The following is a 133,810-nucleotide window of genomic DNA, read 5'->3' on the forward strand; positions in this document are numbered from 1 at the left end:
ACTTCCTCTTACCAGCTAACGACCCTTTGCAGGATGATGCGATACGCGCCGCGCGTTCGTTGGGATCCATGCCGTCGCTATCGCCACCATCTCCAAGGGCTTATCGGCCGATGTCTGGGTGTGCGCCCGTACCGATACCACCCCACGTAAGTCTCTATCATCTTTCGAGTTCCCTTTCCTTCTAGGGGCTTCGATGCTGTGTGCGTGTGTGTTTGTGTGTGTCATTTCCGTTCTCGATATCGATATCGGGGTGCAACGGCGACGGCTTCCTCACTATCCGCTTCGATCAATCTTCCAACCGCGCAACAAGGGTGAAAGTGTGTACAATGCAAAGGTGTCCCAAGGGTGTCGGAGCGAAAGAACTCGGAATCGATTTTTATTGCCCCGTTTTGCTTTTCTCTCTTCTGTTTTTCCTCCACTTTGGATTGGATTTTCTTCGTTCGCTTGCCATTGTACGGTTCGGTTTCGGTTGTGTGTTTTTACCCACTGTCGGTCCTCTGGTGGAGTTGGGGAGCTCGAGTTGCATAGCGCTTGTCGGTAGTCACGAGTCGTAGAGGCCACGTTGTTAAGGAGAGCATGGAGAAGAGAGAGAGTAATGGTGGCGAGGGGGAACTAAAGGAAACCGAGAGCAACATCCCGACCCCGGAGCACGCCCGGAGAGTATCCCGCTGATTTGTTTTATTTCCCTTCCCAACCATTGCCGTTGGATCTTCATCGTCACGTCACACGCTTCTTCGATGGCCACTTCAGAGCCGTGGGAGATCTCGCTGCTGAGTGGACTGGACTTGGCGATGGTGGGGCGCGTACGCCGTCGTGAGACCAACCGAGTGGGCTCATAATTTGGCCAGATTATGGACCCATCTATTGGTGCGCGCGAGAGGCAAAGGCGAGAAACAAATGGCAGACACAAAACGAAACGAAACGAAACAACACCACCACCCCAAACGAGAGATACACCGCACTGCGGAAGTGGTTCCAAAATCGCATCCCGCCACCCGGCCCCGTGCCAAAACAAAGGGAATAAGAAACATATCGGGACCACGATTATCCCACTCCTCGCCCCGTCTGTGCTGTTCGGGTCCAGACTCTATTTTACGAAATTGCTTCACAGGTTGTTACCGGCCATTGAGCCATTCGAGCGCTTTGATCGTTGTAAGCCAACAACTACAACATGATCACCAAAGATCTGACTTTTTTTTTTGGTAAATGTCAGGAATGTTTCGTTCGTTCCGTGCGATGTTACGTTCCAGTATGCGGCAATGCCCGTCAGGTTCAGTTCGGGGGTCTTCAGTATCGCTGCATGCGGCACTGTGATCAGTGTATGTAAATGAAGTTCGTGAGAAGAGTGCCAAAGTAGCGGGCGAAACCGTTTGAAGCGACCGCCATTTGGGGTGGTTCGAGCTTCATTGGGCGAAAACTGTGATTTCAATTTTACACCGCTGCACAAGCTGCAGAAAACCGAACCGAGGTAGACCGAGCCAACATGGCACTAGAGCAACTTAACGTTCGATTTAACATTAGCATTATTAGGGGAAGCAAGATTTTATTTAGCGTAGATAGCACAATGAAACTTACCCAACGGAGGGAAAAAACTTCCTCTGCTATTTGAATACCCTTTTGAAGTACATTTTTCGCTGATAGGGCTCTTCCGTTCGAGCGTAAAACTTTTCCAAACAACTCGTTTCGCCTCCACTCTCCCATCCAGCCTCGCTCTCGCCCCATCTACTAAACATTCTATCGATTACCATAAAAACACGTCGAAGCAGCAACACAAATCTACGAACTTGCCTTCCGTTCTCGAAAGCACGATAAGGGAAAAGATGAAGAGGCCCCCAACCAGGTCAGCGTCAAATCAGATCAGACAACAAAACGGCAGCAAATGAGCCAAGCCCATGCCCGATGGAAGCGATGCGAACGGGGTGAGGCCCGCCCGCCAGCCAAAATAACAACAAAATCTCCGATCAGAACTCATAAATCATCCGTTCCAAATAAGCTTCATCAGTCACTCTTCTTGATAGTCATGCGCTTCTTCCGAGGGGTATGAAAAAAGAAACACCCGACAGGCCCAACGCAGTCCGTACAAGAAGCATGCCTTCCTGGGCAGATAATCCACTGGCAGAACTTCCGCGACGGCAGCATCCAGCAGCAGCAGTCGCAGCTCCCCCGGTGGCTTTCTTGGAGCCGTTCTCAAGATAGTGACTAATTGCGCGTATCCACTGCGGACTGGGATGGGGTAGCTTAGCCCGCGTCCATCGCTCTGCTCTCTTAATCCTATTCATCTCTACCTCCGCCAGCCGCACTAGGGGGCTTGTCAATCAAGACTCGAAGAAAAAGTCGCGACCCAGCCGCGGCCGGACAATTAAAATGAAGGTGTTTTCATTCATACGCGATTGCGATCGCTCGCTGACGTTAGATGACGCAGCGTCCGCATCCGCGTGCGGTTTGCCCCACATGCCGCGGTCTCCACATTGTAGCCGTGACGTTGGACCAAATGGTCCGATAACTCGGAGGGCGGAAGCTGAGCCGCGGAAAACTGCGCAATCATGTGGCAGTGCCCGGGCCGGAGCCCAGCGATTGAACTTGGGACCGACCATTCAACCGACCATGACATCGCGAACAATTGGGCCTTTGGATGCGTGTAGGAGTGGCTCCAGTTGATTGATTCCGCGGATTAGGCCGCATACTCACTCATCTTACCTCCTCCTCCCCAAAAAAACACACACACACAAACACACACGGCGTGGACACGCTCGAAATGCGTCGCAGCAGCGTTGGATCCGGCGAAAGTTCACAAAGTTCACAACCAGAACCAACAAACGAATGAAAAAAGTTGAAATTTTTCCAACAGCTTCTCGGTCCCGGCATCACGGGATGATGAAGTTTTTTGTTGCTGTATTCCTCTTGATTGCACACCATTCGCTGGGCGTTCACTGGCCACGATAGTGCGTACCATTGTTTGGGTGCGTTTGGCTTCGAACGCTGATGGAACTGCTGTCTGCTGCCGAGAAATAGCTGTACGCGATGTAAAGTCCACACTTTCTACTGGTGGAGATACAAAAACAGAAATCAGAGCTTATCGGTTTATCAGTGTTTAATTTCCGCACAAACGAAAGTCGTCCAACAGTGTGTAAAACCACATTTTCTTGTCATCAATCGTAGATTTAGGTTTGAATACTTACCAGATCTTTTACCACTTACCATTTCTGTGAAACACACTTACCATTTCAAGAATGATCGAACCCATCAACATGTCCTTTTCTTTCACCACAAACTACAAGATAAACCAACTCCAGATACGATTCGATTTCAATTTTCATAAATAAATTATAGTTTTGTTTTTATTTCTTACGTTTTTTTGTGGTTGTGAATCTATGCGTTGTTTAAGTTTTCTTTTGAATATTTCCTGCGCTCCCCCCTGCGCCAGTGCTTTGTTACCAGATGCAATGCTACTTCAGTGCAATTCGTTCTTCTCAGCTAACCTTTTCACTGTAATGGTTCCGACTTTTCCGAATTCAATTTATGCTTCCAGATTTGTATGCTGGCACTACGTATGCTGTTTCCTTTGTCTTTTGTATGATTTGCAGGAAAAAAAAACCCAAAATATAGACTAAAACCATCGCAACGGTTTAAGGGAATATTATGTTTTTGATCAATTTACTTTAAACCGAGACAAGGTGTCGGCGGCGATCCCGCGGGTTCCACCATCGCTAACTAGTAGTATCGAATTTATAGTGTACAATGCGTTTCTGGTTGTTTTTTGCTAGTGAAAAACGATCTGACGATCCGGGGTGTTGATGCGTGTGCTCGTGTTTTTACTTTCCCTTGCTATGTACATCGATCGATCGATCGATCGTTCGCGTATGTAAGCTGTTTGTGATGGAGATATTTTTGTTTTGCAGCGAGTATCGGTGATAATTTTGTCTATCGATTTCTTGCATATTCTTATTACCATTCGGCCAGCTGACTTAGTTTAGGTTTAGTTGTGGTTTTAGTATTTTCAAGTTGGTTTTAATCGTTTAGCTTCCTGTTCACTGTCAGAAGAGTCTTACTTGCCTAAAGAAGAGTGGGGGACGCGCTGTTGCTCTCCCCATAAAATATGTACACCGCTCGTTAAATAACCAATCTTCGTGCCCCCTTCAAAGCCCCTTTCGCGTAATCGTTGGTTTTGTCTTCTTAACTCTCTTAATAATATCCTATGCCTCTTTGTCGTCTGACTTCTTCGCTATGTACACCCAGTCTCTGTAATACTCTACGCTCTCAATCCGCTGTGGCAACGCACTCATTCATTCATTCCGCCCCAGTGAGGTATCAAAATGGAAAACAGAAACACAACAAACGTGTGCATCGATGGCGCTGGGGCCATCGGATGCAATGGCGCGGAGGCTTACCCACTCTCGTTCACTCACTCACTCACACACACTCGCTCATCCGAAAGTCCACCAAAATCTGGAAACCTGGAAAATCTCGCTTTGTCTTAGCTTTCTTAGCTTAGCTTCTCTGTTTTCACTCTGTTCGGTTCGATGTCCACCAGCCCTTTCCTTCCTCAAAACGTTCGAGCGTAATCAATTTCTCGCAGAAGGAAAAAGCAAATTAAATACAAGGATTAAAATTCCATTCAACTCGATCAATTGCAGTCGATCTGGAACGGATAGGATGATCGTGAGCGTTTTCCGCTTCAAGCGGCTCACCAACGGACTTGCGCAGGCCCGCATCCCGCGGGTAATTAATCTGAGTGCGCATCACCCGGTTCCTGCGTGTCACGCAATCCAGCCACGACGGAGAATAATTTTACATTCAATTTTCCCAGTTTCATGGGGGGTATTTTTGAAATCCTTTTACTCGCGCACTGCAGCTAAATGCTTTACGCGAAGGCTCGTTCCATTTCGAGGCTGGTGAAGCGTGAAAAATCAGATTAGAGAGCTCGCCCATCCCGACTGGTGTGCCCCTCGGTGTGCCCTCTGCTCGCTGGCCTACTGTGCCCGTTTCTATGCGCGACCCCGCTCAACCCCTGCGCAGAGCGTTGCTTGCGTAAGAAACGATAGATTCTCTAGAAGATTAGAACCCCGGGCACCTTCCCGCTTCTGACTAGAATACTTCTGCCCTTCTCTCTTCCTTTTACGACCACGATTACCTCGCTGCTTCGTTCCTTGGGCATCCCGTCGCTTTAGGGAAAATCGTCATATTTCACTGGTTTTATATGTTCGTCCGACGAGCAGCGTTTCGTTTTCGTTGCATTTTTATGTCCCTTTTGTCGCCCTTCCTGCCCGGCTTTCCTTCTATCTCCCAAAAGGCACTGCGTGGACTCAGCACCAGCGCACAAGAACCGTTCGAAATTGCAGGAGTTGCGTGTGAGCGTCTCGCAGGCATCCTTTGTTTTGGTTTCTTCACACTCGTTCGCTCTCTTTCTCCCCCAGACGGCCACATAGTTGCTACGGAAACGCGTTTCCCTTGATGGGAGTTTTGGTTTTATCCCTGGTTTTCTTTTTTTGTTCATTACTGTACTGTGGAGTATCTTCTACATTGGAATATTATCTGCGGGAGGCCCTATAATCGCTAATTAGTAACTATCTTTCGTGCGTGCATTGTCCAGCCCTGGTTCGGGCTTGGCTAGGGAACAAGAGGAAGGATTCCCAAAAAAAGGAATTACTAAAACCTAACAACTCAAAGACAAGTCGGCCAGAATTGTCCTTCTCAACAACGTCGCCACGATACTGGCAGTCTTATTCCCCACCCATCTTCCCCGGGCCGTTCATCCCTCACAGACTTTCTCACTCACTCACACTCGATGTCGCGCGATCCCTTTCGATCGATCTCGCGATTCATCACCCGTCCTTACATCTAGCGATAAAAATAATTAACTAACCTGCTGCTCTTAAGTAATCGTTATGCCCACATGGCCTGTGGCAGTCTTCTATCGTTAAAACTGTTGCCCCCCCGACTGTCCGTCCCGAGCGTGCCCGGGTTGTGCTTATCGCTAGGGCTCTTACCGCCACCGCCTCCCACGCCCTCCGGACCGGGCGGCTTGCTCCGGCCGCTGCCGTTGTGATGGTGGTGCGGATGCGGATGCTGGTACGAGAAGTTGGTGGTGCTGGTAGTGCTGGGCAGCAGGTTTGGCGCGCAGCCATTGGGCGACCGGTGGCTGCCCTGGAAGTCGTGCTGCGCGGCGGAGGAGATCGAGTGGCTGCCCGAATCGCTGCCGGAACCGCGCGACGACGTGGAAAACTTGGAGCTGGTCGAGGTGCACTCGAACGTTTCGCCGGCGATGCGCTCGCAGCTCGTCGCCGTCGTGTTGTACGTTTCGTGCGTCGTGTCCAGCAGACAGTTGGACGGCACGGCGTACTCGTGCTGCCGGCCGTCCGTCGCCTTCCGCCCGAAGTCCGCCGTCGTGCGCCGCTCGTGGTGGGTCTGGTGGTGCTGGGTGGTGTTGTATTTACAATTGCTAACCGTATCGTAGTTATCACAGTTTCTGGGACAGTTAGGACCGATCGTGGCGTAACTGTGGTGCTGGGGCCCATCGAGCCGCGTGCTGGCCACCGACGGACCCAGCGTGGATGGCCGGCCGGGCGTGTTGTAGTCGTTGCCGGCCGTCGCGTAGATGTTGATCGCGGACCGCTTGTTCAGACAGTTGCTCTTCTTCACGTGCGGCAGCGCGATGCGCAGCTTCTGCCAGAACTTCTTGTCGTCCCACTCGATGCAGGTGTTGGTGCGCAGGTACAGCCGCATGTCGGCGTCCAGGTCGCGCTGCGGCAGATCGCCGTACAGGATGATGATCAGCTTCCGGCGCCGCTTCAGCACCTCGTGGATCGCTCCCTTGAACTCGAACCGCGTCCACTCGTTGTACAGGAAGCTCTTCGATAGGACGAGGATGGCCCGCTTCGAGCTCTCGACCGCTTCGACGATCGTGTCCGCCAGATACGCGTTTGCGTTCAGATCGCGATAGTGCAGACACAGCCGGAAGCCGATATCGTTTTCGAGCGTCGAGGTCAAAATTTGACTCACAAAGTGCTCGTCTTGCAGTGAGTAGGTGATGTACGCATCGTACAGCCGATCCTTATCGTACTCGTTCACGAACGTGCCCGATTTGTAGCACAGGCCCGAGTGGACCCACACCTTCAGCTCCTTGCGATAGCAGAAAATGCCAAAGATTAGCCCGAAGAAGCCCACGAATGCGCACGTCGCGACCAGGAGCAGCGGCAACATGTCCTCGATTTCCTGCCGATGCACGATCGAGGACATTCCCTCGCGGAAGGTGCACTTGGTTCCGTTGTCACGCAGAATGCTGGTGGCGTTGTTGTAGCTGCACGAGATCTCGTTAGCGTCCACAATCTTATCCGCGTTCGATTGCAGGTAGCTGCGCAGCTTGTTCACGAACCCACAGTCACACGTCCACAGGTTGTTTGCGAGGGCAATTTCCACCAGATACGGATTTGCGGACAGCTGCCACACCTCGAAGCTGGTGATGCGATTGCCATCCAACCGCAGCACTTCCAGCTTGCGCAGCTCGGCAAACGTGTGATCCTCGATGTACGCAATGCGGTTTCCTTGCAGATACAGTTCGCGCAGGCTTTCCAGAGCGGAAAACTCGTGCCCGTACAGCTTGCGGATGGCGTTGTTTTCCAGGTGCAGAATCGTCAGCCGCCGCAACCCGATGAAGGTCGTGTTGTAGATGGCCTCGATGTTGGAATGATTGGCGTACAGCACACGCAAATTCTTCCGCCCGATAAAGCTGTGCCCGGACAGCTCGACCAGATTGTTGCCGTCGATGTACACCTCGGTCGTGTCCATTGGGATGTTGTTAGGAATGTCGGTGTAGCCCGCTGCCGAACACTCGACAATGTTCGTCGACCAGCTGTTATCGTGGTAGCAGGCGCAGTTGTTCGGGCACGTCATCTCGCAATCGCACGCATCAAACTCGCAACAGTGGCACAGGGCGAAGCAGTGCGTGTTGTAGCTGCAGAGGAAATGCTTCGGTTCGGCCTCGATCAGCGGAATGTAGGAGCGCTCCCGGTTGTACATCAGCTTGCAGTACACCGTCTCGATGTCGTTGATCGTCGGGTACTGGCGGGACGTCACGTGGTTGATCTTCTGCAGCCAGTCGATGTTACAATCGCACACGAACGGATTGCCACCGATGTAAAACTCCGGAATTTGCTTGTCCTCCGGTACGGGCTGCAGTCGCAGTGCCTTAATGTCTAGGCTGGTCAGCTGATTCGCGTACAGATCGACCCGCGTCAGGTTTGTCTTGTGCGTGAAGCAGTGCGGCTCCACGTGCACGATCAGGTTGTCGTTCAGGAACAGGAATTCGATACTGTTCGGAATGGTGGCCGGAGTTACGCGCGTCAACCGATTGAAGCTTGCATCGAGCGTTTGCAGGTGCAGCTGGTTGTCCAAGCCGTACCGGTTGGTCAGCTCGGTAAGCTCGTTGCGGTGCAGATCCAACCACTGTAGGTGGGGTGGGATATGGGAGTAGTCGAAGTGTTCCAGCTTGTTGTCGGAGATGTTAAGCCACACCAGGTTGGGCATGCTAGTGAACAGTCCATCAATGTCGGATAGCAGATTGCCGTCCAATCGAATGGCTTGCACACTGACCGCCGGTTCGAACGCTCCCTTCTCGATGTACGAAATTTTGTTGCGTGCCACGTTCAGAATCTGCAGGCTCGGCAGATCTTTGAATGCTTTACGTGTAATATTTTCAATGTTGTTGCTTATCAGCCGCAGACCGTACAGATTGTTCATACCACGGAAGCCCGGCTCCTCAATGACGCTGATGGAGTTTTCGCCCAAATCGACGGTCCGCAGCAATCGCATGTCTTTCAGCGCGAGTGGGACCTGCGTCAGCTCGTTACCATTGAGGTTGAGATCCTGCAGTGAGCTGCAGTTACGGAACGCCTCTGGATGTACGCCGGTGAGGGCGTTGTTGTCCAGCGAGAGCAGCGACAGGGCATACAAACCGTTCAGAGAGTAGGCGTCCAGGTACTTTAGCTTGTTGTGGGATAGCAGTAGCGTATGAAGATTGTTCATCGGGGAGAACGTGTCAGCCGCTATGATTTCCAGCTGATTGTGGCGCAGGTTCAAGATCTGCAGCGTGTACAGATCGGAAAAGATTTCCGACTCGAGCTTGGTAATCTTGTTGCTAGCCAGATTGAGCAGCACCAGCCGGATGAGACCTGCAAATGTATCGCGGTTCACCCAGGCCGATGTCAGCTGGTTCTGTGACAGATCCAGCGCTTGCAGCTGCTCTAGTTTTGAGAAAAGTCCTGGCGAAAGCACACTGATCGAGTTGTTTTGCAGGTAAATCTCCTGTATCGACTGAGCTGGATCGCGGAACAGATCCGTGGGAAGCGCCACGAGCTTGTTAGAGCTCAAATCAAGGATCTGCAGCTCCTTCAAGCCACTCAGCGCCTTGTCGCCCACCATCGAGATCTCGTTGTCGTGGATTTTTAGCATCTTTAGCCGCTTCAGCATCCCGAAACCGGCGGCCGGAAGCAGCACAAAATGGTTCCGTGACACATCCAGATCCTCCAAGTCGAGGGCACAACTCACCGGAGGAGCGACCGAGCCGGAGCTGTTCGTTTTGTGGCCCTCCGACTCCACTTCGTCCTTCACTCCCTTTTCACGGAAGCCCAGATCGTTCACGTCCTGCAACCGGTTCGAGCTGATGTTCAGCGATCGCAAACCACTGAGCGAGCAGAACAAATGATCCGGAAGCGACCAAATGTTGTTGGTGCTCAGATCGAGCACCTCCAGGTTGCGCGTTTGCCCGAAAGCGTCCGCCTCAATCTCCAGGTTCAGCTCGGGCCAGGCGATGTTGTGCGTGCGCAGCGTAAAATTGCGCAGATCGCCCAACCCGGCCAGCACCGTCGCGGAGAACTTGGCGATCTTGCAGAACTCGAGCGAGAGCGCCTTCAGCCGCGCCAGATGTACGAACGAGTTGGGCAGCAGCTTGCTCCGCGCCATGATCGCCTCATTGCAGAGGATCGAGAGGGCGGCCGTATGCTCGGCCGGAATCACACTGAAGTTCGTGTTGTCAAATTCACTGTTCACCGTGCGCAGATTGCACGCCAGATCGACCTCGTTGCCGGGCAGGATGCGATACTTGCAGTCGTCCGGCGCATCGTAGCGCAGGTTGCTGCCGGGTTCGCTGCCCGCACCCGCCGGATGGTAGTACCGGGACGACTCGGCCGAATCGTACTGCAAACTGTAGTTCACCTGCACCGACACCAGCAGTAGCAGGGCCGGCAGCAGTAGCTCGCAACGACTCATGCTGCCGCTTTCGTTGCTGCTGGTCGTCACGCAATACAACGCTCACACAAGCTGCCACGTACTTTTGTACACATAAAAACGCAATTTTTCTCTTCCAATCGTGCACACACACACACACACGGACACTCACGCACACACCGTTCGCTTCTTTGCAACTGTAATCCGCACAAGGATTTTTTTTCTTCCTTTTTTCTATTCAGCACACACTGTTGAACACATTCGCTGGCGCACAGCTTAGCTACCGTCGTCGGCCAACTTGCCCGCGGGAAAACTTCACTGCAGCCTTAGGTGCGGATTTGCCGTTGAATGCGGAGGGTAAAGCTAAGCACGAATCAACAACAATTCCTCCTCGCTACTAAACCGTGGTAACATAAACGCACACCGAAACGCTAACCATCGCCAAACGAGCACTGCTGGGGAAACTTAAAATTCATAACAACGCTCTTCGTTTACATCGAGCATACACTCACAAACTCTCGAACACACACGCGCACACGGCAATCACTTCTTGTTCGAAACTCTATCTACATCCTTTCCAGCCTCATCTGCACTCACTTCGGGCGGAACTTTCGATAATGCGCCTAACTTTTCACACCGTGCACGTCAATCTGTGGAACTGGCCGATTCGTTTCAATTCACGCCACAAACACTCTCGCTCGCTCGACAGTCCTCTGACTCCGTGTTCTCGATATTGATTCAATTCTTGCGTGCTCGAGCGCGCGTACTCGCGGTTCCAGTCGTACGTCCGCACGCGTTGCTTGCTCTGTTTGTACTGACGAACTATGTTCACAGCGGTTGCGGCTATGCTCACCGTGTTCTCACCGACTATGCTGGCCACGCCGTACGCGCGTACCGTTCGGCTGTGTGAACGCCTGCAGAGCCGACCGGCACCCGAACGGTCCCGAACGCTCCAGCTCACCTCAGATGGTTATGCTTTTGCTGTTATGCTGCTCTTGGGTCGTAGCATATTCACCACACTCGCACACCAGCACACAGCCATCCACTGGTGTTTTCTCGCTTCAACTTGTGCGCGCTTTTCGGGTCGTGTGAAAGGGAAGTGCAATATTTTCCGCCACCGTTTACACCGCTTCTAATGATGTCCTATGGGAGTGTTTCGGTCATAGGAATCCCACCACGGCTCTGCAGTAGCAGCATCAGTTGCCGGACGGTTGAAATGGCTTTTTTTTTCAAGGTCCTATTGCTTTCCGCTCCTCGCAATAATCCTCATCTGGGGCACACGCTCCTTGCGCTCTAATTTTAATTACTGCAACGGAAGAAGTCCTGCAAGGAATGAAAAGTAAGGGAAAAGGTAAATCCAACGCATCAGAACGCAACACTGGGAATATTTTGTTTTTTTTTGTGTTTTCATCGGTACGGGGGAATCACTCGGGAACGATTGCCGGGGATGGGCTTAACTATAGTTTCCATTCTAGCGAGACGAAAACTGCCTGAAAGTATTGCGGATGGGGGATTTTTTTTTTTCCTGTAGCACAAAAGTGTACGTGCGCAGCAGAAAAAAAACAACAACCATCACCATTCATACTCATTTCACACAAACGAAAGAGAAACGGTTTTTAAATTATCCGGTGCCGATTGATACTGCTTTCCGTCCCCGAGGGCACTTGAACGAGCGTACCGAAAGGTATTGTGGTAGAAACTGCATCTTAAATCGAGCATACTTTTCCAGTCAAATGATTTCCGTTTGAGTTTGCTCTCTGTCTCTTCCCTCCGTTTGCTTTTGCTGCTTTCCTATTTTGCAAAAGGGTTCCTTCCGTTGCGATCGGTGATGAGGCGATGGAGAGAAAAAAAGCAGCAGAAATATCCCACCATCAAATGCAAATTTGCATTCATTCCAGTGAACGGTGACACACCATCCGCATAAAGAGACCACATTCAGTGCTGTTCCACGCCGCAATCATTTGTAAAATGAACGTTACACGTGAGCATCTCGAATTAATCCACCTGCAACGCATACGACCGCGGAACAGGGAAGCACGGCTTATCCTGTCGCTTGGTCACACCAGACCGATGACCGTTCGGTTCGATGCATTCGCCGTACCACCGGGGCACCGGCGATAGGGCGACAGTCGCACAGCGAGTGTAATTTAAAATTCTTAATCAGCTCACCACCCGATTGTCCCGGCGTATCGGCGGACAATTCATCACCCAGGTTGCATACCTGGTGCCCATAATCCGCCCCCCCCCCCTCCGCTGCACTCTGTTTGCGTCGCCCGAATCCGGATCAGATCGAAACCGAAATAAGCGACGGGTGAGTGTCCGCTTTTCCACCGATAAAGTGCACTTAAATCAAAATCTCATTAAAATTACATTAATTGTCCAATCGCATTCGCAAACTGACCAGCTGCACAGCGCACTCAGCACCCGGATTTCCCGATGCTCCTTGCCATCCTCATCATCGTGCGGAAAACATAACCTCAAATCGATGTAATTCGCCGACTCGGCCTGAAATGACGAGCGATCCGTCGCTTTCGTCGCATCTGGTACGGCCGGTACCCGGTGGACCATTGCAATCAATTGATTTTCATTCTGCAACTTTGACATTGTCCTCTACGGCCTCTCTAGGGGGGTCTAGGGGTGGTCGTAATGTTTGATGAGTAAAATAAACACGACCAACTCGCTGCAGTCAAGCTGCGTCGCGTACACTGGACCGCGAACGTTTGTTTGCGATCAGGCGGGGAGGGAAAAACAAAAACGTGTCTAGAAACGCGTTGACCCACACGCCGATGACGCTCAAATTTTACGCATCACAAACAATTTGCCCCCCGGCCATAATAAACATCATCATAATCATAAAGGGAGACCCAGCCCGACCCAACCTCAGCTAGCCATTCCCATTCCCCCCACCGGTGTCGGTCTGTGTCACATCGGCGGTACGTAGTTGCGTGACACGATTGGTAGGGAGTACGGGCATTTGCTCCCCAAAGAGCCCTTGCTGGCTCGATTCAATTGGTCGCCGAAAACGATTCAATACAATCCGGCCGTCCCGAGCCGGAGCGTGTGTGGCAGTAGATAGACGAGCTTGAATGTCCTTTTTTGAAAGCTTTAGCACAGCAGCCAGTCAGTATGACCTGTTGTGAGGCGTAGCTAGACCGTTCGTGTCGCATTATTGAAGAGGCTTTTGAATTTGATCGATCTATTATACATTGCTAACAGCACGAGAGGGTCGAGAGAATCAATCACTTTTTGCATAATTCATTTCCACTTCCTAATTTTAGCTAGTACGAAAAAAATCTACTCATCCTATGAATATTTTAAATTTTTGCTTTGAATTTCTATCGAAACACATGGTGTGGAAATACGTGAAAGAGGCTCTAGGCTAGGAGCTCTACCCAACACATATGCGATTTAATTTGAACGATTATCACAAAACATGTGGGAAACGCACGAAAACTCGCACCTACATACCACGGTTCAGTCATGGTGCGCAACCTTCGGCTAGATTGTAAAAACTTTCTCCACATTACTCCGAACAAATTCTCGTGGAAAAAGGGTCCTCCCGCGTGATTGACACTCAAATACCCCAAATCAATCAGCCATTCTGTACAAACCTTCGTCTGCCCACCTTGCGTCATGTCGTCGAAAGATTCTCCCAGTGTGGCATCAAGCAGGAAAAAACTTCATCTAACAGATTGGAAAGCTTAATAGAACATCACGGGGAGTTTTTTTCTGTCTATCTGTTGTTGCTGCTGCTGCTCCTTTCTCCTTCATCCTCCTGTTAAGTTTTGTTTTTGCGTCAAACCAGAACATAATGCCCGAGAACGGTTCGAGTTTGCCGTATCGCTTTGTGGACGTTAAATCATCCATTTATGAGCAGTGTAGAATCCACCAGCACCACCAGCAACAGTGAGAGGGAAAGCAAACTGCCCCGAAAGTGGTCCCCGACCCAAGCGATCACGTAAAGTGTCAATCACTTGGGATTTAGTTTTGTTTTCGTTCGGCAACTCCGAGCAGGACGGGATGGGACGGGACGGGTCGGAACGTAGGACCCTTTACCCCTCGGAGTCATACATTATGGGGACGATTTTCAAACCGCACTACCACTGCCACTGCGGCCCATCGTTTGTGGCCATGATTGGAGGAAATTTGCACTCTTAAAGATGAGATTTTGACACCCTAGCTCAACCAACACACATTTGGGTTGCCGTTCAAGGGTCCCGGGGATCACCGTTGCTGTAACTAATTTAATAACCGACAGCTACCCGCATAGCTTCATTCTAACCTTGTTAAGCTCAATCAACTGGAAGCAGATCGTGGTGTTAGACAAAGTGAACGTATGTGTGTGTGTGTGTGTTTGTGAGTGCTAAAGAGAACAAACGAAAAAAGCAAACAAACTCTATTATGGTTACTGACCCGCAACTGAATGAGCATGTAAATTTGCTGGCCACCCCGATTGCCCAACCCTTTCGTGCTGCGCAAGGTTATGGCAATTAATCAGAGCGCGGAGTGCGGATTATCAGTTTATCGGAAACGGAAACCGAACCGGGACAAGTAGGCGAAGATTACGTCACAAAAAGGTAACAGTCAGTGTGTATGTTTTATTTCCCTCACACGAGAGCAGCACTGCAGTGCCATCATTAAAAGCATAATCAAGCGGTCAAAGATTGCACGATCATGCACAGCGCCACGGACGTTTGTCGTTGCCATTAAGCGTAATGAGCACACGCATGATTTCGCCTCCTTGCGATACTGTCGCTGTCCTGCCCGGGTGTCTGGCACGATACGGTAACGCCACGCTTGTTGGTGTTTTATCGTTATTTGCTGCCATTTATCACCAGGAATGCTTTACCATTTTCCGACCTCGTGCAAGCGGTGGTGCCCATTACTTGCCCGAGAACCTCCTCCAGCTCATGCATCATTTGCAGCGGATGGAATCGTGTCACACTAGCGAGCGTGAGCGGGCGTGTGCTTGCGGTGTGTCACAGAGATTTCTTTCATAATCATAATTTGGACCATTTTTTTTGTTGCTACCTCGTATGTTTTACTTCTTTCTCGACCAGGCGCTGGCGCTTCGCCGGACGCGTGCGTACGAATGGTCTGCCGCGTTTTTGAGAAAACCCCGTCCCATGTGCAGCAACAAAAATTTGTACATTTCCTCGAAATGTGTTCGAAAATATCATATTTATCTGCAATTTGCATAAATTACCTTCTGCCAGCGTTTACCTTCGGCATGCGGCAGCGTTCACCTAGCGCGTGGAATTTATTTTTGGACGATTCCATTTTCATCCGACGATTCCGACGCGCGTCTCGTTTCTCTCGAGTCCTCTCTTGAGCCCTCTCGTCTTGAGTGTAGCAGTCCCTAATGCCATTGCCAGATAACCAGAGTGCCATAACCGATGAGTAGGTGATTTAATGAAGACATTACTATCAATCGCTTATTGCTTCACGAGAAGGAGCGGTTTTCTCTTTCCTCGCTGCTGCCAGCTCATGAGGATATCATAATCGAGAGCACTTCTCGATTGCCAGCGTGACGACGACGATGCAGCTACGGCACCAGCGGAACGGCTTCAGCAATTCGCTGGAATCTCTTTGATATGGTGATACGGTTAGAGGAATCCTCGGGCACGCGCTTTCGTTCATTAAATTCATAGATCAATTCTCACTCCATAAACGCTGAAAGGTGAACCCATCCCGAAACAGATTTAATGCACACCGCCGCAACCTGATTGATGCCGCACGCCGGGACGGTCTTTGAAAGGCATTCCCGCCTCGCACATTCATTTATCGGTGGATTGCACATTTTTGGACCATAGCGCACAAAGAAAGCATGATAAGGTTACTTATGAGATTGCATTGCGCGTCGATGTTTGCTTTCGCATCAGCATGTTTCACTATTTTAGCCCGTGCGCACCCCGCAGTTTGCCATCGGCTCTCCCGCGTCATATTCCATTATTCACCACTATCTTTGCATGTGCCTGTTCGGGCATTTTATTTAATTTATGTTTAACTCCATTGTGTTCCCTGCTACACGAGATGCACTTTTTTTTCGTGTTCGCTCCATTCGCGCCAGCCCAACAATCCCGGGCACGGGTATGTTGCCAACACCGCCAAACGCCAAATTCATTTGCATTACGTTCAATTTTAAATGTGCAAAAGAGGACCGGCACCGGACCGCCGAGTTGGCTCCTGTGTCCCCTGCCTTGGGATGCTGTACGGAATGCGAATAAAATTGAAACTCAGTGTTAAATGAAACGCTGCAAAACACACCACCGAACAGCGAAAGCAACAAACTGGCTCATGTTGGCCAGCATTCATCTCTTCCCAGGCGTGCACAAGGGACGCCGCTATCCCCGTTCGCGTGACCTCAACCTCTAGCTACCCGGTCGCGCGCGCACACACACACACACACACACACACACACACACACACACAGCACACATTGCATTGGATAATGACCGCGGAAAATGAAATAAAAATTCACTGATAAAACAGGGCAAACGGAACGGGAGCGTGCAACAACACAAAAAATGTGCTGGTGCCAAAGAAATAAAAGCAACGCGGCGGACCCGCGGGCCAATCTACATGACCGCCCACCCTGTCCCTCTCCGTGCCGGCGGTCTCTAGATAGTGAACAACACACAAATGGAGCGACGCTTGCAAAAACAATACATAGACGCTTAAATGCACTTCTGCACTGCCCAGCACAAAGCTCGGTAACAATCACGAACCTAGCGTGCTCCAGCGTCCCCTCCTCCGCTATGGCTTCACCACCCACCACCGGTAGATGCGCTATCCTATCTTTTGTGCCCTGTATGGCGCGCAGCATGTTGCAACTGTGGCCGAATTCTCCCATTCTCTCGACCCCGCGTAAACTGTCAAAATGGTTCGTATTAATTTTGCATGTAAAATATTTTGTAAAATTTCACGAAATCACACTGTCATGTACCGTTTATATCTCCTGCCCGAGCGCCCTCACCGTCACATTCGCCATCCCCGCCGTGCGGGGGGGATGTTGGAAAATGTTCCGTTTTAAAAATTAATGACCACAGCCTCGTTTGTCGTCCGGAAAGCGCAATAAAACACTCGCAAGGTACCGCGAAGCGAGTGGGACAGTGTTGGCGGTGGGAAAATCAATTTATTTTCCACCATCTCCACGACACGCGCAGCTCTCTCCCTGTGCCGGCGCGTACATTCAATCAATGTTAAAGCAATTAAACGATAAATTTTTGATTCCAAACGACAACAACGACAATTTTTGTGTGCCGTGCGCGGCGCCGCACCGTTACGTTCAATCTTCGACGAAAATCCGTGTCCGCTGCGGGTCTTTTCCATTGGGAGGCTTCGGCAAAAAAAAAAAAATGGGGATGACAAAACAAAAGAAACTGAAATCCGAAACCATCCCTTCGTCTGACGAAATTGGAGCTTTTGACGTGAAGCTTCTGCCACCGGCATAGAAGGAGCCCCCCTGGGGTGGGCGAATCATTTTGCTCATTCTTAAAAACATTGTTCCGGCTCTTCCGCCCATCGTCCTTGTCGTTGCCGTTCCTGTTTGATGTCTTCTGTTTTCGCATCTTTTGCTTCGCTACGGTAATGACAATAACTCATAATCAAAGAACGATAAGTCAAATTTATTTGTCTCCTGTTACATCGCCGGCGTGACGATGCTGGGTTGTTTAGTGAACCAGTTCCGAGGTAAGGACAGTTCGGCATCCGAAAAGGCTCCTTAAGTGCCCGTACCGTGTTGGAATGCAAAATTTGGCCAACATTAATCATAAATCAACTCCATCTCGGGGACACTGGGAGACACTTTCATTCTCTCGCAGGGTTTTTTATACATGCCTTCATGGTACGGATGTATAAATTACACCGGTCAAGAAGGGAAAATATTAAACCTTGGAAAAGAATATAAAATAAAAGAGCTTTTTTCTCTGAATTTCACAAATAATTGTGTTTCTGTTTTGAAAACCATATCATGCTGGATTTAACCAGAAGGCTTAGAAACAAATACTAACGAAATAAATCCCGTGACAAGTGATATTTCGCTTCTCCTCACCTACATTCATCGCGTATCGACGTGCCCATCTCAAGCCAGCAAGAGAGAATGTCTTTGCATCGTTATCAATTTAACATTGATGTGAAAACTACACTTTCCATTTAATGAATTTCCCTACCTGTAATTGAGTTAATTATCCAATACCAGATCTGCGTCGGAGCAGAGCCGCACCAGCACGAATTGCAGTGGGGGGAAACCAACCGACAACTATACAATCGTTTTCCACGTTCTGTGGTTTGTGCTGCGAGCAAACCGACAGCAAGCCTCCCTTCATTGCCTAACGATTCGTCGTGCGGAAAAGTTTCCGCTCTCTTCAGCTCCCACTCCCGAAGGCGTATGGGAAACTTGATATCGGGCGGTGTAAGAGAGCGAACGACATCGATTAAAGTTTGTCGATTGTTGACATCGGCAATATTTTGCGGCAACGGAAGGCTTCATGGAATTCTCATCAACTCGCTTGCCGCTGAATGCCGCCCGCAAGGCACGGGTTGGTTTGTAATCGGTGGTACGGGGCCACGAATTGCGATACTATGCGGACCGCAACCCGACAGGTCTCGGTAGGACTTGTCAAACAAACCCGGGAACACGGGACGACGCCCTCGAGGGTTCGCCGGGAAATCAACCTTTAATAGCCGGTTTTATAGCGGCGTTGAATACGGCGATGCTGACTGCGATTCACAGTACACAGGCCCACTGGTACAGGTGTTAAAGCAATCATAGGCACTTTAAAATATTAATACCCCGCTGTAATTAAGTAAGGCCAATGGTGACAACCCACACACGACCCACTTCCCCGGTGTGTGAATGTGCTAGAACCGAAGGACGCACGGTTAAAAACTACTGATTACACCAACCAAATGTGGTGCGTGTTAATTGGGTCCTTAATTAAAGTTCCTACGAAAAATGGGGTAAAATAATTCGAGACTTCGTTAAAGATTTCCCAAAAGCATTATCAGTGCGCCAAGTGCCGAAACCGAAATATGATAGCGCTGCTGGTAGGGTGGGATGGAACGGGAACGGATTCTTCTGCCGAGGATTCTTGGGGTGTAGGGTTTACCGAATGGTCCAAGCGGCAGGCGGCAGAACTTCCAGCACTTGCATTTGAGCTTGTGCTTCAGTAAATTTAACTTACAAATTTCCCCAAATGTTCATGATGCTCCCAACCTAGACCCAACAGTCGAAAGACAAACCACAGCCGGAGTAGTGCCTGCAGGGTGTGCTGTAGAATTTCGTAAGCCGCTTTACCAACCCACCGCCCCGGTACGATACGATGTAAGCAGCTGCAACCAGTAATGCACCCTAAATTGCATATGCTTATTTGTGAACCACTTTACCGGATCTGGCATAGTTAGCAGGGGCCGGCAGACGACGCGCAAGCATCTGCACCCGGGAGTGCAAACGGAAGAAAGGGAGATTGCAATGAGAAGAATCGATGGAATGGAATTTGTAGCCGCAGCCGTTCTGGAGCGCTTTGTGGAGCATAAAAGTTTATCCAGCCACCTCACATCACGCCCACGCTCGTTGCATTCTCCCCCAAGCTGGCTAGCTGGCTAAAAGTTGCAATGTGGCATGATTTACTACTAACCACTCCAAAAACTTGGCGAATTCACATCGAAGTCGTCTGCCTCGCTCTCTCGGCTCGGGCTTTTCCGCAGAGAAAAACAGGAGAAACAGAACCGCTCAGACTCGCCCACACCCACACACACGTACGCGTTGGTGTGCCGGAAGTGTAGGAATTTATGGACAGTGAAAAATAATTTCACCGAAATACGCCACCAAGCGAGTTATGCGCTTGAGCTCCATCCAGTACCGGGCCAGCGCGCTTAGTTGTGGGTGACATCGTTGTACTAGCTGCGACGAGGATGAGCCATGGGGATGGGGAGGGGAGAGGGAGTTCTATTGCCCCGACCGATCTCGCGTTGCGTGCCCTTACTGTCCTTGGTGCCCTTGCTCGAACCCACGCAGTCCGGGATGCAGAACAGAGGGAAAACGATTTTCCCAAAACCGAAACGTGCCCGCATACGCCTTTCCCTCGTTGCTGACCGGCGAAGCCTTCCCATCGAAAAAGGAAAGTTGACCGAATATTTCATTATGTTTATTGTTTTCCAACCGACCTATTCTCGCTGGCTCCTCGCTCGCTGATGGGCTTATATGGGTATTGGCGAAGGCCGTTCGCAGGACACAGCCCGTCGTCCCGGAGGAGGAATGCTTGTTTGCTTGTGGGGGCTTTTGGGGGAAAGGGCACGAAAGACAACGAAAGCGAGTAATCACACTGAGGGAAAGGGAGGGTAGGGTGTACTGAGAACGACGTAAGCATTTGCCAGAGAAGTCACGCAGGCGTCGGTGCTAGCACGCTTTCCACGCTTGCCGTGGAGCCCAACGGGTCGGTTGGGGGTTGGACGCAAAGGATGAACGAACGAAGACAGCGCTGCGAAGCAACCGGTATGGCGTGCGGCTCTGTCTGATGGCACGAAAACCAATTCCAGCAGCAGTCGAGGCGGTGTTGTACTTGTTTGTCCTACATTTAGTCTAACCGAACCCTCTTCACTCTCTGTATGTATGCGCCCATAAAACGAACGACCGTACGGCCGAAGGAGCGAACGAGCAAGCAAACAACGGAGAAAAACCAACGCCACCCGACTTTTGCGCTTACTTCTTGGCTTCCGTGACGTTCTTATCGGGGGAGCTTCTCCTCGGTGCTTTCAAATTAAAGCAGCTATTTGATGAGGTTGATTATTTTTGGGTTCTATGTTCTTTTTTTCCAACTTTGCAAAAGGGTTGAGTGCTCACAGCATTACATACATCTTTAAACGCTACTGCGTATCGATGGTTTCCTTTGCTTAAAAGAGGATTATGGTGCATTTTTATATTCAACACCACAGTAGACTAGGCAACGTAATTTGCTACAAACCGTTATTGGGCTAAATTAAAGTCCTGCCTGATGAGCCCGCTGGCAAGTTGACGATCCCTGCCGCACTGTGAAAGACATTGCTGCTCACCCTCATGCTCACCAGTGGTGAATTTTATGTTCATTGCTCACTGCTCACATGCTCACCACAGCGCCTGTCAGTGTGGTGGTGAAAACATGACATTTGATTGCTGACAACACACACACACACACTGCCAGCAACAGTGTGTGGCAGAGGCAGCATAAACGACGGGGCCTGCCGAGGCCGTATGCTGGCCGTTGTTTACGAACGCTCGCAACGTTCTTACCCGAGAGCAACGCGCCACTTGCCGGTCGGTCGGTCGGCGTACAAGCGATTGCATAACCAGCTTAGCGTGTTTAGCATAATGCTGGCATTGATGCGCTTCCACCGCGCGCGCTTGGGCATGGCACGGCGTGTCAGAAATTGTGTCATGCTCGGCTTCTTCGCAGCCAGAATCAACAGAGAGAAAGTAAAAAAAAAAACAACGGTGCGAGAGAGTGAACGAGCCGCACGGAGGGACCGACAGGCGAAATTCTTTGCAAATATACTGACTCCATGCCGACATTCCGCCGAAAACCAAAAAAAACCCTCGTCAAACGAAGGCGCGTCTCCTGGCGTTGGCACAAGCAAAATACACACACGTACACACATGCACACACACATATACTGCCAATGTCCCAGGCATTTCTCGCTAGGCTCTCGAGAGCAGTGGCTGAATATTTTAATGTCGAAAGTTTTCCGTCTCCCAGCAGATATTAGAATTTCAGACACGTCATTGATGTTGAGTCAAAAGTGTTCCAATTAAGACACACACACACACAGCTCTTCACGCGCCCACACGTGCCCACTGCATGTTTCCCGCCATCCTTGGCAATGTGTAGCTTTTCCCGCTTCCTTCTGCTCGGCGTACTGAGAGGGACGGGCGTGGACTAATAGCCTAACCGAATTAGGAGCCACCGTTGCCAGAGAGCTGCCGGAGAGCCTCGCCGGAGGTTTTGGTAGCCAAACCAACAAACTTAGTACACTCAACGACACCTTAGGATGTCATAAAATTTGCTCTTCTGCACAACAAACAAACCGTGGTGGAGGGCGACCGCGTCGAAGGGAGCAGCAGGCATGCAAGAACTCACCTCAACGGTGGGCCCACAGTTGCTGCGCCGCCAAACGTGCAGCATGTTATGCAAAAACCACAACATCCGAAAAACTGTCTACTTTCAGGGCAGGAAAAGTTTTCGGGAACGGGTCGTGCACTGTCGCACAATTAGAGGGTCTAATATGCTTAGAAATTATTGCCTCAAGTTTTACACATCATATTCATGAGTGCAAATATCGCTGCTGCAAATGTGCCGCTCTCGTTCCTCGGTACCGGGGACGTACGCGGGCAATGATTTCAGAAGAAATTTTAAAGATATCCTGAGTTTGTGTAACTTACTTTACACTTGGCACATACAATTTCACCACCAAGGCAAACCGTTTGAGATGCACTTTGTACACAGATACTAGTTTGTTCCGACAGTTTGCATTATTTCCACTCGCAAATGGTAGTGCAAACGCGATCCCTACGACGCAGCGCCAGCTCAACTACTGCGTCCCTATTGGCCCACGGAAATGAAGTGCTGTGGAATGTTCATTTCTTTCTGGGTACGGTACGGTCCACGGCCCTCGGCACGGGGAACTCCTGACCAACGACGGCTTGTTTTACCGAAAATATGTGCACTGGCAGTTTGTTAGTAAACTTCCGAACAAATTGCCAGAGTTTCGTGTACGATCTTGCACTGGCAGTATCCTCGCTTGCTCCGGCCTTCTCTCTTTTCTCCGAACTGCCCCCACACGCGCTGTCACATGAAACGAACCATTTTTGTGTGTTTGTACGCTGTGCCTTTGTGTGTGAAGGTATGTGGCAGTGGTTGGCAAAATACTAGCGAGCAGCCCAAACATTTCATCTCATCTCGAGTGTTATTATTGTTAGTCAGCATGTTTTCAAACAACGACCAGCCGGGGCGACGCCACACTCCCGGCTACCCAGCATGCGCCGCCTACACATGGACGCCGATGCTTGGGAAAGTTATCTCACTTTTCCGACACTCGCAGCATCACCGCACTTGCCACTCTCCCTCTCCGCGTTCCACTCCATCGCTTGCAAGCGCACACACCCTCTAGAAACGCGAACCACCCAGTGGCGGTGTCTGGAAAATTCGTATCTTTGACAACGTGCCGCTGATAAGAATCCCATCCAACTCGTCCCGTTTGCTTTCCCTGTTCTACTCTCTCTCTCTCTCTCACACACACACATACACAGTACTTTTGACGGTTTGTGCCTGTCGCTGGCTTCGACTCGGTGCCGTCAAAAAGTCAAAAGTCTTTCTCGCTTTCTGCCCTGTTCTTTTATCTCTCTCTCTCTCTCAGTCCTGTTTGGCTTGGTCCAACTTTTCACCCTGCACTTTTGCGCATCACACGCCCTTGCGTATGTGAACTGAATGTCGCGCACTCGTACGCGAAGACGTATGGGGGAAAAGGGCCAAACTTTACCTTTATCGTTTCGCTACGAGACACTACGGCCGAGCGCAACCAGCAGCGAGCAAAAGTTTGATAAAATTATAAAGATGCCAAAAATTATTATTGTTATTATTATTATCATGGGATCTTTATTGAAGCCATCCTTATTTGTATCATTTGCTTCGGGCACGCGAGAGACGATCAAGGCGATCAGGTCGCGTACGACCCACACTTCTCATTGCGAACCATCACCACCACCACCATCATCACCATCGTCATCATGAGACCGTTTCATCTCTTTTCAACTCGAAATGATACGATTCGAAACTTTACTCCCGCCGCAAAGCACCGAGCGATAAAAAAGCAAAATCGAGCAAACGGCTGCTCCTGTTGAGAAAATTGTGAACTTTTCTGCCAGCCCTTCCCCCTTTGCGGGAGCAAATGGTGGAGGATAATTTTCCAAGCGAATTAAGAAGAAGCTTTTGAGTTTGCTTCGGGTTTTTTTTTCTTCTCTTTTGGTTCGGCTCATTCTTTCCTTTTCAACATTATTTTCATCCTTCCGTCATGGCACGTTCCGCCGCCCGTTCAGCGTGTCGCCCGAAATTCAAGGCAAAATCAATATTCAAACCAAATGAAAATTCATTGTGGCGATAAAACTTTCACCGAGCTCAGGCCAGCGAAATCATCGGATCGGTATCGTGTCGGAGTGAGCGGGAAGCAATTGGTGACGCAAGGAGGGGCTGGCTGCTGGTGGTTGTGGATGACTCTCGGATTTCCCAAACTTGCGATAAATTTTTGCCACCGCGACCTGCCGTCTGCATGCCATGGCACACAGTGTGTGTGTGTGTGTGACCCTGCACACCACCATTGCAATGGCGCACTTGGAAAACTGCGTCCACTTGCACTGGCACGGTCCAGGCTGCCGCCGCTGCTGGTAGGGAATTTATGCTTTGCAGCGGGATGACAACTTAATGGCACTCCAGTTGCCGTATGAGATAAAAATTTCCTCTCAACTGCCGCTCTTTTCGGCGTCAGCGGTAAGATAAATATGTACCACCAGCCCGGACCGTGTGTGTGTGTGTGTGTGTGTGTGTCGGGACAGCGAATAATAGCAGCGAGATAGCACAGAGGGTCAACGCACCAGATGGTCAGCAAATCAGGCAGAGGAAGAAACAAAAAAGGAAATGTCAGGAAATTTCACATCGTAGAGCTGGTGGAGTGGGCAAGGGACCCGAATGGCACCGTGTGGCTTTCGGCCTTAATTTTCCACCAATAGTCATTAGCGTGGGGTTTGAGAAGGTCACGCAATGCTGTAAAATGGCTAATTAGCCGGACCATCTTAAAGGGAATGAAAGGCCCGTACCGATAGGCGTGTGATGTGGTGCAAAAAAGTAACATTAAATTTCGCTTCCGTTCCATGATTTCGTGTACTCCGCAGCACTCAGCTCACTGCACCGTGCACAAGTGCAGTCAACATATTGATTAACGATGGTCAGAATAATGTCACACCCTTTGTCAGGCAGCATGATGCATACACATTACACGCCCGCTTCGCCGATGATGATGAGTTTTCAATAGCAAGTCAAGCAAGGCAAGCGGAGAGCAAAAAAGACTCCTGCCTCAATCATGGAAAACGCATCGCCCGTTCCCCTGTCCCTCGTCACATGACGCCTAGAACAGTTTTTGTGCACCGTTGCACAAACAATTTACAAGCTCTCAATCACTTTCGCCCGCTTCCTCACGCACCGGCCCGCCATCGGTCTGACCCGTCTGACAACCGCTCTTGTTTGAACAACTGTCATTACCAGCTCGGCACACGTGGACTGCACCACCCAGATGCAAAAACTCGGTCCCTGCCCATACCGGACACATAATTAGTGCCAATCAATGCGATCGCCATTCCGCACACACCGCACCAAGCGCGCCATCGAGGGGTGTCATAATAGGCAGGACAGCATCCGACACGTTCCCTCCGGACGGACCCTCCGTTAATGTGTTCGCACTCTCTGCTTGTGTGCGCACTCCAGTGTCCCTCACCCTACTGCTAGCTAAACTCGGCGCAAATCCAATGTGCCGCAAACACCAACCGAACACCGACTGTTATTATTTGATTGCGATTTATCGATAAAAATTAATATTTGATTTATGCTGATTTGTGCCAGCGCTGAAGGTTAGCCCGATTCCGTTTATCGCCCACAGTCGGAGTGGTAGAGTTGTGTTTTGCCTCTATTTTCTAACCAAACAACACTGAGCGACGACGTACTGAGTGGGACTTTCCAGCGGCGAGTGGTACATGTGCTTTCCTCCTTTTTTTATCCACCGTGCATGCTGCAACGCGCTGCAAATACAATTATAGCACGGTCTAATCCAATCGAATTCTTCACACCACCCAGATTCGCTTACAACGTTCGTCTGAATTTTGTTGCGCTCAAGAGAGATACCTCTGCCACTGCAACACTCTTTGCGCAAAAATACGCACGAGCGACGATCGATTGAAGCGATCGATCGATATCGGTTTGCACCGCTCTCGTCTAACGAAGGAAAGCCGGGTTTGAATTTAATAAACATCAACATAAATTTCAATCTCTAAATAGCGTCCCATAAATTGAATCCGCGAAATCCGTGCACAAATCCACACGGACACCCCTCGGCCGTCACTGCTGGAAATTACGCAGCAATTCAAACTTCAACTATGCTACAACACATTCTTGCGAAATCTAGGAAATGAGATACAGGGAAAGCTGAATAAGGTTGCTCTTTTTTACGTGTCGGCAAAAAATGCAGAAAAACGCGACACACGCACGTTTGGTGGTGGAATTATTCTGCCAGCATCATGCCGCTCGAACGCTCAAATGTAACAAGAGGTAGAAATAGCTAATCTACACCATCACCACAAATTCAGCCACAAACGAAGGAGAAGAAGAAAAAAAAAACACGACATAAAAACTCTGTCAATTCAGATTCAATTTTCACCCATCGTGACCGCCCAATGCCGGCGCCGAATAGCGCACTGTCGCACGCGTTCCGATTCATTGCTTACGCTCCCCCCGGCAGCCTTGACGCGAGACCTGCAAGGTGTCGTCATCTTATGCATCGCCCACAAGATTCGCGCGATTCGAGAGGTCTCGATAAAAGATTGAATACTGCCGCAGAAAGAAAATCCGAAAAATGAGGCATCGCTAACGATGGGAGTGAAAGATTTCCATCCGCCCTTTCCCACTCGAACACACACAAACACACACAATAGCACACAGCCAGGCATAGCCAGGGCAACTTTTGGCTCCACAGGCCCCGTCGATGGTGCGGTTGTTTTTGTTGACTTTGACGATAAATCGATTTCGATCCGCGCGGCTCAGCAAACTCTCGCCAAACCTGATCCACGGAATGTGTCGCTTTTCGCGGTCGTCAAAGTAAGCTTATTGAGCGTGCACCAATGGGGCGTCTGAGGTGTAAGTAAGTAGCTCGTTGAACAGCGGCATACCACCGTTCGCCATGCTGTCGCCTATTGGCGTGATTCGCGATGGGAATGGAAAAACATTTTTCGCACAATCAGTGCGCTCAACCACCACCGACTCCCAGGCCAAGTCCCAGCGGAAATGAAGCGAGATATTTTGCAAATTTTGTTTTGCGTTCAATTGACTTAGTTTTGGCCCTTGGCAATTTGCTTGATCGTCCTTCAAAAAGGTCCTTCAAACAACGAAAACCAAGAGAGAGAGAAAGAAAGAGAGAGAGAGAGAGAGAGAGAAAGAAAGAGAGAGCGAGAAATCAGAGAGAAAGGAGGAGCGATGATAAAATTGATCCAAAGTTTCCCCTTAATCATAAAATTAATAAACGCAAATGTATGTTTACATAAGTTCTGAATCGAAAAGAGCAGCTATGCATGGTAAGCATCGATAATAAGCACGCTCGTCCTCGTTCCGGATTGATTCCACACTTCATTCACATAATTTAACCCAATTCATAACAAGATTTGCTCCTACACTCTAATGCATAGCGAATCCTGCCGTGCATGATACGACCCCTAGCGGTAACATGCTGACACGCTCCAACGACTACACAACTCTCTAAGCCCGGGATAGTTCTTCCCGCCATCGGCCGTAACGTAGCAGCATCAACGAGCAGGACATTCCTCGAGATCAGTCGAAAGCTGCTGCAGCATGATGGCAGCATCGCCTATGTGCATCGGGCGACTTGAAAGAAGGAAAAATAGCAAAGATAAATAACGTCACCGGGCCGTATCGTCCTCGCGCGAGGATGCAGCCCCATCGCCGTAGTTCCTAGCGACTGTCAAAGGTTTCGCTTTAAGCCGACGGTAGTGGAGTGCGAGAAAAAAGTGATAGTGCAAATATTTGATATACTTTATGCACAAGCTCGCTCCCGTCTCCATCACACATCCTACATTTTCCTTTCAGAAGGAAAGTGCGAGAGAGAGAGAGATGGAGAGAGAAAGCTAGATAGAGATAGCCGTTGGCCGCGTGCTCTGTTGACATGATTTTCCGTTAATCTGCCTGTCCTATAAATTGCGCCGGTCGACCTAATAAATAAAGCGATCCAACTTTCTGCGCTTCCGCATGACGACCCGAGTGGATGGCGATGGATGCAATAGTTGGCCGCAAATGACCCCACCTCATTGGGGCGCACAGGCACGGATCAAGCCCACAGATACGTTCGTACGGTCAATCTCTGTGGCACAGGATGTGGCGGGCCAGTGGACGGAAAAAAGTCGCACACACACACACACACACACACATACACAGAGAGACAGGTCGGCAACGTTAATGTAGAATGAGATCAAGCCGCTCGCAGCATCATCGGCCATAGCAAGGAGAAAATAAGTCACCCTGGAATCTGGAACCGCAAGATAGGGGGGAGAGGGTGGGGTGTTCTGGGTGAAAGGAAGCAAAAGCAGCGATGCAGGAGCTACGAGGACAAGGATTTAATTCCACTGATTGCCGGCAGAGTTTAGCGCCGTGTGATGCAGCGGGAAAGAATTTTGCAGAAAAAAAAGAACGGGGGATACTCCCACCGCCGCCGAGTGGCCTGACAGGGAATATTAAATCCGTTAATGATGAGAGGCCTCCTTTCAGTTCAGTTCCTCAGCATTCAACTGCAATAAATGAAGTGGATTATACGGAAACCTTTTTGAACACGGACACGGGTAGGGATGGCAAAAGAGAATAAGTTATTATCACTATTTAGCGCAAGAAGCGTTCTACATTGCAGTATCCACTTTAAGGAAGGGTCATTCTTTTCATCAGTGCTTAAACCAATGACATGTTCCGGGTTTGCTGAAGAGATTTAAGTAGCTGAAGGGATTTGATCAAAAGGAGAAACGAACAAAAAGCACTAGGTTCTCATACATTTTTAAGCACACTTTTCTGGCAAACGCTGCATTTAGCTAAATTACAAAACTATTATCCATCTGGCTCATATTACCATTTCACCTTTGCATGCTTTCCTAATCACATTCTTGTCCAAAACACAATTTGTGTTACAACTTTTCCCTTCATAAATCCAACCGCATCATACTATCCCCCTTCGAGTGGTGTATGCGTGGCACCCGGGCGGGTTGCCGAGTTCATTTAGTTAGTAATAATTAATCAACCACTTTGATTCAATTAAACTACCCTGCGTCCGCCGCAGCAACCTGAAAAACTCCCAAACAAAAACGACCAATAAAGTTCGTTCGAGTGTTTTGCAACAAACGTTGCAAACGGTCCGGTAGCCGCTGGCATGCTGCAACATGATAGCCAGGGGGAAAGCTAGTTCCTTTCCTAGCTGGCCTAGTCCTTGCAGCAATCATTGCAGGAACCCACTGCGCACACAGTCGAACGGTTCGTCAAATGATTGTGAATTGTGCAAATTTAATTCGCAACTATTCCGCACGGTCAAGCGGAGTTCGCTGGGAGGACAGTGTAGGTATTGGCAGCAAGGTGGGGGTTTCCTTTCCTCCAGTGTTCTCGATACTCGTTTGGCTTGGAAACAGTCGATACGTGTACGCAAAAGCGACACACTTTAACAGCAGCAGCAGCAGCAGCAGTGGCAGTGTTTCATGTTTTCCAGGTCGATATCTTCATTCGGGCGGAAACAAAAACTAATAATATCGCAAAACAAACCCTTGCTTGTGATATAGGTGCAGTGAGAGAGAGAGAAGGTTGAGAGGGAGAGAGAGCGAGAAGGGCGATGTCGGTTCGAAGACAACCAGAGGCAAAGTCCCGGTCCGGTGCAAAAACGCCATCCGCTGAGTTTCAATTGTTTGTTGACGTGTATTTATCCTCGTGTCCACTGTGTCGCAGGGAGGTGAACAGAAGCTGGCAAAGAATGCTCTGTTCGCGGGCTTGCACCTTTTGCCACCCTTTAATGCAACCTGGCCCATTGATCGGCCCTGTGTGTTCGATGCCAAACGACAAACAACGCCCGACTGTTTGGGCGCTTTGGCGAAAACGAATATATTGCTGGTCAACCTCGGTCAGATGCCATTTCCGCTTGGACAACATTCGATGGTGGGCCATTTTTGAGCCCACGGATGTGCACCGAAATTTTGCTGCCGGTTTCGAGTCACGCACTTTTTCACTATCCGATGGCTAATATATTTTCTTCCGGCGATTTATTAGCTTTCCGCGGGATCACCGTGTGTCAGTTGTGCGGCATTGCCCACGGGTGGCAAAGGACCGCTTTCATCTCCCCCACAGTACAGAGTTTCAATCGTGCATTGCTGTCAAAAGTAAATAATTTATGGAATCAATTTACACAACACGATTAGATGCACCGGTGCTCTATCAGCCCTTTTCAACTGGGAATGGGATTTAAAGAAGGCTTTAAATGACCAGCTCCATTAAAATCTATTTACAAATTAAACCCCTTCGTTGAACAAGCTTCAATTAAAAGCTTTCAGTCGAAGGAACGCTTTCATTTTGTTGAGCAACGCTATTTTTATGTACAGAAAGTAAAACAAAACAAGAACGAAACGAAGCTCAAATATCGGCAGCCCTATAAAAATATCGCGAATGGTGAAACTGCCGCGGAAGCTGCACGTGAAATAGGAAATGTTCAAATGCACACACTCCGACCATACAGGCAACACGGAACAGCATCGGAACAGCATTCCGTGCCAGCGGCGTTGCTATGTGCATTTTGTCCTATCCTGCCGTAGCCGTTGCTCCCACCACCCAAACTCCCGCTGGTTTCACGTGACCACTGCAGACAACCACCCGTTCGATTTCGTTGCACTAACTAAACTAAAGGAATGAACGAATAAACCTATTGATTTTAACGAGTGATTTGAGCAACTGCCAAAATAAACACGAGCTCACTTTGCTACTCCGTTGGCGTAACCAGGCCCGCCGGTCACTAAAACCGGATGATGGATCGAAATGCCATTCGCGGGCAAAAGGATGCATGAGGACCGGTTCGACAGGAGTTTGCAGGGCCAAGTCAAACATCGTCGACAGCTAAATCAGTAAAGCGTGAACGAAGCTTTTCATCGGCGTTCGCTTTCGCTAGCAGAACGTCCGTTTCCAAACGCCCCGCTCAATCATCAGGCAGCGCGGGGAGCAAAAGTTAACCGGGTCGGGACAGGCTTGGGACGAAAAAATGCAATAAAAATATTTTAGTTCTCATTTTGTTGGCATTTCACTCTGACCACGGGGCAGAAAATTCGGTAATTGAAAAGTCAGCTGTCGGTAGCTACATGTCTAGAGACAATCGTCCAGGCCCGGGAGCTGGAGCTCCCATTTTATTTACTACCAGTCTGACCCCTTTTTACTCGATTGATTAATGATGTACAGGCTCGCCCGATGAAAGGGGCCGATTATTTGGCAAAGAACAATACGTTCGCCTTGTGCTGTTAAACACATGTCATGATAAAGCTAGCAAATTAGTCTTAAAAACCGATTAGTTCCCTTTGCTGGTCTGTCAGAAGAAACCCTTTCCCTAATGCAGATGAGCATTTGTTCCACTTTACCTAACCGAGTTACGCGAGTGATCCATCTGACGGGGCACAACACAAGCGCAGGACCTACTGACCGCCACAGTAGAAGCGAAAAATCCATAAATTTTCTCGCTCGCCGCCGTTTCCCTGTCCGCTGCTACTATTAAGCGCAAACTGTCACCGAGTGCTCCGAAAGCCGTGTTTTGTCGTGTTGATGAAACGATGCTGTGCTGCAGGATGTGCTGGCCATTTTACGACATGACGTTTTATTAGTCAACCCCCTTCGGCGCATGCAGTCGCGGGAGCATTAACGCGTCGCTAGTCCTCGAGAGCCCACTAACCGGCAAATCGTGCCCAGGCAAGCAACATCCACTTCGCGCGCTGGGAGTCCCTGGGGGGGAAAGCGTGCCCTGACATGCCACTCCCACCCTGTGGCGCTGTGCAAGCCTTACAATTTAATCTTCACTCTTCTTTCGCATTGCTGACCATTAAGGGATATGAATGCAAGAAAGAGAGCAAGAAAAACAACGGACAGGCTGCCACTGCTCCTGTCAGAGGAATGTGCGACAGAATCCGTTGGCAAATCGGGCCCCGTAGAGCCAAAACGAATGCTGTAGAAAGAAAAGACGCACAGACCGCTGTCGCTAGGACGACCGGCTGAAGCAGCATCAACAAAAAATAAACCCACCGGAGTGTTACCGCACCACACTTTCATAAAATATGCTGTCCCGCGGGGCGCCGAAAAAAGGCGCCGGCGTGAAAAAAATGAAACGAACTGAAACTCATTGGTCAACCCTTTTCGCGGTGGCTTCCTGCGAGCTGCGATGAAGTATTCTAACAAATTAAATTACATTTCACTGCACCCAGTCCGTCCGTCGGTGTCCGGAGGCACCGGTCTGTTGCCACGTCACGTACCTGTTATCTGATCTGACGGCCGAAACGAAGGAGTCCGCTGTCCTTGCATCCGGCGACGCTGGAACACCCATTTGCCGCAAGAAAAAGCGAAGCAAAAGGTGTTATCCTGCCTTATCAGCTTTCAAAAAATGGCACAAATTCATTCACTGCGTCCCATTCCACTCCTCACGTATCGTCGCAGCTGATGCGCATGATAAAATGGTAAGAGAGGGAGGAAGAGACGCACCATTATCCCGAAACAACAAGAACAACAACTCAACAGTCACTCACCGATGGGCTGCTAGTGGCGCTGAATTATTTATAAAATTGATTGATTTATTAACTATAAAAATTCATTTGAATGTCAGTTTTATTATTTTTATGACCCATCTACGCCCCCACTCCGTGCAGGCTGGTAGAACTGGGCAAATCACAACCCGAGTCGAGTGCGAATGCTGTGTGCAACCATGACGGATGTTGTTTTTTTGTTACGGCAGCAGGCATTGCAAATTCGCGCTTTCAACAACATTCAAATCCACGCCCGTCTCTCGAAGCAACGCTCCCTCCCAAACACACTCGTTCCAGTCTCGTAGTTGGGTCGATTCGTAGCGCAAAGAGGTTTCGGTATGATTTTTATTTTCGCGCTTTATGTTTTGCCCGTTCGTCGCCTGCCCCTTGCCAATAGATGGAATAGCTCGAGATTGGAGTGGTTTAGTGCGCCCTGGGTGATACCGGTTCCGATCCAGAAGGGGGGATAGAAAGGGTTATGCTGGGTCGTTCCGTTTAATAGGTCCATTTTGTGGCACAGTAAACGGTAGCTTACCCATAAGCATACGCGTACGAGTGCGCACCAACAGACACAGACACGCAGTAACTAGACCAGACAGCATTACTGTGATTTAGTAGGATTCGCTCCGAGTGTCTAAATTGCGCGTCAAACCCTTACACATCCGCGGTGGCAAGCAGGCAGGAGAGCAAGCAGCAAGGGAGAATCTTCACCGTAACAGGCTCGATTTACATATAATCCAATTGTGGCGAATAGCTCGCGCACGCCGGAGATGGGCCGAGGGGGTTGAAAATATGATTTATTAACATGCTGCATAATGTTTACGATTTAAATGATGCTGAACATCATTTTTACGATAGACCGGCCGTACCGGGCGGTCGAACGCGGGCTCGCCGACTACGGATCACGAACGAGAAGCGAATCAAAACAAAATCCACCATTCAAATAGGCTTGCGAAGGCAGGAAAGCCTCAGAATTGGTTCTTATGGGCTTGGGTCTTGGTCTGGTCGTGAGGAGTGTGGTGATACCTTCTTCGGTGGATTGATTTCTCGTTCCGAAACAGACCTACACACATCCCAATCATGGACGTTTCGTTTCTGCTTCATTACACGGGCCGGCTCCCCACCGTCAGCCGTCCGCATGCTGATCGGTTTGGCATGACTTCAGCATTTTTCGAACGGGGCCGGTAATGTGGTATGGAGGTTGTCTGTCCATAGAATATCTTTGAATCGTTCAATGGATTTACTTACCGCAAATACGCCGCACATCGGATCGCCCTTGGACCGGGCGCGGTTCCCTGAATCCTAGTCAAAGTGCGATTCAGCAACGGTATCGGGGTAAAATGATTCCGAAGTGATCCAATTCGGCATAATTCCCACAACCGGCAGCAAAATCAATCCACTGCACGAGGACTGATTAGCGGCTATATTGACCATGATTGATATCTCGCAGGTCTAAGAGTGAATAGAAGAGAGTGAATAAAACACTATTGAAATCGGCAGTTTCATCAGCCGTCATGGTGGATCAAACAATCCATCAAATGTTATCGATAATAGAGTCTGGAATGTGGCACATCGGATTATTCGCTTTGTTTATTATGTAAATGTACGGACATAGTTTGCAAGTGAATCGTATCAATTGGATTACGTCGTTCTCAATGCTTACCATGAGTGTTGTAAAGTTAATTCCTTCATGACTGGGAAAACTAGTACCATCTGACTGACGTTATGGTAATGAAAACCCGTCACCATTCATGCCAACCATATGTGTAAAGTGTAATCCCGCAGCTTTGCCTCGACCGAAAAACTAGGGCCCAAAATGTGTGTTTTTGAGTTAAAGTTACTCCCCTGGGATAGGCTCGGGGTTTTTTTTCGCATCCAACGGCGTGAAAGAATCATGAAGCAATTGTCGATCGATTTCGGTTGAGTGTCACTTCCCTTTACCCAGCGGGTGGTACAACACGAGCTCACTCTACATGCCTGCAGAGGCCGACGATGCCGAGACTTGGAGTTTTTGCCCGGAAGCAAACCGGCAGCAACGACGACCTGGCAGCTTGCAGCGTAACACGAGTCGAGGCGCACAACCCATCATTGGACAGCGGCAGCAGCAGGGAAGGGAATAGAAGGAACTGTGGCAAATGGTGGTAAATTACATGAGAAGTCAATCTCCCGAATGCCCGGCAGGAGTGCGACAACTACAGCTACCAGCGCACAAGCGTAACGCAACCGTACCGTCTTCGATTCACACTTCATTAATTTTGCGCCTTTCGGGGACAGCCAACACAGCGAGCGATGCCGACGAGCGGACGTTCCGTTGACGGTTTGGCGCTGAATTTCGTCGCAAAAATTCAAACCATTATGCGTTTGTTAACCTCCGCCAGTGCAGACTGGGTGAAGTGTGGCGCTGGTAGGGTGGTTATATTATCCTGTGCTGGCCAAAGTCGTCCCCCGGGGGTGTAATACAAAACGCACCAGCATCGATGCATCTACCGAACGATCTAGGAGATCCTTTTTTTATGAGTCCAATCGTCTGCAACAACTTTAACGAGTTCTCACTGTGACTCCAGTCCTTCGCGCAATCCTTAGATTTTCAGCGAGTCAGACTTAAACACAGACGCATCTGTGCAGACCAAAAAACGCATCGTAGCAACTAAATTTTCCTTCCAAAAACCCAACCATTTTTTACAACCTCATTCGGTCGTGTTTCTTCTAAGTTGTTCGATTATAGCGTCCTCAAGAAGGAGAGGGATAGAATATAAACTATAAAGAGACTCGACGGGACGCCTTAAAGGGAGTTCATCGGACGTCCACAGTCCACAGCCGCACGCTTCCTCCACACTCCCGCGCGGATATGTCGCTTGACACGTCGTTTCCAAATGAGCCACTCTGCGGCGTTCCCTTCCGTTCCCTTTCTTAGAAAGTGTCCCACATTTTTCACAGCTCGCCTGCCCATCGACACAACGGCAGCATGCTTTTACACAGCAGGACGACCCATGCATGCGTAGTCCTTTTTCTCGACCCAAACGAAACCTCTGCAGCAGTACTGCAAAGGGATGAATATCGTTTTTCGACACACTGCCACACTGATCGACGACTGACTGATACCGCTGTTCTTCATCCCACGAGAAAAGAGAAACAGCGTTGAAAACGTAAACGAACAAAAAATCATCCAGCTCGTTTTCGACCTCCTCGGGCCACATGGCCCAGCAGCGAGCGGCCGGAAACTGACAGTGAAACGGATTCCTCCGATCAGGTAGAAGAAGCTGAATAGCTTTGGCAGTGTTTTTTGAGCAACTGCTCCGCCCGTCGCCCGATCTTCCAAGGTGGCCAAGTGTCTAGCAGCGGCTGAAGACGAAGAGCAAGACCGACACGGCGATAATTCGGAACGAATTGATTTCTCGAACGGCGAACGAATCCGCCATGGATCCGCGATGAATAGACCCATCAGCATGGACTTGGGTGGCAGATGAGTCCAGGATCCTTTTAAGGATACTCTGTTCCGCTCGGAGTGAATTAAGTGTGAAAGAAAGACACAAGCCGTACAGAAAAGAAATGACTTCTATTGAGCTGTATCCGCGATTATTCACGCGATCCTGACTTTAATGAATTTGACATTTTTTTTTTTTGCTTGCTTGCTTGCTTGCTTGTCTTTTTTCCAGTCTCTCTGTGAGGTCGTGTAAAAGTTCCAAAATGTATGTTGAACATCTGCTCGTTTAGCTTTTTACAGAGTGCTATACTTTGTAGAATCTCGTCTAAAAACTGCATCAAATGCATTCAGTGAAGTGAGTTTTAATCAGTGTGGCTTTTTTTTTGTTTCCAGAACATTATTGTCGCAAACTTATAACTCGTCAAACTGACACTCGCTCATAAAAAAAGAAGATTTTGATGCTCTCTTTTATCTGTCTTGCTCAAAACAAAAACATCTCCCCATCACACTCTTCATCTGCATTGTTTATTTCCACGCGTTTTACTGCTCCAGTAGCTCTGTACTAAACACTCTCACCATCAGTTTGCATGAGCGCACTTGCACCACTTGGACTCGTTAGTGTACGAAACTGAAAGACATTTAAAAAGTTACATTCCTTGCGATACCACTGGAGTGCCTTTTCATTATGGCACAGTTTCCTCCGCCGGCTTATAGAAGTGCAACTTCACAGTGCATAATAGTTCGCTAACTCTCTACGCCGCCTTTCTGTGTTGGGGCAATAATGAAAAAGAATTGCTTATGTTAGATCGCAGCTTGCGATATGAAAAATAGGGAGTACCGAGCTGCAAGCACCATTTGTTCACAAGCATTCCCTTCCAGTCGAAGTGAACAAAGAAACCCGACCGGACCGTACTCCGCTGAAAAGCGAGTGCAAAGGGAATCATTTTGATTTTCACCACGCCTCGCACAGCATGCCTTTTTTATTTATTTTATTTCCAGCAGCAAGAAACAGTAAATCTGGCTGAATTAAATCTCAACTAGCTTCATCACTCGCCCGCTCTAGCCCCCGCGAAACGAAATCGGCACAGCATCGCGATGGGATAATGCACGTGATGGTAAATATTCTACGAGAGTGATGATTCTATCATCACATCAATTTATTCAAGCAGCAGCATGAGTAGAAAATGGAATAGAACATATTCTGGCCATCCGGGCTGTTGTTTTTATGCATTTATAAACGATGCTTTTCGCATGAAAAACTTGCTTCTAACTGGGAATCGCTTAAATTTATTCTCTCCCTAGCTCCAAATTGTTGATTTAATTAAAAGGATGTATTTCGGCAGATATTTTGAAAAAAAAAAACCTACAATCAACATCACTCTGCAGTGAAACGAAGTCGACATCAGCATTTTCCCATGCAATAAATTATGTTGATACACATTTTGACATCGTCCAGATATTGCATTTTTGAGCATCGCTTTTCAATCTATCCAAACGATCCATTATAGAATGAACCATCAAGCAGAAAACTATGGCAACGTTATTCTTAAATCAGTTTCCCATCATGACCCACCACTCTCCCCCGCCCCCCTGCGCTCTCTAACAATCCTGGGCTATGGTATTTCGATTTTATCCCTGCTAAAAATAGTCCTCAAGGCAAGTCTCGAGTGCCCTGGGCCGATTCGAACAGTCGGTATTTTGTCCCTGTGGACTACATTTTTTATGATGAAATGTAGAATTACAAATACACCCCCAACGCAATCCCTGACTGGGCAGGGATCGATGACCTAAACTCCCGGAGAACACCAGACTGTTCTTCCCTTTCATAACGTGTTTGGGGCACACAAAAAATCAAGAGGCGTAAAGGCTTCGATACTCAAGCACACCGGTCACATCGGACCTTTCGGCGAGTGTAAATTTCCTTTCCGCATCGCATGATGGAAAACGGACGTGGAAAACGGTTTCTTCTCCCTTTTTTCATCTCCCTATTTCGATTTTCTCCTGCACTCACCCACCGGACACGAAAGATGTGTGACCTTATGTCTCTGGGTGTTAATCAAAGTGAAAAGTGCGAACGAGTATCTGCTTTGGACAGGTTTTGGGTAGCATAGCGAGCCCAAGGCACCCCGGGTAACATATCCGAAAGGACACTTTATGCGGCTTGGACGACGATGGAGCTTGTAAGTCGACCGGTGGTGATAGCATGAACGGTGGAGCAGGCTGAGCACGATAAACTTTTCGATTCTTCTATTGTTTTTGTCGTTTTGCCATGTTCGTTTGTGGTCCTCCAACACCAGAATGTGACATTCATGCCGGAATGCTGTCACGGTTGTTAAGCACGGGCAGTTTAGAGGGGCAAGGGTGGGCAGGAAAATCGATCATGCAGTGTAGGAATTCCATCGACCATAACTTATACCGAGTGATACGGCATTGAAACGAACGCTCGTACAATCGTTTGCAATTATTTCTTTTTCCTTTTTTTAAACCGTCACACATCCACTAGACACAGGATTCAATCAGAAATAAAAGCGGTTGTGGTTGCAAACGAAAATGTTTGGAAGCAGCTATCATATCACATTCGACATTCACGTACTGGTTGGTGAGCTAGAATGAATTTTCTCTTCAGGCATAATTAACGTGGAATCTGGTGGGAGCGTATCCGCCCTGTCTACAATGGTCATTTGAGGCCTTTTGTGTAAAGTTGATCATTCGAAAGTGGTTACATTCAGCCGGCAGTTATGCTAGGGGAAAAGGCCACCTCAAGCAGGCCTCGCTCTTCCCTGTGGACTTAAAAGCGAAACGATACCGTTCATGAGTGTCGGGGCGATGTGTCGTACAGCAACCGTAACACATTTTCTCACGGGTACTGTCACCGGGTACGGCTGCCACTTGCAAGTACGATACGAACATTGTGCTCACTGGACGGAAAATTTGCTCAAGTGTCGAGCTGGAGGAGCAAAGCGGGCGACAAAGGATCCGCACGCCGGTGCTACCGATAACGATATGAGAGCCACTGTCGACGACGGCGAAGACAACCGAGCGCCGAGCGAAATACCCAATGGCATTACACAAAAAAATGACCCCCAATCCTTGTTTCAATGGTGAGGAAAACGATGAAAATGAACACCATTTATCATCGGCAGTGCATAAATTTTCATCCCCTTCCCCCACCGCCCGACCGAGGGGGCCGAAAGGGAAAAAGGGTCACGAGACATCAAATGGATTGACGGCGCTCTTGCTGGGCGAGTGTTGGAGGTGGCATTCCCACCCATCCCGAGCACCGGCTGAGCAATGAACTTTATTGTCACTTCAAGAGCATAAAAATTGGAATACTTTCTGGGCCGGAGACCGAGTTTGCGCCAGTGTACAGTGAAATGCATCAACTTGGCGCGCTGATGATGCCACGAGAGAAAGGGCAAAAAAAACGGAAATAAATGGGTCAAATGATTTCGCACCATCGCAGAGCGGAGCATTGACAATGGTAGAACATAAAACCGTCCGCTTCATATTAAGTCCCGTTTGGGGCACACATTAAATTTGTTCATTCCAAAACTAGACTCACGGCAGAGCATTTGTTCAGGGCTCCTGTTTGCTGTTGTCATAACTATAACATTAATCATTACTTTTACTGAAGCAGTTTGCGAGAAACAGAGAATGGGTTACAGAAGCACATAAAATAATGCCCATTCAATAGCGGGGATCGGAGAATTGCGCCCACAATCAAACTACAACGCAACGGTTGCCCCGAAAGCTACCGAAAAAGAAGCTTCGTTCGTTCGCTCATAGCAACGAAATTATCTCATCATGATCCTAGGCTCGAAGCACAACTTCTTCCGTCATACCCTTTCCATAAATAAACAACAAAATTACCGATAATGATAGGCACCCAGACGGTTTGAAAACTCCATCAAACGTACTTTACTGCAGAAGCATTAAAAAAAGAAACGACGCTTCCACGTTCTGCTAACAAGAGCCCACCGGCCGAAGGAGGATGTTGATGAAATATTGAATAAAAAGAAGATTAATTTGAAGCTCCCAAAAACACTCCACGTTAATTGATGGCATGATGGCTGCTGGCCCCACATCCCGGTGTTGTACCGCTCGCTAGAATGGCCTTGACTGCAAGAAACCATCCATATTATTGCAATTATGTTTCTATGCTAAACGCACACACACAGCATGACTGTGCAGCCGTACCGCCGTGCGCCGTTGCCGAGCGATTGTTTCCTTTCTTTTAATTTACAACGAATCTGATTGAGTGTTTTCTTAGAATGGGGTATTTGTGATCTATAAAAAAACCTCAATTACCACACTGATCAGTATGCTGGTTATATTGCTCTTTTTGTAAAGCTTTCTCGAAACTCCTCCAAGGATGTTCGAAGGAGCGCAAACAGAACGAAGGGAACGAAGGATCGATATCGAAAGTGAAAGGACCCTGCGAATCAAACCCTTGTTTCCATAGTCGAACATAAAAACGGCTACAAACTCGCGCCAACCGTGCTAAAACTTAGTTCTCTCGCAGATAAGATAGCTTTCTTTACTCACAAATTCTTCCACTTCCGCCATCTTGAACGCTACCGCGTCTCGTATCCATCGAACAGATTTATTCACATCGACCCCACGTTTATTAGCGTCATTTTTCAGCCCAAGGCGGAAAGATTAAAGTAACTCACGATGATCCCTCTGTTAATGTTTAACTCAAGCTGCCAAAAAGGGCCACTTCGCCTGCCCATCCCGGTGAGTTTGCTTACTTACTCACTCTCTCACTCTTTCTCTCTTTGTGTTTTTGTGAGTCTGTGTAGTCCTCTGGAGTATTGTGAGGAAACAATCAGCTATGCCGCAGCACACTCCGCCTGCTTCGATGGTAGAAAAGATTGGAAAAGCTTGCACCGAAACTCATAACTCAAGAGTCTCGCTCGGAGCTCATCCAAAGCGGATTCGCGGAGCAGCCCAGCCCGGCGCAGCTACCGGGGCGGGCTTTCGGGGTTTTACTGCCCGCCCAACCTCACAAGACCCCTGTGCAAATGCTTGGTATGCACGGGTACACACTGGCACAGCTCGAAAGCTTTAAAAATCCTCACCCGATAGTAAGGTCTGCGAAATTTGGCGGCCTTCAGTAAACTTTGCCAGCCCTTCCTGTCGCTTCCCGCACGGCCCAGGCCTGCGTGTGTCCCTCCCTCCATCACCTCATAGAGAGAAACAGCGAGTGGGATCGTAGGTGAAAGCACTGAAGGAGCTGAAGTATTCTAACTTTCGCCCCGCCGAAAGCCAGTCGAAAAATGAACCGAATAAATAATTTATATCCCAAGATGCTCCCGGTGAAATTCAATTATTTCTTCATCTTTTGGCTCGGCTTCCTTTTTCCTCGACTTTTGGTGAAAAGATTTCTGCTTTCTTTCACCATCCAACCAAAAACCACCGGGACCGTTCTTTGTTGTTACATTGCTTCCTCGCTGCTCTCGGACGCCGCATTCAGCACGCCGCTTTACATTTCGCTTTGCAACTTTTTACGCATTCGTTATCCTGACGCTTTGTTGTTGTATTCTTCTTTTTTATTTTCGGTGGAAGCGCTTTTGAATATACAAATTAGACGAACCTTCGGTTGTTCCGGCACTCGGAACCGCATTCCTGCCGCGGCTTCTATTCGAGTCCTCTCGTGGCCATTCAATTTGCTGTCGATTGTTTGATTTCACTCCAATCGACCGACTTCTAAACCCAGGGAGGAGTGAAACATAACCGCCTAAATGCCATCTCCTTGCGGATGACGTTTACTGCGCGTGCCGGGTTTCTTACACGTGCACTTCAGCTTCGACCGTGTTGCGAGTTACGACTGCTACAGCGCCACCCGCTTTGACCATCCTGGCCACAAACCACAAACGATCTCTCCATCATCGTTATCGGTACGGTACTTCCAAGTACGGGAGACCACGAACGTGACAAGTTCTGCGGAAAATCGGTTATCTTGTTCGATATTTTCCCGCTCGCCCACCCGTCCAGCATCCGCGGCGAAACGCAACCCATCGGAACCATGGTGGTCAATCGGCCACAGCACGATCGAACGAAAATTAAACAATCATCATGACGGCCGCATCGCGTTCGGCTGATTATGGTTGAGTTTTGCCAGTGAAATTGGAGCTTTTCAGTCACGTTCACTCGCTCACTTGGGCGGTGTGGAAGGGAATACCCGACAGGAAGGCTTGTCAGCCGTGTCTAGGATGCTCCTCGCACCATCAAACTGCGCCCGACAGATGACGGAACGTGAGTGTGATTACGTGGCCATCCACCACAACGCTGCAGTCAACGACTGCACGGGACTCCGAACACCTTTGGCATGCCCCCTCCTACACCAATCACTTATCCTCTCGATGCGCATGGAAAGCAAGGACGATGATGGTGGCGCGAGAGTGCCGTGTCCGGAAATGTGCGCATCGATTTCGTGGTGTCTTCGACCAATTTGGACGGAGAGCAAAAATTAATATTGAATTATCGACTGACCGACCAGGCTGGACAAACAGGGCGGCGGTCGAACGAACGCTCGTTCTTTTACCTTCCCATTCGCACGCTACAATGATATCCTGCTGCTGGACGGTCCGGCTGGGAAATGTGACCCAATTCATCTCCGGAACGGGAAACGACAACCATTGCACAACCAAATCCGACAAACCCACAATGCGTGGCCGATCATTGGCCGGAAGAGTTGATTATAGTGCCCGAGTGATCCACGTGAATGTTGAGCACGTGTTGTGGACATGGGCTTTCACCCCTCGCTACACACATCGTATCGTATGCCGGTCGAACTGGACCACTATTCGGAATGTCATTTAGTTCTCTATTTGCCAACTCGATTGCTATTTCCAATTTCTCTCCACTATGAAATGCTTTTGTATCGTTGAAGCATTGGATTTTTCTTTTTGTAGAAATATTTCATCAAAATGGACGGTCTTGTAAATTTGACGCACTGGAAAACCTTCCACTGTGTGGTATCCCTACGCTTGGCCGAAATTGGATTAAGCCACAGCTAAAACTCGGTCACACCAGTCAACCGTTAAGCCCGATGGCTACATAACATCCAATGGTACATTGCATGGTTTCTTTGCGGACACATCTTTCAAACTTGCCGACCAAAAAATGAATCGCCGGTCCTTACAAATTACGAGTTATGTAATGAAACCCGACTCCGGCGGCTACCAAGAATCAGACAGGGCCCACATTCAAAAAGGGGCCACAATGTATTCCCTAATGTGCCTTAACTTCCAGTCCATTAAAAGCCCAAGCTCCACATTTGCCTGGATGACCCGTTTGCCGGCTCATAAACCCCACAAAACTAAAGCCATAAACTTTTGACCACTAGCTCATCGGCCAATTTCCTTTCCCTCCCTGTTGGCTGTGTCGGCCAGAGCACATCCGGAAGGTGACATTAGGATACATCGATAAATTTCCGGTTTCCAACTGACCAACGGCAATAAATAAACAAATCTGCCGAATCTAAACTTTCTCTCGCGTTAACCTCTCCCCCTCGCATGTACCATCACAAATTTGACACCCCCTCAAAGTGATTAGGCTCTGGTTATGATAGTTTCGTAACTATGACTCTGTCTCGCTCGCTCGTGTACGTTTTTCAGATCCATGCATTGATAGGTTTAATGTAATCACTTTTCCCAGCACCCAGCTAGGACGATATTTGGCTTGACCAAATAGCCTTCGGCCTTCGAGATGGGACAACTTTAATTGGAATAATTTACGACCGGACATCCGCCGGTTCACTGGTGCATAAGACCGTTTTTGACGTTTTGCCGTTTAAAGATGACATATTTAGTGGACGTATATTTCGCTCAGGTAATTCCGATACCTGATCCATTCTTTTGAACTTTTGGTTGAAACGCAAAAGACGTGTACCGTGTCCATCGAACACTTTGATGAATAATTCTTGCACCTGTACTGTTACAGCGTGGAGAACAGGAGATAATCTGAACCGCGACTTTCGAAGGTCCTCTCAATGTGATTGAAATCAAAAATCTTCTGATGACTTCCGAAGCTCGTTTCGTCACATTTTCTTTAAAGCTTCCATTCAATTAAAGACCCAAACACTCTCAACGCACCAGGACCACTGGGTGACAAACATTCTTCCATAAAAATGTTTATCAACTCGCACAACTTTGCCTCCGAGTTTGTTATGTAAACGATTGAATTATGAAAGTGTCTGAGCAGTTTCCCGGAGGTGGAAAGTCTGCCCACTAAGGGCTCGCATTTTCACACTCACTGTGCGAATCGATAAACGCGCCATCAACGAAGCGACACGTTAACTTTAAGCTACGTTCATTCTCCCCGCAGGCAACTTAAACAGCTCACACCCGCGACGGTCCCGCGACGGTCCCGCGTGTCGGTTTCGGATTATTGCTACGCATTTCGACGCGGTTTCGCCGCCGCGTAACGATGTTTTATGGCTGACCATCAGGAAGCATCGCGCGTTCGCCCGCCACGGTATGCGGAGAGCGATATCCTGGCTCGTTAATGCTTCAAATGAAAAGCGAATACACGGTTCCATCCCGTACCGGAGAGCACCATTTTCTTGAGATACACCATTTGATGTGGCATTACGAGGTAGCAGAAAATTAACCGAATCCAAATCGTAACATCCGTCACGACTAGGTGGCAACAAACCGCCCCGGCAAATAGCGTGTTATGACGTTTTATGGTGCTCATTTAGCTCCCGTGCTACGGCGGTTACGGTGCCGAGAACATGGGCACGAGCACGGGCGAAACGAACGGGCGGCCCGAATAAACGACAGTTTGCAGAACCTGGCGCCAATTTCAGCCCCCAAAGGTGATGGCACCGGTGCTAAAAATTCAAGCGGTAATTAAGTTTAATTAGCGTTCATGTTCAAATTAAACTCACCCATGTTTGCAATTGTTATTGCGCCGGATCGGTATGGAGCCATGGCCACCACCGTCCTGCGAGCGAGTGAATGATAATGAATCTCGATCTTCAATGGAATCGTCAACGAGGGACAACTCCGGCCATAAGTGTCCCCGGCGTGTCCTCATTGTCAGACTATTTCCACCGGACATGGTCAACTGATTCCCCAAATTAGGAATCTGAAGGACACGGCACATACCAGGGCCACCTCGCTCAGCTTACCAAACACACACACACACACACACACACACACACACACACACACACACACATACACTCGTGTAGCACTCGTGTCGAAATGCGGTAGCTGCAAAGAGGAGACCCACCCGTCTCGGCATAACAACAGCCACACGGCACCGGGTGACGCGAACATTACCTTGAACTCTTCGCACAATGCGTCCGGGCGGCCCCGTGGCCCTAATCTCCTTTGCTAAATCCACTTTAACATAAAACTGTCAACGCTATTAGCGGCGGCGGCAACATGAGTTTGAAGTAGCGAAGCGTGTTGTGGTCGCTCACTTCGATTCTACGGCTATGGCCAAACTTCTGCCTACTCTCGTCCATTGTACCGCACCGCGTGCTTTAAGAGAAGCCCGACACGGGTGCGGTGGGGCGGGCATGGAAAGAAGATGTGCAGAACACACAAACGCTTACCGTATGTGGAGCACACTTGAGCTTTGTGAAATCGCTTTCGCTCAAAACTAGGCCACCGACAAACGACAGACTATCCGTCCATGGTCAACGCCACAGCGTTGGGGCTTTTGTTCGAGGTGGCTTCATATTGTCCTTTCGTTTTAGGTTGCGTGTTAGTTTTTTTCTTTCTTTTTTGTCGTTGCTGTTGCTGTGGCAGTCCACTGGAGAGTCTCTTCGATTGCCATCCATGCTGAGCCAAAGTGTGCCATTCGGGAAAAACCTCTCGGCAAGTGCGGCTCGAACGATCACCAGTCACGGAATGCACATACGCCGGACGCAAACAGAACACGTCCCATATCATCTGTTGTCGATGCATTCGTTTACGTGCTCACTTGCATTCGAGAATCGGCGCACGGTTGTCTGCGTCACAGGCGGCACTGTCAAATGAAGCCCGTAAAGCCTATTGGCCAAAATTGCGATTGGAACGTGACTGCTTTATAGTCTCGTTAGGCGTTAGCGTGCGCTTTCACGACATTTTCGATCGTAGCTTTCCACGCTCCATGCGGGTAACAAAACTCTCTAATGTCTGCTTTTGTATCATTTTGGGCGGCTTTTTTAGAGTGCAAACCATTCCTTATTCCGGCAGCACATTGTTGATTATTGTGCAGAGCAGCACGAAAAAAGGAACAACCTCCCACTGTACAGGCTTGCAGGCATCAGTCCCAAGAAAAACTCCACCTAAGCTTAGGAGCTTTTCCTTTGAAGAGTCACTGCTTCAAACTCTCCGGCGGGGGTCGATGCTATCGCCCTTGACAAAGGTTAGTCCGTTAATCCAATAAAGACACACACGCACACCAATACAGCGCACATACATTCTTCACCCATGTATCCATTCCCACGAGCACACTTCTTGCCTAAGAAAGGATAATTTTCTGGCGCTATTTTGTCGCTACCTTCGTTATCCTTTTCGATCCGACAAAACAATCCGTTTAGTGAAGCGAACACAAAAAAGCCGCACCGCAAGCACCATTTCCTTCGTGCGTCCTCCTGCGGGAGTAGTGGGGCAACTGGGAGGAAGCTGGACAAGTGTAGTCAGCGTGCCGCAAAAGCTTTGTAATCGAAAAACATCAAAGAAACCTCACGCTCCTTGGGGAAAGTGCCAAGACAGCACGAGATGTGCGCTCCGCTCCTCCCACGGGACTCAGCCGCAGCAGCCGGTGCCACTTGTGGCACCGAACCCAACTGTGGAAAACCACAGCCACAGAATCGACGGAAACACAACATCGGTGGCATTTGTTTTGTGGTTGTGTAGGTCGATTCCAGCCCCTTGACGCACATACACACAGCCGCACCCACAAAAGCACACGGACACACGGCACCCAGTTTGCCACGAACCCGAGCTGTACGATCCTGCTCAACCGTATTTCTTTTTCGATCATTACGCATCAAGTCAGGCGAAAAAAGCGAATCCCATGGTCCCAGGCCGACACTACCGCCGCAGAACAAACACTTCCCATTTTCTCAACGGTCACATTTCGCAATCGGGTTAATTAACCCAACCAGCAAACCGTCCGCTTGCCCGGATGGTTGGAAATTGTGGTCCCCATCATTTAGCTGGGCACTTCGCACGAAGTGTGGGAGTGAAGAAGCAGGAAAAAAATTACCACCTTGGACCGTACTCCAGCGAGTTGAGTGGTTAAAGTTTTCCTCCCTCTCCCCGTTCGGTCGAACGAAACAAAGAACCAACTTTAATCCCTTCAGACACGTGGTGCCTAAGCTTGCTGCTTGTGGAAACTGGAATTGCCAAACAGGCATTTGCGTTCTTTGCTGACCGGATTTCGCAAGAAAGGACCTACAATAAACCAACGCACCACCCAAACGGCACAGCCTTTGCCCGCACTCCTTCCTACCTCTTTCACCGTCGTTTGTCAGCTACGTTTCAGATTCCAGATTCCAGTTACCATCTTCCGGGCAAACCCATGTCTCGACAACTCCTGATACTTTCATATTTCTTATCCACTTCCGTCTCCAGTATCTACTCTCGCCATCTACAGCCCACCCACCGGCTCGCTTTGGGTCCCGTGTCTGAGTAGTAGAATAATCATTAAAATCGCAACCAGAGCCAGAGCCCGAGAAATGGAAAGATAACCAAGCTCGTCCCATTTCGAGCCAATCTTCCTTCGAGAAGGCTATTTTTCTCCGTCTGCCACCAGATCTGTATGTCCGGAAATGTGTCTGTTCTTCGTCGGATCCCAATTTCCGGCCTTATCCCAAAAATTCTTACCACGCACACCTCTGGCAGTCACATCCAAATGCGATGCGAAGGCTGAAGCCAGCTCGTCGTCGTCGTCGTCGCCGTTCTTGTTTGAGTCGTTTTTACACTCCCTTACGCACGTGCACATACACACACAGACACACACACGGGTGCACATATTTACACAGCACAACTGTCAAAAGCAGTGCGCGGATCTGTTACGAGCCCGCTCGGAAGCCCACGCTTAGAAGTGGGGCTGCAAAATCGTGACCGCTCGATAAGCTACGACCGTCCGCAAAACAGATTCCAAAAAAAGGGATTAAGAGCTTTTCGCTGCAGCATAACAGCATGTGTATGTGTGTGTGTGTGTATGTGCTCACTGCTCTGTAGCTTCGCTCTCGCGTTTGTCGTGGACGTGGTATAAAGTTCGGAAAAACGAATAAAAAAACCGTCTCCATCCTCAGAGCCCTCTAAACGAATAGATGAAAGCTGTCACCGTGACGCACGGATTTTGTGAAAAGATGATTCGCGGCCGCTTGCGTTGAATTTTGAAACACGAAAGTGGGAAAGAAGAAGCGAATGAAAAACAACAACCGCGCAAAATATGGCCTCGGCTTAAGTTTCAGAGAAAACTACCAAAAACCATGCCAGCATGTCGCACCGAATTTCACATTTTTCTCTTCTCAACAACACTGACGGCCGACGGCATTTTGCTTTTCTTCACCACCACCATCACCACCACCACCACCCACCAAACCAACCGGACCGATACCCAACAATGTGGCTACTTTAAAGCTCTTTAGCCCCGTTAGTCGTATTGGCGCTGTTTTATAGCATTTGTTTCTCATTTCCAGTGATGTGGACACATAAAACGGGCTTTCAAGGGGCAACTTTTACGCCGTGGAATGCAACATCAAACCAGCCATTCGTACATAAACATTTTTCACTGCTGCCAGCCCTGTCCGATAATCGTTCGATTTTCCATCGAAACTCGAGAGACCATCAACCGGGAACGACCTCATCGTTCTGGCTGCTGTGCCGTTCCCTACATCCAATTTCAGCGAAACTAAGGCAGGCAAAAACGAGGCGCTATAAAAGAGATATCATCAAAGTGTTCAGCTGGGGGAAACGAACCAAGTACCTTTTCAGCAGCGAACCGCCTAGCCGAGTAGTGCGGACAGCTTTTGCGGCTAAATGTTTTCGTGTAGCGCCGCAGGCATTCACAACCCTTCTCTTCTTTTATTTTTCGTCTTAACACTGCAGATACCACGTCCACCGTATAGGACTAGTGCGTCATATTTTTCACTTTATTCCAGATGCTTTAGTTTGCTTTTATTCACTACACACTCACCTTGTTCAACAATCTCAACACAGATACACCGGGACACAAACTAAAGAACAAATTGGATGCTTTTATAACCACACTTTAAACGCACTGATAATCTACACAAGGCTACGCCAAATCAAGGAGTGAAGTTATTTTTTGTTTTTCACTCAACTCCAATAACAATCAAACACTCTTCGTGCCTTCATGGAGACGCATGGTCGCTTTCAAGCATGGTGCTTCACTTCTTCACGGCGATTGGTAAACAATCTGTTCAATTGATGGAACTCGTTATATCCCACTGCTGGGTCGGTTGCGATAAGATGATAACAAGCCAACTCTTCTGGAAGTTTTAACGGAACGAGTCCTTCAGTCCTGCAGTCGGTACTGACACACGGTTTTCTTACACGAAACGAAGTACCGTACCGTGGTTTACCTTAACCTTCGGTGGAAATTTTCTTTGCTTCAGCGTTGCAGATAAATGTTTTCGTATCCGTTGCGTTGCTTGTCTGCACTTGACAGCATTTCTTCGATTAATCACACCATTGTAGCTTTGGCTGCCAAGCGTGAAAACGAAACAGCGTTCACTATACGCACCAACAGATAGCACAACCGACAGCGGAATCGAAAACACGCGCACAGAACATACAAACACGTACTTGCGTAGCGCAGTTGAATTACAAATTATATGACCAAAGCAGGCCTAGAGCATGAAACGTACGCCCCAACCGTTCGTTGTTACCGAATCGAGTCTTCCTTGGACGCTACATTCGTGAGTTTTCCGGAACGTGTCTTAAGGAAGCTGATTTTACGCCCAGCACTTTTTGGGGCAAACTTTTAACAAGCTCGCTCTCCTGAGTGGCAACGCAGCTGACCAGGCAAAACATTCATCTTGGCGTGACGACTTTTATCTCTACACCCAGCACAACTCGTCAAACACCTCACTTGACAGAGTATCACACACAAACACACACGCACACCCGCACACTTCGGTTGAAAGATGCAGCGACATGTGACGGACACTTTGCAGCCCGTTTCAATTCAACGCGATTCAACTTTGCTATCCTCTGCTACGCTCATCTGCATACGTTTCGACGCCCATCCTCGAGCGGTAATAGCGAGCTTTCCGTGTACCGTGATCTAGTTGCCTAACGGACATCAGTGAACGACTGACGGCTGGAAACGAGAACTCTCTGGCTTAAGAACCGCGATACATTCCAACGAATACAGTCCTTCAGCAGACCCTGCTACAGCTGTAGCCTTGCTTCGTGTTTCCTATGGCTACGGTCGGATCAATGGGAAAGTGTTCATCAGTGAGTGACGCGAGCAGGGCGCAAGCGCCACCAAAAACACAATCCGACGTGACACTGTTCATTTTGCCTCGCGAAAACAGCATGGCTCTCCGACATGGTCCGTCTTCGGGCGGATGAATACACCGCCCCAATCGTGTGCAAACTACCGGTACCGATTTACGGCCGACTAGAAGAAAGCGAAATCTGCAAACACGGGCGAAAATCGGCCAGCTCGTGTCACTAACACAAAGCACGCGATTTTTTTTTACCACAATCGAACACGGCCCTTGGTCGACATTGCAGTCGACATCGACCTCGGTGAAACCATCTGACGAGCGCTTTTCCGCCATAGCGCGCCCAGCAGCATCCTCCAGCCTTTTCGCCTCGAACAGAGTTCGCCTCATCGCACTGTTTTCTACGCTCACAACACACGTACACACATGCGTTAGCACACGTATACAAAAAGCGTCTTTGATGTTGAGTTTCAATTTTCCAACAGTGATTCAATTATGACAACGTTCGTTCGGTCGCTCGTTCGTGCGCTGGCTCGTAACGGACACGCCAAAAAACGCACACACAACCAGTTGTACACTCTTTCACATGTGACACATTTCTTTCTCCATATACAGTGCACACATACAGTCACAAATGCCCATGCAAAATCGGCAAGGCCACCGGTCGGAGGGGCGACATGGTGTCTTATTTATGGCATAAAAACGAACTGCCAACGAAGGGTGTTGCGACGACGATCGTCTAATGTGAATGTATCGAAAGAATTTGCATTTATTGTCCATCCGTCTTCGGTCTCCGGTCGGGAGTGTAAAGAATTTCATCTTCACTGCCGTTTTCCCCGGCAAGAAACACAAGAATGACGTGCGAAATTGTGCTGATACAGTGAAAGGGGTAAAGGGGATGAACCACCTACCCAGAAAACGATGTGAGAAGCATTTTCCGACATCGGAAAAGACGCATCAAGATACAAGGCAAGACGGGCCAAGCTACGGGCCAAAGTCGAAAGTCTGCAAGGGGCTAGATATAACAGGGTGGACTCAACAGATGTATTACGTTGCTACGATACGTCAGCACAGTGCATTCTTTCCCATGGCCCGACTGTATGATAAACGACCGATTTAAATTGTCTAACCACTTTCCGGTCATTTCGGAACGGACGCTATTCAAAGAAATGAGAGCCGTTTTTTTAAGTACAAATTATTTGCATAACAGCATTCTACGCATTCATCATTAATCTTTATTTTCCCTTTAGAACTCTTTCAACTCTTCACGCTTTGAATAATACAAATCTCATGCATCGCTAATCACACTCCCACCATTGATATGCCTGCCAATTCAGAATGCCTTCAGTTCATTCCGACTCATTGACCCTTCAATTTCAATCCGATTGATGCTTTCTCCAGATCTCGCTCGCTCGCCCTTTCTAATCGGACAGACCTCTCATTACGCCCCCCCCCCCCACTCTGTCCACCCAGTTCTACTATTCATTTCTCTGCAAAATATGAATTCAATCGAACCATTCGACGGCCCGATCGGTTCAGTCCGTTCCGTGATGGTTCAGCGAGCATCATTGCGCTCCGCCAGCGATGCTGAATTGAAATCTGTCACATTCTGCACGTGACGTTGTGCTCCTCCGCCCGTTCAATTAATTCCCTTTAACATATCTCCCATCATGCTGACCGTTATGAATTTTATTCTAGCGGAAAACTTTCCGGTTAAGGTCGTTCATCAACACACAAACACTTCTTGTGGACAAAAAGAAACGTGCGCCCGAAACGCCAAAACAAAACCCCAAACGCCAAACTAAGGGCAAACAGCGGCTCGCCCAACCGGCGGCCTACATTCCTGAAGGCGTCTTGTTGCGTTGCTGGAAAGCACGGACATTTGGAGCTCGTTTGGCAAATGGGTGAACACAAAAAAAACGAGTCCCCAACTGCCCCGCGCCGGACCCTAAAAATAATAATGCAAAAGAAGAAAAACCCACCCGACTGGAAAGCTCTCATTTTCTTGCATCCGTTTGTCTAATTTATTGCAACCATTGATCCGTGAATTAATTCGTCGAAATTCATCTTGTTTTGCATCCTTTTGCCGTTTGTTCTCTCTTGTCTTTGCCGGGGTTGCCTTTCAGTTTCCCTCGAGGATCGTCCAAGGGTGGAGAGGAGACGAGCGACGGAAAACTTTCGCGTAGTTCTGCGTTTGATCATCCAACGGGGAGCTGGGACCCATGCCAGCCATACCACTCATGGGGGGAAGCCATGGAAACAGCTTTCCAACCGGCAACACCGGCGGACGGAAGGGACGCAAATGAAAAAAGCGAAAGTTTCGGGTCAAGGATCCGAATGTTGGTGGGTCATCAATTTAATTGATGTTCCCGCGTTCGCTGGCGTGCACCCGTTCGACTGCGGTTCCTTCCTCGCCCAGGCACTGTGCTGATAGCACCGGCGCCGGCTCGGTGCGGTACCGGCGGGGCAATTTTAACTTTCTCATTTAATTGAACAATTTCCTTTCGCACCTTTCCTTTGCAACACGAGCGCTGCTCTCTAATGTGGGTGATTTTTAAGCTCGAACCCGTGCTGCGCTCTCCAGGCACTCACCGATTAAGAGGCCGTTTTCTTAATTAATACCCATTGACGTTGTGTTTGGGAAACTTTTTGCTGTTGGCAGATTCGACCGTCGGGATGAAAAATTGTAAAATAATTCCTTAAATCGCTTTTTCTTTTTTCGCTTCGCACAAATTACCTACAAAGCGACCCAACGGATGACTCAAAACGAGCTTTCCCACTGCAGAAAGTTCCAGCCTGGGTGCTGGGAAAAGGCTCTATATGCTCCATAGCTTGTAGAGGATTCAGAAAATTCTGAAAACCACAGCTTTCACTTTCACATTTCCTGCACAAATCAAGAGCGTTTGTATGCGAATGGATGTGTGTGTGGAGGTTTTTTAATTCACGAACATGAACCACAACGCGCTTACTTTCCTTTTCACACGAGATTGCCCTTTGTACCGTGAACGCTTCATTCATCCACGTACATTGGAGCTTTCGTTACGCTACCTTCTAAAACCTCGTGGGAAATCCTAAGCTTCAAACACAAATAAACCCAATGTGGCCCAGGATCTGCGTTTCACCAGCTTTCATTGCAGGCAAATGTTCGATGGAGGAAAAAAGACCCTCCCCCCTCCACCACTCCCAGCGGATGCAGGTTGGCGAAATCAAACGTTTTTCGGCTTACGCGCTCGATGCAAAATGACAGGATTATTGAGCGGACAATCTTTTCATTGCTTGTTATGCTCATCCGACCAAGCATGTATCTGTGCATAATCCGGCCGTTTTAGTTTTCTTAAAGTCGTGCCATAATCTAAAGTAGCCAAGAAATCTCGAGCCCAAAATTTCCTCGAAGTGTCAGAACGATTTCCACCACAGTGTATGATCTCGCCTGGTTTTAATTTTCCTCACAGCAGCACCGACGCACGTCGACAAAATAATGGAAGCTGTTCTGTGCAGACGCTTAAGAAACGCTCACAATTGCACCATCGAGAAACGTATGGCCAACGTAGATTGTAATACCTAAATACGGACTAAATGAAAAGCGAGAAATGTCCACAAGTTCACAAGTATCTTATCCGGAAAACGTAGGACATCCGACTGTCTTCCTAAAGTGGCTCCAAACGAACCGTGATAGGGAAAAGCTGACGAGCTTCTGCCACTCATCGGAATGGGAAATGGAGTCCGCCCGGCCTCATCGTCCTCCGCATGCCAATTCCTTTCCCGCTGACAGTGCCGCACCCAGCCACAGCTGCTGTTTATCTTTAATCTCGTTCTTGCGCGCGGAATGTTTATTTTCCGATTCCGTGCTTAAATTGAGAGATCTTCTTTAGTCGCTTTTCAAAGATTTCACTTCTCTCGCTCGCTCGCTCGCTCGCTCCACCGGCTGTCCAACGAAAAAATGCGTGTTCGGAAACAGAAAGTGCTTATCCTGCTACTGCCACTCCCGTTCCCCTTCGTTCCGTACCGAGGGAATCACACAGGAAATCGACAAAAATCGGAATGGTAGCAATGGTACTGCGAAAGAAAGGAAAAAAAGAGTAACCCCTCCATAAGCGCACCCCAACCGACCGACCGCCCGCACGCCTCAGCCGTTAATGATGGAAAGCCTCGGGTTCTTTGAGCCAAGCCCAAACAAAAACCATCTCTTCTCCGCTGCTTGTGCCTTTTCTAAGCGCGAGCAGCACAACGGGTGACGATGAGCAAATTTCCGAAATGATATACAATTTATTGCGATTCCTTTCCTTTCTGCCTGCAATGGACGAGAGAAAGAGACAAAGGAAGCGCGAGCTGCAGGAAAGGCAAAACATTTACAGAAGAAATTCTTCCATCATTCTAAAAACATCGCCACCGCCAGCACCACCCTCTGGCCCTCGTTTTGTCTTCCGCTTTGCGCAAAGTGGTTGAAAGGTTTTCCGACGAAGACATCATTAACAATGCGTAAGTATGTGCGTGTGCGATCCTGCTCGCAAGGAAAAGCCGTCCACCCGCTTGCCGATTACCGCAGCCCTGTGGCCCCTCTCGCACGAAGTGGTAGGGAAATCGTGAAACCAGCTTTACATATGCTGCCCCTGTTTGGGGGGGTTCAATCATCGTGCACTTCTCCACATTAGGCCACTTAGAAGCTTTTTATGATGATACTTACAGCCTTCTGCCGCCGCTCGACAGAAACTGACACAGGACAGGGCTCTTTCTCATTCTGTTTCCAAAAGCTTTCACATTGATTTCCAGCGGAGAGTGGTACCATGTACAGTACGGATCAATAACAACCGGTAAGCTTATGGTATGTGTTGTACGGCTCTGTAAGTACGTGTAGATGGGACCTGCACAGTAAATCATCAAATAGGAGCAATTGAAAAATATGTTTTTCTTTTTTATTTATCTCCAGAAAATGCTCCTTACGTTCAGACAACTGGGGACTGAAAAAATGGTGTCTGGTTTCTTTTTAACTACGAACACACAAATTGGCCGAATACGGAAACTGTCACGTACGTGAGTCTGTGGCGATTGCAACTATTGCTAGCGCGAACCGTGCACATCATGATCCAAATGGGGTTTCGCCTTACCAAGACCTCAAATGTAAAGTATTGAGTGTTTGTCATTTCATTTTATTTTATCCCAGTCAGTTCACACTTACATAAGGTCCTTTTCATGTAAAAGGTATTTCGTTGCATTTTATCATGCACGCCATATTGCTTAGCTCCTGCAATGTTTCGTTAAGTATTTGTTCGAGTTCTTCTTCATCCTTAATTATTGTCCTATCAGCGATTGCACCTATCTGTAAGCGGCCGTCCGTTGTCAGTAAGGTCAACCCGAACAGGTTGCGCTCAATGTTGGGTACCCAGAATGTGGCCTCCCTGAGAATGTACCTTCCCAGAGAGACACTGCCGGCGAAGGCAGGAATGTTGGACATAGCAATCGAAAACTTGCTTCTAGCAAACAATGCCCGTACAACTGAAGCCGGCAGTAGCTCTGGAAGGTACGACACGCTCAGGTGAGTAATCTAGAATAGAGCAAGAAAACCATTTCCTTTCGTTCAATAGGGTTGTAATGTAAAGGAACGGTCAATATATACTTACTAAAGCATCTGTACTGGCCTGAAATCCTTCGTCCGGACCTTTTACAGCATTTATCTGGCATTTGAGCTGGTCGATTGTGCTCGATCCGCATGGCAGACTGCCTATTGGCAACGTTTTAAATACAGCCGTCGAGCGATTGCGCAGCTGAATTACTTCAGACTCGCGATGGAACCGCCGCATCTGCCCGATAGTGACGGTCGTTGGCACGGGTAAGCGCTTCCGCCTGCAGTGTGCCCCAAGACTCGTGGCAAATGCCGTCAGCAAAATGTCTGTAAAGCTGCAATCATTTACCAAACGCTTGACTGTCTTGATTGCGCTTATCGCCGGAGTCGCGTGATTTGCTGGTCGCCCTGCATGGTCGCCTGCCCAGCAGACGATTTTATTATTGCTTGGTTCCGGACCGTAGAACGGATTGCATTCCCGCTTGAGCAATATTTCGTGTGCCAAAAATCTCGGCCCACGGTAAGCCATACGGAAGACATTACGCCAAGTGAAAAAACCATGCACCGCGGTCTGATTGTCCGCATTTGGATTCCACACGTGTTCCTCCGCCGTGGCCGTACTGTCGAGGAATTCTTTGCAGAACGTTCGAAATATTGCAATTCCATCAGCGATTGAATGATGGTACCTGAAAAGGACCTTTAAAGCAAACATTAGCACAAGTACAATTGCGAACGAAACAACGAGACTGTTGCGCTCTCACCGGGTACAGCATTACAGTGCTGTCGTCGTGACATAATGGTTGTCTTCCAACGAGCAACTCCCAGCTCGTACCATTGCAATCCCGATTGCTGATTGAGCCAATTAGTGCACAGAGTTGTCTTTTGGAAAGGCAGCTGCTGCTGGTGGGAATCACGTCGAGCTGTTTGACGTAACGATCGCTCCAAAGCGGAAGCCCCTGTTTGATCCAAAAATAGTAACCCCACTGAATGCGCCTTTGCCAGAACAATTTCTGATACGCATCAACTGAGTGAAGACGTTTGAATCGTTCACGAAACAGCTCCAGCAAATGCGCGCTGTCGTCTGACACATGCACAGGTTTCTCAAACAGAAGCAACACGCTTGCCACTGCCTTGGATGATCGTTCCTGCCCTGCCCACACCACATCCGATCCTTGCACCAGCCCGCGGAACGATGAGCCATATTTAATCGCCAGCAATTGCGCCACTATTTGTCGATGCACTTGAAACAACACCAAGATTGCTATTATCACAGGTAAAGCCAATATAATCCCAACCAGCAGCACTGTGTTCGTCAATAGTGAAACAATCCGTTTAAAGTGTTTCATCGTACACAAATCCACTCCCGCTAGTCAATAATTAATCAGTTACCGTCAGCATTCAAAGAACGCTTGTAAACGACTGATGCAATGCTAAACCAAAACCCGTACTCTGTTATCAACATCCAGCAGAGGAATCAACCTTCTTATCACAGTTGCATTATATGCGCCAAAAATACCCTGTAAAAGTGCGGCAGATAACGATGTGCAACTAGGAAGTGTTTGTTAGGCCAGGTCACAAACGAACATTTGGTGTTGGTGAATGCAGCTCTGTCCAAGTGTCGTATTAAACGGTGACTAGTAAATACCAGTTAGCATGATGAAGCATTCTGCTGGGACAGATAATGATGAAGTGGTTTACTGACAGAACACAGCACTTTTTGCAATGTGACGTTAAAACTGTTCACAACTAATAAATACATCAAGTGCGAATAGTAACAAATGCCTACAATGACGCTTCATAAAGCGTGATATTGTGTTGCCATTGTGTTTAAAATTTGTCACAAAATGAAAGCATATTCTAACGACATGCTGTGCTCCATCCTTTGCGAAGCACATTCCAATAATTTCTGTCCAATCATGCTGATTATTTCCTGGAAGGTACACCAACCATCACCACCACCACCACCAGCAGCAACATTATATTGTTGCGGTGCAAATCTCCTCGTGAAAGCGGCAAGCATAGAAAGAATAGCATCGAATCATTTCGACATCGCTTAACTGTCTTGTTCCCAGATACAGAGAACGCTTTGTGGTGGAATGATGTTGTGACTTTGGTAATATAATAGAGTAAAGCGGTTTTCTGTTCTTAGAAACAATAAAATAAGAAAAGGACTCCAATGACTGGATATTTAATTCTAACTGTATGAATACATTCAATCATTTTGTATCCTTTTGTACAGTTCTACAGTTCTTTTATGCTTCCGTTGAGTGTTTGAAAAACAACAACCAAAAAGTTGCTGCCAATGTTGCCTACCACGAATTCTGTGTGGTTTTACGCTACGTTCTACCACTGAACGTAACATTCGCTTATCGCAATTGTCCACTTTGCCCTTAAGCTACCCAAAACCATGGGTGCATGGGTTTTGCAGGTCAGATAAGAATCACGTGCCATTGCATTCTCATCCTTTGGTCAGGAAGATTCTCTTCTTCGACCAAATATTGCCCTCACACGTACTCACCAAAAAACAGGCAACCAGGGCATGGTATACTCTCCATCCGAAAAGCAATAAGTGCCATGAAAGGAAAGCTAATCGAGCGTGAAGGGGGAAAAATAAAAATATAATAAAACCAGATTAAACGAATCCCTTCGTTTGACTACCGGATTGCGTCCAGCAAACTTCGAGCGGTCGGACGGTGGCCGGTTGTAGCCTATGCCTGAACACACACACACACTCACACACTCACAAAATCCCTACAAAATAACTGACCTGGGACAGTAATACCTACCAGTGCAGCCCTGTTTGGGTCTAGCAAACAATTTCCATCGCCTTCGTACGTAAGTGTCCGTGTGTTGTGCATGCAGTGGTGGTTGTGTGGCCAGACCCAGAAAGCAAGCGATACCACTCAAGCAAAAATATGTAAAACTCTCAAGTGCACAAAAGCTCTTTGCCCACCCTGGGACTTATCGAGGTCCGGAAGGCCTACGCAACAACGCAGACCTAGTCGTGAGCCCAACCTTCCCGTGAGCCTATCACTGCCAGAGCCGGACACACGCTGCGTCTGTTGCTGATGGAGATTTCGGTGAGGCCGTCCTTTCTTCTCGCCCGATTCCGTTGGATCTTTCGGAAAGGTCTTCCCCCAAAGTGCTCCATGCGAGATATACCTTGTTAGGGCCATTGTATGGAATGTGAGTTTAATAAAAATAGATAAGAGTCATAAAGCGGTACCGAAAGAAGTGGATCGCTTTTTACATGTATACCGTGCACCGAACGTGGAATGTGGATGATTTATTAGAATGCTGCTTCTTTGGCTATCCCCTTGCAAGTATTACTAACAACGAGGGCTCTTCAAAGCAGAAGTGATAGTGTTAATTACTTTTGCCTGATCTGTTTCCAGCCTCTGCTTTCATGTACAAGCCGAAACCGTACATACTTTCAATTTCCTTACACACTTAACTATCTGACCATGCTTGCTGTAAATGCAATGTTCTAGACTGTCATACTATTCCAAAGTTTCCGTACATTATTTAATGTAAATCTAACAACATTTGTAGTACCACAAGCTGTCTACGTTATGCAAAAAAATATATACATAGTTCACACCGAACAACGACAATATCCTCTAAAACCGTTGTAGCGATTGCATGCGCAACAACAATAGCTTCGTGGCCTAAAACCTGCCCGCTAAATGCATGTATTACAGGTTGTTTGCTGCATTTATCTCACGGTTCACTGCAATAACAGCAGCTACTCCTGTAGCCACGATTCATACACAGCCCCGCAGGCCGTCGCGTTGAATGGGTGCAGTCAAAAAGTTTGGGCCACATTGCACTGGTCACAGCAACACCCTGCAGCCCTGCAGCTACATAACGTTCCGTTTTATACGTGTTTTTCTCCCCTGCTCCAAACGATAATACCTCTACCCCCAACCAACACTAGTTACCTTATTCGGTTGACTTTCAAACCGACAACCACGGCTCTGCTGCTGCTGGACACAACTGTGAACGCCGGAGCAAGTCAGAAGTCGCTCCCAGGCCCGGCCCGGTCCCATCAGATATTGACCAGTGCAAACTAATGAAAGTGTGGAAGCTAACGCTTCGGATATCTACTTACTTGGACCCGTGGTTTAGTGTTGCGGTGTAGAAGTTGAGGCGTGCTAGGCTTCTTCGGTATGCACAAAAATATTCCAAAGCTTGTCCAAAGCGGCTGGGGATAGTAGGCTAGTGCCGGTGAAAACGAAAACAAAAAAAATAAAATAAAACAAACCAACGATCCACTCCTACCTCGATGCACATACCATGGAAACCACGTTTCTGCACTGCTTTGCAATGGCTCCGGCGGGGCACTGGTATTAGCGTAACCGGATGCCTTTTGCCGGGCTATCTCCCCAAAACTTACCCGCTCCGAAAATATTCCAGAATAAAAACGAGCCAATGGCCGTGCAGCCCCGTCCGAGTTCAAAGTTAAGCTCAGCTCAAACTGAGCTTTTCTAAATGCCTGCGGGTATGCAGCAATATGAGTTTTTGTGAGCAGCCAGTGAACTGATCCTTCGGATATCCGGTCAGTTCCCGCCGGGCGAGACGACTCCAGCGACTCAGGTCAACCCACCGCACACGGCAAGCCGACTGCTTGCTTGATGGAGAAGTTCCTGGGACCAGCTAATTTGATTCCCGGTGCGAACGGAAATCCTGACCAAAAACCATGCGAGCAAGCAATCTCAGTCTCGAGCCCCGCACCTTTGACCTCCAATACCCTTGCTGCAGTGGTGCTTGGGTGTCCTGCCTCGGCGCTTCCGTGCCAGGGTGATTTGTGGAGAGATTTCTTTTCTTTCACCACCAACATTACCGACATTCCGAGCGAAGGAAGATAATTTCACAGTTTATGAACACTCAAAGAGGCACGTACGCCATATGTACACACCCTTCGCCACGCGGGCCACCTCGCGCCGGCCTCGGTTGACGGTCGTACAGGAGCGGACACTCATGGCCTGCTGCACGTAAGTACACGAGGAATACACACACACACACGCGCACGAACGGATGGACGGACGATGCTCATGTGCGCTAGAAACAACAGTCAGTACGCTTGCACTCCTCGCAAGAAGGCGCCATCCTACGTCCGACACCCTTAAAACAGACTAGAAAGAAAAACTTTCATTTTCCAGCAAGCCAAACACCCGGGACAGGCCTGCGGCTGAGGCCAATTTCCTGATCCGCTCCGCCGGTACGCTGCAGTTGAGGGAACATCCCTTTCGCCGTCGCCTCGACCCACCTTCGGCGAACTGAAACTCTCTACGGGCGGGAGGGTGTCCTTATTTAATTTCACAGTTTCAAAGTGTTTGCAGGTTTTCCCATATGGGTCGCTGCAACACACATCTAAAGCCCCGTTTTGCGGGAAATCTTTGCTCGTGTAGGTACATTTTTCGTCAGCTCCCAGTTTCCGGCGGACCCGAGCCCGAGTCCAAAGGTGCTCCCACCATCTGCCACGAAAATCTAGCCTATCCTTCGGCGCCAAAGAGCGGAAGCTGCATTCTAAAATAATTCCCAAACACCTTGCCCTTTCCCTGTTTTTGGTAAAGACTCGGCCCGGGCGAAAGTCTGTGCAAACCCTTGGTTCAGTAATCAGCAAAACAACAACACGTACCCTACCATTAGGGAGAGTGATGTAGCGTTTGCTGCTTTCCGAGCCCAATCCGTCCATTCCCGGACGCTTGCCTTCCCGTTGCCGAGCTTCCGCGTCGAAAATGGTGCTAACGGCCACCCCCGATCGGTACTCCGGAAGAGAAACTGAAACCTCAGGAGGATGTTCCAAACTCAACACATCTTTCCGCTTTGCAAGCTCTAACCCACCCACCCCTATCGCCAGCCACCGTTGCCGGGATCCATTTGGTCCAACAAACAAACCGACACAGCGGATGCGGCAACTGAGCACTAGAGTTTCCTCTTCCCCCGAAAATCTGACTTACGGCGCCCAACCAACCAACCAGCCATGCAGCCCGAAACACTCCGAAAGCGGCTCAACCAGTCAGGCTCAAAGATAAACAAATGTAGGTAAATTTAAATTCGATTAAGCTCTACGCATGATTGCATTTTCCGGTGAAACGCTGCTACCGACGCATCGGGAACGGGCGCACTCAGTGAGCGGACACTTGACTAGCTGTGCTGCCGGCTGCTGACTGACAGTCGAACCGAATGTTGCATAATTTAGTGCAACCCATCAAGCTGTGACCCGGCGGCGAAGGCGGAGAACCAAACCGTACAGAGTACAATCCGAAAAACCAACAAATAAATCTTCAATTAGGCAATTGCTGGCTGGTTGGCTGTTACCATTTGGAGAATTTATTGCATTCCACTCCCCCACACGGTACCACACCGACACCAACACCGTGCAAAGAATTGCCTAACGCTCTTAAAACAACCACAGCAACAACGAGCAACAACGAAGGAGATAATCTTATCGTTTGCTGTATCTCGCCATTTTTGTGTACAGTGAATCAAAATGTCTCGGCTTTTCGGGCATTTGCTGTAACAATTTCCAACACACACGCGCTCTATACCCTGGTCCAACATCAAACGCCTTTCATGTTTGTAATTTACGAATGGGGAGCTTAATTTTGTTACCCTTCTTGTGCAGCCGGCTGGTGGAATCCTGGCACAGATTACAGTCCTACCGGGCAGATAGATGAAGCTCCTGCTGGATCGATGGCACGTGGCAATAGTAAATTTTTGTATTTACCAGCTACCGTAAAAGACACACACAGGGGAGCGAAAACGGCCAACACCGGCAAAGCATCTATCATGAGCGGCCGTGGGGTGATGCCATTTGCAGCCGTCCGTACGTAAAGATGGTACTTTAATTCGGTCTCTACAACAAAATGCGGCTTTTTGGGAATGCGTTGCACACTAAATTCAAACCTAGCGGACAAGATCGGCATCCACATGGGGTGTAATTTGTCCACTGCTTTCCCCATAGTTATCCGGGCCGCCCCTACGTCTTGCTATCCTTGTGCAGCCAACCCCTCACACGCATTTACCTACATGGTGTTAAGAGAGCTAAGTTTTATTCCCTTTTGACCGTTGTCCAATGGAATCTGTTAATGGGGGGAGTGGAGAAGATGAGGTTCGGTAACAATGTTACACGAAAAAGTAAACCATCACCACCGCCCAAGGAAAAGGAAACCACCCGGACCAGAAGAACTAAATCAGGGACACCAAGACACAAGCAAAGCACTAATCCTCTTCATCAAATCCAGTCATTGCCTGGACATGAAGAGGACTTAGCCGTCCTCTTGGCTCCCTGTCTCAGCTAGTGAAGTGCTTTCTTCGTTTTTTTCCCTCACGCTCTTTACCCTCTTTACTCTGGATATCGACAGAAAATGTAATTATTTTGATATGTTTGCTTCCTGTCACAAGGTTTCATAGCATCGTCGTACTGGTTTCCCGTATCTCGTTCCCCAGGCCAGGATGATACAGCCATCAACACACACGCCAGAATGTGATACTTGTACATTAAAATTGTACACTTTTAAAAAGCGCTTGCCATCACTATTATCTTAACCGTCAAATGTATCAAAGCTCAGCGTGGTTGTGTGGGCACTTACTTTTGCAGCGCAGCGAACGCAGCAACGGCTTTCAGCTTTGCTTTGTTGATGCACAATCTTGAGACATCGTTCCGCAACATGGGTAAGGGATACTCTCAGCTTGTCACAACCAACCTAACCCACATGTTACCATCATCATCACCGTCGTCGTCGTCGTCGTCGTCGTCGTCGTCGTCGTAGGAATCGGCGATAGCATCTTACCGGACGGGACAGGATCTCATATCCACTCCAACCAGCACCAACCTCCAAGCATTTCCCATCCATCTCCGTTGCCATATATCGCAGTCACTGACGTGACGTATGCGGGACCAGTGCCGGGGTAGTTTTAATTGAAAATTGCACTTTTGCCGCTGCAATCATGGGCCTGCTGTTGCGGATATGTATCAGCATGTTACACCATCGGTATCAAACATATCCGCGGGGCTGGGAAGATGCTTCCTGGTACTTCTGAAACTGATGATGCTAGCAGCAGCAGCAGAAAACAGCAGCAGCAGGAGATCTCGTCACAAGAGTGCCGGCTTGAAAACCGACCTTCTGCCGACAGATTTATTCAATATCGGAAGTCTTGGAGAGGAAATGGAAACACATCACACCCACCGAACCGAACCAAACCACCCAACAACAAGACCATCGTCAGCGATGACAAGTTCGAGTACAAGTTTTAATACAATTAGAAACAGATTGCAACAGCATATCACATCTGTGCCGGGTTTAGCAACTGTTTCCGGCGATTCAGAAGAAACCACCGTACAACAACTGCAAGAAGAGAAAGATGATGCAACTTTGGCCCTTCTCGCTTTCATCACCCACAACGCGTCGTGGTGGCGAAACAAGTAATCTTATCCATTATGCTAGAGTGTCAAGAGAATGCCTTTTTTTTGTTTCTCTCTTGCGCACCGATGCTTCTTCATCAAGACCTAGTTTGCTTCGTTTAGTTTATGTCACTAGTTTCCCTTCTCCACTTAGCTGTGTTACACTCAAGTATCGTTTGGGTATCGTTACTGCGATAGAATGGGAATGGGTGGTGTAGGTGTATTTGACCACAGAGTACTCTCTCTTTTTGTCGGTCTTTTTTCAACAAAACTTGTCCCTGTGCGGCTCAGCTGCCGGGCGAGAACGAATCGTGATCGATCGACTGAGCTTGAGACCGCATTCCGCACCTCGAAGCCACCGGAGGTCACTCTACGCTTCAATACGTTCGAACAAAAAGCAAATTACGTTCCCTCTGCTGCTGCTGCTGCTGCTGCTGCTGCATTGCTGCAACATGCATTCATTGCACACCCACTGTGCAGGTTCCGACTCGTCTGCACGCGGCCGATGCAACATGAAAAGCGGACTTGCCGCTGCGAGAAAGAAAAGGTTTACCTTTTTTTCTCAGTGACCGCCGCTGCCGCACCAGACAGCAAGGAGTCCAATTTGAGCGTGAAATTTGTAACAATATGCAAAGCGGTCGGGAAATTGAACGAAGAATAATGGCATTCGCCCTACCGGTGGCCCGACCGCCGCCTGCAACAATGGCGGAAACACAGAGCGAAGAAAATCGAAAGAAACCTTTCGACCGCCCCGGTCGTGCTTGAGGTAGGTCACAAACGGAACGAGCAACCGACTCATCGTACGAAATTGAAAGATTACGAGCTGAAATCGCCGCTCTAGCCGCTTCAAGCTCGCTGCCTCTGCCGGCTACGGACCAGGGGTTTTCGGGGTGAGATGTACAACTTTTACGCTAAATTAGGTACGTTGTTCGAATCAGCTGTTTCCGTTCGGTAACAGCACTAAAAATTGGGTAAGCTGCTTGCGCTGCGTGCACGAGAGCGCTTAAGAGCCATAATCGGCTTCACCCGGGCGAGCTTTAGCCGGGCTTGATGACCTGCCTGCTAGCCTTCCTGCCAAACCCGGTGTCAAATGCAGGGCCGAGATTCTTCTTTGACTGTTTATCGACTTTATAATCCCCTGCGATGGGATTACGTACAACGCGCGCGACCCACCTGCACCGCGAGCCAGTTTGGTCAACATTCTTTTCTGCCAGCCGCCAAAGGAACCTCCACTTTGGTTGGTGACGCTTTTCAATGGAGTTATTACGCTGGGACACTAAATCCTTTTCACCGCACATTCCGTCTCACTGATTTCTTTGTGCTCGCAGAGAAATGTTCTCCGACGCTGCAACGTCAACGTGCTAGGGGTACATTCTTGACGTAAACGATTCCCACCGTGCGGTGGTGTTTTCCAGGCGCCCACCATATGCTGCGACGCTAGCGTTTGGTGCTACCTTACTGCACCGGCAAGTCCTTACCATCATTCCCTATCGCTGTAAAACAAAGTCTGATAAGTATCTGATTACCACCATATATTCCGTTCATCCAGTTGCCTCAATCACACAGCCAGCAGCAGCGGGTACAGTCATCCGCTCGTTTCCATGGTGAACTTGACACCATCGAACCGTCGACCAGCCGTGATCACAGCTGACATTCGAAACAGTCCCACCGACAACGGGATGCACTCTTCTGGACGCCCTACTCATTCACTCTCTCTACCTCTTTTCGTGTAATGGGTAACATCTCTCCTAGCTAGCTTATTCTTTTAATCATTTCACGACAGTTTATTACACCACGCTCAAAGCAAAGTGGAGGAAAACGAGGTAACCACGTTTGTGGACTAAAAACCTTGCACTTTCTCATCTGGATCTTAGCGGTACGGGTTGTGCTCTTTGCTGCCGGCGGGGTTTCTCGTGGCGCTTCTGGCTAGAGGTGAACTTAATGATGTTCGCATGGCCTGCTCGTAATTTATGAACATATCGCTTGGTAGCTTCTATCTCTCTCTCTATCTCTCTCGTTCACCCTTGCGATGTACTGCCAAAGATTTTACTGCAACCACTCTAGACGCAAGCAAACGAATCTCTTTCATTTCATCTCAAGCACAAGCCAACATGTCTGGCATGGAAATTCAGCGTGACCTCAAAGTGCGCACATAAAAATATGCAAAATAACATGCTCGTGGCAAGGTGTTCGCTACGCTGAACATATTACTGTAAAAAGGGTACCCTGCGCACCATCTTCTCTTGGTTGTGTTTCGGAACCTGTCTGTTTGGGAAACCCCTCCCAGCATCCAGCAACCAGCTTTCGGGTTACAAAAGACCATCGGCATCGAGTGGTGAAGAGACCCCCGGCAGTGCTGGGGCCCCCAGTGTCGACAGGACGACCCGCAACAGGACTGCGCTTTTCGGGTTGTTGAGTTAAATTAGCATTCAAATTGCGTTGATAATTTAACACCGTAAACAACAATTTGCCGTTTTAATTAGAAGCCACTCCGGGTGTCGGTGCACTACCGAGTGTTTCGGGGAAGCGCTCCGACTGCGCCATCGACACTGGCGACTGTGTGACGAGTCACGTTTCTTGTTTCATTTCCATGCGCAAAAAAAACATCTATTCTCAAGCGAGATAGCACAGTTGTAGCTTTGCATCGAATTTGATTTGTAAAATATTTATGTTTTGTGTAAAGAATTTCGAATTGATTGTCAAATTCACCAAAAGATCCAATATTCTATTTTTGAAGCCAAAACATTTACAATATTTTCTACATTTCGCTAAGGCTGTACTATACAAAACTAGCAGCGCTGATTGCATTTCACACGTTCACAGCGTGGCTGTTCATGTAGTGTAACGTTTTTTTTTTAAGTTAGTCAATATGTTTCACCGACAAAACCGTCCATGAACATGACTCGAGATGCTGCCCTGGCCTGTTCGGCATTCTTCTCAGCTTCCGTGTGTCGTAAACATGATTGGACAACCTCTTCCCAGCAGGTTGGCATCACCGTTTGCAACAGAAAACCTTCATGGAAGAAAAAAGTGACAACATAATAAAAGGTGCAGCAAACTTCCACCAGCAACGGTAGGGCATTCGACGATCTAAAGTGTCCTCAGAACGCGAACGAACGGGAAAAAAGTATCAAATTATGCCCAAAGAGAGGAGCAGCAGAAGCAGCAACAGCGGTGGTGCTGCACGAAACCACTATCTCCTGAAGCCGATCAGGCATGTTGGTGTCGTCGCCATCGTCGTCGATTGGAACTCTTTGTCGAACGAATCCTATAAGCGACTGGATGTTCGCCCGATTGCACCGAGGCTCGATTGAAATTCCGGCTCAACAACAAGTGTTTGAAGGATCTTCGTGTGGATAAGCTGTCTTCCCGGATGGATAACGCTACGCTCATCCCTCCCGACCGCGGTTCCTCGCCGGCAAGGACAATCCGTTCTCGGTGCCGAACGGTACCTGCGAGCCGGCACAGGAAGGTTTTGGAAATTTAAAAATTTATACCTACACCTCCATACACAAAACACGGCGGGTGACCCATGGCTCAGGTTTTAGCCCTCGCCGGATTGGGATGCCAAGTGGAAATTTGATACCGAAGCGGAGGGATTAAATTTACCCTGAAAATGATCTCCACTACAAAAGGGGACACACAGGGCAGTGTCGGGCAATTGGGCTTTTCTCCTCTTCTTCTTCTTCCTTTGTGTTTCTGGTTTTCTGCGGACGGCGATCCGCAACGATCCAGCGAAAAAAAGGATTCGATGAGCGAAGCATGGTGGCCCTATCCCAATGTCCACTGGAGAGTTGATTCTGGCATCGTTTTTTGTTGCCTCCTCTGTCTCTCTCCAAGGCCTTCACTCTCACACTTTGGTTAGATCTTCTCTTTTTCTTCCCTTTTCTGTGTCTTTTTCGGGAAAACACGTAGCATATTTACGGATACTTTTTGTAGCTGGAACTGTACAATTTTTTATCCCTACATTTCGGTAACCCAAGTTTTATTTTTTCGGGGACACCTCGCCCCGCGTCCCATGGCCGCCCGGTGCTTCATAAATAATTCAAAGGACGAGGAAAAATAAATTAAGCCGTGTGATGGCGCTAGCCGTACGTAGTGCAGGGTGGGCATCCAATTAAAATCTAATGTCGATGGTTTCGGCGTCGTGTTTACATGAATTTGAATGAGATCCCGTACTGTACCGCGCGGCCGTACCGCACTGCTGCGTGCAGCGGCGTCCGGCAAGCGTACCGAAACCGTCCCGTAAATTTTAGCCCGTGTTTATCTAGGACTTGCCTGCTACAATTTCCCCATCTACACTAATGCTTTATCTGTGACTCCTTTCGTGTCTTGCAGTTGGGCTCTAATCCTTTTTTCACTTCACAGGAAAAAAACAGTGCAAAGGAATTCCATCCTTCTCCGAACCGTCTCCGGGGCAAATTATTCATGAAGGTGTGTAACCTGAAACGCCATTCTCCTAGTGAATCCCGATGCCGATTCGTCTTTTCCCCGGACGACAAGCGAACGCAAGGAGGAACGGGAACATATGTTAACAATTACACTCCTACAAGACTTTTCTCGCCCTGCGTTCTATTCTGTCGCTGCATTGCCTGGTCCGAGCATCTTCCCACCGGAGAACGTCGAAGTGTCATTGCGACATACCGACACATACTCACTCGCACACACAAGCACACTCACAAAAACTCATGAATACGAAAGAAGGAATGTGTCAAACGTTGTTAATTGAGAGATAATGAAAAGTTCGTTCAGTGGCAACGGTTTGCGACGCTGCCGTGCCGTACCAATCCGGGGAAAAACGTGCACGCCATAAAAAAGCGTTTTTGTGCGATCCTCTCCACCATGGCTCAGATTGCTCGAAATGGAAACATTGAAAATTAGAAGACACTTCCCAAGCGGGAAAGTTAGCATTCGGGTGCATTCGTAATTGGATGCGGTATTTTTCTACGGACGAGAGTGGGACGAAGGCCACCTTTTTTATCTTGTTGTTAGACAACAGCTAAGGAAAACGACGCATACGGTTCCAGTTAATGAATAAATTAAACCCTTGTTACCGACCGTTGTTTTCATCCTGCAATTGACTACGCTTCGATGTGACATGGTGCTATAACGCCACTCTTGTCGCATTTAAATCAGCGTCGTTTACTACCCCATCGCATTCAACCGACGCGCCGACGATGCCGAAACGAAAACCGACAGGCGATGTTACACGTTATCCATGAAACCTTTTTCCAATGTAGCTCTGTTGCTCAATATTTCATCGATCCTCATTTGTATCACACACATGTCCAAACACAGGTTTTTTTCATCAGCGAACCGGGCAGCTGTAAGCAATTTTTGGAATGCATCAGTTTCACTTCAGCTGGCAAATCACAGGATCTCAGGCCCTGCCGAGGTAACGAGTGCTCATTATCGAAAAGGTGTTAAATATGCAAGGATGCGAATGAAAAATGACCTTACTAGGCGTGCCAGAAGCTGCTACCGCCCGGTCATTCGTTGATGCATTTTTAACCTGCAAAGCGTCGGTTCGGTTCGGGCCTGATTAATGAGATCACATTGTGGTCGAATTTTCGGGAAGGAACGCTAGGATTCCTGCCACGAAGTATATCAAAAACGGAACAAAGCAAAATAACAAATTTTTCACCGCAAACACAGACAGCAAAATATACCCTTACGAATAATAAAAAAGGTATAATTTACACCCATCATCACCTAACGTTCACGATACGGAAAACAACGGCGCCATTCTGCTCCACAATGGTCCTTAACGATCGCGAAGGAATATAGACGCCTTTTCCCTGCCCGACCTTAGGCACAACCGTCTTCCACAAGATGAAGTAACGACGAGGAAAAAAACATCCAACTGAAACCATGCCCGAAACATAATCAAATTTGTGGCATCTAAATTACCGCCGAATGATGGCACAGAAGAGCTACATGACGGAACAAAAACCCGAGGATCGAAACAGAGCCTACGCGCCACCGAGACAAAAGACTTGCTGCGGCCGCAAACCACGAACCCGATATCACACCTGCTTGCGTCCGCCGGGCGAACGCCGCATCGTTTTTGGCTGGCGCAAAAGACGAACGAACTCGCTTTGGCTGCTTTGAGGGTATAATTGTAGTCCACTCGTGACTGCTGCTGCTGCTATTATTATGGTCGAGAGTGAAGCACGGGCGCTATAATCACCAACTGGTCTAACCTCTTGCTTCTCTTGCTCACCATTCATGGGGTGTCTGTCTTTTTTGCATCCCCCAGAAAAAAAATAAAACTATTCACACCGATCCACGGCCTAATCTAACTATGCTTTGCTCTTGTTAGGCGTCGGACGATTTAATTAAGTGATAAAATGATAATGTAACAGAAACAAACGTGTGAAATGCCGAGCAGGAAGCTATTTTTTACATACTTTTATGTGATGTGTCATTTCGAGGAAAACCACCACTGCATGAAATGGACTCCGTAGCCGTCAAGAAAGGCTGCTCGATCTTACGCATTGTAAAGCGCTTTGTCATGATTACAGATCGTTCTATCCATACACACCTACACCCGTCGTCGGCCACATTTCTCCAGGCAGGCACTCCAGGCTGTGTGTGTACTCACGTACCGTGAAATTCAAAATAAAAAAAAGAATCACCTGGAACTGATCGCTGCACTGTTTTAGAACGAAAGATCAATCTTTCGATTGCGACTCGATACGGTAAATTATCCAACCCCGTCAGCGCGTAATTTGTTTGTAAATCGAAGCGCTCCATTCGGAACGGCAGAAACATTAAGCAATTCCCTCGAATTATCGTCGGCGTGCCTTTTGCGTGTGTTGGACGGGCGAGCTGCTAATATCCAACCCGAAAACTATTTTAATGAAATTTGTTCGTCACAACGCAAACCGTCTGCTCGAGCCTCTGTTTTAACTTTCCGGTGCACGGCCGCTTGCCCACTGACAGTGCTCGGACCTACATGTCAGCCCGTTTAAAGACGGTCATAGTCTTTCCGGTTTTTGCTGTCGTAACGTTTTAATTTTCAAACAGGAAAGAAGGATTATTTGTTGTCCACACAAAGCCACACGAGACCTGAGAAGAAGGTTCGATTGACATCTTCCGGAGGACAATAGAAATTCCATTAGTTCCGGTTGAACGGTTCTGTTCAGTCATGCCCAAACGGACACTCTGGTAGGGTGGGTAATTAATCCGATTTATCGACAACACGCACCGAGTGAAGCTGAAAGAAGTCCTGAAAGAAAAGTGAAGAAAGAACACACAGTCGCAACTTGGTTTGGTATGACCAGCAAGAAGCCATAATAACCCAAATGTGACCTTTGACATCATGGCCACGTAGAGTAATATAACTCATCCATTCAGCACTACCATCTCGGGTATTGGATAGTACACCAACTGATCGGAAGTCGTATTGCTGACAAGAAGGACTTGTATGTCCATTATTTAATGTCGCAATTTATATGACGCTTCAGTAATTTATTTATCATCGAGACAAATTCCTACGGTAAATTGATACACTCACTAAGGTAAGCTTTGCTTCCAGCACAACGCCGCTCGCTTGAAGTTGCGCCTCTGCTGACAAAACCCAGCCCGTGTTCTGCTTGTTGAACAAGATAATTGTCATCTCGAGTGACCCGTCATCCGTTTTCCGAAACCTTTCTAAATAGTAAACATCTTGAGGCACTTTTATGAACTGTCCACCGCTTGGTCACCTACTGCAACGCTCAATGGCTGCAAATGGACAGCCTGTAGTTGTGCCATTCCCAACGGCAACGGACAGCTCCTTGAATGCCACCCTTCAAGGAGAAATTTAATAAACTGCTGAAACAGTTCTCAATCCACTTATCACCTCTTACGGTGGTTTCCCACCGAGCCCACCGAGACGATTGTCCTCGCAGCACAACAAAGTCCACGAAGGCAGAGTGGAAATGGAATTCCAAATTGTTCTCTCGCCCACCCGAGCACCGACCAGTTGCATTTTCAAGGATCTTATTACTTTAACAAATTATTCACCATTCCTGCATCCGAGTACCTGCTACCGCGTGCCGATGGCTCTCCGCACACCTGGACCCCGACGCGGCTAGAACGGGTCGACCGCCGTTCGGGGGATAGGAACTCTTAGAACTCAAACAAAATCCCTTCACTGCCGGAAGATCAGCCCGGCAAACAAACAACCGTAGTACGAATTCTTTCCACGCTGAAGCACCCCATGCCCAGGGCCGTCTTTGGATTGAGCTTCAACATTTCAAGAACAACAACAAGATGAAAAAATACACAAACGAGCAGACACAGCCAACAGCAAGCAGTAAGCAGCGGCGAAGGTAACCAGCCGAACGGACAAAGTAAACATATATCAGTCGCCTGAAGAGCTTTCAGACTGGCTTCCATCGCTGCACCGGTTTGCCACACGTACACCGCACCGTTCCGTCGAAGCTTATTAATACACACCTCTTTTCCGTTCCTAAGCAAACAGCTAAACACCGGCCAGCCGTGCGCTGCCGACGAACGCTTCCTGTGTTACAAGCAATCTCGGAACTAGCACAACCAAAGCCCATTTCCTTTCGGGCCACGGTCGAGGCTGCTCGAGACGCTCCAGTGGATGCGATATTTGTCGTGAAATTAAATTCGAAAGCAATTGTTTGCACATCGGGCCTGTGGTGCAAGCCTGCCAAGCAGGCTCGGGCGGAAATACTCCGGATGGTCACGGGTTATTATCTTCCACGTCGTCTTGGGCCCTGTATCACCATTCTTTTGCCACTGTTCGCTCGCCCGAGTGGAAGGTCGATAGAAGGATAATCAATATGTTCCCGCCTTTCCAGAACCTCCCGAAGCAACAACTATCCTTGGGTGGAAGATTCATCAAACCGTGCGAATCCACCACCGTCCTGCCACGTCTGCCACGGAACATTCCGCCCAAGCCTTAAACAAATATTTGCCGCCACTCTGTAGTGTGTTTGCTGATGAAGCAAGGGAAAGGATGGCAATACTCACTTAGTACGAAGGCGGGCTGCAATGCAAAAAACGAAAGTTCATCACTTTGTTTGCTATTATTCTAAACAAATTTGAGAAATTAATTTAGCCATCCTTCGAGCGGTCTCTTCCCCATCGACCGGAAGCTCTATTTCACGCTGTCCCACCAACTTAAGAACTCATCTGGACCCATTTGTTGTTCACCTTTCTAGCACGAGGTTAACTTATTGCTTTCGCGTATCAACAAAAGTATCAATTACAGCGTCCCATCTCGTGTCCTTCCAAAAAGGAACCCTGTGCATCCGACATTCTTCGATCCTTTCTTCGAATGTGCCGAGATTTTTCAGCGCTGGAATTCACCAAATATGCCGCTCTTTGTAGCGGACCACCAATAGAATTTAATTACTAAAGGGATTAAAAGGCACAACTCGAGGCGGGCTCTTGGCCGAGCGGGCTAGCGGACCCGTGCACGGAGCAATTACTGTCAATTAGTTGATCCCACCCGCCGGTTGATCTAGAACCCCACTTTGCATATTGACACCCCCGATGCGCGCTGCTCCGGAGAGCAACCACGGCCACCCCAAAATCCCTGCTGAAATATTCAATTTAATGGCTCGCTGGAACGATCAGCCCGGCCACCATAGAAAATGATTCTCCTAGTCATCCTCTCGAGCTACCTGCCAGTCAATCTGCTGGACATTGTCCGCCCTCAGAATCCGTGCGCCGGGCTCTCTCCGTACCACATGCTGGCACCAATAAACTCCTCCGGGAGGAAATCGACCGAAAGAACATGACCATGTAAAAGCTACTCCAGCTCGTAGCGTACAAGCAATCGGCGGAGAGGGTGGAGGTACGTTCGCGTGTGCTCCAGCTCCCTGGTATGTCTCTAATTGATTGAAAGTCTAATCAAAAGGTGAACGAACGAAATTAAAGAGACCGATACATGGAATCCCTCCGAGTCAGGAAGCTCTCCCAACGGGTTCAAATCTGACATGATCCCTTTCTTTCCAGATCATTCGCAAGGTGTGATGATGACGAAGATGGATTATAATTATGAGCCCCCGATGCCGTGCACTGCCTGCGTTCGATTGTCGAACAAGGTTCTAGGTTCACATCAGACGTTCTTTATTGGAATTGAGTGCCTCGAAATGCCCTCCACCGGGCGCTGATTATGCCCGCTCGTGAGCTTCACCCTATTCATGTACTGTCCGTGTCGAGCAGCACTTCTTACCTTTCCTTATGACAAGCTGAAAGGCTCCCAACCAATCCTTGATTACACGATAGATTTTCACCCAAGATTTGTACTTAAGACGAGGCACAGGCCAGTCTTTCGCACGTTGGCACTTTGCCAGCCTATACGCCATTTAGTGTGTGTATGTGTGTGTGTGTGTGTGTGTGTGTGTGTGTGTGTGTGTGTGTGTGTGTGTGTGTGTGTGTGTGTGTGTGTGTGTGTGAGTGTGAGTGTGTGTGTGTGCGCGAGCGCCCACGATGCGTCGCGTTGAAACCCGAGACGCAATCACACATAAGAATTCAATTAATCCCTCGAAAATCTTCTCCGATCAATCCATCAAACCAGCGAAAGCCCACATTCAATGACTTCTAGCTCTTTTTCTCGATTCATTTGCTGGCTGCAACGTTCTGCCCCATCCGTCTGCCTGTTCGTTCGCTTCTCTTCACAGACATTCGTGCGCCGTGGCAGTGGCTCCCCATCGCCGAATTCTGGGACTATTCAAACGGTTACGTCCTGCGTGCTCTCACTAGCCGCATTTTTTTTCTTCGCCGTTTCTTCGGCCGATGCTTACATTCTTGTTACAAAACATGGAGACCGCAATCGATTAGACACGTTTCTGGTTTATCTTAATTGATATCTTTCAGGACGGTGCTTGCCACACCATTTCGGTCGGTAGATGAAAATGAATCGCTCCGAAATTGAACCCATCGAGCCGAAACGTGTCCACCGACGCCTCACCCGGGAAGCGACGTTAAAGACAAATTTGTCGAGGATTTACTTCCAATCAGGCGATAGAAAGCCACGCCTGAACGACCCGTGGCAAGGTGTTACAAAGCATGCGACTGACCCTCCTCCAACCTGTCACTGGAGTCAAAAGCTCGGCGGTGCGGCCGAGCACTCTGTGCCCATAGCAGCAGCGACAGCGGTCCCACTGACAGTCCTATCAGGGGCATTGGAATCAGGGCAGTCAATTCAACGATGATTATTCCGAATGCCATTTCTGCTACGAATGCTGGACAATGGGAACATGCGTACCACGCGCGCACCCACACACACACACACAAAACGTACCAAGCCGCGAATCACGCACAACATAGAACGATGTCATCTTGGTGTGCCATTATTTTCCATGCCAACCCAAAGAGCACTTGGTGAAATTGTGTTTCACAGTGGAATGATATTGTGCGAACTCGCAATGAAATTCGCTCTCAACGTAAATTGGGTTCGAAAATGGAATGTTCGCAACAGCGCACCGTTTATTCTGGGGTCGAGCTCACTCCTTTTCATTGCTCCAGTGAGATCATCATTTTGAATCGATTTCTGGAGAAAAATATTATTCTTGAATCACTGTGAAACACTGTACCGTCACGAGCCATCGACCATTTCTGTTTTAGATTTTCAATTGCTTGCTAGAGAGTGCACACCACTTCAGCTAAAACATTCATATTTTATAACCTCAGAGAGAAAATAACATTAATATTTCTTTGAAACGAAGTGGGCATACTACTTCGTAAAGTAAATCAACAAAAAATATTCTTTTAGTTTCCACTGTGATAAACATATCCAAATCGAATGATCGTTAAACCTTTTCACAAATCCTATTGGTATTGATCGCATCTTGTATGATTACTCAACACACCTTGCTAATCTCGTCCAGGTGTGGAATAAGACGATTATAAATCAACAATTTGAAACATACTAACGATATAACTTTGCTCACAGGGACTTCCGGATTTCGTTTCCCTTTTGCTTTTTTGCTCAATCACTTCATAATTGAAAGCAATCAACATTACGCTAACCTGTACCGTACGATAGAATACTTCCCAGCGGGAGAAAGAAAAGATGGAACAGTTCTGTCACCTTCAGAAATTTGATCCGGTTAAGGGCTCAACCCATCAGGTAAGCGTTGTCCCGGAAGAGGACGGGAGGAAACGATTTTGAAGGATAATGAACGCCAAACCCACAAAAAAGCCCTATACTCTGTTGAACATTCCCTTCGTTCATGAAGCTCGATAGGTTCAGTTGACATTTCTCACATCCTTCATTTATTAAATTAAGATTTAGTTACAGTTTTCTTTTCATTCTCGAGCTCATTGCTGTGCTGAACAAAAAGAGCCCAAAAGAATAGATTCCAAACGGAAGTTGTCCATACACGGTGACAGCGGTAACTTTTTCAATTGATTTACCATTCCCGTTCTTCGTTCGGTTTTGTTTTGGTACGTTGGGTGCGGCCCTAAGTGATCAATTGAATTGACAAGGTGTGGTCTTACTGGCGACCGTGATGCTATCGGAAAGACATTTTGCACCGGTTTTTTTTTTTAAGAAAAAAACAAGTTTGAACATTTTTTTATTTCCAGTACAGTTTTTGCCACCGAGATCAAATTGTAATTGTTTTGATAACCGATAGGGTCGCTTGTATAATAGTTTAGTGAAATATTCCATAGCCTTACTTCAATGTTTAATGACATTAAAAGTACGATTATTTTCGTTAAATTGAGAAACAACCACCCTTAAATGATTAATTCCATTCATGTTGTGGGGATTTGGAAACCTCAAACCATTATTTGGCTCTTCAATCCATTTTCCTAAAGTCATGCAACCTTTGTGCCAGCTCAACTGTATGCGAGTAAATTTATTAACCTCACTTTTGCCCTCTAACCTTATCCGCCTCTCCCTACTGCTAGCCACGGATGAAGGATCTCCGGACCGATTCCATTTCAGCAAAAGAAAGCAGCAAAGATGGATGGACCGGAAAAAGACAATCTTATTTGTTTACCTTCGTTCGAATGCTTCCTGCCATCCCGGCTGGTCTGGGTTTGGTCTCGACCACCGACCACACCCGGGGTCTTCCTCCGTCTCAAATCAATCCAAAAACCTCTCGGGAAATATAACAATCCATTCAATTAGAGCTTGGAAGATTGAGCTTCATCCGATCGGCGAGAAAGAGATGTTTGGATTGAGTTCGCAAGAAAACGGATCCTCGAATAGTACACCGGAGGTCAACCTTACCGATTGGTGGACAATATGATTTCCGGTTACCAGCGCCCCGGCTCGTACCCCATCCTTTCCGGGCTGATGAATGATATGTCAGACCTCCCAGTTATTCGTTCCAGCTTCCACCATTTATGTTTACAAGCACTTTCACGTCCGTAAGCTGTTGTTCTACACAACGTATCTCACAACCATTGTGTTCCATGTTGAGCTGCAAGCTTCAGGACCAACCGTAAGCAAGTGTGGGGAAGTGTGTTTATGCAAGCAAACAGCAGACTTTCTTTCTCACACAAGAGCAAATATGGCAAAAAACAACAACAAAACACAGCAAACAACACAAACATTCTTACTACGAGACGACACAGGCTCCAAACAGACAAGGTGCATCGAAATTGCAAAACAAACGAGCGCGTTGACCAGATTTTTCTACCAGACTCCCCAGCCCGTTCCACAGCCCAGCGTGGTAATGTCCAAAATAGGTTCCAATGTCCTTGTCGGAGTCTGTTTCTTCACACACTGCTTCAGGACTTTGCTCCAGCGCAAACACTCACTACAATGTACGAATGCATGTGTATGTGTAGGGTTGTGGCTGTATATTGATTCGATCTCGAGTGTATGAGTGATGAACAACAGCTCGTATTGATTTGTGTAAAAGCAAAGTAAACACAAGTAATATTTCATCCTGCGCTATGTCTTTTCACTCAATCGTCCAAATGCGATCCCCGCACCAATATCCAATCCAGCGCGCCTTCACGAACAGCTTTCACTTCGAAGCGATTCAACGATTCGAACGATGTCAAGGCAGACAAAATGGCACTTCAATACCAACAGTCCCCAAGTGGCAGCGGGAAGAGGCACAAGAAGAAAACCCGGGCACTAGCTAGCCAACGAGCGGTAAAGAACAATTTTCAATTGTTTGCCTGGCGACATCTGTCCGGAACAATAATTTCTGCACTTCAGGCTCCGGTAAAAGAAAGAAATCCAGCACTGCCCAGCTGGATGGGATGCGAGAACAAAACCAAACGACACTTCCGGGATCGAATGACATTTCATTTCACCGGAACCACAACAACCATTGTCCGACACTGTTCAATAGTGGTTTCACTTCTACCAACACTCTCCGAACAGTGTTGATGATGATGATGATGATGATGATGGTGATGATGGTTGCGATGGTCATGATGTGACACTTTTACACCTTATGTCGTAAAGGTGACTGGCTGCATCTCGACCAAAGCCCGACCTCCATAGTAGCCTCTAAGTAGATAGCTTCAGACCACCTTCAGGTCGTCCGTTCGTCCATTTCTCTTTTCTCCTGCCCGAATAAATCGTCTCCTCTGACAGTGTATTCAATTGACCGAAAATGTCAACACGGGCCTTGTTTGACAAATTGAGATTTCTTCTCTTACGGGAATAGCCAGGTTTGAATTGGTTTTCCATCTTCCTTCAGGATGTACCTTTTTAAAATTGCATTGCATACGTCCTGCATGTTCCCCTGGCCCCGGGCACGACTTTGCATTTTTGCCCCTGGCAAACGGTCGCCTCCCTGCTATGTGATTAATGGTTGCTTTAATTTTAACAAACCATCAACCATCCGGCAACCGGTCGTCCGGAAAAGAACAAATCGCCACTAACAAACAGACGCGTGATGAAAAACGTTGCAAGGATTACTTTTATCCGATTCGTTTAGCTGTCGATAATAAAACTACAACACACTGTAACTAATCAGATACAAATATGGTCGGCCCACAACCAGTAAAAAGGGTGCGCCAATGCCTTTGCGCTAGCAAGGATGTAAGTGAAAATTTTCCATTTAAATTCTTCCGCCGTACCGCACACACGCACACACACACACATACAACCCCGTGTGTTCCCGTGAGCTGGAGGGCGATTTCTGCTTCACGGGAAGGAAGTTATTTCAGGGATGGCTGAGCGAACTCACACTTCCTCCGTGCGGCAATGCCTACGCAATCTACGGTGGGTGGAATTTTAAAACACAGCGGGGAACTTTTTCCCGACCAGTTTTATTGCCGGAACACAGTTAAAAAAAAACATGTATTAAAAATAAGGGTCGTTCACTAAACGATAACGGCAAACGGCGATTTCGGTGTGTGTTGATTAAAATATATAAATCTAAATCTTCTACATCAATCCTGTCAAATGGGCCAAAAATCTGAAACATTACAAACGACACACCACAAACTCACGTACAATCAATTGTGTTTCACCACATGAACGTCCTATACACTTTTTCGTCTTATTTATCATCCATATCAATCACAACGCTAGTTCATTTAATTTGTCGCTTAAGCAAGCAATTCAGGTGCAGCCGGTTGAACCAACTTTATTTTTCCGCAGCCGACTCACTCATGGTGCTCTTCGTGTATGCTTTATTTGCAGTGAAACTAATAAAAATGACTTCCAGTGTTTTACCGTACCGGGCATGGCCAAGCTCCGAAGGCAGTCATGCATGAATAAATAAAATATTTCCGCAATGCTGTTTTTGAGTCCATTTCCTTCAGCTTGCATCTGCCTGCAAGAACGGGCGAGTTTTTCCGCAAGCGACTCCGTGGCCCCACAAAAAGCAGAAATAAACGAGCTCAAATTAAAACATTCTCCCGGCTCCCGAGGCAACCCTGCTGTAAAAGTAATCATGCGACACCCGAAAAACCTTTCATTGCTGCCACAGAGCCCGGCAAGAAGAGAAGACGGCTTCTCCGCCGTCAGGTTGAGAAGTCAGTGAGAAGGAAATGCTTTCATTTTTAGTTTATTACCCCACATGGTTTACGATTGGACGGTTTAGGTGGCTTCAATGGCTTCGCAAGGATTGCGCCAAATGCTCAACAAAAAGCGTTCCGCTGCTTCGCTACTATCGCTACATCTACCTTCATCTTCATCCTAAGACAACGCACTGAGGCATTTTGAGGCGTAAAACGACCACACAATCCAAGGTTGTTTTTTCTTCTCTTCCTCTAAAAGCTCAACTCATTTCCCATCACCGTAACAGATCCTTTGTTGTCGTGTTGATAGGTTTGCTGTGGGATAAGGTGCTCTCTCACGAGCAAGGCTGCAAAAAAAGTTCAAAATTTTTCCGTGCCCACACTGTACCATGTGCCCTTCGCCAATGAAAAGCGCGTAACAGCGCGAAGCTTTGTACAAAATTTATAGTCCCACATAAAGTCTGCACACGATCCATATTTAATGGATTCTTTACTACGGAAATACACTGGTCCCGGGCAAGACCAAGCTGCTGGGTGTTCCATAAAATGACAAAACTAATGAGATATTTAATAATACATTCTCACCGGTTCTAACCAGAATAGCAACAAAAAAACAAATAAACAGAACACTGACCACAGAGCGGGTCGGGCATTGCGGCAAGCCTAAAGCCACTCCAACGCATGCTGCATTCAATTATACCCAGCAAGCTTTCTTTTTACGACAAATCGATTTTTTCCTGTGGTCCTCAACAAACAACGCCCTTTCTCGCTACAAGCAATGAGATGTGCATGGCACAGGCGTGTGTCCCCAAATTAGATTTTTGCGGCCCTTTGAATGAAACGGACAAAAAACGAACCACAGACCAGCCCTACTGTCTATTACTCCTGCCCTCTTAACCACCACACACAGCAGTAAATGTACGACTCGCTTTGAATCAGCATCCCAAAATGGCATGTGTACAAATTGTCGCTCTAGAGAAGACAAGGCCGAGTGACAATGAGAACATTCGTCATAGCAGGGCCGGCAAATAAAGATCCCGCCACCGTCCGTTCGCTTTAGTGACGCATGGCCGGTTATCAGCCCGAATGCACGCTTGCCATTGCTGGTGTCCAGAAAAACATCATAAATTATACATTTATGTGACAAATTTCCTCATGCTCCCCAAGTTTGTGCATATAAATTGAAGTAAAAACAAACCATACGGCTGAAGACAATGCTTCTGTCCCCCGATGCAGCAGATGGTAAACAGTGCGCACTGTGGACGTTGTGATACAGCAACACAGGACAAAACTAGCTGGAATGTTGATGCTGAAAGCGTGATTTCCTTACATACACAAACAGTGTTATGTTAACTCATTTAGGTTTTTGTTTACCCACATCTCATTGATTTTTATCCACATTTAATGGTACATTTAATCCAATGTTGTACATAAAACAGGGAAAAAATATTGGGCTTTTTCAACATTTCAAGCATCTGTTGGGCACTTAAAAAAGGCACAAAAACAAAATAAACGAAGCGCCTTGCTTGTGCTGCCAAGTGTACCAATTTGCACGCATCGCTGTGCCGGCTTTGTATTTATGCCATAAATTAATCGTTAATTAATGAGGGAAGCACTTTTTCACACTAAACCATCAACGCATTCGTCCTGCCGAGCACACCGAAGAGCAATAAACAGCTATCATAAAAAGACGACAAAAATTAATATCATCAAATTAGACACGGCTTCAAGCGTCGTGGTTTGGGTATTTTTTTTTTATTTTTGCTCTCCACTGCAAATCAAAACACAGATGTAGACAGCTTTTCTAGAAACAATTAAGAATTGTTGTCCTTGTCGCATGCTTTTCCTTTCTGGCTGTGCATAAAATGAGCTCGGTGAGCACAAAAACTGAATTAATATTTAATTTATGACAAGGATGAAAGCCTGTGCAATACTGCTACGCTTCACCCACGGGCTGCTGCCTGATGCCCGGTTTACCACATCTGACCATCCACTGCTCGTTGGTCATCCGGCATCCACGAGGGAGGGAAGGCCAATATTGCGAAAGCAATTTTGCTGTTTGATCCTACCAGAAGACATTGGGCCATCCGAAAGATTACCAAAAGGCGGGCTGAAAGACGAGCGAGTAATGGTGCGAGTATAAAAACGTTATACATTTTACTGCGAAATTTCCATTTTCCCAACTGGTCTTATATTTAGACGACGGCACTTCTTCGAAAATGGAAACAGTTTGCTTCACCATTGGCCCACTGCTCGGCCCGCAATTGCATGGAAAATAATAAGACAACAAATTACGGAAGGAAACAACACTGCATCCAATTGTTTCCATTTTTACAGTTCTCTTTTCTCATCCGCTTGCATGCTGTGGGCAACTTTCGACTACTCCTAAATCTTAAAAAATCCCCTCCACTCTTGTAACGAACACAATAACATTTAGAACAATTTCAAACTCAATCTCAACTGCTTTTGTAAAGCTAGTATTCGAACAGACTTTTGAAATAGCTTTTCATTTATCTATAAACGCGCAGTTTCCCAATTCTCTGATCGAATTGTCCCATCAATTCCTGAATGACTTTCTATCAGCTTCCAGTCGCAGATTAATGTTGTTGGTTATTTTTATTAATTAGTGAAGCAATCAATCACTAACACCAGCTTTGCCTGTTCAAATGATTCGGAAAATTGAGAAAGTTTTGAGCTGCCTATGCCTTGCCGGATTGTGGAACCATTTTCACCATCATTAGTTGCCCATCAGCTAGCACAATTAAGCAGTGAAGCCCCACTCGACAACTCATCAGGTTTCATCCAGCTTTTTGATCTACACTTGTGCCCAAGTACGGCGCATTGGGTGCGCAACATCATGTGTAAGTTTGCTCGGCTCTGGAAGGAAATTTAAATTAAGACATCTATTATTCACTGGTCAAACAAATCTACTACACTGCCAACGCAAATCAATTCCAAGTAACACATTCGAAATCATTTAAAATTCAATCTATCTTCAATTGACGCCGGTTTGTCGTTCGTCAACTCGAAATCGGATCAAACGCGCCAAACGCGCACACTTCAACAATGCCAGAAACATGCCAGCCCACGATCAAACAGCGGCTGCCGGCCCACTTGAAGTCTGATTGTAAACGGTTGTGTTCTTTGCCCAAGGAATAGATCCGCACACCGCGCTGTCCCTCGGCGGTCGTTACATTAAACGACAGTGCTCGTACTCGTGCACGAGAGTTTGCCCAAAAGCCGACAGCCCCGAGCCGAGCCGAGGCTTTATCGTCGCCCGGTGTAAAATTATATGAATAATTATCACATTTTTCAAGTGGCCACTTTTGCCACGACACCGAAAAACGGAACGGAATGATGCTCTCTTTACGGCCACTTAACGAGTTACACAACCATAAACAATTCCTGCGAACTTGACTTCTCCCTTTTCTCGTTCTTGCTCTCTGACTTTCCCATATCTCTCTCTCTCTCTCTCTCTCTCTCTCTCTCACACACACTCTCTTTCTCTCTCTTTCGCTCATATCTGTTTCGTTTTGCCACCGTCTTTGATGACTTTCTTCTCCCACGTCAAAAACAACTGCCTTTTTTGAGACAAGCGGCGCAGCAGCATAGCCAAACCCTTCGTGATATCCTTTACGTCGCTTCGCAGGCGCCATCCAGATGGAAGGATGGTACACACAAGTAGGGCGGCTTCCTTTTGCTCGTGGTTAGCTTTCAAGGTGAGGGCCACTTGAAAAGAATGTTCTTGCCACTCTTGTAGAGTTTTTCTGTTTTCCCTCATTTTGCTCACGTTTTGAATAGTCCCTACCGCTTTAAACGGCCGCGCGTGATGGCAGCGCACCCCAGCCACGCGGCACGGCGTGAGCCCATAAAGCACCCGCCATACACCATCCACCACAGGCACGAAACACCAAACGATAGTATAATTATGAAATCCCGTAAAATACTCACCCCGAACCGGCTTACGGCCGAACCGAAGGCGACAACAGGGCGACGGAATGAAATGGATGCGGATCTGTTATCATTGGGAAATTAAATGCCCTTCGTCGGAGCACACTGCACGAACACAGGTGCAGCACCGGTATGCGGTGTATGGTTGGGAAAGCATCTCCGCATGCAAAATATCATACCAACCAACAGGATGCATGGTCCCAGCAGCATCCACTTTTATTCAATTGAACCCTCAACATTGAGCATCTAATAGCCGCATCTAATATGTATGATCCTGCAGATGCTAATGTCATTAATATTACGTACGACTTGGAACGAGCTGACGACTCCGCAAATTGCAACTTTCGCCCAAAATATTCCACCCGGAATTGACACACCTACCTGTAACCTGGATTAAGCTACACCGACCACAGTACATTGGCTTGCACAGTACACACATACACACGCTCTCATTATTTGCTCGCTCCTGCTCGCTCTCGGATATCCCTTCCGATGGCACCCGGGCCAGTCGTGCATAAAATCAAAGTAGATTACCAAACCCTAACTTCTTCTCTGCCACTCTACCATCATCGGCAGCATCAACATCATCGCCGACGTCGTCTCCATCATCGCCAGTAGCACCTCCAGCACTTCCTTCAAAAGCTACAACGTTCTTTCTTCGATTCAGTAATGGCACATACACACTCACACAAGATGGTAAACAGTAAATGCACTTTACCTTCATTTCAGCCCATCATTGAAAGTTTCATCGTCGGTAAAGTTTGTCTTTCGCCTTGTAGCACGGCCGTCGCCTCTCCCTGCGCTCCTTCTTGGCGTCCATTTGATCTGACATCCAGTGTGTCTTATCCGTCTTATCCATCCATCTCGACAGAACGCACCAGACACCGTCAGCAGCCGGAAGTTCTCAGTCAATCATCGTCCACCCGTTTAGGGTAATCAGGGCCCCAGCAGAAGTGCCGGCCAAGCAGCCATGGCTAGAGGTCGGGCCGAGAGGTGATGCAGTTCAAAGGATAAAGTTACCCATGCTGCTGTCCAAACCTTTCACCCTCCAACTTCCTTGCCAGCCAGTCTATCCTTCCAAACAGCGAGTTTATGTTGTACAAGCGAGATAACATCCATCCGATCGATGTCCGTTCCGTTTGCCCATCAAATCCCCAACCATCCCCAAAAGGACTCCCAAAGGACGAGCTGTAAACTGTGTGTGGATGTGTTCTTTCGTGTAAGCTTAAACATATTCCAAAACATGTTCAGATCCATCTGTTTTTCGCAGAAGAAGGACCTCACTACCGACTTTATTTTTACGCCAATGTGCCACCGTTCATTGCCACGAACATTCATTTGTCATTAGCAATGGTGACGAAATCAGTGGCACATATTCTTTAAAATAAGCACCCACTTACAGGCGTCCACATCTGAATGCGCTTTTCTTCGTGCACATGCGGATTCCAACGACTGTTAAGACTGTCGTTGCTATCCGTTGCATTTTTCATTCTTCATCCATATGCGATGTTTTCCCCTACCTTATCTATGATTCCGCTCCTACACTCTCCCCTCAGCGTTTGCGGGGACAGGCAGTGAATCACGTCAGCCCGTTCCCATCCGTGAGAGTGCATGTCACGTGGTTTCCCTCGAGCGGGCTTGTCACGTTCCATCAATCAACTGATCAATCAAACGGCTCTGACGTTCGAAAACGTACGGCAACGAATTGAAATGTTAACAAATTCAGAGTAAATTGTATGCCATCGAGCGTGCCATTACTGGGTGAAACCAGGTCCGTGGGTTTCGCCCGCAACGAAACATATTCAAAGCATTTCCCGCGTCGATCGCATCCAATCACCCGCACGGCGAGAACTGCGCCAACGTCGCGGATGGGTCGCTGCAAAGTGCGAAAAGAAAAACTGTCATCTTGTGGAAAGCTCGCTTGACTTTGATTTGATCAATGGCAATCATTGTAAAGTAAACAAGCTTAAGTGTGATTGAGCAGAGACTGTTCTTCTGTGACTGATAAATGGGTGCTACTCAGCCTTTCTCACACTTGCTCACATTGTTTCGCAAATTGTCACTAAGAGAAAAGTTAGAAATTGTGCATAATTTGGCTAACAAATATTTTCACTGTCTGCCACTTGCCATTGCCGTGTTCTGGCACAATTTACCAGCTTAAAAGCATTCGTGTTATTTGCACACACTTAAGCCTTCAAAAACAAATGTTTCTTTTTCCCTCACTACTGTCCCCAAAGTACGGTTGCCGTCTATCGCTTGCACTGCGAAAACACCTGTGTCCCTGTTGCTCGCACTTTCGTGTAAGGAATTAACTTCTTTTGAACTTTCTCAAAACTCAGTTTAAAGGATTTAATACGATTAACGGTTGAATAAGTACATCCTACACACACGGGCGCGCGCGCCCGCGCATCCATACGAAAAGCTCCGGCGAAGAAAAAACACTCATCCTAGAAACTCATAAAAACTGTAGCTCCAAAGAAAGCAACATAAGCACTCGCAAATGGCTAACGACTTTTCGAGTACAAATATTTGAAAATGATGGATTTTCCCCCGATGAACGCCCCATCGTTCTAGGCCGCCCCGCCTAGTCCTTTTTTAAGGTAGCCATGGAGCAAATGTCACTTTGACTCAGCGTAATTGAATTATTTCCACGAGTTTTACCACTGGCACTCGCAACTTTCCCACAACCAGCAACAGTAACTTTCTGCGCTCGCAATCCCAACCACTCATCGAAAAACCGACCGAATCACGAGGACTTCCCCATGGAAACCGTCGACTTCAGGACGGGCAAGGAATGAGCGGAACGCTCCGGCACAGTCGTAAATCGCGACCGAAAACTTTTCATTTTCAATACCTTTCTCCCACGCTGGCAGGAGGTAACGGAGCGGATGCGCGCGGATGATCAACCTTTGAAGCACCTGCCCGCGAAAGTATTGTGACACAATCGGTTCCCTGGATGGGCAGGTGGGCGCTCGTCCCCGGTTTGTCGCAAGTTTGCTACAACTTACTTTTTTCGCCCGCTTTCGCCGAAAACGGCAGAACAAAGTCTTAATGGGAAGTTGATGGTTTTTCATCCCCGACCCGTTGTGACTTCTTGGCCTCAGAGCTCGTTCCTGCGTCCGCGAGTCAGCCTCAAAAGCGCTCGGCTATCCATGGATCGGCGGTCCACGACGGTTAAAAGTTATTAAGTTGATTTTGTAGCATCTTACATCGGGAAATCCAATTAATACCACTTAATCACCCAGCTATTATCAAGCCGACGACGACGGGCCAATTCATAAATATAACGAAGAAGTATTCATTTCAAGACAAGTTAATCCTTCTCGTTACTTCTCAGCGCATTGCTGTGTTCAATGGCAGACAAATTATTTGCCGTCTGACACAGGGTGTCCCCCTGCAAAACGCGTCTTCCGAGAAGGGATGAAATCACACTCACCGTATTTTTATCATCTCCAAAGCACAAGCTAGCAATCAGACCCGGCTCAGATAAGCTCAGCGATGAATTAATCAATATCCGCTTGATATGACTGGGAATCGGTCCTTTCGCTTTTCATTCCTTATTTTGCTAGTCCTGCTGCCCAGCTCCAAGCGACGCCAACCACATGTATCTGCAGCAAAAAAGTGTATAATTTGTTCTCCGAATAAACAGCTTTTTTACGACCGTGACTGTAACAGATTTTAGTACGTTGCAGGTTATTTATTATTCGAATTACCGCCCGACAAAGGCAAGGTAAAGAAATCATCCTCACCTGAGGATCATGGTGTTTCCCTAAAGATTTAGCCCCGTGGCCACTGTGCGCGCTTTCCCCCTCACATTAAGGCTCGGCCACACAACAACAACAACAACAAGGCGCAAAGAGCAACTTTTATATCCGTACCATTCCGTTCCATGCTCGTGCGCCAGCGTTCCCAACAGGAAGCATCGTTTTCACCGTTGGCCATTGTCGCCAATCATAATGTGGGGAGTGCGCCTGCAGAAGAATGCAAAACGATACGATGCTTGAAAACCCTGCCATGGCCTCCCTTTCCCCCGCCAAGGACTGGCTCTTCTGGCATTGGGGCGATTTCCACATGGGATGGGATTTTCCCCGTGCCAGTTCCTGTGGTTTGCACGGTTTTTATTTTTCCCGTGAAAGCAGCAGGTGAAACGCCAAGGCAAACGGCTACGAAACAGGAAAAAGTTATTTTCCACTAAACGGAAAAGCCCCCGTGCCTTCCCTGCGTTCCTTAACAGCAGCCGATGGAACGGGTACTGAAACTAATAAAAGCGCGCTTTGGAAAGATGTTGAAAGATGACGCCGCCGGAGCATAAGCTGGAGAATAAAGGCCTGGACCCTCTTCGTCTGTTCCTCGGAGTTAAGCGCCGCGCTGGTGGATGCGCAAAGGTGGAACGAGCCGTAGACGGAACATATTACGCGGGTCGTATTCTGCTCCTTTGTTTGCCATCGTTAGCTAAACAGTCAAGCTGCCGTGGCTGCTGTGTTCGAGGTGGCAAGCATTGTGCTACGGCCTACCAAGCGCGGACCCGTATGAGACACAATTGGCAGGACCATGCGCCAGTACTCATGCAGCATGTATGTGTGTGTGTGAGAGTGTCTGTAGCCTCGTCACGAACACAATATATCCACGGCGCGCACGAGTAATGAAGAGACATTGGGTGTAACATTAACCATAACGAAACACACCCGCTGCAGTTGGACGCCGATCCGTGAACTGCAAAGATTTATTATTTATGCTCCGATTCAACTCAACCCAGGAGCGTGATAAAATTTTGCGCTTATTTTATTACATCGTCTACGATTTCCCAGCGTCAGGATGCATTGTACTACGACGCCTCCCCCCCCCCCCCCCCCCCTGAATCCCTGCATCAACAATGCTCGATGTTGGCAGCACTTCCGTACGACAGATTTTCGGTTGACAACGAGCGTCCTCAACATAGAGCTTGGAACCGTTCCAAGCACCTCCATCACCAAGGCAAGGTTATCCCAAGCTCACCTTTACGCCGTCTCTATCTCGAGCACTCACAAACCACCCCATCCCATCGATTGATATACGGCTCCTCGGCGACACACGCTGCCAGACTAGCAGGTCCCATTTTTCTCTCCGTGTGTCTCCCGGTTGGCTTCTTTCGCACCACCCAAAAACGGGCCAACCCTTTCGCTGTTTGCGCCACCATTCCGGTGTACATTCTGCCGAGACTGAACGGGTGGCCGACCGTTCCGTGAAAGTGAATCTAGCGATTGGCGCTAAAAGTGTCACTTTGACAAGAGCATCAATCTTTGCCAGGACATCTCGATGGGATGAATAGTGCTGCACGGAAGCTCCAGAGCAGTCAGCTACACACGCGAGCCAAAGTTTTCTCCCTCGGATGTCAATTTCTTATCGCTGGCGGAGGAAAACCGACACGCCCTGAGCGTACGCTAATGCACGTTGACAAGCGACATGCACGCAGAAATCCCCGAAATTGAAAACAATAAAATCGCATAATTTGATACACACACTTTGCTTGAGGCTGAAGAAGAGCTGCTTACACCTTCCACTCGTTCTCGCCCACCATCTGATCGCCATCCATGTTCAGGACCTTCCTTTCTGCTAGCATATTCTACATTATTCCGTAACATAAACAATAATACGCTTGCTTCTTCAAAATTCATCCACTTCAGGCTGACTTCTTAGCATGACATTTTAGCATGACGCCTTATCTTTTCCTCCTGCATCCTTTTATCCGCTCTCTTGCCGACCCTTTTTGAGACTGTATCAATATATAGGGCAGTTTTCTAGAACCAAATTTCGTACAATATATGTGTGTGTTTTTTCTGGTTTGTTTTGTTTTGAGGCTTCCCCGCCAACGTGCAAAACAATATTTCAAACTCCCCATTTGTGTGTGTTTGTGGATGGCTTCAGTTTCATTTGCGAGGAAAAGCGATGATTCCCCATCGTCTACAGCCTCGCCCCGAAACCGAGCACACAAGTGTGTTTATTCGCACGAGTTTCCCAAGTGTGTGTTTATGTTATTCGATGAGACGAGAAGAAAGAAACGGGTTTTGCTAGGGGAAAACTGTGCAAATTACATGCGCACTGTTTATTCCGTCCAAACGACTTGCAATGCGATCGCTCCGAGCAGGAAATGAGCTTCTCGTTTGTCTTATCAAATTATTGCTCCTCTTTTAAGCCATCCTTCAAAAGCCGACCTCAGCTACCCCTTGACGCTGACGGCAGCATTTTACACCACTGGCGCACTTTGCAGCTAAGGACGCGTTGGTGGTAGATAACATCAAAGCGACTCATCATAATAAAGCATCGCCTTAAACGTCTGTCGCGCAAAAACGTCTCAAAGCGCGCTATTACCATTTACTGCACACTGCCGGAAAAATGCGACCGGCAACGAATCTAATGCCTCGCCAGCGCGGAATAAATATCAATCGTATGGTTGCCGGTTAAGCGCTCGCGAACGCCCGTCTTCATCTAACAATCATAATATCAACAAGCTGGCGGGCGTGCGCGCGGGTGTTTATGTTTGTGTGAGCTCGCCTTCCATTCGCCGAAAAAGATCAAACCTAGCGAAACGAGATTGTAATTCCATAGCTCTGTTATTGTTTGAATATTTTGCACATACGCCCAAAACTGATCATTTCAATCTACTCCACTTACTTGGAGCACTGTCGATGGAATCGAGGCCGCTGTTGCTGCCGAGCTGCGAAGCATACCGTCCGTTTGAAATAAATCCCAGGTAATATTCGGGTGGAAAGGATGAAGCAGCGAACATGCTAAGCTAAGAGCTCGTTCGCCAAAATTTGCAAAACATCATGTTTTCGTGGGAGTACGAAACGCTCACGTACAATTTTAAGGATGCTTAATAGTAACATGATAGCATTGTGGAAAGATGCTGTTGTCTGCCTGCCTTACGGCTACATTATTCATCTTTTCGAGAAATTAACATCTTAAACGAACCACGCCTTTCGTCGACTCACCGTACACAGCTCATCATACATCGATTACAACGGTTTACACACAGCTCGGAACGGAAAAGTTCACCGTTTCACCGTAAGTTGAATGGTTTTTCAAAAGAATCCCTCTTGCGCTTTGCTTTAAATTGGTGCAAACACAGCGCTGTTATCGATACGTCAATACAGCTGCATACCAACCAGCATCCATTGATCTTTCACAATTCGATTCCCCTTCCCGGAAAGTGCCGCACTACGGTCGCTGTTCGTCAGCGCAATTAGAAATAATCCACAGCAATAAAGCTTATCCGGGCACCGTGTGGTCTCAGCATTAGCCATCGTCATCGATACAGCGCGCATGCAAATGGAATCAAACTACGACGAAAGGCCGGCTCGAAATCGATGAGCTCTCGTTTCCGATCGGCCCCCCGTCTTAACCCACCTTCATGCCTAATCATGCCAGTTGGCTGCCGGAACGATACAACCGTCGAGCGTTCGATTGATCACATGGCGTTCGTTCGGCGTGTGTGTGTGTGTGCGCACACGCATGACCGCGTCCCTTTGCCGAATCAAAGGGCCCGGCGACGACATGGCGTATCCTTCATTGTCTCGTCGCTCCGGATCCATTCGGATGCAAATTCAACTCGGCTCTTCATCTGTCACACATCAGACGATGAGATTATCATAAAGGGGAAAAACCTCAAAATCGACAACTTTGCCGTAGGTACGGTTGCTGCTATGCGTTACTACCATAACGAACAGCGAGCGTCCCGAATTGCCAAACATCCTTAATAGAACACCGATTGGCCTGCTGCAGATGACGGATGCACACTATGGTGATTAGCTTGTTCGACCACGTACCATTGTAGGGAAGGGAAGAGTGTAAGACAAAGAACAAAAAAAACACTCCAATAAAAACCGTCCACTCGATGGCCGTGAAAACTAACCGTGATCCTGATTGGAAGTAGAGCAAGTTACATTAAGGTTCCCATCTCGGTGGATTGTGGCGTGACATACAGTTCAGTTCTCTCTTTCTCTCTCTCTCTCTCTCTCTCTCTTTCTCTCCCTCTTCGTCTCGCTAATGCTGTCACACTGGCTTAATGTTTCCGCATCGGTTGACTTAAATTAAATGTCACCCCTTCTCGAACTTGTCAAAATGCAACGACCACGCTAACGAACGTTACCATTGCTGCACCATCGTTGGAAAAATTCATATTTCTTTCACTCTTTTTATGGCTCTCACGGTTCCTTCACGGATCGTCCGGAAGACGGAGACGAGCCTTCAGCCTGCAGTTCTGGAGAAATCCATTTCCACAGACACTGCTGTGTTGAGGGTGAGCGTGGCAAGATTTGAAACAAAAGTGCTCCATCAGCAGCATCACCGTGGCAGACGTGGTAGAACCAGATTCTACCAGTCTACATCACACTACCCAGAACCGATACTATCCAGCGAAACAGGATGTTCGCTGAAGCGCAGAAACCATCCGCAACCTACCAAACCCGACCAACCCGGAGAACCTCCGGGACGCTTCTTGATGCTCTTACATTTGATTACCTTTCATTCAAATTGAATGAAACGAATACAACAATGTGCAGTTGGAAAAGTGTCACTGAAAGCACTATTAATATTGTATTTCATTTTTCTTCACCATCATTTGACCTGATCCTGGGTGCAGTGGGACCGAAGGGATGTGCACATCGAAGCAGGCAGAGATTGTATCCGTGGAAAAACAAACGCGAAGCGTTCGGGGAATCCTTCGCGTTTAGTAGCGTACTATAGAATCTGCAGTGAACGGTGAAGCTTGCTTCAAATCACAGTAACGAACAGAAAACATGTTCACCAATGTGAAGGACTACCGTAAAGACTTGTGTTTTCGCACCATGCATTAAAGTTACTTTTACATCAACGTAAAGTTCAAGACACGACTAAGCGTGAGATAACGAAACTCTTCACGCCTATGCGCCTTATACCGGTCACCTCACTCCATCCCGTACTGTCCATCCCGTATGCTGCACTGTATGGAGTTATGCTGCTTCAACAAGCTGCCCTTTACAAACGGCTTGTATGCAAAGTGTATTTTCGAGCATTCATTCGCATCTTTTGCACCCCTTTTACTTTTCTACTGCATTGCTCGCAGCAACTCGCTTCTCGCAGAACTGGTTGGCAGAACTGAATGCGCGACCTGAACGCCGATTTACAAACTGCAGCGTTAAAGCTACCTTCTCAGGACACACCACACCGCGCGCGTAAGGCTACTCGTGAGGGAGGGCAGAGGGGAACTAAGATTTTTCTTTCTTCGAATCGCGCGTCCTCGCTTTGGTGCAGCCCGATGGAATACCGCTGCGCCATCATAACCATTCAATGTGCATACAGAAATATTTACAATTTCATTTTCCCCGCTGCAATTGAATTTCTTCATGCACATAAGAGAAAACGGCTCTCGCGAGAACTGCGTTCGCGTGCACACTGGTACAGTGTTGCCTGGTTCCAGTCCCTGCTTTCTTACATAATTTCCATGCTACAGTCTGTAAATATTTTATGCTTTCGCTTTAGCTTTAGACTCCCGGCGGGCATTTTACCGTGCCTTCGGTCTGATCCAAGCCGAGAGTGTCAGGCGTATGACTATCTTCGATATGCTCGTCCTTTTGTGCTGCAAAATGCAATCAAAATCTGTTATTTTACATAAAACAACAGATTGCTGTTTTGGGTGGATTCTACCGATATTGCGCGTTGTTGCTGTGTTACAAAAGCTTGGTGAACCAAATGTTTTAAATATAATAAAATACACCGTCACCATTCAGGCGCACATTACAGTAAATGTCACACAGACACACGTAAACATTCCTCAAATCCTTGATGGCACACTACGCTTCCTATTAAGGCTTTGATTCCTAACGCAACGATCTGGTACGATGCGATCCGTTAACCTCCATCGCCGAAAATCCCCACCGCGCTCGTAAAGCGCAATCAACCGCGTTAGATCGTGAAACAATTCACATTCCACGCCGTCTTTACGGGCGATAACGAACATCCCGAGGCAGGCAGGGGTAGGCAAAGTGTTAGCGTTGTAGCCCAAGTAACAATCGATACCACCGTGGTCGAAGCGTCCCGCAGAGGTCACCATCGAAAGCCGCATCGATTCACATTCCACCGTCGTCACATTAAATCTATTCTCGTAAAATTTCATCAGCTCGCAGCTCACACGACACACACGTGGGGGGAGGGAGGGACTAGCTTACGGGTTTAAAAAACCATCAGCTATTTTCCTGGCCACCTGTACAAATTCGTCAGTGTACCAGCGCAGCTCGTAAAACTGGGCTTCCCTCCGAATCAACCGTCTTTGACGAACGCTATAAATTTATTAATTCGCTTCCCTCGATTTATGGTCCACGCGCGTTTCACGCACCGGGAAGTCGCACTCACGTTCGCGTTTACGCATCGAGCACGTGTAGACATGCGTGACAGGTTGTTTTTGGTTGTGTGTTCTACCTATCCATAACACGCTAATGCTTAATGTAAAGCAAAGTCCTTATCCACGGACTAGTCGGACCTCGCTCATTTGTTTCAACGAGCCACCGCTCCTTTGATTATCTTCCACTGATGCTGGCCTGATTGAAAGATGTTCCCTTCCATCGGGGTTTTCCGATTAAAGCACCACACGTGTGATTGAGCAGGGCCGTAAATTTTTCATTACTCTCAAAGCTCACCAAAGCTCTGCGCCAAGATGCCATCAGGATATGGAAATAGCTCAGCATACCAATCACGGTTCACGTTTCTTCAAATCGACCCCACCGACGACCCCACCGTGGTCGAGGCAACCCTTCACTGGCGCATCGTCTTGGGTCACGAACGGTGGCAACGTTGTTGCAAAAAGCTTGCCTCCCTCCGAGGGGACCGTCCGAAAACCTCGAATGCGACATGCGGTATCGTGGCCGAATCGCTTCGATCTGTTTCCGGTTGCAAATCTGGCAGCGTCAGCTCGCACACCTCCCGCAGGCGAATCGGCGCAAGGAGGTAAACTCAAATCCACCTCGACTCGTCCGATTTCCGTCCGACACAGACCACACCGTCGCCGCCACCGCCGTCGCCGCCGCCGTACCGTTCAATGTGCACTTCAAATGGTTGCAGTTGACAGAAGTGCAGTAAATGGGTACCTGCTTCCAGATGAGAAGATATGAAAGCAACCCAAGTCTTTACGGACGACCGTATGGCCGGGAATGTTCGTACGATAAATTCCGCAATGGCCAGGACAACGCCAAATGCATTGCACCGGCACAGTGCACTTGCAAAGGCAGCGGCCAAAACGATGACAACGCCACCAGCTACCAAACCCTCCCACCAACTAAGCAAGCAAAGCACGGCAAGAAGGAATCCAAAACTGCTCTGCTGCCGGGGCCAAACAAACACACTTGCGCAACATACACAACAGCAACCCGAAAGAGCAAAAAAAAAACGCACAGCACTCTTCCTGATACGACAGCCAGCACACGTTCCGGACGGTTTGCAAACCGGGAGCAAACCTATGCCACTTGCACAACACGAATGCAACCGACTGGGCAACGGATGCATGTAGATGATTTTAGCTGCAAAAGATGTTTTCCCTCTGTTTAGATTTGAATAAAATATATCCTTCAGGCGACGACGAGGACCGCACCGCACGGGGACACTGGCAGGTTGTGCCGGGTGTGTCCCATCGGTTCCGGAATGTCGATTCCGTTCAACAAGCTGAATCGGATAACACTGGAAACATGCTTACCGGTGACGACCGCTGCACAATGCACTTCTCGATGATCTTCTGCTCCCGGCAAGACTCTCCATGCTGCCTCCTTTGCTGTTGCTGCCCGAGGCAACATTCATGAAGCGTTGCCGAACGACTGCACGAAACCGGACTGCAACAAAACGGTGACACAGCATCGAACTTTCCAAGTGTCCTTTCCTTTTTGCGAAAACGGACCATTTGTTTCCTTACTGTAGCGCTTTCCTTCTCGACGAAAAAATAGATCAGATCAAACACACTCCCCGGTCTACCGCGTGTTGACCCATGCAGCTGTTGGGGGTTACTCAATATTTAATGTTTGCACTCTACCTTTTCCGATGACCAACGTGGACCACCGTACGAAAAAACGTGGTAGCGACAAGAAAAATAATGATGCTCTCGATGCCCCGTACACGATCGACTCCTTCGAGCAATGGAAAAAACAGCTTCATGCTCGCACGGTCACATCGAACTGCACCAGCGCACCATTGACGCTAATCGAGCTCAATAAGTGCTACGTGTGTGAATGTGTGCGATGCAGTTGTAAATTTTACATTTCCATCCAATCGGCTAATCAACCAACGAAAACCGGGTTGTACCCGTTCGGGGCGATTTGGTGTAGTAGCGCATTTCGGTCACGTTCAATGGAGTGTTAAGTAGCAAATGGCTACAGATTATATGGCCGTGCAAATGGCGTTTAAAGATTCACAAGCATTTTCCGAAATTGTGATTGCAGCATTGTCCTGCATTGCCTCATAATCTATAGATTGTTCAAAATGGGTCGACGGCATTTGGAAGTCTTTTCGAACCCGGTTTGCTGCTTGGCGAAAAAGATTTATAATTTTACCTTCATCATACTCATTATACGTTTCCAGTTTGCCTACCGCACCTCATCCTCCTCTCCACCGCTCTCGCCCTTACCAAAAAGTGCCAAATGCAGCCACCTCGGAAAAGCTTTAAACTGCCCCAAGAAAGAGCTCCGTCGACGCTGATCGCTTGACTCATTTGTCACCGGTTCATTGCTGCCTCCCGTTCATTTTACACAAGATTTAACGAGAATTTATTGAAACTGTTATGTTTTCGGTAGTTTACTCCCGCTCAATCCCCTCCCGTTTTCCGCTACAAAAACCGTACAACTTCACCGAAATGAAAAGCAAACTCCAGGGAGGCTTTAGCTCAATCGATACTAACGTTCTGCCTTTGGCCTAGCATTTCGCTCCTATCCTGTCGCTTCGTTCTTTTGTGCATACTACGGGTAGCACTTTTGCTGCTAGTTGCCTTTGCACCCAAAGAAGGGCCCCATTTTTTAGGCTTTTTAGCTGGCGTTAAGCCGCCAGACCAACCGACCGACCGAAAGACCACCCGAACGCCCGAACGATCCTGTGGCCATTTTTTAAACCAGATTTTAGATTCTCACCACGCCACGGCCGACGGAGAAGCATTCACAACAAACCAACCAATACCGTACTGGATGGAAGATGGAAAGAAACACACTGCCACACAAGGCACACACCAAAAAATGCCGCACATTCCAAGAAGACGAGCCTTGCAGTTTTCGCTTATTTATTGCCATTTTGTATGCAAATCAAGGATTTCTTCCTTCCCTGGGCGCGTTCAACTATTACGCTTCAAGATAAAAACAAAAGGACGTACACACACACACATTTTGGATTCCGTTTCGTGCGGAACCGACTGGCAACTGGCAGAGTCTCCCCTGAAGCCCGGTGACATCGTATATATCCCCTCCGGAAAGGAATCGACACTGCAATCGACAGAAATCATGCCCGGTTAGATTCTCGATTTGTGGCCGTTCGATTTAAACGGGATTAATGTTCGAATGTTTATTGATTTGCGAACGTGACTCGACGGCAGGGATCTTCTGCCGTTCCACTTCCACCAGGGCCCGGCGTCTGCAGATGTGCTGAAACGGGACTGCCGGCAGTGGTGGATCAACATCCACCCAAGCGCGATATGCACGCTTTCAGTGGGTAAAGCCTATTGGATTGGCCCGCAGGCACCCGGAAAGATTTACTAGGAAATCGTAAAAAATACGATCCACGGCCGGAAACGACGGTTACCGCGATACAGACCCACATGAGAGACAACCCATGTTCCCCCACCATTGTTTCGATTACACCCAAAGTTCAAAAGAACTTTTACAATCAATTTCAATACTACTTCCCCTTAAACGCCCAGCACCGACCGTATTCCGAATCCGGCGAAACTTTTAAATCGATACGGGAAAATTCGTCGAGCGGCTTCCTCCATCGCTCATTGAGCTGGAACCAGCTCGCACGATGCTTTTTGTTTGTATTTGATGCCACCGCCCCTACCGACAGTTCCCAACCGGAAACGATTGTTTCTGTCCCTCTGTGCGTCGGAAACGGATCAGATTCAATCAAACAAGAAAGTACAGTTAAGACACTCAACAGGAAATCCACCACACAGCGTGGCTCGAAGGTGGCCTGGCCAGGAAGCGCCGCTGGGACAGGAAAAAAACAGTGTTTATCCATTTTCCGAATCTGGCCAGTGAAGTTGATTTGTTCAACTCCGCCAGCGCCAACAAGCGCCACACACCGGATGCGGCAAGAGGTTTTCCACCCGAAGTCGCTGCTCTTGGCGCTCACACTCGTCATCGTGCCTTTTGCTCCACATGAAAGCCTCCGGAAAAGCGCTGAGCATTAATTTCATTTCCTGTTGCGCACACACCAACCCACTCATATACAGGGCAAGGCTTTGAGGGAACACCTCCACCGGGAGCTAGGCTCCTACCTGTTCCGCCCTTTGTGCCGCTTTTCCCCGCTCGACACACAAAGAACCAGTTTCGACAACCGATTGGTTGATCCGATTTTCTTTTTCACCGATTCACCGATATCAAACTTCCTCATTATCGGAATTGAATTTCAGCAGATTTTCTTTTCTTTTCGTGCCGTCTTCATGCACCACCACCACCAGTTTGTGCCGGCGCACCGGCTGGCACGAACCCTGGCCCGAAAACGGGATGCTGTGGCTGTCGATTTCTGCTTTCTCGTTGATAGTCAGTTTGTTTTTCCTATTGGAGTTTTTGCGATTGATTTTTCGACAGTTGCAGTTGCGGATCAGTTTGTTAGAATGCCGTTCTCTCGCATTTCGTTCCGCTTGCCGATTCTCGTTGCTTATAAGACTTTTTTTCTCCCATTCACCCAATCTAACTAGATACTACTGAGGTCGGACGTGCTGGCGGGCTTCGGTTGAACGGATGGAGACGGCAGCAGTTCCATTTGGTAAAGTAGCAAAAACTTCCAACGCAGCAAAGACTTCATAATCGTGATGATAAAAGGCCACGACCACAAAATGAAGATGAATAACAGCCCATTCGTCTTGCAGCGGCAAATAAATGTTATTTTATGTCAATTCACAAACTGACATCGGCGATGACCCCGCTCCACGAGCGCCGTTGCCCGTGGGGCGGGCTGCAGTTATGGGTTCGTTTTGATGATTCATCAACAAATTGATCGTACTCGCAAAAAAAAAAAACAACTTTCACGATCGCACGCTGTGCTTGTGAGAAAGCATTCGTTCGGTAAATAAAATCAACCGATCGGGAGGGAGCACACACAACAACATTTCGATTTTTCATGTCCAATTTGCGAAGCAGTAAGGGCTCAAAAACCTGTCACTGGCCGACAAAACTCATCAAAATGACCATCGACCCTTGCCGGGCTTACGACGTGCTCAGTACAAAAGGTGTCGCTATTTTCCCAGCCTACTTGCTCGAAGCCATCCTCCCTCATTTTCTAGTACATCGTCATTGTGTGCATTGGCCGAACGGACGGCGGAGCTAATCACTCTCCCGTGGTGCTCTGACCTGCGCCGGAAAATGAGCCTTCATCAGCGGACCCCAGACCTGCACTGATCTGGCGCGTGATTTATTCTCCGATTCTCGCTGATTGACGGGAAACGAATGGAAAAACTCGCCCGGCTTTGCTCTCACCCTTCCCTGCCCAACCGCACACTGCTGAACGGTTTATTAAAACTGGGAGCTCGCCAATCAATCCCCGTTTCGTGTACCGTTCCCGTCAACTGCACGCAACAACAGCAACACCATCGTCACGCGCCCAACGACGACGACACCCCGCCTGGAAAAATCGTGTTAATTCCAATTTTCCGTCGTCACTTTCGTCCGGCAGTGCTCACGCGCCTTGGACCCCCGGACACCTGCCCACCGAGTTGCACTGATTGGACACGCACTTTTAATAAATAATTCAGTAAGCCTTCGGCTGCGACGCCTCGTACACGTACCAGACCTGTCCGCGTACTACGCCGTACCCCCTACCACTCCCCTCCCTCTCCACCCCTCTTCCATCATACGGCCAAAGGCTGAAGTGGAAAATTGCCTCGCTATCGATTTTTCTAGACAACGGGCAAAGTTTTTCTTGCTTTCTTTGCAGCCTTGCTCATCGGGTTGGTGCGGGTAATAGGAATTTTATCGTCCTTTCATGCAACGCGCTCGCTCACTCACCCTGACTCTGTCACCGGGTTGTTGTTTTTTTTTTTTTTTTCGGCAAGCATAAAACTCTGGAGGGTATGATGAAGATGAAGATGATGATGTGGAATCTGATAAGTTCTGGGAGTTTCGGAGCCCGTGACCAAATCTTGCACGAATCGGTAAAGATTGCCTTTGGCTGACTGACCCGGTGCATCGCTGTCTAAGTTCAAATCAAGGCCCGTGTGGGTGGGTGGTGGTTCACCCTTCGGGCATATTGTTCTTTCCCTGTTCTTCCTTTTCGTTCTACGCACCATCTTCACTCCCGTAGTAGAATTCTTTTTTGAACAATCGATTTTCTGGGCCAAAAACACGATGCGAATGAATGAAGGTGCAAACAGACACTACCGGGGGACTCGTCATGGCAGGGACAATTTCCTGTGCAACGAAGCGACGATTTGATAATTTCTCCCCAGAACAATATCGACTCTTCCTGCTTTTCGCTCTCTCTGGGGAAAACCAGAAGAACGTGCTTCCCGTGGGTCGATTTGTCGCACCAGCACCGACAACTCTACGCCCTACGCCCTGCGGAGGAATAAATCGAAGGCGGCAGATTTTTATCATCACTACCATCGCTGTTGTCCATGTTCTGTGTGTGTGTGTGTGTGTGTGTGTGTGTGTGTGTGTGTGTGTGTGTGTGTGTGTGTCGGGCCAGTGTGTCTTTCGCTTTTCCTTCTGCTGCCTTTTGATCATCCATTATTTTCCAATTTTTCCAAACCTGAACCAGAAGCTCATCAGCAAAACCTGGTGACTGGCTGGCTTGCTGAATGGCCCGGCGTAACAGGCCTCTTTTGGGTCGCTGACATGCCATCGCCAGACAAACGCTTATTGTGGTTTATGATTATGGAAAACCTTCTCATCCTGCAAAAGCTCATCCTGTCGGTGCTTAGCTAGGCGAGGCAGCGAGTGCTTTACTTCCCGCTGGCCAGTCATCCACCGAGAGCGGTGGGCGATGAGGTTTTATGTATGAATTTATGTTATTGCGATTTTATCTAAATTAACTTTCACAAGATGCTCGCTTTTGCGCTACCCTCCGTTTGTACATCATATCCTTGCTGGTTCTGGGGCACAAGCAGAACAAAAAAAAGCCCCTTCAACTCCACCATCCTTCGCGCTCAACCACGCTCTTTGCTTTCGTTCGTGATTATTTATGGCGAAAATAATTGTTACTCCCGAGTAATGCTTCGATCTTATCTGCCGTACTTTCTCGGCCGACGATTTCGACCGAGAAAGCGAGACAATGCTCCCTCTCCCTATAGAGTGCACCTTCGGTTCAATTGCCATTTCGATGATTGGTTAAATTTTTATCCGACGATAAAGGGATAATGTGCACCGTCCTGGCCGTCCTTGGTACTACCAATTTTAATGTCTTTGAACGCCGAGGAAAAAGAACTCATCCATTACCATTTTTGTCTCATAAAGCTCAAGGACACACGTACGAACACAATCACACATCGTTGCATCGATCGCCTGCCTGCTTCCAGTGCACAAAAGGGAGCTTGTGTTTGTGAGCGTTCTTGAAAGGGCACCTTCAGCCCTTTAAAACTAGTTTGTAATTACGTTATCGAAAGTATAATTGATCGCCAGCAACCAACCTGACTTGCTGTGCACTGCTAGTTGCGTGGCAAAGCACCGTTCGGTCGGTCGTCGAATCACGAGCGGCTATTTTGTACAAAGTAGCCTTTAACATTGCAAGCTTCATCGCGAAAGCTGCTTACCTTTGCTTCCTCTGGAAGTTCACATTCCCACTTAAGTGCTGATAAGTTCCCTCAGCTCCGAACTATTGCAGTAGTGGGTCAATCAAAACTTCATGCCAAACCATATACAGAATGGTAACGATTTCCCGAAGGAAACACCGCACTTAATCAACAATCTCCAAAACAGCCGTAAATAGACACAACAGTGCGATCTCTCACGGGACTTTCCGAAACAGAAATGCAAAACTAGCCTGGGCCATGCGCTTCTAGCAATGGAGCTACACCGCAGACACATTTCCAAAGTCACATTATGTGTTCCCTTTTAATCAATTCATTAGACTTGTCCCAAATCGAATTAACATCCTGACATTTTCGGCATGCTCGCGAAAGAACAACAAAGCCTTACGTGCCACGGACCTCTGGCAGCTCGGCAGCCCGGCAGCCATGCCAATGCAGTGCTGAAAAGCTTCCACTAATCTAGGCATTAATAATTTATCCTGGCCGAAGAAAGGTACAGGTCGCAGTACCGAAGCCCGGTACATCCCTCATAACTCCACTGAGACAAACCGATCGAGAAAGAGTGAGAGAGAGAGAGAGTGAGAGAGAGAGTGAGAGAAAGGCCATTTCCTCTACCGAGGGACACTGCTCTACCCCTACTGAGAGACAACTCTTCCGTTTTTGCACATGTCATCATCATTATCATCGTAGTCGTCGTTGTCGTCGCCGTCGTCGTCGTTGTAGTCGAGCAGGACTACGGTCGTCGCTGTACCCTGGCCCGGTGTTCCGGTTCCCCGAAAAAGGTGCTTTTCCTGCTCCCGGATAAAAGATAATAAACGCTGAGATTTAGGGAATTTAAGCTAACCTAAGTTTGGAGTCTGGCCGGTGCCACCCTTCCCTTAGGTCGCTTTCGATAAAAATCCCTGCGGAGCATCTTTTGATTCTAACTTACCCATAAAATGAAAACTCTCTTTCACTCTCTCTCCTCCCCACACTCACACATACACACTGATTCTCCCTCTCACACACTCTTGCACGCTCTGTGTGGCCCTGCTACCAAACTGGAGGGTGTAATGATTCCGTGGGAAGGTTTCGGCGAAGGATTCACGAGGGGCAGAAATTATGAAAATTGGGGACATTTTTCAATGGTTCAGCGTGTAATTTAATTTTCTCTTTTAGGCGTTCGGAGTTACTTTTTTGCTGTTTTGTTTTGCCCCTCTGCAACCGCTCTGTCATGTCTGTTTCTCTCCCTCTCACACCTAACCTCAGCCTTTTTGCGGTATCAATAACATCGCCCGTTTAAACTAGAGATCCTTAACGCACACCGTAGTGCGACCACACACAAAAAAACACCTACCCACACTCAGTACACACACCTCGGTTGCGGGGACATACAAAGAAAAACCGTACCGTGGTACCGTGGTGCAGGCCCAGAACTTCCCGGGCTCATTATTAGAGCCATAATTTTCACATATACAAACAGAAATTTTAATTAAAAATAATCCCCACTTTCCGAAACACGGGCCGGGCTGTTTTTCCAGCAACCATCACCACCTCCTAGCCAGCCCCAGGAAGCACCGCCACTGAAACCTCAATTAAACGGCAAAGATGCCGGGACCGGAGCCGGACGCAACCTAACGACTGTTGACGACGACGACGACGCTGGCGACGGGACCTTCGGTTGGGTGAGCCGGAAAAGCGGCACGCAGGTAATGTTGGACAAACAGGCAAGTAGGCAGCCGGGTAGAGGTGGACGGGTAAATGTCAGATTGGTCGGGACCTCTCGAAAGCACTTTGAAGAGCGACCGTCCAACTAGACCGTCTAGTACAAGAGGCTTACGCGCGGGATTTCGCAGTCGTACACGCGATTGCCATACTTGCGCAATTAACAGTCCGTAAAAATGCAAATGTTCACATACCGTTGGAAAGGCCTGACGGTCTGACCCTCACCTCCCGCACCGTTGTGACCGTTTCTGCTCGACTTCCTGGTTTTGCGGTCAACGTTCTCCAACCCTCCTGTTGTGCGGAATTTTCACACACACACACACACACGCTTCACGACACGACAAATGTGGCTGGCATTTCACTGCGTTTGGTTGAGCAAAATAAACCTTGGCCCATTCACGCACACTATTTAGCTCACGTTTTTCGTTTTCCGCACAACCGGAACAAGCCGACGCAAACCAGGATGCACGCTACTGCTGCTTTCTACCCACACAAAAACACACACACTCACACACATACCAGCGGTGGTGGTATTTTGTAATTTAGCAAACTAATTTAAAAACTAGCGGAAAAAACTGCTCTTAATTACTTTAATTGTTTTGCATTCGCGCACGGCGGAAACACGGCGGGTATTGTTGCAGATGAGCACTGCAGGCAGTACAGTTTGTCGAACTGTGTGTATGTGTTTCAATGTATATGTGTATGTGCAATATAGGTGTGAGTGTGTGTATTTGTGTGTGCTAAACACAGTGGTAAGAAGGGGAGCATGTACGCACCACCCCGAAATGAGGGACACATCCGATGTGCCCCGGGTACGCTAGGCAGCAGGATTTCCCATTACACAATGCCATGGGGAAATTTAGCATTTGCACTATTAGCCCACACCATTTATGTAAAGAGGAATATTATGTAAAGCGAGGGAAATTCATTTAATTGAGTAAATAAAATGTCTACTTTGTTTAACTACGGTTCACATTTCGGACCGTAACGATTGGCACTTACGCTCAATGTGCTTGGGCTTTTCCCGTACGCCGCCATAAAGGATCAAGTAGAGGGTTTGGCTGCCTTTAAAAGAGTAATACGGCGCTATCGGTCGACGAATTTCGGAAACCATTCCGGTCGTGGCTTTTCCTCCTTTCCAATCGTGCAATCGCTACGTGAAGTCCGCTACATAAAATTCCCCAACACACACACAAATCCACAATGCGGTCATCATAAAGTCGTTGGTGTGTTGAAACTTTTAGTTACTGCCCACCGACCTCGGGAAGAAAACACCTGCATCGGTGCTGGTCAGTACAATTCAAGCACCTCCTCACAGTGCCACACCCTACCAAACCACACCCGAGCAAAGGAAAAAGTTCACTCGCAGAACGTGCTAAATTAGTAGCCAACTCTCGACGATTGTATTCGTTTTGCTGTTATGTTGTTGTAAAATAGCCACACGCTTGCATCAAAATTTCATTCGCCACTAATTTGTGCCGTCGAACAGGCGTGTTGTGGATGCTCGGTGGGTAGCGGGTATGTAAAACGGGCCTCGTCTCCGTCCAACCTTCACGCGGTGTCCCACTGTTTTACCACCTCCACGCGCTGACACGGAATCCACTTTCCGGGAGTGCCCTGGAGTTTGAGAATTTAAATTGCCGATAGTATAAAAGCATGTCCCTGTCCGTTTCGTCCAGAAAAGTGGACTCGCGTGCCTCCATTGTAACGGCCCGCGCGTTGACGTGAAAAGGCTAATGGCAAAGCATGGTTTGTGGTCCAGAGTCTTCGTGACACCACCCTCCCCACCTTTTGCGCCACCATTGCTTTGTGTTTGCACTTTTTAATGAATCAATTTGCCGAGGTTCCCGGGAAAAATACGGGTCACAGCACTGCCACAACTGTTACCCACAAACGGTGCTCCCGAGAATTTCCAAATCAACCTAGAAATGGAAGGATTTTCACTACCTACAGACGTACACTGACACACACACACACATTCATTCATTCTTGTCGTGCAACACACGTGTCTAGTTTCGCTAGGGCACTTACTGCACAACAAATCCGATCGAATAGAACAACGTGTTTCAATTCCACACTACCGCGGGGCAATTTTAGTTTAGAATTAATAGCCGTCGTAAAACCGCGATTGCAGCTGCAAAGACGATTTAATCGTCCCACACAAATGGCACTTACAACTTTTACGACCACCCCATCACCCAAAGGCGTATCTGTTGTTGTTGTTGTTGTTGTGTTGTGCTCGGAGGAAATCCGACACCAGCTGACCCTAAACAACCATCGTCTCGCTGCTACCAGTTTTTGCCGCACTGTCCCGGGTCGACACTGGACGTAAACTCAAAAATCGAATAAAGATTAAAATAAACGCACCGCTCGTTCCACAAGCCCCACACTTTACTGTCTCTTCTCGCCCTCATCCGCACAGAACCAATTGTCGCGCCCGAAAAGTGTGGTGTGGAAAAATAAATTCATAAATCCCGAACCCAACAGGAAAACGGCAACGCAAAACCAAAACAGAGCCAGAGATCCAGCGCACCGAGCGAAAAGTACTCCCGAGAGTGTCCTTACCCTTAAACGATCTGATGGCAATAAATTTGCCAACTAATAAAAAATTTCTCCCACCCTCACCGCACACATCGCACATCGGTAAATGCACACAGGAGACACGAAACAGGACACTCCGCCACATTACGTTCGCTGCCTGCTGCAGATCTTTCCTTATCTTCTTGGCCGGATAACTTTGGGCTTCCCGCCGTTCGATTAGTTCGGGTTTTTCTTATGCCCATCCGGGCGCCACCTACCCACTCACCCATCGCCGAGCCTTTCACCGTCACCGAGCCGATAAGCGCTCGTCGCCCCTCCCGTTCCCGGGCGTTGCGGGCGTTACCAAGGACTTTAATTTTCTCGCTCGATGCCACGCAAATGATAAAACTATAAAATTACACCCTCCGTCAAATGCATCCATCGTCCCGTTTCTGTGCGTACGTGTGTGCCACGTCGGGTCGGGCAGGGCGAACGATAGTGCACCACCATCACACACACACACACCCGGGGCCCGCTCCTGATCCTTGCGGCCAATAAAGCAAACAGGCGGTGGGGTTGATAAACTACCAGACCAACCGGGCAGACCCTTGCCCTCCTCCGCCCTTTGCCACCGCTCCATCACCCAAACGGTGCAATTATTGGCCAGGCAGTTGATTCCCTGCAGCCGCGGGCTAATTTTTCTGGTCGAACTTTATCTCGTTTCCTTGCACCATCGAGGGCAGGAAGTTAGTGGGATCGTTTTCCCTCTATTCGCCACACTTTATTCCATCCATGTCCTCCCATGGGTTCGGAGCAATGTACAACTCATTCTGCCTTTCGATTTGTTTCGTTTATTCTTTTTTCTTCATTTCATTCTTTTCTTTTCCTTCCCTCCGATGCCCTCCCGCCCAGAAGGGATTGGGCCCTCGTCTACGACCAAACACTCCCCTATCAGCTAGCTAGCAAATAGAAAGCAGCAATTCGCCCCGAAACTGTAGTGCAGTGAAATCGATTGTGACTCTGCATTTGCGAAGGGGCGATGCTACACGCTTACGTGTCAAATTATCCCAATCCCGAGCTCTCGATGGAATTTTGTTCCACCCGAACGCTACATAAACATTCATAGCCATAAAGCGGCGAGACACTGAACTGCGTTTGTCGGGGAGGGATTTTCAGTGCGAGCTGGTTTTATCGTTTGTTTGCTTTCTTACAGTGCCGCTTTGCAAAATGGCAAAGTTTCGTCACTCAGTGGATTATAATTTGACTTCTAATTCTATCTCGACACACCCTGCAGCCTCCCCGCGTAAACTGTGCCCTGCTTGTTTGTGTATTCTGCGCTGCAACGCATCGTAGGAGAAGAATTTTCGGGGAAAAGCAGCAAACCAAAAAAGAAAATGCATGACGCTGCGAAACCAAACGAAACATCCCTTCAGAACGCCTTCCCAACGAAGCATTTGCGAACAAAAGAAAGCGAAGGGATCGATTTTTCGGTACACCATCAGTCAGGCAGTCGAGGAGGTTACGGAAAGGTCGAACGAAAACGAATTATTTAAATGCAACTTTCCCACAGGCGCTTCGAAATTACTGCCATTTACATAACTTTCTGTCCGAAGATGTTGCTCAGCCATATGGTTGGGCCCAACTGCGTACCTCGCCTACGAAACGGAACGGTACCCCGAGCTTAAAAGCTAAAGTTCCATCAAACTTGTTAGCTTCACCGAGCGGAGAGGCTTCTTTTTCCCCCGAGGAGCGAAACACTACCATTCAAAGGACATCTCGTTTGTGGCGACCGACGTGGAAGAAAGCTGTCCACCAGCACCTAGTATATGTGCGGTACGTGCAACGATGCCAACCACTCTAAATGGTTTGGGAATAGGGAACGCTACAAGTTGCCAAGTGCCTTTAATGATAGTCATAACGAGCTTTCATCGAACGATCCATCGGTTGGTTCTGGCCGAGATATAGTTTTGTACCCAACTTTTCTCAATTATTATATCACTCGCATGCGTACATCGTAATTATCTGCACGGCTCTGCCCCCCGGGCGGCAGGTCCGAAAAGAACCTCCGGAAACGCCACATCCTTACCGGATGCCTCGATGCACCACAATGGACACGTTGATTAGAAGAACAGAAGAGCTACATCCGCAACTTGATCACGTCCCCGGGAGCTCTAATCATTCGCCATGATTGCACTGACCTTCAACATTCCCCGTCCACTATCGCTCGGTCCTAGTGTGCGCCCTGCTTTGGGAACTTTGCTGTATCGAGCGTTTCCAATCCTTTCCCTAGCCCTTGCTCGAGCGATGATAATAAGGTCTTTGGTTTAATTGAACGTCCCCTCAATTAGGTCGCTGATTTATCTTTTTCTTCGTCATCGTCGACCGGCAACCAGCATTCCCGGTACGGTGGTCTTTCTATCTCGTACCAACACGAACTATTAGACACTATTGATTATCTCCCGGAGTTACGCCTCAAGGTCGATCGGTTGCGTAATCGATCGGTTGGTGCTTCTTCGTGATTTGCCCTGAAGACACCGGAAACTACACTGCTTTTGAACATCAAAAGTGCTCTGTGCTTTGGATACTGTTGCAATCCGTTCAAACATAATCCTTTTGTCCCACATTCAGTCGGGGGAAGAAAAGTGTTCAGCATATGGCGCAAGTTTCCGCATCCTAAACGTTTCGCTACGCGCGCCTCAGAACGAACCATAAGGTGATATAAATTTTAATGAAAAATAATTGAGCGAAACTGAACTTCAGCCAAACTTGTGCTGTTTCCAATTCGCTACCTTTAGCACCATATTTTCCTTTTTTTGCATTGCAATTCGGTTGGAATAATTCTACCAAACAATGGCTCACAGCGGGGAAACTCTCCTTTCGAACCATCGGCGCAGCACCGTGCGATTCATCTATTGTTTCATTTTAACCAGGTTTTACGCGGTTTTCATTCTTTCGCTTTCTTTGTGTAGCCAGTAGCGCCGTACCCTCCCGCCACCACCCTCCGCTTACCACTGAATGCAATTGTTGTTCTTTCTATAGACACTTCTTTCAAGCCGTTCCGTCTTGCAATATCCAAGAACTGTATGCTGGGGGACGCGGAACGTGGGCGCGAAAAGCCGCGACGCAAACGCAACCGAGCAAGTGCGGAAAATCGTGCCACTCAGTTCGCGCGTTCGCTTGGCTGCCTGGCGGCCGCCTTGCCAGAGCCGTGCAGAAGAAAAACTTACTCCCTATTTCCCCATCACACCACTTACTCAAGCCTGCTCGTTATAGCACTGATATCATTTCAACGAAATATCTGCCAACTTTCCAGCTCCACTTATACATTATTCCGAGCCTTGCGCTCGCCATACGCGCCCGTCGCCCGTTTGCTGCCGCCGGATTGAATCTTTTTGCCCCGGTTGTTTTCGCGTCGGTGGGAAATAGTTTTTCAATCTCAATTCCAACGCAACTGGAATGATGATATTTATTTTGCGGTAACATTTTCCACCGCGTCTCAGCTTGACATCCCAAAAAGAAGGAGGAAGAAAGCCAACAAGAAGGAGTGAATGAGTGGAGTGGGAGGCCAGGAGTAAGAATGTTTATCCAAGCTCTTTTGTTCTGCTATTGGCGCTAAATTGTGTCATGGAAAAGTATGATGAAGCTTTTTCCATTCAAACAATTCAAACAGTCATGCCAGCGGGGGGTGGGGGGGGGTGAGAGAGTTCTCTGCACGCGCCTCTTCCATCTTCGGTTGGCCTGCGTATTACCCCTACCTATCTGCCCTACCCGCAAAGATAGCAAAACCACAATCATTCGAATGTCATATCGCAAGAAGATACGTTGATTGTCATCCTTCAAGCTCGCACACAGTGTGTCTTTTTCCCGAAACCCTAGCTTTTGCAATATAAGCTGACATATGTGAATGGTATCCTTGCCACTTCTTGGTGCTTGTCTTGAGCGACACACACGACGACGTCCTTCCCGGAGCGCCTTCGCTCCATTCTTTCGTGCCGCGATGCTCCTTTGGCGGTGGAGCCGCCACCCGGAAGGACTGGGTCACATGTCAAGAGTGTCGAGATAGCTAAAGTGACAAGCAATACGCGTCGAACAATAACCGAACCACAGTGTGACACACGCTAAGAACGAGCTCACATTAATCTATTTTGTGTATCTTTATAGTTTCTACTGCGCTTACACTACACACGTACACGTATGACCGATGGATGGGAAGTAGTACACGCTGTATAATGTACACTTATTGTCTCGTGAAAGTTGCATAAGAGTGATATAAAACTTCATAGTTTATGATTTAAGCAACGCCTGTTCCACCAGCGAGCTGGATTCACAGTTGATCAACTTTTCATTCTTGCGCGCTGTAATTTCATTCCCATCTCGTTGTTTGTTTCGTATCTTGTTATGTTTGCTTCACGGTCGCAACAATGCAACAATCAACCATTCTTCCGCACACCGAAATCACCGATTCCCGAACAAATCTCTGCCTAACTCAATGAAAAGTCTAGTCATCACGCCGGTTCGGTTGATCTGCGGTAATTTATCTGATGTAGACGGAGTACTCACGAGAATGTAACGAGAAACGACCGGATAAAACTATCCAATTCAATAAACCCCACGAGCAGTGGGGGCCAGTGCCAGAGCAGCCGAATAGTCGAACAGCCACCTAAATTAGCCAAGTCGCTCGCTCCTTCGCTGGCCGTGCAGCAGCACTAGCAAAAAAAAGATTAAAAAAAAAACGAAAGACGACGAATGCCGACATTTCGTGCGCGAAAAACTTATGTATGTGTCTGCACCATCTTCTGCTGCATGCAAGACTTGGCCTGTAAGGCCAGGGCTCCGAAAGTTGGCATGTTCTGGGACGGGAGGAAAATCAGGAAAACTTAGTCTCCACACTAAGTAAAACCACACAAAAACCTCAATCGCCCGCGTACTACACCTTCGTTCTTGGCACCCGAAAAATTGGATAATCTTTTCCGATGCTTCTGTGTCTGTGAGGCCGGTCAACTTGAAGAACTTGTCCGGAGGAAAACGAGAGACGAGAGGGACACGAACGTTGTAAAAACAGAAGCTAACACACACACACAGGCACACCGCTCACGGAGGACAACGCTTTTTTCCTTCCTGGAGGAAACGATGGAACGAGCTTCTTTACACTGAGATGACATGAACCGTGCAGTTCTTGACAACCGCAACCCACAGTACCAGTACCTTCCGCATCCGTTCCGGTGTCTTCCGGTCCACTGGCCCGCTGTACCCTGGTCAGAGAGGCGCATGTACCACCAGCAAGAAACGAAACGAATTCATTCGTTTGCGCTAACCTCAACAAATAGTGGCAAACTACTACGACCAAGACTAACCTACGCCTGCCACAGCTCCCTTTCTCTCCCCATCTTCTGCCCCGCACTACTACTAGCTAATGTACCAGTGCTTACCGGTGAGGACGATTGCGACTGCCACTGATTTGCCACTGCTTCTTATTCATTCAGCAGCAGCAGCAGCAGTGGCCACGACGAAATACCGACAGTACGAAAAACTTTCATTCGAGAAACGGGAAAATGTCGTTCCTGGAAAAAAGTGCTTCCGAAAACATACACTCACAGGGAAGCGGGCAGCTGCAACCACCCGCTCTGCGAGTTGCCTTGTTTTAGTTGCCACCTTGCGCGTGGCCCTTGCCGCCCGCCACGGAGTACATACGGTGCATGGCAGAGGCTGGCGCTTCCCGTCGAGGAAATTGTCTTCCCACCCAGAATCCACCACGGCACCACGGCTGCACGGCTGCACGGCGGTGTGCTGCAAGGACGCAATTTCAAATGGCGGTAGCCTTACCTAGAGCGCACTCACCCCAGCACTCCAGCCCATGCGACCGTGTCAGAATGAAACGAACACACAGTGGAAATGACACTGCGATGCGACGGATACCTCGCTGGATTAAAACGGAAATAAAAAGCGGCTGACCAGGGTCTCCCTTCCGTTCGGGAAAATGAATTCGCCACCCCGTCCTGCCGCCCAGGCTGCCCGCAACCATCAAGCGGGTGGCGCAACTACTGCGCACGCTGCTGTCGGTGCGGGTGAGCGTCAAAAAACTAAACACGTGTTCTTGCCTTGTACACGATGCTGCCGGTCGCAAGTCGCACCACATTGCACCATACGAGTCCCCACGCGTCAGGTGGAGGTGGCCCTGGTTGCAACATAAAGAAAATCCCTTTATTTCAATAAAATAGCGCACGGGATACAAACTCACGGGAAGGAAGCGAATGGATAGAAGAAAAAAAAACAACGACCTCTCCGAGACGGCAGAAGAAGGATGGCGACAACGAATAAAATAAAATGGATTCGCATGTTCGGTACAAAAAATCACAAACCACCAACCATCTATGCGGCGGATGGGACGGGAAAGAGAAACGATGTCATATGGCGTTTCTTCCGGGTGGCTGCAAGAACTCCGAGGTGTGTTCCTTTAACTTATTTGAAACAGAAGTATTTGCGCTCAGTTCTCTCTTTTTTTCTCGCTCTCTTTCTCTCTTAGTCGTGTGTCGGTTCTTGTGCCCCTTTCCATTCCTTACAACTGCGCGCTGCACACAACCAATAACATTAGAAACTAAATTTATTAACTTCCATTTCGCGGTATATACGAATACCCAAAAACGAATAACATAAATCTTTGACCTCGCGTGTGTCGCTGTCGCGGTCCCGCGGGGTGGCAGGCAGCAAAAGGGTGGACGTAGTGCCGCCGTAAGAAAAGTCGAATAAAAGTGACACCATGCAGCATAATATTATGCTGAATGCTGCGAAGGGCACACACACAAATGGGCCAACGAACCGAACCAAACGCCAGCCAACGTACATGGGTGTTCAAACACCTCCGCCGGGCGCTCTCCCTCTCGCGCCTAGGGGTCGTAATACCGTATAAATCTCCGATTGGCGGAAGCAGGCAAAATAAACCCACCCGTGGAGCTGGCAACTACTAAAACCCAATCCTGCACCATTGCAGTCGATTCGTTTCGCATAAGCGACGTTTTTTTTTTGTTGCTACTACTCTTCTTCCATTTCACGGCCCCTCGCTTTCTTTCCAATCGTCGTACAAATAACGCACCACAAGACATCCGACAGCAGCCGGAAGCGGCCGGCGCGGGTGAGGTGGCAAATGGCGACGCAAAGATAAAAAACATGATGATTGCAAAGTGGAATGCGCGTGTTTTCCACCGGTTTCCCTGTCCCTTTTCATTTTTAAATCTCCCAAATACACGTGTCATCGCTGTGCCGCTGTTGTTTGTCTCCGGTGGTACCCGGCTAACAGGGGCCGCCGCATGCCGCTTGCCAAGCGGATTTGGGGTGATCGCCCTGGCCCCGGCTGATGTGTGACGTGTAGGCGATGCTCTGTCCCCGGCGAAGGGCGGGAGGGTTGAGTATTCCACGTGCTGGTTTTGTTTTATTATTGAACAGGGAAGTTTGTAATGTTTCGCCAAGGCAGAATGCTTCCGGCAGTGAAAGGGATACGCACTTTCTCCGCCTAAAAAACAGCAGCAGCAGCAGCAGCAAAACATATTGCCTTCAAAAAACGGATCAAGAATAATTGCATACAGACGAATACAAACGACCAGAAGAGGGGATAGTAACATGAATCCATCCAATCATGCTTAGGTTCATTAAAAAAAGTATATTCTGTATGGTATTTATTTCACATGTTTACATCATTCACATCATTTTACTTGAATAATTGAAAAACTCCCTCGATTCAAGACGATTATCGACTTTCATTTGACAATAAATCCTTGCTCATCATATCATCGCATAATTTCCTGACAAATGAATCCCATTACACATCCACCACAATTACACAACTCCACCGATAGCTTTCCCCGCAACACAGATTTATTCAAATGTTGCGAATGCTACCTCTTTCTCCTCTTCCCCACCCAAACACAGAGTTCTAGGATAATTACTTAAGTGCACGAACATCACATACTTTATCGCACATTCAAATTATCCGCCGCATTAGCTTGCACAGCTAAACTACAACACGCGATTTCCAATTTACACTTACGCCTTCCCGCTGAACCCCCTTTTTTTGCTGTTTATTCACGCCACCCACTGGTGTGTGGCCAATGCACACACCTGCACCATCGCATAGCCCACCTGATATGTCACGCTCGGGACGCGCACGGAAGCCCAGCAACCGTGAAAAGCGCACGAAACGGAACCAGTCGCAAAACGAACGACTAAACATCGGAGATGTCATCGTGACAAGGGCTGATGGGTGGCTTTCAAGCGGGCAGATTAAACACGCATTCGCATCGTTCGTACACCATTCGTCAGCAACATCAACGTGTTCAGGGCGTAAGCGGTTGAAGCAGGGGGAAGGAAGGGCGCAATGTGTGGTAAGTGTAAGCAAATATTTCGTTAAACTGCCACCGCTTGTGTTCCACCCGTGTCCACATCCTACCCACCATTCCCAGCGACCCCACGGTCCCCGTTTAGATCCTGCTTATTAATTGCTGTCTGGTGCGAGCTTCGCGCACAACCGGTACCGAGAACGAATGCCCGTTTTCCCGACGCCCGATCCGTTTTCCCATCGAACGCTTGACCAATCCCGAGATAATGGCCACCACTCTCAGCCCCAAACCTCGGTTATCTCCCGCGCCTTGCAATCATCTAAACACGGGCACTATTCGTCGTCGCGCTTCGCGGAGAACCTCACTCACTTACTTTACAATCCACACCGGCACCGGCGGTGGTAGCAGCGGGTTTTGCGGGTGTACAAACTCGGGCACAACCAGATCCTTTCTGGCCCCGTGCTGACGTTCAGCTACTGCTCGCTGACAAATGCTTACCGAATGGCTGGGCATTTAATTTCCATCTAGCCCTCTAGCCTCCCTGTACTCGCGTTTTCGCACGGTGGTCGTTCCCGGTCCCGGGCCCGGTTTGGTACGCTTTACGACGGAAGGTAAATATTTGGTTGACATGGTTACAAATGGGCCCCGGCACAAACACACACACACACGCGCGCGCGCTCGCGTACACATTCAGTTCATGCTCTCACATAGTACAGCTTTTCGCATCGGATGCTGAGCGAAAACCGTGGAGTGTTCTGACGTGGAAACATCAGGTTCTATGACATCAAAACATGCACCGTGTGCCTTGGAGTGTTTTGCTGTCGAGTTTTTTTGTTTTTTTTACTTTCTCTCTGTGTTTGTATACCATGCCAGCCACGCGCACCACTTTTTGCACCACCAGGAGGGGATGCTGTTTTCCACACCTTTTTTTTAATGCGCCACACCATGGCACGGCCAGCCGGCCAACGAGAACGATTACGCTTTTAAAGCAGTTTTGGGAAAGTAAATTTTTCGCTCATTTATAAATGTCACGATTTCGGTCGATTAGTTTCACCTGACCAAGCACTTGCTGTACATTGTCCGCTGGGGTGGGGTGGCTTTGGGGGCCGTGGGTGTCCGTGCTGGTTGAGTAAGGGATTCAGCGCGCCCGTGGGCGTAAATATGAAGTGTTTGACGTTGGCTTTTCGAAAAACTTCAACAGCTGCTGCCAAATAGCCATCATTCCGCACTAAACACGTTGCTGCCGTTTCTTTGAAGCACCCATTCCGGAAAAAAGGGTTCCGTACCGTCATGTTGGAGGGAGGATGAATGGTGGGTGGTCTGATAAATAAAACAAAGGCGAGTCAGGGCATGGCATTAATATGACGGGCTTCGAAACGGGCTGGCAATCAAATTCTCACACTTCAATCGATCCGGTCAGATCTGTTATCCGTTCCGCTGCTGCTGTACCAGCTCACTGCCGCGCGAAGGTTCTCGCTCCGCTCTACTCGACACAAAATCAAAATGTAATATCCTTTCTATTGCCGCCGCGCCCACACGCCTTCCAGTACCGGCCGCACCGAAACTAACCAAGAACGTGTACCGCGTCTTTTTCGGTCCCGGTTCCACGTACACCCGGAAGTGGCACGGGTATACCGTACGCAATAGCGATTTATATTGCGAAAGTAATCACGGACACAGCAAAGAAAGGAAAGAGCACTGCAAAACAAAAAGCGAACGAAATATCATCATTCAGCAAAGTGATATGCCGTTCCGTCCGTCAATGCCAGCGCCGGAAGTTTCTGCAGCAAAGGAGACATGTGTGAAGACGGCAGCAAAAGTTCCTTTTGTACACCCCGACGAATCGCTTTTACGGTATTTCAGGGCTGTCAACTTGTTTTATCACCAATCAAAAAGGGAGAACGAACATTTGCCAGCAACAACAGGCACTGGGCCACCAGCCCACGATGCCCGGATGGCCAGTTTCACACACACACACACACACACACACACACATGTCGGGATCGTTCGGTGCGATATTCGCTGTATAGAACATAGCGAGACCCGAGAGACGCAGATCCATATCAGCGTCCTCTGCCTGGTAGGTCCGGCGATAACAAGACTGACGATACGAAAGCCAAAAAAAAAGCCAGAGCGGATAAGCGATCTTGCCAAGGCGAACCAAAGCTCCTTGCCGCTCGGCCGGCAACATGCGGAAGGAAATATTTTACCAAGTTTCCGAGGATTTTTCATAAGACTTTTCGCCTCGTTCCAGGCAAGTGAGCGCGGACCGGAGGGATCGGACTTCTTTTTTTATGATTGCACCGTCTGTTTCTTGACCGTTTGCACTAAGTAGATCAGAGGCAGGATCACATCACACGGCCGTGCCCGGGAAAGGCGCGGTACAGTAAGGGGCGGTTTCTTCTGCCTTTTCAAGAAATGTTTCGTACCACGTCCTATCTCCACTTGCTCCAGCACCATCGCTGCTTTGTTGCTGCTCATCACCATTCCTGCTTCACTCCGGCAGCCCTGGAGCGAGCAAAATTTTTCATCGTAAACTAGGACAAGCAATCTGGAAGGGCAGCGTTACGTCCGACGTTGCAATAGTTTTCCGTTCGGCACACACACATACACATACAAACACCCTCGCCTCGTGAAACGATACCTACCGAGCGAGCAGTTGCAGTTGAGAGACGGAAATATATTTCGTTTGTTTTGCCCGAGGCCGATTCCGATCGCAAGCGGCAAGCATGCTGGAAAATGCTTGCATCAAACGCCACCGGGAGACGCCCGGAAGTTGGCAGCGCAGCATAAATATTGCCGGAAAATGGTGGGGAGGGGAGCGAACATTCCCGAGCAGCGTCAGCTGCAGCACGCCCGCCACCAACGGCGGGTGCACCATCGAGACGAGATTAAAATTGTTTCCAGGCAAGGCGTAGCCACCAACTGCAAGCAACAGTTTCGCATTGGAGCAGTATTTGATCTCGGATAAAACTTCCGCCAAGTGCCGGGGTGACGATGGCATCGGATATGCACGGCACACCAACTCACCGGGCCGGCCTGGAGCGATCCTTCATTAACATTCAAATCTTATTCTTAATTAGGGTAGCACCTAGAGGTGGTCTTAATTAATTTCATTTCATCACCCGACGACAAATACTAGATCAAACAATGGCTCAGTTTACTGTCATGAATATCTGCGCCTTCCCGATCCTTCCCGCCCTCCCAATGGGGCTTGTCAATTCGTCGCTCTTCATCTCCCTGCAGACAGAGTGATTAGAAATACATTCAATTTGAATATAAAATTAAAAGCACTGCCACAAACATTGTCGATGATATGGCTTCCTGCAACCCCGCTCGAAGCGCCTTTGATTTGTTTGAGTGAGAAAATGCGATTAGCATAAATACAAACACGGCCCCAATGAGACCGCAAACTTTCACCGTGCGTGATGGCACCCATGCTTGCGGTAAGGAACGTCGGTGTACCGCTCTAACTGTCCCATTTCGGGTACGTTGAAGGCTTCGTTGCGAGGCACTGCCAGCAGTACAGCTTCACGCTCAGCGACTCGGCGCCTCCTCTGATGACGGTTTAATTTATGCGCGCCGTAAAGTATGCACGCTGTAATGCGCCGCCGCTACACCGTATTGCCATTTTTTGCAATCAGAATTTTAACTCAATTTCATTCGAAGGCCAACATTGCTGCATCCGGCGGTTAATTTTTCTTTTTTTTTTTTTTTTTGTTCTCCATCCATACTACGTGCAAACGCAAGATTTAAATAAAATCATATCCATTTTTGTTTTCGCTCCACCACTCGTCGGTACGCCTGAAAGAGCAGCCATGAACGGGAAGCGTTTCGATTACAAACACACGCACTCTTCACCCTGCCCAGCATCCTCCTTGTACGCCTATGCTAATGGGGCGAAAATGTTATGCAATGCTCAGAATTGCTAATTTAAGGAAAATATTTTCCTCACTTTTCGAGTGCGTAACGGACAAAAAACCAACAACCGTAACCACGGCACAACCGGCCCGCAAACCGGCCAGGCCACACACACAGACACACATACACAGCATCCTTATCCACCCACCCCAAGTTCCAGCACCAAACGGCTTGAATTGATGAATTAATCGAGTCCTTGGCCCACCAGACACAATCACCCGCACCGAGGGGACTGAGTGAGTGAGTTGGCTTTCCCTACTGCGTTTTTCCTACACATCCTGCTGCTAAACACGCCCAGGACTAATCGGACCTTCGACCCGCCGGTTCCGCAAAGCCAGCCTTCCACAGGCAAAACCCTTCGCGACTAGAATCCTGGCCACCTGACAGTTGGAGGAGACTGTAAAGCAAAACACATGTTTTGCCCATCAAAACACGTGCTCACTGAAGAGCGAGGGCCACATTTCAATGCATAAATGAATATTTATCCCGTCCTGTTTCGGTTTTCCGATCCCTGGGACACGGGCAAGAGAGGGTTCACTGGACGGAAGGGGCATCAGAACGTAACTCATTTTCTATACCCAACGGACCGACACTCGTCGGCAGCATCTCTTCTCCTAATGACCGTACCACCGGTTGTGCATTCGCTCTGCAAAGGCCATCGGTTTTGGGTTGGGAGTGCTTGTTTTTCGATTTTGCGCATATATTCAAAGATGTGTCGTTTTTGCCTTCCGCCCGCCCAAGGGCTCTCTTTCTCGATGACTTTCTACAAGCTCTCCCCAGCACGCGATAGGCTCGGTCGGATACATGTTATCTGTAGATCTGCATAAATAAATAACGCAGCAACAACCAGAACCAACAGCACGCCGAAAAAAACCTCTCCCCAGCAGAAACGCACACACTCGGGGATGAACGGTTTGCCAATTGGAAAGCAAGAGCTGAAAGATTACGTTTATTTTCCGCCAAAAACATTTGCCTTGTTGTTTCAGTCCTCGCATTTCCTTTGACTGTGTTGCATCGTGCCGGCACCGAATGCCGAATTGAAAGCTCTCCGACACGGGAAAGATGAAAGGATTCGAGTTTGAAGGTTGGCGGACTTTGCAGAATCATAGTGCACGGACCGAAGCACTAAACTTGATTAGAAATTCACATCGGAAATTCGAAGAGATTCATCGGAAAACTTGGCGTTTCCCACCCGATGTGGGTTGCTTTAAACAGGAAGAAATTCCACGTGAGATCCAGGATCGACCTGCCGTGGGTCGGAACGCACCTTCAGAGCCTTAAAAACTGTCCCGAAGCCATACACACAGTCCTTGGTAATGAATAATTTAAGCTACGGTACACCACCGCCCTGGCTGTTCTCCTCTAGGTGCGACCCGACCGTGGACATTAGCTGGACGGTAAATGCGCAACCATTATCGTTAAGTTTGGCGGATATGTTTATGGATGAAAGCGGAAATGATCCCTGCCCGGAAGCAAGCCACCGTTGTCGCAGATAATACCGAAAGCAACGGTTATTTGCACACTGTTGTGTAGATTATGATGCTGTAAAATCCAATTACTTGCCACAGAATCTTGGCGGACGGCTGTAGCACGAACGAGGTACCTTTCTGCACGGCACAAATTTGACGCAGCGCATCGCATCTTATGACGCTGCGGTTTGTGTCCGTGTTAGAGTTTCAATCGTTAAAATGCGACTGTAAACCTCTGTAAAAAGAGCACTGTAAAGTGACACACCATTGTTGCTGTGTGGACGGTTTGACAATATTCTCTGGATGCGAATAAAAAAGTATCAACCTTTGCTGTGGAAAAATAACGTCACCATGAAGGCAACAACATTCACCATATGGTTCAACAAATGATTGGCTCCACATTGGTCGTTACAATTATGCGCATCAGGTTCAGACGACACACCGTCTGCTAGGTGGTAAAGCGGCACACAAAAAAGTGAAACTTTATCATATTTGTTAGCAATTATTTCCGCAGACAGCCGATCATCCAACGTATGCAAATGTCGCGCTCGTACAGACGGTCCAAGCGATTTGCACCAATCAGCCCGGCGTTGGGCAACGGAAGGGACCAGCAAGCACGCACCATCGAGCATACCAATTTCGCGCATCTTTCGCCGGTCTCGGTTACGGTACGCTGCAAATAACTCCCAATTAACACCAGCTGCTACTTCATTTCGGATCAATTACGCTATTTATCGGGCGGACACGGTCGCGCCATACGTTCGTTTGTTATGGGAGCAGAGAGAACCAGAAAAAAGCCAGCTACGAATCTTTCCAAACTGCAGCAATAACAACAAAAAACAGATTCCCCAAACAATCGCAAATCCGGCGTCAGTTTTGTGTGGCATCGGGTGAGGCACAAAAAAACTCCCAACGCGAAGGCAAAAAGTTGGTGCAAAATTAATGATCCCAACCCGGTTGGGTGGGGTGGACTCAGGACTTTACCGTGTTCAAAACATCTCCCTCCTGCATTTGTCGAAACGATCAACGAACGTGGGGAGAATACTTGTTTTAAAAAATTGTCCCAACACCTTGTTTGCAATCTCTGTTGGCGAGATCGCCGTTGTCCCTTTTCGCGTTAATTAGAATCCTACCACTATGTACGCCAAACGGTCAAATACAGAATTCAGTCCATCACACGCAAACACACAGTTCCTGTGCACCTTCTGTGTGGGGAGAATACTTGTTTTAAAAATTGTCCCAACACCTTGTTTGCAATCTCTGTTGGCGAGATCGCCGTTGTCCCTTTTCGCGTTAATTAGAATCCTACCACTATGTACGCCAAACGGTCAAATACAGAATTCAGTCCATCACACGCAAACACACAGTTCCTGTGCACCTTCTGTGTAACATCGGGGCGACCCTAAAGGTCACTCAACCAGAGTTGCGCACAATATTTCCCCTCCCAACTCCTGCAGCCGGGATTTTTCTCCCAACGCATCTCCCCCGGGAGGGCATGGGGAGGAGACATGATTGAAATGGTAACTATGTAGCAATTAGCTTAAATGATGCTCACCCGAACGGGTAATGAACTAGAGAGACGCCGGGGAGCGGACTGGGACGCCAGGTGTAGCAAAGAACCGTTCTACCTTCGACATAAAACCGATATCAATTATTCAACCCTACCGTGAGAGAACCCATGTCCATGTTGGGCAGGACGAGAGGACGACTTCGACGTCCGTGCAGCACGAAACGGGACAAGACAGGCGAGCGCAACGTACCAGCGCTGCTGCCCTCCCATCGATGCACCTGTCCCTGTGTGCCTTGACAGCACAGCATACATCATGTGATGTGTTGTGCATCTATCAAATAATCCATCATCTAAAAAGCACCGCAGCAGCAGCAGCAGCAGCAGCAGTGAGACGGATCATGGTCTGCTACTGCTGATGCTGTTATTCACATCGAAACGCAACCAGCTCGCCACGGCATCGTTTGAAGGCATCAAACATTTAATGCTTTTACCCTTTTATATTATTTCCGTTTACAATCGGCATTACATTTTCATGACCATACAGCAGCCCCTTGCTCAATGCAATGGGAGCAATGGCAGCACCCTGAACGCGCCCGAACTGCATCCATTTGTCAATTCGCTGCATCGATAGGATAAAGTGCATGCACCCATTTACAGGCCAGTAGCCTTTCGGTTCATTTAGCATGCTTCTGGTCTTTTTTTTTTAAACGCGTGCTCCAGAACGATGTGAACCATTTCAATTAGCATTCCGCCCCCTTTCGATTCGCCTTTGACCCGAGCGTATGCCTCACTCACACGCACCGCAGTGCGCTCTTGCCAGTACACAGCTTCACATTCAACAAACGGAACAGCTCTTTAAGTATAAAGTAAACTCCGAAAACTTCAATCCACCGAATCGCTAAACTCGACCAACCCGACATCAAAGCATACGGGCCCAGCAGGCCTGTATCGTTCCAATTATTCCTGCTGATTCGTTCCGGCCGCAGAGATCTACAGTGGCCGAACTAAATCAACGCTATCCAGCCCTCGCATCTAGTGGAACAAACACAAACCTAAGCGCGAAACACACACACACACACACAACATTTAGCCAAACAACAAGTGCTCTGTCAAAGCCGAACGTCATCCTGCGTGATCTTTGCACCCCTCCCACGGAACACCCTCGCCGTCCATCTGCCTGCCCGCCTCGCTTGGAAAAATGAATTTTGATGAATTGATTTCGGCCACGCGGTTGCTCCGACATACATCACACATATGCCATCTTCTTCCTGATAGACCAAACATCCAAACAACCTACCGCATCAAATGAGACCTCAAAGCCTACAGCACCCCGCGACTACCCCTGTGGCAGGACACGCATCCTGTTTTGATTGCTCTGCATGTGATTGGAGGTGTCCGACTCCGGTCCGGCCGGGCCCAGTCGAAGCCGGTGCTTTCTAGGGGCACCGTGCTGCAATAGACTCGTTCGCCGGGCAGACGACACAACCAGACGTTTATTTGACAGCGCTCCTGCTCCTTCACTGTGGGCAGCAGGGTCTGTGTCCGCGCGCGCTACCAGCGACCGAGCGAGTGGCAGCTGTTACCGATCGTTAGCTTCCCAATTCTGTTGTTGCTCGGAAATTGCACTGCTTATCGGGAGGACGCTTGCCCGGGAATGGTTTCTTTTTAAGCCGCGAACGCGGTCGAAGTACGAGCTACCAGCTTTTGATAAATGTTGCATGTGTACGTGCCGGGATTTGCCACACAACTGGACCTCGGAGCCGGGCATCGCACACCAAGGCCTGCCGTTAGTGTCCTGATGAGGTCGGTGTTCACAAATCAATACACCTCACCGCTAGTTTGATAGATTTGCTGCACAACGCAAGGGCGGCAGGATCCTGCTGATCGATCCGGTGTATCTGTGTGTGTGTGTGTGTGTGTGTCTGTAGCATCACCGGCATCGTGGCATCGTCTCATCGTCTCGAACGAATAATTAAATATTTGTGTTAACAGTTAGCATACAAATTGATGTGACACTGGGACGCCATGTACTTGTGTTGTCGCAATTGCTCGATTGCGAAACCACCTCGGGTGAGACTTCACAAACATTCCCCCTTTCTGAGGTGGATCGACTCGGATGCGCTTGAAAGGGACCCGTGCTGGACCTTTCTTCCCAGCTCGGTGTGGTGACGTGTGTCGTCGGCCTCGGGCCTCCCGCTGGCCGGTTATAACATTCCAAAAGAGGTTTTCCCTTTAGGCGATTCAATATGAACCAGCAATTTGCCATTTGCTGTGGAATCGCACGCAAGCGATGAACTGATGATAGCCCGAACAGCATCATCATTTGCGCAACACTTACGCGAACCTGTGCTGCGTTCGATGTAACTCACATTTACAAAGACCGGCATCAGCAACAACAACCAAAAACGAACACAATAAAGCATCAAACACTCCCTCGTTAAGAAGGACGGTCGTCCTTTGCGTACGCGCTGCGAATCCGGTTCCGGTTGTGAGCAGCAATTTTCCCTCTTCAGCCAACAACAATCATGCTCATGCTGCCATTATGCCATTACTCTCCCTCCAATAACCGATCCGAGGGGCTGGAAATCATCCGCATTGGGGTGTGATTGTGGCAAGCTGGCAACGGTACCGTAGGCCAAGCTCAAACTCACTTGCATTCGCATTTAAATCAATTTCTAATGACACAAAACACGTTGGCCCTGTGCGCCGTTTAGCGGCCGCTCTAGCTGTGACGCGCCCTAAACAAGAGGGCCGTCGTTCGTTGGCCTCTTACCATTACTTCGTTACCGAAATGGTTTTGTATCTTCTGGCCCCCGCCGCGTTGTACCAAACACATTTTTGGCTGTGTTTTTTTCTTCTTCTTCGTTCTTTTTTGACTCGATTCTTTTCGCCGACGAGCGCGCGAGCGCTAACTTCTTTAGGATGGAAATATGTTAATTTAAATTATGATGCGAAAATTGATGGGGTGTCGCTAACTGATGCGACACCGAGCGAGGGGTGAACAGCGCAAGAAACCGTTCTGGCAGCCAACCACGGGGATGGTTCTGCGAAAACAGCAACTTCCGGCTGCCCGGAAACTTTCCCGATCCGATCCGACCCGGCCGGCGTGACGTGCCGCTTGCCCTGGTGTATGTGTGTATTTGTGTGTGTATGTGTGTGTGTGCCTAGAGAGTAACTGTGGAGCGCCGACTGTTGACTGCTGATGATTATTTGCCTAGGATACAGAATTTTACCAGTTCGCCTGCTCCGCATGCCCTCGCCGGACGGCACTGACGGAACTTTGTGTTTAACTTGTTAATGCAATTTAATTAATTTGATTGAAGTGCACAGACGCCTTCGACAACGCGCGAAGGAAATGGACACGCGTCGCTGACTACCTCTTGGCAGCATTTGGCGCACCTCTGCTCCCAACATGCCGAGCTCCCTCGGCAAGCACAATCAATCGGTGCACAATATTTGACATTGCGTATAAATCAACCCACCGCGATGGGCGAGTGTTGGACGCGATGGGGAATTTTCCACCTGGACGCTACATTTGCCAGCGCGCATGCATATTCATGCCACTTCACGCCCATCAATCACGCATGATCTATTCCCCCGGAGCTGGAGATCAATTCAGCCCAGAAGACAAATGCGCCAACCAGAAACACACTGCTGGCCAACAAATCAGGAACGGTAATCTAATTAATGTATCATAATACTGGCACAAAACTACTCAAATCAATCCCGCGTGTCTCTGTTCTTGCCATCTCACGAAACCGGGGAACAGGCCAGCAGTTTCCAGGCCAGTTCAGAGCTCTGCGCCCAACAGCTACTTCGATTGATCTGTTACTTCATTTAGATTCAATTTGACAGTATTTTAATAACAATCATAGCAATTCAATTTAAATATAAAATAAATTATTCCCTACTCCTCGCCCCTTTCGGCCGTTTGTGCCCTATTTTGTTCCCATTTTTGCCAATTACAGAAACAGCCCGCAGTCTGGTAATCTGATTTTACAATTCCACTTTTGGCGATTCCCGCTCCCACCATGCGTTCTGTGTGCCCTCGATGTGCATGTGTGTTCGTGCTTGTGCGTTTCGAAGCTTATTTAATACACAGTACCACTTGTGAAACCCGTTCAATAGTTAGACATGGACACACACACACATGAAAAAAAACCCGATTGTACCACACGAAAGAGAGATTAAAAAAACACCAACTTCAACAATGATTTTTCCAATATTAAATTAAAAATACCTCCCTGCCAGGTTGGCAATCGCGCTCGCTTCGACCACCAAAAGCTGAAAAGCGTACCGCGACCACGCTGCAGCAACTTTTCCATCGATGCCACACAAAGGGGGGGGGACTGTGGAAACTCAAAGATGAACGCACCGAGCGCGCCGTGTCGATTCGATGAACCATTCGAATTTAACATCTGGCTGCACTTTCCGAATGCAGTTTGCAGACCTCCCGACCACAACCAGTCTTATTTTGAAACGTTCATCCGCAATACCCGCCCTCTGAGCCGTCCCCGTTACCCCCATTTGCCCGACCACCCGTGTGTCCGAAACCGCACGGTTCGCACTGTAATTTTAATTGAAACGAATTCGCCCATCAAGTGTGGTTAATTGCGCTAATTTAGATGAATTTGGCGAGTCGCAATTTGCTTTTCCAAACCAAATCATATTACCGCGCCGTATTATCGTGTAATTGATCTCACGCAGCATTACCGGCGCGCGGAGACTGGTACGCTTATGGAAATGGGTTGCGAAATTACCTTCGCTTATTGTTTTGCCATACAGCCAATGCGGGACTGCAGGGCACCAGTACCGCCACGGTCACTTCATATACTTTACTGTAATGTACTGTAATGTACTCCACAACGCAACCAGAAAAAGCACACGTGCCTTAAAGTGACCATTCTAGCAACGACCACGAGAAAAGGAGAAAAAAAACACGCGTCTCGTGTCAAAATGCCAAGGGCTAGTGCGTGTATTTGCAATTTCTCTACACGGTTCTGGTTCTTTTTCCTTTCCCCCTTTTTTCTGGGATGTGTGCAATATTTCCGAATGAAAATAAATTCCAATGAAATGGCACCATTTGCTTCATGCCCTTTTATGGTTGCCTTCATTTCTTTCTTTTTTTTCGATTTTCCCTGCCTTCATTCAGAATAGGGCTCTGTAGTTCTTTGATGATTCGGAACATTGCATTTGAATTCATTTTAAAATACATTTGCTATACGTGACGGGTTTGGGAGGGTTCCCGTCCCGCTTCCCGATCCGCTCCCATTGCGCAGAATGGGATTTTTTTTCTTCGTTGATGCCTTTTTTAAACTTATCTTGAGTAATCTAGAATTTTGATGATCTATTTCACCCGACACTATGCTGGTAGGGAAAAAATAAAATAACTCGAACCCATTTAGAACAGCGCTAGTGAAGCGCAAAATCATTTCACACATGCATTGTGTGCGCCATGTCTCCATTGCCAGCCTTGCTTCACATTACCATGGCTTGCAATTTTCTTTTATCGACTCTCCCCTCCAATGCTTTAATGTTCGGTTTTCGGATGCCTTTCGCACCTCGCATGACGATGTCCCCATGTCGCAGCCACATGCATGCCGTGCATCCGTTCAACCGTTTAAACGTTCCACCAGTCGCCAGTAATGACAATGGCCTACCCCAGCAACGAAAATGAACCTCCCACCCGGGGACGGGGAAAAAACCAGGAAATGAAATAAAACGCTTGGGCCCGAGCAACGCGGAGGGGGGCGAAGAGTGCTGGTGCCGGCTGCAGACGATTGCATCGTTAAGACACCATGACGAATGGGTTCTTTGCAAAAGACTTCCCATGAGCGTCTTCCTTCTCACACATCGGAATGCCATTTATGCTTTGCCTCGGGAAATTCTTGCATCGCCGTATCGCCACACTCTGTCCCCTGTGCGATTTCGGCGAGACAAAGTCAGAATGCTAAAAGCCACGCCGAAAAAAAGCCCCTGAAGAAAAATGGCCGCCGGGTAGGCACTCACACACACACAAGCGCGCACGCCACAATAAGGCGCCAGCCAGCCAACGACAAATGCAGGGTCGCATAATTGGTATCGAGATTTTCTTGGCGATTCCACTTTCTTTTCCATGGAAATAAATATCTACCCCGTCATTCCCTGCCTCCCCCCTGCTTGGAGGCAACACCCCCAGCTCTGGCTCTTTCCCCTTGGGCTACGATTTTCCGCCATCCTTTCCATCCCATCGAGTGCCTTTGGGGAAGAGGAAAAGCCGACGAGCGAAACGACGACCAGACATGGAAAAGGTCTCCCGATGGGATCAAACATGTAATTAATTTTTGGGCCAAAAACAAAACCCGGAAGTCATGCATGTGATGCTGTGCCTCTGTGTGTATGTGTGTCGTGGTTGTCACTGGGGCTGAGGTTCGGATGAAAAGAAACAATTAGCCGGCTGCTTTATGGGGCAGGTGCCTCGGAAGGGACCGAATGTACCAAATGAGCATAAATTTGGCCGCACTCACTTTTGCGATACACTCCCGTTCTACGTGCATCGTCAACTCCCTCCTTGACTGCCGGAAAAGGGATGGGGGAAATGTATGTATGTACAGCCCGGCCGCCACCACATCACCGAAGCTCTCAGTCACATCTGTGACAGCAGCGAGTGACAGTTGATTTGAGGCCTGTCCATGAATTAGTCGAAACCCGAGAGCGAGGGTTCTGCGCCACGTTTCGTGCTTCGTGCTGCTCAAGGATTATCCTTCAATAAAGTCGGTCTCGCCCCAACCGGGCCCGATCTCGGCCGACGGATATGTGTGTGTGTGTGCGCACCCGGGTAATTAGGAATCTAATCAAGTTTACCATCGAAACCATGCTGCTAATGAGACAAAATTGTGACGTTTGACTTGTAGAATCAACAGCACCCCGCAAAGGGAGCGCGACCTTCGAAAGGTAAGTAAACGGTGGTGCCACCATTCGCACGTGTACGCATGAGTGTACGCGCGGGAAGAACTCGTTGCAAAAATGTGCCCCACTTCGCGGTGCGGTTTTGTCATCTGCCATAACTCTGTAGCCGAAGGACCGCTTCTTACGCGGGACTACACGGGACGCCATCCAGCGGGTGCGTCCCATCGGGCAACATAAGCACGCCCCACCGGGAGCCCTGCTCAGGCAAAGTTCGAAAACATGGCTGAAAGTTTAAATTAACTCCAGCCTACCTCCGAAGCTACGCGCGCTCGCTCCGTGTGTATCGAGTTCATGAGCTGTTGCGGTTACAAAACGGTCCGCGGGTCTGCGGATATGCAACGGCAGCATATTCCGCAATTTCACTTTACTAATTCCGCTCTATAATAAGCAAAATATTTCAAACATTTTAAACTTTTCCAGCCGACAGCCGGCGTTACTTTTATTTTCACTGTTTTCACTTGCGTCTTATTTGCTTTTTTTGTTTTGTTGCTCTTGCCCTCTCCCCTTTCTACGCAAATATTTAATCCTTGCCATCGGCAGTTCAATTTCTTCATGTTGAATTTTAATTTCCTTACAATGCCAACCCAGCGCCCCTGTCTCTTTTCGTTTATCACCATCATCTTTTTTTTCGGCTCAACTTTTGGCAACTTTTACCCACTTTTTATAAATACACATTTTTCGCTTTCTCCCCCAAAGCGGTGCAGTTGAGCTGCAATAAAAAAGAAGATCACAGCCCACACGCTCACTTTCCCTGCAGATGACAACATCATGAAAGTTTATTAGGCTCCCAAAAGAAGGGGGGAGGTGGTGCTGTTGGGCCCCCGAACCGTTCTCGGCTGGTGTTTATGTTACGGCATTTCGGCCGTCCTTTTGTGCGGAAAATGTGCGGAATGAAAATCCTTCTTAGCATCCAATGGATTTCAAATCCCCGATGGGAATTGTAGCCATTACGCGTTGTTTCGGTATCGTACGGTTTCTCTTCTCAATCACTATCCTTCGGCTGCAGGGAACGACACAACACAGTGTAACACGCCACATCCTCACGCGAGAATGTTTCGACTTTCTTATCGACTAATGACTCTTGCCAACAACTTTAAGCCCAAACGAACCGTTAATGTGACGGTTGGAGTAGTTGAAGGCGAAAAAAACACGAAAACGACCCACCAACTTCCATCTCCATCCTTGCCGCTCGAGCTGCCCGAGTGCGGAAGTGTAGCTGCCACTATTAATACCTTGCGCTGAAGCACACCGCCGGTTTTACGGAAGCCACACACACACACAAACACACCGAGCGGACATCACCGCGGACCGAAACGTCAACGGGATAATACCGGGAGCTCAGATAAAAATAATCACAAACTTTACCCACGACGTATGATAAAAGTTCTGCCCCGGCTTAATCCACCCGTCCGGGTGTGGCTTCCGACGCGGTCGGTCGCGGTCGATATTACTCGCCCGGACGGGTAGTAAACCAACGAGTCGGTGAGTCGGCGAAGCAAAATGATGCGGAACAGTTTCGGTCCTATTACGCAATTAGAACGACTTCCATACGACTTCCAGTGCAGCGAAATTGCATTCTTCCCTGCGCTTCCGCAGCCCCACCGGTGGAAGCCTTTCTTGTAGCGACAATCGTGAAAAACGAACCAAAGCCCCACTGTCCGTCCGAAGTGGCTACTAAAGTGGCACTCTACCTGAACCAAAGATAACCGTTCCACGAAGCACCTGCAACTTGCACCGGGACGTGCCAGCAAAAGCGATAATAAGTCGAAGCGAAGGAAACTATCGCGTTGACGATGGCGACGACTCATCCTACTCCCACTTAATGAAACGATGACAGACGCGGTGCACATCGGGTGGGAAAAGGTAAAAATGTGAGAAGAGTTTACTACTTCAATTTCTTCAGACGACTTACTTCCCCCGGTCCCCATAGTGAGGGCGGAAAAAAAGGATACTAAGACCGCTGGCCCACTCGTCCGGGGAAGAATAGTTCGGGCGAAATATTGCCAACAATTTAGCTCTACAAATTTCGTAATTTGCTCTTGACGTGCAAAATGTACGGCGGCCACTCGAATGATGAAAGGTAATGAAAGGCAAGCGAGCTAATGGAAAAAGTTCCTTCATTTTTGCTCCCGTTCACATTACTTTCTCAAAAAAAAAGTCGACCACGGTTCGTTAATTTCGGGACCAACTTTCCCCGGGACGTCTGCCTGCGTCTTATCGGTTCGCAGGGGTGGCGCACTATCAGCAGCATAGAACGCTCTTCCCCCCACTCACAATCAGACCATCACACACACACACACACACACACACACACACACACACACACAATTCGCACCCTCCGCATAAGTTCACCCAGCTTCTCGGTTCCAGCATGTTCTTTATCATGCAGGTCGCGAGTGAACCACCGAGTCTGCCGATGAGCAACTTTCGATAAAAATACCTTAACTTCATCGAAGAAAATTACAAACATTCCTTTGATCTCTAGTGCAAACCCATCACCCATGACCCTCCTCCACAGTCCACCCGCTCGCAAACGAAAATACGACCTTTTAGCAATGGAAAATACATTTTTAAACATTCCGCTTCTGTTCCGCTGTCGCTTGCGCTGATTACGCCGGTTGGTTGCGTCCCCCGTAACCCTCGTGACGGGACGACATTTGAACGCAAGAATCGAAAAACATTAAGACCCCTCATGCGTTTAAAATGATATTTTTCTTATCTTTTTCTGCTTCCCCCCTTGCAGCCCTCCCGGGAGCGCGACGGTTGGTGCATTGCTGCGAACTGTCTGTCACACCAAACCAATCTAGCAGGGGACGATGCACAAGGACATCGCATAGGAAATGGATTTTCTTGCTACACTTCCGGGACACCCGGGAGTACCACCCGGCAGTGGATGTGTGTGTGTGTGTGTGTGTGTGTGTGTGTGTGTGTGTGTGTGTGTGTGTGTGTGTGTGTGTGCTAGGAAAACGCAGAACACGGTACACATGAACGTCGCGCACAAAAATGCGACAGGAGCGCCCGAGAATGAGAAACTTTCGAGGTGCGCTTAAATTATTCATATCCAACTCCCGCGGGAGTCACGCGGTACTCGCGGTTGTTTTATCCCACCCCGCCAGAAAAGCAAGCCTTAAGCCAGCGGGCCAACGCAGCCAGCAACAGTGTGTCCCCGTCACTGATTGCATCTCCCGAAAATGGTCCACCCATGTCGCCCGGTGATGATTTCTTCTTATCTCAGATTATACCCACCACATCCGGGTGGTACGGAACGGCTGATGTTGTTGTTGTTGCTGCTGCCGTTGCCGACGCCGCACACAATGCACCAGGCGTCCGAAAAATCCACCAACCATCTTCCCCTACCCCCCACCACTCCTCGGGCCGCGCCGTTAATGGTTTCATCCATCGCATCTATTATTTACACACGCGAACCGCGCACCGCAACTTTCGTGCCGCGTGGATCGGTGAAAGATGTGCCACTAATACCGAAAAACCGACCGACCGACCGACCGACCGGTTCGGGAACCACGGGAGCTCGCAGAACCGGCACGGCCAGGCCGGCACATTTCATAAGAAATATATTTATATTTATGCAAAATTACCAGCACAGGGAGCGGAAAAGCACATTAAAAATGAAAATTACTCTCACTGCAACCGGGTCCGAGCGGGTGTGTTCCTCCTCGGTTCGGGCAACTGCAACAGTGCCAGTGCCGAAGCCACCGGCACAAAGACGCTGCGGCACTCCGGGTACGGGGACGTACGGCCGTGCATAACAACGCTGCCACTGCTGCTGTTCCCGATGGTGGTGGTGGTGGTGGTGGTGGTGCAGCATCATCACAACTGGTACAAACTAAGGCAAACAAGAAGCTTAAAGTTTTCCTGCTAAACTTTCGTTCGTTCCCGGGGTCCCATTTCCCTCGATCCAATCCTGTAGGAGCATCCCTTCTGGTTTCAATGTCTTTGTGTCTCCCTGTGTGTGTGTGTGTGTGTGTGTGTGTGTGTGTGTGTGTGTGTGTGTGTGTGTGTGTGTGTGTGTGTGTGTGTGTGTGTGTGTGTGTGTGTGTGTTTGCTGTTCGTGTGCATGTGCTTGATACAGCGGGGTATGTTTGTCGACATTATGCAAACCGATCCACTGCACAAAAGTGTTGCCTACACTTAGCCCCTGTGTAAACAGCAGCAGCAGCACTGGATGGGAATGGTTTCGCCTTAATTCGCATCGTAAACGATGTAGACCCGGCCGTTACACATACATAGGGAGAGCGGCTTAATATCTGTGTCGGTGGATGTGTGTATGTGATGTACTACACTTTACACCGCCTGTAAACAACTGGACATTAATTTCAATTTAAATTATTAAGTCCTATTTTTCACTCTCCCGCTGGCCTGAGCAGTCTCAACCAGCCCAAGAAAGCCAAGATTGCTCGAACGGAGGCCGAGACCATTCTGGGCGGCCCGAGACCCGACCGCTTCTAGGCTAGTGCTTGTGCTTACTTTTTATTGAAAACATTCAGCAATCGGCAGTATGCGAAGTAATAAAATGCATATCCACCACGATCAGGCGGGGAGGGCGCGGTCCGGGTCCGGTCGGGCTGGCGGCCGGGCCGAGCGAGCAATATTACGTGTTTATGGATATTTATAGGCTGAAGTTAATAGTAGTGCACCAAAGAATGAGCAACTTTTCGGTACACCACAATCGTCTCGTTGCTTACATTTCATGTGCCGCTGCCGGCACGAAACAGCCCGAGAATGTCCCCATCGAGCGATTCTTTGGTTTGAAAGGAAAAACAGCCTGGTGAGGAGGGTGGGGCGAGCGGCAAGCACTTTCACACTGCGACATCGTAAGCTACTTTTTCTCAGCCGACGATGGCGACTGGCATTCGCAATGTGGTCACAGTGTCACAATGCCGGGGCCGCATTAAACTGGCAAACGGAGGAACCACGGGGCATACGGGCAACTTTCAATATCGTCCCGA

The 133,810-nt window shown here is 48.3% G+C and overlaps 2 protein-coding genes across 9 annotated transcripts; both read right to left on the bottom strand.

Moving 5' to 3' along the window:
* Nucleotides 1-3,809: 3,809 nt before the first annotated feature.
* On the bottom strand, nucleotides 3,810-50,549 carry LOC121598614 (toll-like receptor 6). 5 transcript variants are annotated; one of them, XM_041925699.1, is made up of 4 exons: nucleotides 50,499-50,515; nucleotides 49,182-49,431; nucleotides 34,061-34,264; nucleotides 3,810-11,544 (listed from the first exon to the last, which is right to left on the bottom strand). In XM_041925699.1, the coding sequence occupies exon 4, from the start codon at nucleotides 10,261-10,263 to the stop codon at nucleotides 5,884-5,886; it is 4,380 nt and encodes a 1,459-aa protein (XP_041781633.1). In that variant the 5' UTR covers nucleotides 10,264-11,544; nucleotides 34,061-34,264; nucleotides 49,182-49,431; nucleotides 50,499-50,515; the 3' UTR covers nucleotides 3,810-5,883. The 5 variants fall into 5 exon arrangements, with proteins under 5 accessions (XP_041781633.1, XP_041781631.1, XP_041781629.1 ...); XM_041925697.1 differs by having other exon boundaries at nucleotides 49,392-50,549; XM_041925695.1 differs by having other exon boundaries at nucleotides 49,182-50,549.
* Nucleotides 50,550-55,393: 4,844 nt separating this feature from the next.
* On the bottom strand, nucleotides 55,394-57,845 carry LOC121600487. Of its 4 annotated transcripts, XR_006005832.1 has the most exons (5): nucleotides 56,992-57,845; nucleotides 56,289-56,927; nucleotides 55,847-56,212; nucleotides 55,612-55,781; nucleotides 55,394-55,532 (listed from the first exon to the last, which is right to left on the bottom strand). XR_006005832.1 is itself a non-coding variant. In XM_041929126.1 (4 exons), exons 1-3 carry the CDS (start codon nucleotides 57,574-57,576, stop codon nucleotides 55,859-55,861), a joined length of 1,578 nt encoding a protein of 525 aa, XP_041785060.1. In that variant the 5' UTR covers nucleotides 57,577-57,845; the 3' UTR covers nucleotides 55,600-55,781; nucleotides 55,847-55,858. The 4 variants fall into 4 exon arrangements, 3 of the variants coding, with proteins under 3 accessions (XP_041785060.1, XP_041785061.1, XP_041785059.1); XM_041929126.1 differs by lacking the exon at nucleotides 55,394-55,532 and having other exon boundaries at nucleotides 55,600-55,781; XM_041929127.1 differs by lacking the exons at nucleotides 55,394-55,532; nucleotides 55,612-55,781 and having other exon boundaries at nucleotides 55,802-56,212; nucleotides 56,289-56,916.
* Between the last annotated feature and the right edge of the window lie 75,965 nt (nucleotides 57,846-133,810).

The sequence above is a fragment of the Anopheles merus genome, chromosome 3L, assembly GCF_017562075.2.
Source record: "Anopheles merus strain MAF chromosome 3L, AmerM5.1, whole genome shotgun sequence".
NCBI classification, from domain to species: Eukaryota; Metazoa; Arthropoda; class Insecta; order Diptera; family Culicidae; genus Anopheles; species Anopheles merus.

What these genes read in the sequence shown, in the direction of transcription:
- LOC121598614 (XM_041925698.1), bottom strand. Translation starts at nt 10,263, where the DNA reads ATGAGTCGTTGCGAGCTACTGCTGCCGGCCCTGCTACTGCTGGTGTCG.
- LOC121600487 (XM_041929126.1), bottom strand. Translation starts at nt 57,576, where the DNA reads ATGAAACACTTTAAACGGATTGTTTCACTATTGACGAACACAGTGCTG. An exon ending in GCACTGTAATGCTGTACCCG is followed by an intron (nt 56,928 to 56,991) that starts GTGAGAGCGCAA and finishes TTTGCTTTAAAG; the next exon opens with GTCCTTTTCAGGTACCATCA. An exon ending in AGGCCAGTACAGATGCTTTA is followed by an intron (nt 56,213 to 56,288) that starts GTAAGTATATAT and finishes GCTCTATTCTAG; the next exon opens with ATTACTCACCTGAGCGTGTC.